This window comes from Chenopodium album, chromosome 7, assembly GCF_948465745.1.
Source record: "Chenopodium album chromosome 7, dcCheAlbu1.1, whole genome shotgun sequence".
Taxonomy (NCBI): Eukaryota; Viridiplantae; Streptophyta; class Magnoliopsida; order Caryophyllales; family Amaranthaceae; genus Chenopodium; species Chenopodium album.
In genome coordinates this window covers 32,490,059-32,634,237 of record NC_137840.1, presented here as the reverse complement: position 1 = coordinate 32,634,237, position 144,179 = coordinate 32,490,059, and the positions used below count along the sequence as shown (strand labels likewise).

General features: G+C 40.5%; 1 protein-coding gene across 1 annotated transcript; it reads left to right on the top strand.

Moving 5' to 3' along the window:
* Positions 1-51,802: 51,802 nt before the first annotated feature.
* On the top strand, positions 51,803-78,087 carry LOC145638987 (calcium-transporting ATPase 1-like). Its single transcript, XM_081690072.1, has 7 exons — positions 51,803-52,484; positions 70,851-70,905; positions 71,008-72,944; positions 74,604-74,762; positions 76,061-76,232; positions 76,895-77,193; positions 77,355-78,087. Exons 1-7 carry the CDS (start codon positions 52,308-52,310, stop codon positions 77,592-77,594), a joined length of 3,039 nt encoding a protein of 1,012 aa, XP_081546198.1. The 5' UTR covers positions 51,803-52,307; the 3' UTR covers positions 77,595-78,087.
* Positions 78,088-144,179: the final 66,092 nt, after the last annotated feature.

The following is a 144,179-nucleotide window of genomic DNA, read 5'->3' as shown; positions in this document are numbered from 1 at the left end:
AAGTTTTAATAGCCTCTACTTTCGAATGATCAACTGAAACTCCATCTTTTGATACAACATAACCAAGAAAAGTAACACTAGGCACTAAGAAGTAGCATTTTTCAAGCTTAGCATAGAGTTTCTTCTCTCTTAACACTTTAAACACACTTGTTAGATGATTTAAATGATCATGCAAATTTTTAGAGTATATCAGAATATCATCTAAATAAACAACAACAAACTTGCCAAGGAAAGGTTTAAGTACCTCATGCATCAACCTCATGAAAGTGCTAGGTGCATTAGTGAGTCCAAACGGCATCACCAACCATTCATACAACCCTAACTTAGTCTTGAATGCTGTTTTCCACTCATCTCCTTCTCTCATTCAAATTTGATGATAACCACTCATAAGATCAATCTTAGAAAACAACTTTAAACCATGTAGTTCATCAAGTAGATCATCTAATCTTGGAATAGGAAATCGGTATTTGATAGTGATGTTATTCACACTCCTACTATCAATACACATGCGCCAACTCCCATCTTTCTTTGGGACAAGTAAAGTAGGCACGGCACAAGGGCTCATACTTTCCCTCACGTATCCTCTAGCCATAAGCTCTGCAATTTGCCTTTGCATCTCCTTTGTTTCTTCCGGATTACTTCTATAGGCTGCCTTATTAGGTAATGGTGCTCCCGGAATCAAGTCAATTTGATGCTCTATCCCACGAATAGGAGGTAGTCCCGGAGGTAATTCCTTAGGAAAGACATCCTTGAATTCTTCTAAAACAGATTCCAATTCATACGGCCTCTTTGCTTGTTTATCTTGATCAATTCGAATCTCATTAGAAACAAGTATATATACCACATTGTTGCTGCAAATTTCTTTTTCTAATTCCCTCTCATTAATCAAATAAGAACTCTTCGAATTAGAGGTAACATTAGAAGACTTGTTGCTTACCAAAGGTTTTAAAGCAACCGGTCTCTCTTTTTCTCCTTTTCTCACAACATACACATTAGTCCTTCCATCAAACTTCACAAATCTATCATATTGCCAAGGACGGCCTAATAGTATATGACAAGCATCCATAGGACAAACATCACACAAAACTTTATCATGAAATTTACCAATTGAAAAGGAGATTAAGGCTTGTTTAGTTACCTTAACATCACTCGAATTATTAAGCCAATGAAGCTTATAAGGGCTTGGATGTTCAGTAGTTGGCCACTTCAATTTGTCTACCAAAGTAGTAGATACCACATTAGTGCAACTCCCCGTGTCTATGATCATATCACACAACCTATCTTCTACCTTGCACCTTGTAAGAAAGATTTTCTCCCTTTGATTGTTTTCCATAGGTACGGTTTTAGAGTGTAGCGCCCTTCTTAGAACCAAACTTTGACCATGAGTCTGATCAATTTCGTCAATATGCCCCTCCTCTTCTTCAAAGTTTTCCTCTTCGTTCTTTTCTTCATAGTCACTACCTTGCTCACACTTAGCTTGTTCTTGTTCCCACTCTTGAGCAGTCATTACTCTTTTTGATGGACAATTAGTTGCAATGTGACCAACACTACCACACTTGAAGCACTTCCTATCTTCAACAAGCTTTTTAGGAGCTTCAAACTTTGATTTAGTCTCCTTGTAGTTCGAACTAGAACCACTTTTCTCCAAGCTGTTCTTCTCAAAAGGTTTAGTGAAACCTTTTACAAAGGGCTTAGTGTACGTCCCTTTCTTCCCCTTTATCTGTTTTTCAACTTTCAAAGCTACCTTGCAAACATCCTCAAAGGACCAATATTGTTGCAATTCAACCTTTTCAGCAATACTATCATTCAACCCCAAAATAAATCTAGCAATCTTATGCTCAACAATCTCTTCTAAGCCACATAGCATGCATAACTTTTCAAATTCACCAATATAATTCTCAACAGTCATAGAATTTTGTTTAAAAAGTTGCATCTTAAGATAAACATCTTGAATATAATCACTAGGTACGAACCTCTTTTTCATGTGCCTCTTGAGTTGTTCCCAAGTTGAGATTCTTGCACGCCCCTCCTTATGCCTCTTCTTCTTTAGATTATCATACCAAAGACTAACATAACCGGTCAGTTTTAATTCAGCCAATTTGCATCTTTTCCTTTCATCATACTCCTTGTAATCAAAGAGTGTCTCGGCCCTTCTAATCCACTCAAAGTATTTTTCAGGTTCATTCATACTCCCATTGAATTCGGGAAGATCTAATCTAAGGTTCCTATCATCATCCTTTGGTCGGTCTCTTCTCCTAGGCCTTGGTGATTCATCACTTGAGGAATAATTATTTCGTGGCCTCCTTGGGTTCCTCCTTGGTTGTTCTTCCTCACTTGAACCAAAATTAGGGTTAGAATTCCCTTTCCTTGAAGAATCTCCAGCAAGAGTATCAAGCCTTTTTAATATCTCATCCATCCTTGCTGCCAACTCGTCAATTCGCCTATCTCTTCTAAGATTTTGAGCCTGTTCTAAGGTTAATCCCCTTGGAACTTGTGGAACCTCCTCGTCACTCATGATTCCTACACAAACCAAGTCAGTTTATGCAAAAATCTTGATTAAAAGATCGAATCTTGAAGGAAAACTAGGCAACACAAAAACCGGACTCCCATCCGCAAATCAGTGCACAAACACCAAATGTTTGAGGCTGTGTAGAACGCGTTACTCAACTAAAAATTATGAAATTTTATATGGTGATAGCTGGACGTTTTTAGAGTTCAATGCAAAAAGAATCACTCAAAAATTCCCAGCCAATTGTTCCCAGTTTAATTTTTTCCGAAGTTGCGTAACCTGGCTCTGATACCAAAGATGATGTGAATTATTGATCCGAAAATCAACAAAACACAAGGGATATGTTTAAGTCTAATTCTATACAGGAAATCCACCAAGAATTAAACAAAAACTAAGATTAATCAATTAAGAATCCACCTAATTAATCAATCCAAACGAATGTTTTAACTAAAACAAGCAAAACAGCAATTGATCGCAATCAACCAAAACTCAAGTATGCAACTTAAGAAATAATCTGAATATTAATCTATGTATATTTATTCGTGTGTTTACAGCCCTATTTATAAGACTTAGTTTACCTAGGAAGATTAGGACAAGTCCCTAATTCAATCCTAATTAAACTAGAATTCTAACTTGCTTGAAGAGCAAGCACCTTGGCGCACAAGCATACACCAAACTGATTTATTTTGCTAACTAACTGATTTTTAAAGCAACTAAATAAATAAATAAAAATTAAAGAACTAAATAAAGATTAAGATCCTAATGCTTGAACCAAGAAAAACCCTTTCAAGTGAAAGGTAAAAACTTGTAAGCAAAATCTAAGTAAAGAAAATTCAAGAAAGTTCAAGAAAGTGAACTAGACTCCAAGAAAAGCCACTAAGCAAACCGTGGCTTTGCTTTGATATCCAAGAAAGTGTCCATGCAATGCTTGGCTTGAATCAATGTATAGGGACAAGCTATCTTGATGCATGATAAGCAAATCTTCGAAGTTCTCCATGCTTAGACTTGCATCAGCTTACTTCAATCATTTATTTTATAACTGAAATATAGAGCAAGAAACATAAGTAAGGTGCTACTAAACAACAAAACTTGAAAAAATAATTAAAAATTCATCATCTGCAACAACATAGTGTGTAGTGTGTACCCGTTACTTGCCCTCTATCCCAGCAGTAGTAAGCATCAGCCACCCTTAATAGAACTAGAGTGAAACAAGTAAACAAGTTCACTTATTTTAGCTTGTTATTTTTGAGGTTTGATTGTGAGTGTTCATATGATAGTATATAAAAGAGAATTTAGCCATCTTAAGCTATTATGATCTAGCTGCAACAAGATTAAAAGACAGAGCTTTGCCTAATAATTAAAAAAAATCTATGTATGGCTTATTAACTACAGAAAGAGGATCATACTTTCAAAACTAACATAACAAGTAGAATTTAAACGGCAAATAAACTTACTCTAAAATTCTAAATTATATGTTAAATACAGGTCTAGGCCGCACCTGTCACGGGAGAGTGCAAGTCCACCACTTTACAAAATAAAGGAGGTTCCACCTCAAAATCATATGTCAATGACGGGATTAGCCCCTTAGCCTTATATTGTGGTGGTAACTCTTACATTCTTTCAATATGGGATTCCATTACCACTACACACCTTCTTTAGTGTTTTTAGTGTAGGACAAGAGATGCTCACGTGTGGGTTGTTCCTGAACTCAACATTATATCATGAGTGTAGTTAAACAAACGTGTACTTCATACACAAATTAATTACTATAAAGTTAAAATTAAAAAAATATTCATCAAACAAACAAAAGGAATTTAGAGTGTTTATTACCTATCAGCATTATATGATCTTTAAAGTACAATAAAAGGTTCTTGTTTTTTAGTCTCTATCAATGTGTTAGAGATTCCAGCAAGAAAATTAACAATTAAATCCACAAATAATTAAATATTAAACCAAATCCATAAAAACTCAACACCAACTTTAGAATTCCAACTGGAATTGTAGGGATCTTTTGCTATTCTATAACGGAATTTTAACTGAATTTGCAATAAGATTATCAACTTTGAAAATAGTGAAAATTAAATAAAATTTTTATACCTTAATCTTGCTTAAATAAGTTGCAAGGGAATTATAGGCAAATGCAAGAACTCACCATACTCCACTTCGCCACCATCATCACCACTGGTCCACTGCCATTATTAACCATAGTTTGAATAAATGGCAACATAAGCGGTCTCCAAGTAACAACATCAGGACCTTTAAACAGATAATCGTGACCGGCAAGAGCTTCAATGATGCTTGACGAAATTGCAAACCCCAGACAATCAACAGCAATAGTGAGGAGCTACAAATCACTTCGCAATTTTGAATATCAACAAAACAAATCACGATTGATTCACAAGTATTAAAACGAATCAATTCCCAATCAAGATTTTGTTTCTCACAGCTTAAGGAAAAAGCAATTCTCAATAATAAAAAATATATTAAAAAAAATCAACAAATTTATATGAACAATGAATCAAAAGTAGCATATTAAAGGGGAAGAGAACGCAAAAATAGTGGGATTCGAGGCCTTAAAATCGCAGCCTTGATGAAGAACAGTGGTGAAGGAAAGAGATGATATGGAGAGTTAGAGCGGAAATAAAACAAGAAGTTTTTTTTTCTAAATAAAAAAAACAAAAATATATAAAAAAAATTTTAAAAAAAAAGTTTTACTTTGTAATGTTACCTATTTTAAGAGTGGTACTTTAAAATGTTACTTATGTCAAAAGTGTTACAATGAGTGTTACAGTCTAAGAAAATGATACCAAAGTGTTACATATAAATCTAATAATTTTGCACTTTAAAATGTGTTACCATAACGTGTTACATAAACTCAATTATGTACTAGTGGCCATGAAGGCCGTCTTTTTCCCATTTCTTTGGAATGACACGTGTCAAACAGGGGTTGATCCATTTTTAGACTAACCCTAGACTGACACGTGTTACTTTCTGGTTGGACCACGTAGCAGGGTAAAATTACCCCAAACATCAACCATTATTATAATAAAATAAACCAAACTAGAGTAACATAAAATAAAAACTTGAATAAACTAAACTAAGAATTTTAAAAATTATAAGGTCACTAACCTTTAGATCTGCACCTTTTATTGAGATTCAAAGCAAGTAAATGTTCAAATCCTACAAATAGTAATAATTAATGATTTGGGTATTTTTACCCGGCCAGGTGGCCCAATCAGAAATTGCCATGTGTCATCAGTAAAGGTGCCATCTGGACCTATGAGATGACGACACGTGGTGGGCGAACATCCTTCTGTCCTAAAAAGATCGATGATCCAGCATGGACCATTTAGAGGGCGACGCGTGTCACCCTTAAAGATGCCCAAAAGCCTTTTGGGCTCAGTGACACATGTCACTCCGACATTGCCTCTAGAATGGCGGCCTTCAAGGGCCTAAACCTTGAGGCGACATTTTGCGGCGTGACTTAATCCCTAGGTCACCAGATCCTAGGGAGGGCACACTTTCCAAAAGGACCCTATGAATAGGGACAGTTCCTACATTTATGACAGGACAGATACACGCAATACGAGACAACACGTCACTTTCTCATTTATTACAGAGCTGTCATTTTCAAGGAACAGACAACACTTTACCTAAGCTTGGAATCCGAGCACATAACTTTACTTCCGCACGTTTTACTACCGAATACTTACTAACTTAATCTTCGGAGGCGGACCACCGACCATCCAACGGTTCGTTTGCTTTGCAGGTACAGGCGTCCTTTGCTGAATCCAGTCTCAGTGTTGTAACTCTCCCAAGGGACAAAAACCCCCGAAACATTTGGCGCCGTCTGTGGGGAGAGTACCTCTGAAATGGCTTCACAAGTCCCTGTATCGAATCCAGAGGCCAATCGGCCTCCAGAAGACATAGTGGACCAGACGGACCATAACTCAGGGGATGACGCTGACGTCGAAACCTATGTGGATCCTAATGGGTCCCTCATCTCAAAACGCATCCGCGGCAAGGAAAAGCGGGGTAACACCAATCAGGCGGGGCCAAGCAAAATTTCTGGTCAGCCAAAAAAGACCTCGGTTGATGTGAATTATTGATCCGAAAATCAACAAAACACAAGGGATATGTTTAAGTCTAATTCTATACAGGAAATCCACCAAGAATTAAACAAAAACTAAGATTAATCAATTAAGAATCCACCTAATTAATCAATCCAAACGAATGTTTTAACTAAAACAAGCAAAACAGCAATTGATCGCAATCAACCAAAACTCAAGTATGTAACTTAAGAAAAAATCTGAATATTAATCTATGTATATTTATTCGTGTGTTTACAGCCCTATTTATAAGACTTAGTTTACCTAGGGAGATTAGGACAAGTCCCTAATTCAATCCTAATTAAACTAGAATTCTAACTTGCTTGAAGAGCAAGCACCTTGGCGCACAAGCATACATCAAACTCCTTGGAGAACAAGCACACGCCTAAACTGATTTATTTTGCTAACTAACTGATTTTAAAAACAACTAAATAAATAAATAAAAATTAAAGAACTAAATAAAGATTAAAGATCCTAATGCTTGAACCAAGAAAAACCCTTTCAAGTGAAAGGTAAAAACTTGTAAGCAAAATCTAAGTAAAGAAAATTCAAGAAAGTTCAAGAAAGTGAACTAGACTCCAAGAAAAACCACTAAGCAAACCGTGGCTTTGCTTTGATATCCAAGAAAGTGTCCATGCAATGCTTGGCTTGAATCAATGTTTAGGGACAAGCTATCTTGATGCATGATAAGCAAATCTTCGAAGTTCTCCATGCTTAGACTTGCATCATCCTCCTCTTCTTCGAAAGAATTTGTCCTCAAATCTCGAAGTTCTTCATCAGGAATATACTTAGCCAAATCGCCAACATTGAATGTAGCACTAACTCCATATTCTCCTGGAAGTTCTAACTTATAAGCATTGTCATTGATCTTCTCAATAATCTTGAAAGGACCTTCACTTCTAGGCATCAACTTATTCTTGCGTTTTCCTGGAAATCTTTCCTTTCTCAAATGTAACCATACCAAGTCTCCAACAGTGTAACTTTGTTGCCTTCTATGCTTGTTTGCTCTAGCTTTGTACATGTCATTTACTTTCTCTATTCTTGTTCGAACTTGAGCATGTAATTTCAGCATACTCTTCAACTTAGACTCGGCATCTTTGTGAATTAATTCACCCTTAGGCAATGGAACAAGATCAATTGGAAGTTTCGGATTGACTCCATTGACTACCTCAAAAGGACTATGTTTGGTAGCATATGTAGGTGATCTATTATAAGCAAACTCCGCATGAGCTAACTTGATGTCCCATTCCTTTTGTGTCTTACTCACTAACCCACGCAAAAGCGTACCAAGAGTACGATTAGTAACCTCGGTTTGTCCATCAGTTTGTGGATGGTAAGATGTACTAAAGAGCAATTTAGTTCCCACAAGCTTCCATAAAGACTTCCAAACGAAACTCATGAACTTTGTATCTCGATCACTCACATTAGTAGGAATAGGCCAAGTTTTGATAGCCTCTACTTTCGAATGATCAACTGAAACTCCATCTTTTGATACAACATAACCAAGAAAAGTAACACTAGGCACTAAGAAGTAGCATTTTTCAAGCTTAGCATAGAGTTTCTTCTCTCTTAACACTTCAAACACACTTGTTAGATGATTTAAATGATCATGCAAATTTTTAGAGTATATCAGAATATCATCTAAATAAACAACAACAAACTTGCCAAGGAAAGGTTTAAGTACCTCATGCATCAACCTCATGAAAGTGCTAGGTGCATTAGTGAGTCCAAACGGCATCACCAACCATTCATACAACCCTAACTTAGTCTTGAATGCTGTTTTCCACTCATCTCTTTCTCTCATTCGAATTTGATGATAACCACTCATAAGATCAATCTTAGAAAACAACTGTGAACCATGTAGTTCATCAAGTAGATCATCTAATCTTGGAATAGGAAATCGGTATTTGATAGTGATGTTATTCACACTCCTACTATCAATACACATGCGCCAACTCCCATCTTTCTTTGGGACAAGTAAAGTAGGCACGGCACAAGGGCTCATACTTTCCCTCACGTATCCTCTAGTCATAAGCTCTTCAATTTGCCTTTGCATCTTCTTTGTTTCTTCCGGATTACTTCTATAGGCTGCCTTATTAGGTAATGATGCTCCCGGAATCAAGTCAATTTGATGCTCTATCCCACGAATAGGAGGTAGTCCCGGAGGTAATTCCTTAGGAAAGACATCCTTGAATTCTTCTAAAACAGATTCCAATTCATACGGCCTCTTTGCTTGTTTATCTTGATCAATTCGAATCTCATTAGAAACAAGTATATATACCACATTGTTGCTGCAAATCTCTTTTTCTAATTCCCTCTCACTAATCAAATAAGAACTCTTCGAATTAGAGGTAACATTAGAAGACTTGTTGCTTATCAAAGGTTTTAAAGCAACCGGTCTCTCTTTTTCTCCTTTTCTCACAACATACACATTAGTCCTTCCATCAAACTTCACAAATCTATCATATTGCCAAGGACGACCTAATAGTATATGACAAGCATCCATAGGACAAACATCACACAAAACTTTATCATGAAATTTACCAATTGAAAAGGAGATTAAGGCTTGTTTAGTTACCTTAACACCACTCGAATTATTAAGCCAATGAAGCTTATAAGGGCTTGGATGTTCAGTAGTTGGCCACTTCAATTTGTCTACCAAAGTAGTAGATACCACATTAGTGCAACTCCCCGTGTCTATGATCATGTCACACAACCTATCTTCTACCTTGCACCTTGTAAGAAAGATTTTCTCCCTTTGATTGTTTTCCATAGGTACGGTTTTAGAGTGTAGCGCCCTTCTTAGAACCAAACTTTGACCATGAGTCTCGGGATCAATTTCGTCAATATGCCCCTCCTCTTCTTCAAAGTTTTACTCTTCGTTCTTTTCTTCATAGTCACTACCTTGCTCACACTTAGCTTGTTTGATGTGAATTATTGATCCGAAAATCAACAAAACACAAGGGATATGTTTAAGTCTAATTCTATACAGGAAATCCACCAAGAATTAAACAAAAACTAAGATTAATCAATTAAGAATCCACCTAATTAATCAATCCAAACGAATGTTTTAACTAAAACAAGCAAAACAGCAATTGATCGCAATCAACCAAAACTCAAGTATGCAACTTAAGAAATAAATCTGAATATTAATCTCTATGTATGTTTATTCGTGTGTTTACAGCCCTATTTATAAGACTTAGTTTACCTAGGAAGATTAGGACAAGTCCCTAATTCAATCCTAATTAAACTAGAATTCTAACTTGCTTGAAGAGCAAGCACCTTGGCGCACAAGCATACACCAAACTCCTTGGAGAACAAGCACACGCCTAAACTGATTTATTTTGCTAACTAACTGATTTTTAAAGCAACTAAATAAATAAATAAAAATTTAAAGAACTAAATAAAGATTAAAGATCCTAATGCTTGAACCAAGAAAAACCCTTTCAAGTGAAAGGTAAAAACTTGTAAGCAAAATCTAAGTAAAGAAAATTCAAGAAAGTTCAAGAAAGTGAACTAGACTCCAAGAAAAACCACTAAGCAAACCGTGGCTTTGCTTTGATATCCAAGAAAGTGTCCATGCAATGCTTGGCTTGAATCAATGTTTAGGGACAAGCTATCTTGATGCATGATAAGCAAATCTTCGAAGTTCTCCATGCTTAGACTTGCATCATCCTCCTCTTCTTCGAAAGAATTTGTCCTCAAATCTCGAAGTTCTTCATCAGGAATATACTTAGCCAAATCGCCAACATTGAATGTAGCACTAACTCCATATTCTCCTGGAAGTTCTAACTTATAAGCATTGTCATTGATCTTCTCAATAATCTTGAAAGGACCTTCACTTCTAGGCATCAACTTATTCTTGCGTTTTCCTGGAAATCTTTCCTTTCTCAAATGTAACCATACCAAGTCTCCAACAGTGTAACTTTGTTGCCTTCTATGCTTGTTTGCTCTAGCTTTGTACATGTCATTTACTTTCTCTATTCTTGTTCGAACTTGAGCATGTAATTTCAGCATACTCTTCAACTTAGACTCGGCATCTTTGTGAATTAATTCACCCTTAGGCAATGGAACAAGATCAATTGGAAGTTTCGGATTGACTCCATTGACTACCTCAAAAGGACTATGTTTGGTAGCATATGTAGGTGATCTATTATAAGCAAACTCTGCATGAGCTAACTTGATGTCCCATTCCTTTTGTGTCTTACTCACTAACCCACGCAAAAGCGTACCAAGAGTACGATTAGTAACCTCGGTTTGTCCATCAGTTTGTGGATGGTAAGATGTACTAAAGAGCAATTTAGTTCCCACAAGCTTCCATAAAGACTTCCAAACGAAACTCATGAACTTTGTATCTCGATCACTCACATTAGTAGGAATAGGCCAAGTTTTGATAGCCTCTACTTTCGAATGATCAACTGAAACTCCATCTTTTGATACAACATAACCAAGAAAAGTAACACTAGGCACTAAGAAGTAGCATTTTTCAAGCTTAGCATAGAGTTTCTTCTCTCTTAACACTTCAAACACACTTGTTAGATGATTTAAATGATCATGCAAATTTTTAGAGTATATCAGAATATCATCTAAATAAACAACAACAAACTTGCCAAGGAAAGGTTTAAGTACCTCATGCATCAACCTCATGAAAGTGCTAGGTGCATTAGTGAGTCCAAACGGCATCACCAACCATTCATACAACCCTAACTTAGTCTTGAATGCTGTTTTCCACTCATCTCTTTCTCTCATTCGAATTTGATGATAACCACTCATAAGATCAATCTTAGAAAACAACTGTGAACCATGTAGTTCATCAAGTAGATCATCTAATCTTGGAATAGGAAATCGGTATTTGATAGTGATGTTATTCACACTCCTACTATCAATACACATGCGCCAACTCCCATCTTTCTTTGGGACAAGTAAAGTAGGCACGGCACAAGGGCTCATACTTTCCCTCACGTATCCTCTAGTCATAAGCTCTTCAATTTGCCTTTGCATCTTCTTTGTTTCTTCCGGATTACTTCTATAGGCTGCCTTATTAGGTAATGATGCTCCCGGAATCAAGTCAATTTGATGCTCTATCCCACGAATAGGAGGTAGTCCCGGAGGTAATTCCTTAGGAAAGACATCCTTGAATTCTTCTAAAACAGATTCCAATTCATACGGCCTCTTTGCTTGTTTATCTTGATCAATTCGAATCTCATTAGAAACAAGTATATATATACCACATTGTTGCTGCAAATCTCTTTTTCTAATTCCCTCTCACTAATCAAATAAGAACTCTTCGAATTAAAGGTAACATTAGAAGGCTTGTTGCTTATCAAAGGTTTTAAAGCAACCGGTCTCTCTTTTTCTCCTTTTCTCACAACATACACATTAGTCCTTCCATCAAACTTCACAAATCTATCATATTGCCAAGGACGGCCTAATAGTATATGACAAGCATCCATAGGACAAACATCACACAAAACTTTATCATGAAATTTACCAATTGAAAAGGAGATTAAGGCTTGTTTAGTTACCTTAACATCACTCGAATTATTAAGCCAATGAAGCTTATAAGGGCTTGGATGTTCAGTAGTTGGCCAATTCAATTTGTCTACCAAAGTAGTAGATACCACATTAGTGCAACTCCCCGTGTCTATGATCATATCACATAACCTATCTTCTACCTTGCACCTTGTAAGAAAGATTTTCTCCCTTTGATTGTTTTCCATAGGTACGGTTTTAGAGTGTAGTGCCCTTCTTAGAACCAAACTTTGACCATGAGTCTCGGGATCAATTTCGTCAATATGCCCCTCCTCTTCTTCAAAGTTTTTCTCTTCGTTCTTTTCTTCATAGTCACTACCCTGCTCACACTTAGCTTGTTCTTGTTCCCACTCTTGAGCAGTCATTACTCTTTTTGATGGACAATTAGTTGCAATGTGACCAACACTACCACACTTGAAGCACTTCCTATCTTCAACAAGCTTTTTAGGAGCTTCAAATTTTGATTTAGTCTCCTTGTAGTTCGAACTAGAACCACTTTTCTCCAAGCTGTTCTTCTCAAAAGGTTTAGTGAAACCTTTTACAAAGGGCTTAGTGTACGTCCCTTTCTTCCCCTTTATCTGTTTTTTAACTTTCAAAGCTACCTTGCAAACATCCTCAAAGGACCAATATTGTTGCAATTCAACTTTTTCAGCAATATTATCATTCAACCCCGAAATAAATCTAGCAATCTTATGCTCAACAATCTCTTCTAAGCCACATAGCATGCATAACTTTTCAAATTCACCAATATAATTCTCAACAGTCATAGAATTTTGTTTAAAAAGTTGCATCTTAAGATAAACATCTTGAATATAATCATTAGGTACGAACCTTTTTTTCATGTGCTTCTTGAGTTGTTCCCAAGTTGAGATTCTTGCACGCCCCTCCTTATGCCTTTTCTTCTTTAGATTATCATACCAAAGACTAGCATAACCGGTCAGTTTTAATTCAGCCAATTTGCATCTTTTCCTTTCATCATACTCCTTGTAATCAAAGAGTGTCTCGGCCCTTCTAATCCACTCAAAGTATTTTTCAGGTTCATTCATACTCCCATTGAATTCGGGAAGATCTAATCTAAGGTTCCTATCATCATCCTTTGGTCGGTCTCTTCTCCTAGGCCTTGGTGATTCATCACTTGAGGAATAATTATTTCGTGGCCTCCTTGGGTTCCTCCTTGGTTGTTCTTCCTCACTTGAACCAGAATTAGGGTTAGAATTCCCTTTCTTTGAAGAATCTCCAGCAAGAGTATCAAGCCTTTTTAATATCTCATCCATCCTTGCTGCCAACTCGTCAATTCGCCTATCTCTTCTAAGATTTTGAGCCTGTTCTAAGATTAATCCCCTTGGAACCTGTGGAACCTCCTCGTCACTCATGATTCCTACACAAATCAAGTCAGTTCATGCAAAAATCTTGATTAAAAGATCGAATCTTGAAGGAAAACTAGGCAACACAAAAAACCGGACTCCCATCCGCAAATCAGTGCACAAACACCAAATGTTTGAGGCTGTGTAGAACGCGTTACTCAACTAAAAATTATGAAATTTTATATGGTGATAGCTGGACGTTTTTATAGTTCAATGCAAAAAGAATCACTCAAAAATTCCCAGCCAATTGTTCCCAGTTTAATTTTTTCCGAAGTTGCGTAATCTGGCTCTGATACCAAAGATGATGTGAATTATTGATCCGAAAATCAACAAAACACAAGGGATATGTTTAAGTCTAATTCTATACAGGAAATCCACCAAGAATTAAACAAAAACTAAGATTAATCAATTAAGAATCCACCTAATTAATCAATCCAAACGAATGTTTTAACTAAAACAAGCAAAACAGCAATTGATCGCAATCAACCAAAACTCAAGTATGCAACTTAAGAAATAAATCTGAATATTAATCTCTATGTATGTTTATTCGTGTGTTTACAGCCCTATTTATAAGACTTAGTTTACCTAGGAAGATTAGGACAAGTCCCTAATTCAATCCTAATTAAACTAGAATTCTAACTTGCTTGAAGAGCAAGCACCTTGGCGCACAAGCATACACCAAACTCCTTGGAGAACAAGCACACGCCTAAACTGATTTATTTTGCTAACTAACTGATTTTTAAAGCAACTAAATAAATAAATAAAAATTTAAAGAACTAAATAAAGATTAAAGATCCTAATGCTTGAACCAAGAAAAACCCTTTCAAGTGAAAGGTAAAAACTTGTAAGCAAAATCTAAGTAAAGAAAATTCAAGAAAGTTCAAGAAAGTGAACTAGACTCCAAGAAAAACCACTAAGCAAACCGTGGCTTTGCTTTGATATCCAAGAAAGTGTCCATGCAATGCTTGGCTTGAATCAATGTTTAGGGACAAGCTATCTTGATGCATGATAAGCAAATCTTCGAAGTTCTCCATGCTTAGACTTGCATCATTGTTCTTGTTCCCATTCTTGAGCAGTCATTACTCTTTTTGATGGACAATTAGTTGCAATGTGACCAACACTACCACACTTGAAGCACTTCCTATCCTCAACAAGCTTTTTAGGAGCTTCAAACTTTGATTTAGTCTCCTTGTAGTTCGAACTAGAACAACTTTTCTCCAAGCTGTTCTTCTCAAAAGGTTTAGTGAAACCTTTTACAAAGGGCTTAGAGTACGTCCCTTTCTTCCCCTTTATCTGTTTTTCAACTTTCAAAGCTACCTTGCAAACATCCTCAAAGGACCAATATTGTTGCAATTCAACTTTTTCAGCAATATTATCATTCAACCCCGAAATAAATCTAGCAATCTTATGCTCAACAATCTCTTCTAAGCCACATAGCATGCATAACTTTTCAAATTCACCAATATAATTCTCAACAGTCATAGAATTTTGTTTAAAAAGTTGCATCTTAAGATAAACATCTTGAATATAATCACTAGGTACGAACCTTTTTTTCATGTGCTTCTTGAGTTGTTCCCAAGTTGAGATTCTTGCACGCCCCTCCTTATGCCTTTTCTTCTTTAGATTATCATACCAAAGACTAGCATAACCGATCAGTTTTAAATCAGCCAATTTGCATCTTTTCCTTTCATCATACTCCTTGTAATCAAAAAGTGTCTCGGCCCTTCTAATCCACTCAAAGTATTTTTCAGGTTCATTCATACTCCCATTGAATTCGGGAAGATCTAATCTAAGGTGCCTATCATCATCCTTTGGTCTATCTCTTCTCCTAGGCCTTGGTGATTCATCACTTGAGGAATAATTATTTCGTGGCCTCCTTGGGTTCCTCCTTGGTTGTTCTTCCTCACTTGAACCAGAATTAGGGTTAGAATTCCCTTTCCTTGAAGAATCTCCAGCAAGAGTATCAAGCCTTTTTAATATCTCATCCATCCTTGCTGCTAACTCGTCAATTCGCCTAACTCTTCTAAGATTTTGAGCCTGTTCTAAGGTTAATCCCCTTGGAACTTGTGGAACCTCCTCGTCACTCATGATTCCTACATAAACCAAGTCAGTTTATGCAAAAATCTTGATTAAAAGATCGAATCTTGAAGGAAAACTAGGCAACACAAAAACCGGACTCTCATCCGCAATTCAGTGCACAAACACCAAATGTTTGAGGCTTTGTAGAACGCGTTACTTAACTAAAAATTATGAAATTTTATATGGTGATAGCTGGACGTTTTTAGAGTTCAATGCAAAAAGAATCACGCAAAAATTCCCAGCCAATTGTTCCCAGTTTAATTTTTTCCGAAGTTGCGTAACCTGGCTCTGATACCAAAGATGATGTGAATTATTGATCCGAAAATCAACAAAACACAAGGGATATGTTTAAGTCTAATTCTATACAGGAAATCCACCAAGAATTAAACAAAAACTAAGATTAATCAATTAAGAATCCACCTAATTAATCAATCCAAACGAATGTTTTAACTAAAACAAGCATAACAGCAATTGATCGCAATCAACCAAAACTCAAGTATGTAACTTAAGAAAAAATCTGAATATTAATCTATGTATATTTATTCGTGTGTTTACAGCCCTATTTATAAGACTTAGTTTACCTAGGAAGATTAGGACAAGTCCCTAATTCAATCCTAATTAAACTAGAATTCTAACTTGCTTGAAGAGCAAGCACCTTGGCGCACAAGCATACATCAAACTCCTTGGAAAACAAGCACACGCCTAAACTGATTTATTTTGCTAACTAACTGATTTTAAAAACAACTAAATAAATAAAAAAAATTAAAGAACTAAATAAAGATTAAAGATCCTAATGCTTGAACCAAGAAAAACCCTTTCAAGTGAAAGGTAAAAACTTGTAAGCAAAATCTAAGTAAAGAAAATTCAAGAAAGTTCAAGAAAGTGAACTAGACTCCAAGAAAAACCACTAAGCAAACCGTGGCTTTGCTTTGATATCCAAGGAAGTGTCCATGCAATGCTTGGCTTGAATCAATGTTTAGGGACAAGCTATCTTGATGCATGATAAGCAAATCTTCGAAGTTCTCCATGCTTAGACTTGCATCATCGGTGCAGACGGGTGATCCGTCCCAGGCGGCAGGGTCGACTCCCTTTTGTAGGCGTCGCTCGAAGTGCGCCTACGTTAAAGCATGTATGAATATGCTTGGCACTCATAGGAAGTGGGAAGTGACATAATACGATTAAGGACAAGGAAAGTAGGGAGCCGCCAACAAGTTTTTAAGGAACTTGTAAACCGTTCACGGATCATAAAAGGCAACCACGATAAAGGGACAACGATAGGCAACAACGATTGACCCGTGAAGGTTACACCCCATTCATAATCCATGAGATTAATAACTCCATATGGTTCGGAACCACGAAAGGAGGATCGGGGATGATGGTACGAAGTGAGTCATGGAGTCACATTCGCCCGTATTGGCCTCTACTCGATTCTTATATTGAAAAGCATTCCTGTGATCTCAAAGGCATACAAACAAAATATTCAATTTGCTCCAAACTATTATTTAGCTAAATTGGTTGAATATTAATGCACACATTATTCTAAAATATTGGTGATCACTTCAATTAATAACAAGATTAAAAAGGAACCTAAACCGGTCGTCTAAATTATCTTTTTAGGCGTGATTTTCAATTACATATTCCCTTTAAACATGCAATATGGTGATCATAATAGTAGTAGAATAAACATTAATATTGGAAGCAATTTAACCATAATTTAAACAATATAAAATCGTTAGAAAAATAATAGAAATAAAAGGAACATAATTCTTACTTTGATTATGTTTGTTTGCAACTACAAAATAATACACGAGTTAGTAACTTCAAGGAAATAATAATAAAACAACAACTAAATTAAATTAAATAAAGTAGAGTTGATTTGGGGCCAAACCCTCAAACAGTTCTACCTTTCACGCCTTGGCTTAAGGACAAAACCACGAGAAAAGTACGGACTCCTTTGAGCACTTGAAGAAGGAATTTGGAAATAAGAAGGGGAGACTAGTGTTTAGGCTAAAGCATAGAAAAGAGAAAAAAATCAATTCGAGAATTAATTGATGCCCCGTACATCATAAGGGAGGGGGTATTTATAGAGAAAATATGCTGAGGGAGCACACGGAACCCTAAAATGATAAAAACCCTAAAAAAAGTATCCCGCGACACGGCAAAATTGTACCGTAACACGGGAAATCCCACCGTCAGACGGGAAACGTTCTCGTGACACGGTGCATTTTTGGTGTGACGCGAGAAATTTTCAATAAACGGGGAAGAAAACGCGTTAAGGGTTTACGCGGAAACGACATAGAAATTCCCGTGTCACGGCAGATTTTCCGTGTCACGGGAAATCCCACCGTCATACGGGAATGATTCCCGTGACACGGTGGGTACCTGCCGTGGCGCGGGAATTCCCAACTTGCTTTTCCGTCTAAATACATTTTTAACCCTAATTTCGTTCAGCATTTTAAGTGCCGATTGATAATTTCGGGTCATTTTCCGATTTATTATTATTTGGGCTAAAATAAGAAAATAATTAAATAAAATAAATAAAAGGTTTGGGCCAAAAATAAATAATAAAACATTAAATAAAAAAAGGTTTGGGCTTAAATTAAATAATAAATTTGGGCTGAAATTAAAACTATGCTTTTACTAAACATCAAGACTAATCCATGGACTGTTCAAAAATATGAATTTAATCAAATACGATTTTTTAAGCACTCTCGAGATTAAATACTGAACCCGACCAATAGTGGCGGTGAAAGGTTGTTCATCATTGGGTTTGGTTTTGGGGAGACATTTTTAGGTGTCTACAGAAGCCCCCACTTTGACTGAGTTTGTAGAAACGTCAGTTTCGAAAACGATAGTCAAAGTAGTCAATAGGGACGGAGAATGATTTAAGACATTCTGCGATCCTAAATCACTCTGTATACGCCGATACCTGCAGAAAAATGTTAAATATACAGATAAAAGAGTAAAGGGATAGAATGCGTATCTGACACTAGTGTATCGGTGACAAATGAGTTTGGTAGCTTCCTATGCTTGAAGGAATCCACCAGATGACGTATATTGAAATGCTTTCCATGCTTGAGGAAAACTGACTGAAGAGTTTGGTAGTTTTCTAAGCCTGAAGAAACCTAGCGGATAATACTTTCCATGCCTGAGGAAAGTAGACGTATGAATTTGGTGTCATTCTATGCTTGAAGAAATCCATCGATAATGCCTTCCATGCTTGAGGAAAGCCGACAAAGGAATTTAGCGGTTTCTTATACTTGAAGAAAAATCCACCGATAACGCTTTCCATGCTTGAGAAAAGCCGACTTGGCAATTTTCTGTACTTGAAGAAAAATCCACCGATAATGCTTTCCAAACTTGAGGAAAGCCGACAATTACTGTAATCGCAAAAATTTGCAAGTGTATGATGGTTCGATTATCCCCGAACGTGGGCCGCAGATGATTCACACCTTTAAGTCGATTATCCGACCATATTAGGTGCTTAAAATATCAAAAAATGACTTCAATGCTTCTAGGGGCAAAACAGTAATTTTGGTACCCTCCAACCGTCAGTTAGAATTTTCCGCGTAATTTTACCGAAAAATTAACTGTCCAATTTGAGCGGAAAATCGTGCAATTTTGGTCAAAATGCCAGGAATATTCGCAAGTAGCTATGTAGGGCAGGCACAAAGCCACCGTGTCACGATATTAATTCCCGTGACACGGCAGGGGTCCCCGTCACGCGGAGCAGATTCCCGTGACGCGGCAGGGAGTCCCCGTCACGCGGAGCAGACTCCCGTGGCGCGGGAAATTAGTTGGCTGAAAATCAGTCAACTGGCATCTTTGACCAGTCAGACCACGTGCACCACGCAATATATTACCGTTAAATGGTAACAAAAACTATTGCACGAGAAACGGGATGTAACGGGATGCTTTTTCTTGCTTTAAATTCAAGCTGCTTCTGCCATTTTTGCCATTTCCGCACTCCCCTTTTTGCATTTTCTTTTTATTTTCTTCAGCTCAAACCACCGAGCCGCGGCAGAGCTTCACCGTCGCTCGGACCTGTTCCCCGTCAGACGGAGATTCCCCTCCTGTGTCACGGCGAATCATTTTTCGTCTTCTTCTTTTTTTATTTTTTTTTTGCTGAAATTTGTTGTTGCTCGTCGCCGCTTACTGCCGTTCTGCTGTTGCTGCACATCGGAGCTCCGGTGACCCTTGTAATTACCGTGACACAAGACTTAATCCCCGTGACACATTACCCTTCTACCGAGTCGCGACGCAGCTTGACCGTGTCACGGCGGCTGCACTGATTTTTGCGGTTTTTCGAGCTTTTGGAGCTCAAACCTTCACCAATTCTGCTCTAATTTTTTGCTACTTTCCTCATTTTTGATTCTCTACAAGGATTTATGTAAGTTTCCCTTGATTTTGCCTTGAATTTGCTTCAAATGAGTAATTTCATGAAAAACCCTTAAAAATCAATTTGGGGTTTTTTTGATTTTGTGGTTTATGTTGAAATTCTTGCTATGAATTTGCTTGCATATGTACGTATGTGTGTTTGTGAGAAATTTGAGGCAAAAATTGCATGATTTGATGGAGAATTGAGCAAATCACCATTTTTGGGTACTACCTTTTGTGAAATGATGTTCTTGTTGTTCATGTTACTTCTTTGCACTTGAAATGGTGAAATATTGGTGGCAGATCTTGTAAAATATGTCATGATATGTTTATTCATTATTTGTGTGCAATTTCGAAACATATTTCGTGTATGTACTATATCGTCATGGAGAACATAGTATCATGCGGCTAGGAGAACTGTAGTATTAGTTTGTCATGGAGAAACTAAATACTATAAATAATTCCATTATTTTGCCAATTTTTAGCCTTGAGGTAAAAATTTAGCGTATAATGCGATAAACAACTAAATAACTTAGGAAGTGATGCTAAGCATTTAGATTTTTTATTAAAATGCAACTCGAATTAAATGTCTTAGGAAATGATGCTAAGCATTTAGATCTTTATTTTTATAATAGCATGCCTAGGCGACGGGATCGCGATCTTTCCACCCATGGCCGGCGTCAGGCTTTTCGGGAGGACACTCCCACTATTCCCGAGGGTATGGACGACGATGTCTTAGAGTCCGAGCCTTGGGCTTCTACGAGTAGAGGTAGGTGGGTTCCACCTCTGTGGACACCAGACCAGTTGGTTTTCTGTCGTGAGAACCACGTTTCTCATCGCCCACTTGCCAACATAGTTGACGGCACGCTTCACCACCGCGGTTCTGGAGCCGGAGATTTGATTCCTCGACTTCACCAGATTATCACGAGGGATCCTGCTACGAACGCCTTATGGGAATCGGCTGGTTTAGTGGATTTTTATTCGGCGGTCGTAGGGTTTCGCAGCCCCCGGGGTTGCGGTGCGACGGTTGTTCGCGCATTGTTGGAGTATTTTTGGGATACTACCAACACCTTTCATTTTGCTTGGGGGGAGATGACAGTGACCCCTCTGGACTTCAGCATGATTAGCGGGCTGCGCTTCACTGACCGGGCCGTAGCTCAAATGTCTGATCTTTCTTGGGGAGCGGCTGAGGCAGCCGATTTGTTAGGTCCGATTGTTCAACATATCAAGACCTGGCCAGTGTCTCGAGGTGGTCCTAGGAGCGGGCAATCGGAGCTGGCTTAAGTTCTAGCTCGTGGCTTCGACATGGAGGAGACATCGGCTGATCAACGAGTGCAGATCTTGATTCTGATTCTGATCTCCATGACTCTTTTTCCCCTGATAGGAGTTCACGCGCACTCCTTTGCTACCTCCCTTCTTTAGTCAGGATCAGTGAGATAGGATCCTTTAGCTGGGCCAGCCTTGGATACGCCGACCTTCTCTTGTCGTTACGTCATGGCTGTCGGCAGCTAAACGACGAGTCTCCCATCACTGTCTACGGTCTATGGAGAGTCGTAGAGGTGATGATCTTTTCCTCTTCTTGTTTTATTTTAATTTGTTCGACTCATGTGCTCAAAGATTACTTTTCATTGCAGCTATGGTTCTACGAGTACTTCCCAAGCTTGGCTCCTCGATGGCGTCGTGGAGCGGTTCATGATTTCCCTGTCGGGGCCAGCTGGCGTGACCGAGGAGAGTCATGGGTGGAGTTTGTCTCTGCGCTGCGCGGGCTGCTACGCCGAGGCACCTCTTTTGTTGGCGTAAGAATTAGTTTTGTTGCCTGTTATTTTCTCTCTAACGTTATTTCCGGTGTTTCATGCCAACTTTTTATGGTTTTCAGGTTGCCATTGATGTCTAGTATCGTCCTTGGGCCGGGATGATTAATCTTCCCGAGGCCTTGCATCTTTCAGCTCACCGCACCATTTTGGTTGGTACCGGACGCTTTGTCTGGTATTTGGGGGAGCGTGTCGTTCGTCAGCATAGCGGTGATCGCTTTGTGGTGCCCTCATCTCCACCGGAGTCGATGCTGGACTCGCGCTTGCTTAAGGAGTTGGTAAATAGGGGAGAGCGCTACAGTTTTCCTTGGCAGGAGCTTATGCATATGGAGGGTGATTATGCGCAGGACTTGCTTCCCTCTCTGGCTCCTCCACCCCGCCTTCTTGAGGTATGATTTCTTTTGAGGATTTTTGTCACTAGTCTCTGTTTAAATAGTCGAATAACTTGAATATTCGATCGTATTTTCAGACGACTGTTCGCCCTGTAGGGAGGATCGAGATTCCGCCTCAGTCTGTCCGCTACCCAGGGCCGATTGGTATTACCGAGGACCATATTGCTGACGCGCCAGAGGATTACAGACAGGCGCAGGAGTCTCTGCCCGAGGTTTTTGAGCCGGTAAGTTTTTGATGCATTATTCGTCCTTTTAACACCGCTTGTTACTGATTTGTATTTGTTTTGTTCTCAGCCTAACCGCTCGGAGATGATAGGATTCATGAAGCTGGTTGACGCCTTGAAGTACTGCATCATCAACCTTCGGCGTGGTGCGAGTTGTCGGAGCAGTTCTAGCGATGTTCTTGAGGTAGCCTCATTTTTTCCACATTTACCATTTGTTTTATTTTGTATTTGTTGACGCCTTTTGATTTTGTATCTTTCAGGAGCAACGAAGGTCCCGCTCGCGCTCGAGGCATAGAGGCTCTAACGAGGAGGAGCTTGGTCGTGGTAGACGATCTCCTGCGGTTCATCAGCGTTCTCAGTCTCAGCGAGAGCCTCAGATTACTCACCCGTTTCAGGAGGCTCAGTGGCAGCAGCCTCAGTCTTCCCAGCGCTTTCATGGTCAGAGTCAGGGGCAGCGGCAGTCGTTTTCACAGCCTTCACAGCCTAAGTTTAGGCCTGTTTTGACTCCCGTGGATCCTGGTTTATTTTCAGCTCCATCATCTTGGATTCTTCCACCGGTGTCAGGCTTGTTCTCAGTTCCGATGTATGGGACGATGCCTCCACCGACGATTCCCGTGTCTTTGAGTTAGTCTACACCGTTTGCCGGTTGGACGGGTCCTGCCTTGAGTTTGACTACTGCTAAAGTCACAAGGACTAGTAGGGACACTACTCCCCGTACTCGGATGATGGCGGGACTCTTTGGCTCACCGTTCTCGTATTCACAGGGTGGAGATGATACTGATTCTGGTTCTTCAGACTTTTGACTGAGGGTCTTTATTTGTACATACTATGATGACACTTGACGCTGTTTATTTATTATGACTCTTTTTTGTACATTATTCACAGTTTATGTATTTATTAGTGTGTGTTAGTTTGTGATTGAGACTCATTGTGTGTGATCGTGTATTTATTAATGATGTGACAAAAAACGTAAGTGGAGTAAGTGGAGGGTATCGACCTTCCCCAAAAGAAAAAGAAATAAAAAGACAAGAAAGAAAGTAAATATATAAACGATGAAGAGAAAATAGAAATAAAAAGAATGAAATACTAAAGTAATGAATAAGATAATAATAATAATAATAATAATAATAATAATAATAATAATAATAATAATAATAATAATAATAATAATAATAATAATAATAATAAAAATAAAAATAAAAATAAAAAGTTGAGAATTTTATTAGGGATGAAACTCTCAGAAAACTGAAAAATAAACGGTGAAGATAAAATACTAAAAAAATCCGGATAGATACGGGAAAAATAAAAAAAAAACGCATGGGGTGCCGTGACACGACACTGTACACCGTGTCACGACAAAAACTGCCGTGTCGCGGCAAAAATTCCCGTGACATGATGGGATTTCCCGTGTCACGGGACGCGTATTTTACAACGGTGTGGTTTACGCGTATGGAAAGATAATTTCTAAGTAGTTCCGAGCGCTTTTGCTATAAAATAGGACCAGTATATTCATGATATGCATATTTACGAAAAACAAAATAATTATAATTTCATATTTCAATAATAATGTCTTAGTATTTTGATAATACATTGCGCGACTGTTCTTATTCTTTGACCAATGCTGACAAAAGAGAGTTAGAATTATTTCATGTCAGGGGTTTACTAGCCTTGCGACATGTAGCAATTGAACATGATTTTTTTAGGGCAGCATTAGATTATTGGAGTCCAGAAACACATTGTTTTAAATTTGATTACGATGAAATCTATCCTCTGCCGGAGGAATTCGGTGCAATCTTTGGATCTTCTGCTAGAAATCTTATTGCCATGCCTACCCTGCGTGAATATTATTACCAAGATTTTGAACGCCATCTGAATCTAACAGATACAGATTCAAATAGAATTGTATGTGGTAATGAGGTAGACTTAGAAAAACTTGCAAATTTATATTTTAATCGCCTTATCTCTGAGTCTTATCATGTATATCGTAGAAGGGCATATATTTTTTGCATGTTTAGAAAGCTTTTATTTGCAAACGGTAGGGTAGGACATGCTTGTCTAGCATCTGTGCTTGAACATGTCGAATCTGGGAGATCTCTTATGCCTACATGCCTTAGAGAAACATTTCGTGGCCTTGACGAAGCAAAAGCTGACCGGAAAGCCATCAGGAAGGGCTCTCTGGTACTGCTGCAGGTAAAAATACGCTCCGAGTAGCTCCCGTGACATAAAACAGGCACCGTGTCACTATGGCTCTCTGCCGTGACACGGTGAAGTCTGCCGTGTCATGGGAATCTGCAATTTTTTTTTTTTTTATCAACGACTGATTTTTTTTTTCAGATTTGGTTGATAGAGCGTTTAGAACTATTCGAAGCCCCCGACGATATTGAAAAATATGGCCCTAACGATCTAGCCTCAGGAAAAAGAATTACTCTGTGAACATGTCGTATGAAGACTGGAAAAATTTCTTTGCAAAGAGGGAATTTTCCATTCGTTGGGTGGTGCCTTGGTGGAGGCTTACTAGGATGGTTGGTACGAATGATACTCCATATTGTCGTGTTCCTAGTATCTCAAAACTGACTTTTTATTGTCCTTCTCGACTGATGCGGCAGTATGGACTTGAACAAGTAGTTCCACGCTATAACGATAGTCCTCGTGAAGTATCGTTGCATGAAAGTAACGTTCACAAGTACGAGACTTATTGGATTGGAACACCTTTGTGGACCGTTTCTGCAAGTGACCAAGCTCCACCTCCTTTATCAAGTGCATACAGGCATGGTTGAACCCTAGAAGTAGGAGGGAACGATTCGGATCACGCAAATCTGATGTGAAGAGTCGTCTTGGAAATAAGAAAGCACCTCCTAAAGATCGTCTAGGTTCAAGAACACAAGGGATTGAGTTTAAGACTCCTATAATGCCGAAAAAGAAGAATTATGTGAAAGGGAAGGGTAAAGAGAAGATGGTCTATAGAGAGAAACAACCGAAGAATTTTAAGAAAGGTGAAAGGGGTGAAAGTTCGACTAGGGGTGTGACGATTCGGGCTACAAAAGACACATTAATGGTGAAGGCCGACCTAATTGAAAAAGAGAAGGATGTTCCTAAAGTGAAGAGGGATTAGATCAGTATTGCTTTGCTTTTATGATTTATTATTTTTATTTAAAATAAGGCGTATGATGCAAATAATTGTAGTCACATTTATTTCAATAATAATAGCATATTTATTTCGGCATTAAATAAAAAAAAATTGCAATGACTTTTTTATTTATTTATCCGAGTCAAGGAGTCGGACGCAATGGAAGAATGAAAATAAAAACCTCGAACAAATAATGAATTCGCAAAGAATGCGTCACTAAAAAAATCGGAAAACCTGAAATTCCACCGTGTCACGGTGAAAAATCCCATGACACGTTTCAAATTCCCGCGTCACGGCAATTTTTTTTTTTTTTTTTTTTGCTCAGGTCCACCGTGCCACGGTAGACTGTACCGTGACATGGTGGAATGTCCCGTGTCGCGGCAATTTTTTTTTTTGTCGTGACGCAATGCTGAACTGACGCGTACTTGATTGACGAAGGGAGGATTTTTATTTTTTAAAGTGGTCGGGCCCCCTTGAGGGGTTGCCTACGTATCCTTAAAAAAAGGAATCAGGCCAAACGTAGCTCTATTGGGTCATGAACCCATGCGACTAGGCATAGAATTTCTTGAGTTGATCCAAGTTGGTTAAATTGTGGAAACCGTTACCGTCCATGTCTACCAATTGTGCCGCTCCGCCAGACAAGATGGCTTTAACAATGTACGGGCCTGACCAATTCGGTCTGAATTTTCCTCTTGGATCTAACACATTTTTACGAAGTGTCTTAAGCACTAGGTCACCCTCTTTGATGTTCCTAGTCTTGACTTTTTTATTAAAATGTCGCGCCATACGCTGTTGGTAGGTTTGGACATGATACAAAGCTGCCAAGCGTTTTTCATCAAGTAAGACTAGCTCATCATATCTTGCTCTAATCTAGTCGACTTCATATAGTTGGCTTTCCAATGCGATTCGAAGAGAAGGGATTTCGAGTTCTATTGGTTGTACAGCTTCAACTCCATAAACCAGATAGAAAGGAGTGGCCCCTGTTGATGTACGAACAGAGGTTCGATAACCCCAAAGGGCGAAATGTAGCTTACTTGGCTAATCCTTGTAATTTTCTGTCATCTTTTCGATGATGGTTTTCACATTTTTGTTGGCTGATTCGACTGCACCATTTGTTTGTGGTCTGTAAGGTGACGATCTGTGATGTTTGATATGATATTTCTGTAATAATTCCACGCATTCGGCTTGGAAATGTGTTCCATTATCACTGATCATCTCATGAGGTACCCCATAGCGGCATATGATATTTTTCTCAATGAATTGAGCTACGTGTTTCGCCGTTAGCTTAGCATATGAGGCAGCTTCGACCCATTTGGTGAAATAGTCGATTGCTACGAGGATGAATTCATGCCCCCCTTGTCCTGGTGGCGTTATCTTTCCAATGATGTCAATGCCCCAAGTGGAGAAAGGCCATGGAGAAGTATATGTGTAGAGAAGCGAAGGTGGAACATGCTGTAAATTTGCATAGACTTGACACTTCATACATTTCTTGACATATTCGTGACAATCTCTCTCCATAGTAGTCCAATAATAACCTTGACGTTGAATCTTTTGAACTAACATCTTTGCATTCATGTGCGTTCCACATATACCTGCATGAAGGTTTTTCATGGTTCTGTGTGCTTCTTTCTTGGCTATGCATAAGAGATTTCTCCCCATTGCAGTTCTCTTATGGAGTTCTCCCCTGATGAGCACATACTGTGAGGCTAGGAGCCTCAAAGCACGGCATGCCCTTTTATCAGTATTGAGAGGGTATTCTCCTCTTGTCACATAGTTAAGGATATCTGTATACCATGGTTCTTCATCTTCTTCTTGTGGTTCTTGTTCATCGTCGAGTGCGTGAACATAAGCCGGTTCATATCTTCTTTCTATGGTCAGTGGCATTCTGATTGTATCTGTTGGAATTCGCACCATTGATGCTAATTTAGCTAGTGCGTCGGCGAATTGGTTTTCTTCTCTTGGAAAATACGTATATTCCACTTCATCTAGTTGCTCCGTGAGAGTTTCTAAATGAGCTTGATACGTAGCGAGACTTTCACTTCTCACTTTCCATCTCTTGGAGATTTAGTTAATGATTAGTGAAGAATCACCGTAGATTCTGAGCTTCTTAATTCCCAAGGCAACAGCTGTTTCTAATCCCAAAATACATGCTTCATATTCTGCAACATTGTTGGTGACATCAAAGTCGAGCTTCATGGAAATTAGAATGTGTTTCGGGGGGGTTTTGTCCCTTGGGAGAGTTACAACACTGAGACTGGATTCAGCAGAGGACGCCTGTACCTGCAAAGCAAACGGACCGCGCGAATGGTCGGTGGTCCGCCTCCGAAGATTAAGTTAGCAAGTGTTCGGTAATAAAACGTGCGAAAGTAAAGTTATCTGCTCGGATTCCAAGCTCAGGTAAAGTGCTGTCTGTTCTTTGAAAATGATAGCTCTGTAGTAAGTGACGTATTGTCTCGTATTGCGTGTATATTCTCTCTTGTCATAAATGTAAGAATGTCCCTATTTATAAGGTCCTTTTGGAAGGTGTGCCCTCCCTAGGATCTGGTGACCTAGGAATTAGGTCACGCCGCAAAACGGCGCCTCAAGGTTTGGGCCCTTGAAGGTCGCCATTCCAGAGGCAATGCCTGAGTGACACGTGTCACTTATCCCAAAAGGCCTTTGGGCATCTTTTTGTGTGACACGCGTCGCCTTCTGATTGGTCCATGCTGGATCATCAGTCTGTTTAGGCACGGCCTGGGTAAGCGATCAGCCGGTCACCGGGGACGGCTGAATCTAGAACCAGGAGTGTCGAATGCTCGTTCGAGAACTTTCCTTTAAGTACATCTCCAAATCCGACAGTGTCTGTGCATCTGCAGGACACAATGGCTCGAACAAAGCTGACAATAAGAAGATATAAGCCGGATGGTTCCTTTTACCATTCGGACAGTGAGACTCCAAATTCAGACGGCTCCATTAGGGTGCCAGCTAGCGAAATTTTTTAGCACCCCCCAAACCCTTCTTCTGACCTTCCCCAAACTCCAACTTACTACTCTCCCCCATCTTCAAGCGGAACCCCCAGTGATACTATACTGCGGGAAGCTGACAGTCAGTACCAATCCGAGCCTTCAGAACAAGCGTCGGAGGAGAGTCTAGGGGAGGACCATGTTGGCCCTAGCCGGCAGTCCCCTAGCTCTGGGGAAAGTTCTGATGACGATTCGGCCTTGTCATCTTCTTATAGCGCCTCTGTTAACTCAGAGGAGGCCCGAGCAAAAATAGACACTGCAAGGGAATCCTTATCAGTAGAAAAGGGGGAAGGCTGGGCGGAGCCGAGTGCTTCCAGGCGCTTGGAGCGCACCCCCTACTATCACCATGTTCCGCAAAGCAAGCAGACCTCTATGACATCCGGTCTTGCCAATTTCAGGTGCAAGACCATAATGGGGCATGGATTTTCCTTGTCCGTCCCCAACAAGGAGGATACTATAACCTGGCCCTCCCTGGCCAGTTATAAGGACAAATTCTTCGGATGCTATGAGGCTGTCCTTCAGGCTGGTTTACGCTTCCTTCTCCATCCGGCCGTGGAGAGGATAATGGACGGATACCAACTAGGTATATGGCAACTTGTCCCGAATTCCTGGATCAATATCATCGGGTACGTTGCCGCATGTGAAATGCTGGAGGTGGATCCCAGCTTTGAGGCATTCGCATACATGCACTATCTCAGTCGAGCGCCTGCCAAGGGCGGCGAAGGCTGGAACACCTTGTCCACCTACAAGGGGTACATGATGGCAGCCGGCAAAGAGAACAAATAGAAGGACTGGAGAACAAAGTTCTACATTGTCCATTCCTCTGAAAGCCGACTAAACCAAAAATACAATCGGTGGAACAAGGATCCGCCCCTTCTGGCTGGCAAGAGCGCCTTGCCCCCTCTCCCTAGGCGAGCCCAGGAAAAAAATTTTAGACCGGGGTCTGTTCAAAGTGTCCGTTTGGAAAAATGAGCATGGGGAGAAAATAGTCGTCCCCTAGAGCTACATTCCCCTTTACAAGTGGCTAGAAGATGGGGTGTTCTTGGCCACTTGTGGGCTAAGGTCTGAGATGCCGAGAGGTAGTCGGCCGTCTGATTTTATGCAAACTTTAAATTAGTCAAGACAATGTATGTTTATAAAGCCTAACTCCTTCTTTTTGGTGCAGACAAAGCAATGAAAAAGCTCTCGGCAACAAAGAAGTCGGTTGCCGTCTCTGCAGCAAAGTACCGCACCAACGTCCTTAACAGGGCGAGTGACGAGCAGAAAGCAGCCGAGACTCCCAAGGTAGCTATTTATGACACTTGGTATATTTTTTCAATAGAGGTTAAATTTTGCCTTCCTGCTTTTCTGACGCCTTTCTTGTTGTTCATGCAGAGCGTTTCCACCAGGCCTTCTCCCTCCAAGCAATCCCAACCCAAAATTCAAAAAACAGGGGCGGGTGATGTGAGTGCATCCGGCAAGAACCGAAAGCACATCGCTCACAAGCCGAAGAGAGGGGACGACTCTACTCTCGAAGCTAACAGGGAGGTCAGCAAACCGGATGCAACTCAGGCATCGAAGGGTGGCTTTAAGCAACCCAGCATTGCTGTCTGCTCAGCAGGAGAGAAGAGGCGTTATGGGAAGGAGGAAGAGGCTCAGCCGGACGGTATTGATAAGGGAATAAACGCGTCGTCAATTGTCTATCCCTAGATCAAATACAATTTATACAACCTAAACAAACCTAATGTTATCGACAATTAAGCTAGTCCGGAATAGGGGATAAATAAACTAAAGTCTAAAGATGCTAAAACAAGAAATAAAACATTAAGGGAAATGGTTTAGGTATAGCATTCACTTGAACATAAACAAAGACATAGAAATTGAATTAATTATGAACTAAACATGCATGAATATCGAAGTAAAGGGTCCAATCTAGCCGCCTTCTGAGGTCAATTGGCTTCTCCTAACATAGCCTCTATGTTTCCACATTAGAACCCTATACTACGAGGTACTATTAAATAACAATCGATAGTAATGAACCTTAACTAAGTCAACTTCCGTTTCTTGTTAGCAAAGATTCACCTTTAATCAACTAACAATGTGCACTTGCAAGAAGATTAAAGAATATCAAGCATATAAAGACTTTAATCACAAATAAATCAATTCTAAACCCTAGAACATGCTCAAGATCCAACTACACCACAACCATCCCCTTAATGGGGAAATTACTCAATAATCATGCTAATATCAAGATTCATTAACAAACAATCAAGAATAAACATGATTAACAAGCAATACCAACAACTAAAATAATAATCAAAATAAAACAAATAAAAATAGAGGAGAGAGAGTTAGAGATTCTCATTGATTGAATGTGAAAATCTACAAACAAGATAGTCAATCTTCTTCTTCAATATCCAAGCTCAACAATGGTGAAACCCTCACTTTCTCTCTCTAAACTATCCTAATCCTAACCTAAAACTAATTAGAGAGTAGAATAGATGGTTATTCCCCCTTTAATTACCCCCAAAAACGGGTATATATTCTAACTTAATAAAACTAGAAAAAATAGACAAAAGACGGAAATAAATAAAGAAAGAAAAGGAAAAATCAAAAAGAAAATAAAAGAGAAAAGAAAATAGAAAAGGAAAAGAAAAAGAAATAAATATAAAAGAAAAAGAAAAATAAACCCACAAATCCCCCAAAAACCATCAGACCCCGATTTCCCCTTCTTCGAAATTTATGGCTGCTGCTATCACCATCATCGAACAACCATCATCATTACAAATCAAAATCAACGGTAATCACCAAGCTCCAATTGTTTGCTCTCATTAATTATCACGTGTGAAGCTCGTGAAGTAGTTCGGTCGAACCATGGGTTGGTGCGGCCGAACTACGGGGTTGGTTCGGTCGAACCATGGGTGTGTTCGACCACAACTCTTCAATTTATAGAACTTGAAAGTCTCTAACTCGTGCTTCGACCGAAATGTCAACGGTTTGCCCAAACCCGACCAATTTGTGATTTGCTCTTATTTTCGGGTGAAAATAGCGGAATCGGGTGAGTAATTGTGGTGGACTGGTGGCAGCAGGGGGTTCTGGTTATTGGGTGCGTAGTTTGGACGGAGGAGGTTAATTGGTGGGCTGATTTGGTTGGTGGTGCTGGTGGTTGATGGTGCGTGTGAGTGTGAGTGAGCAGGGGATAATTGGGGTGTTGGTGGTTGCAATTGTGGGGTGTTGAAGGTGGCATGGATGGTGAGTTGCTGGTGAGGCTGTGCGTGAAGGTGGTAGGTTGGAGGTGGCTGCGATGAATTGGAGTTGCGCTGAGAGCTGGTGCGTGGATTGGGTGGCAGCAGGGGAGTTGCGTGGCTGCTGCAATTGGTGGTCAGATGCGTGGGAGCTGGAGGTGGGGGAGAAATCGTGGATGCTGATTTTTAATGGTGGTGAGATGGAGGTCGTAGGTGGCGCTGCTGTTGCGGTTGGTGGTGCTGTGAGGGTGGCAGCAGGTGAGTGAATTGGAGCGGGGGGGTTTTGGTTTGTGGTGTGCGTGAGAACAGGGGGTAGTGGTGGCTGTGATTGGAGGAGCTGGTGGTTTTGGCGGTGGTTGGTGCTAGTGTGTGTGGTGTTTGCGGGGTTGCAGGCTGGAGGTATGGTTGTTGTTGGTTTGTGGGAACGGTGGGCTGCTGTGTGCGTGAGGGAGCAGGGGAGTGAGGTGCTGTTGTGGTGGAGGATAAGGGGAATAGAGAGGAAGAGTGTGGTGAAGGATAAGGGGCAACAGGTTGGTCATTGGTGGACGGTGGTACAGGTGTTGCGTGAGGGAGGCAGCAGGGGTTGATGATTGGGTTGATTGGAAAGCTTTGACTTGGACCTTGAACTCGAGCCTACACACAAACAAACCCGAGGATAAAAATGTGAAACCGAGACAAATAAAATAAAATAAATAAAAAGGAATTAAATAAAATAAAATAGAAAAAGAGAAGTAACACTAAACTAATAAAAATAAATAAATAAAAGTAAAAATAGAAATAAGAGAAATAAAACTAAAACTAATAAAGACATAAAACTATACAATTAAATAAAATAAACTTAAAACTAATTAAAATTATGAAAGTAACAAAGGAAAGGAGCGAAATAAAATAAATCGAAAACAAATAAAATACGAAAATAAACTAATTCTAATAAAAACTACGAAAAGATCTAAAACACGACAAAATTACCAAATAAACAAGAAATGTTATTAAAGAGAAAACAAGAGAAAGAAAGGGAAAATAAGATAAAATAAACACGAAAATGACTCTAAAACTACTCCCTAAGAGTGACATAAATGTCACTCATCAGGTATAAGCCGCATCTTCATTGAATTTCAATATCAAGATATTTTCTTAGAACTTTCTTGCCTAACTTATAATTTTGCAGCTCTTGTGCAAAGGCCGACTGTCATCCAGATGGCCAAGGAGATGCTGCAGGCGCTTGATCCAGAGGACAAGGCGTCCGTGAGAGGAGTCGGCACCCTTAACTTGGATGCCATCTTGAGGAACCTCTGTGAGGTAAAAAAGTTAGCTAAATTTTCCATAATATTTAAGCACATATCTGACTAGTTTTGACCGTTCGGCTCTTTTCTCATTTCCAGGCCATGCTGCGCGTCCAGGGGCTAAGAAGGCCAATCCAGGAAAAGTCTAAAGAGGTAACAGCCGCTAAAGCTCGAGCCGAGTCCGCCTTAGACCGAGCTCAATTTGAAATTGGTCAGAATGAGCTTCCGACCCTTGATATGATGTATTCCCAGGCGGGCGCCAACCTGCAGGTGAAGAAGGACTTGGGTTCGGCCCGCTCCAAAATCAATGACCTTAAGGCCGAAGTTAAAGGCCATAAGGAAAAGCTTGAGCCTCTTCAAGAGGCCAAGAAAGAGGCCGAGAGGGCCAAGGAGCGGGTTGGCCGCCTGGAGGGGCGCCTGGCGAACCACCAGCAGCAGCTGAAGGCCAAGTTCCAATCCCGGGCTAAGGAGGAGAAGCAAGCCCTTGTCAAACAAATGATGGAAGACTATGAAACCATCATGCGAACGACATGGGAGGCGGTACAGCCGGGTGCTGATTTTGGCATCTGGAAATCTAAGTTTGATCAAGCAAACGAGGATTTCAATGCTGAACTCCTTTGCCAGGCTGAAGAGGAGGCGAACAAGGATGACGCTGATGGTGAAGAGGCCGACTCCTCTTTAGGCTCCTCTGGGGATGAAGACGGGGAAGAGGAGGATGATGAAAATGAAGAGCAGCCGACAACTGATGATGCGGCTGCCAATGCTGATAATCCCTCTACCCCTTGAAGCTTTTTAGTAATTATTTCTACGGCCGAATGGCCATACATTTCATCTTCCGGCCTGCGTGCCGAGTATCCATGTATCTTTACCGACCCAGGGGTCGGGTAATTTGACAATTTCTCTGGCGTGGCCAGCAAACAATCTTACCCAGTTGTCTGGTGACGATTGGGTCTTTTAATCTAAAATCATTCGGTCGTTTGGCTGAAGTTATTCATATTGTTGTTCTTTAAAAAAAAATTTATTGCATATTTTTTGGCTAAGTATTATAACTTGTATACCATGCAAATGTTCTTGCCCTTGAACGGATGTCGAGTGGTTTCGGTTGAGCGGATTGATTGACTTAGAAATTATTGATACTTAGAAGAGTATACATGGTTTCTAAGTCAATCAATCACTATGGTGATTGCCCCAAACCACGCGACAAACAGCCATCCGGAGCGAATGAATAATTGTTTTCATTCGGCCATTGGCTCAAACGAAATACAAGATTCTTGACTTAGCAAATTTGCTAAAAAGAAATCCCTTGCCTGTTTTGCTCCAAGAGCTAAAAGCAGGCGCATCTGGCCTAGGGCCTCGACGAGATAAGATGCTAAGTTTTAACTTAGTCTTAATTTTACTTTAGAATAATCCGCCTGTCTTGCCCCAAGAGCAAAGAGCAGGCGCATCCGACCCACAAGTCTCTTTTTTAATCTGCTAAGTATTTTAGCTCGTTTTCTTGGTAAGTAATAGTCCGCCTGTCCTTTGTTTGGGCAGAAACAGGCGTATCTGGCCAAGGGCCTCATTAGTTGACTTGCAGATCAATAAAAAATTTCCGCCTATCTTGCCCCAGAGCAAAAACAGGCGCATCCGGCCTAATGCCTCAATAGCCTCTACTTATGAAACAGTGATCCTTTTCCGACTGTGCTAGAACAATTAGAAAATTCTGGCCTTTTAGATATCACTTTCGATTAAACCAAACGACTGCAAATGCTGCCTTAGCATTCGGTAGGGCCACTTGATGTATTTGTAGAGCAATGTTCCACCCAAAAGGGAGATGCTTCTCCTCGACAAATTCGCCCGAATGGGCGTCGCCGGTTATCTGACTCATGTCGGAGCAGACGGTCATACTCATGTTGGAGCAGACTGTGACCATTCGGCCTCTATCTGTTTTTCTTAATATCTGGCTATTAGCCTCAAAATGATTTTATCCGGCCTTAGGCCTTTTAAAGATTTGGGCAAATATTCGTCAAGTGTTAGCATAATACTGAATTTCGTAGAAACGACTGCTCTAAAGCAGTCGGCTCCTTCAGAGGGGTTGGGGCGTCTGTTATTGGGACAGACGCTATCCAAATACATTGGCCATCTGTATTTTGTACAGGCGACACTAATAGTAAAAAAGACAAGTTTTGAAATGAAGGCATATTCTCATTAGCAAAGTTTGAAATGACAAAATTTGAGATATTTACATTCATACTTAGAAATAGTACTTTTTCAAGTTGTCTACATTCCAAGTTCTAAGCAGCTTCCTGCCGTCTGGTTCTTCCAGGCGGTAGGTGCCGTCTCTTACTTCCTCATATATTCGGTAGGGGCCTTCCCAATTTGGGGTCAACTTTCCCTGCTCATTCGCCCTACCGACTGCCTCCATTTTCCGTAGCACAAAGTCCCCCACTTTGAGAGGACGCTTGTGTACTCTTTTGTTGTAAGCCCGTGTCATTCTCAGACTATAGATCTCATGGCGCAAGGAAGCATTGCCCCTGCGCTCTGGAAGTGAGTCCAATGCCAGCCGCATGGCCTCCCAATTAGCTTCTTTGTCATATAACATGACTCGAAGAGTCGGCTCATAGTGTTCAATGGGCGGGACAGCTTCTGCACCATACACCATGAGGAACAGGGTTTCTCCAGTCGCCCCTTTATCAGTCGTTCTGATGGACCAGAGGACGTGTGGTAATTCATCCGCACAAAGACCACCAGCCCGTTCAATTTTCTTTTTAATCTCGTCTGAGATTAGCTTATTGAAGGCTTCAACATGTCCGTTTGCTTGGTGTCGGCCGACTGATGCAAAGAGGCTTGAGACCCCTTATTCTCCCAGACAAGTCTTGAGTTTAGGCGTCTCAAATTGAGGACCATTGTCAAAAACCATAGACATGGGCACCCCTAAGCGAGTGATAATATTCCTCCAGATGAAGGAAATGACGTCTTTTGTCTTGATGTTTTTGACCGCCTCTGCCTCTACCCACTTGGTAAAGTAATCCACAGCTACCAGTATGTAGCGCTTGCCGCCTGGTGCTGTGGTGTATGGCCCAAGTATGTCCATGCCCCATTTGGCAAAGGGAATTGGGCTGTGGATGGCCGTCAGGTCTGTAGCCGGACGATGGATGAGCTTGCCAAACTTTTGACATTTGTCACACTTTTTGACCATTTCCATAGCATCCGACTCCAGAGTTGGCCAAAAATAGAGTCGCCTGGCCTTGGCAGCTAAAGACCTGCCGCCTATATGGGAAGCGCAGAAACCCGCATGCAAATCTTCGAGGACCTCCTTACCCTTTTCCGGGGTAACACACTTCAAGAGGGGTTTCAAGAAACCAGCTTTGAAGAGTTCTCCTTGTCTCAGCTCGAAGTTTGCCTCTTTCTTCTTCAGAACAGCCGCCTCCTGAGGTGAATCAGGGAGCGTGCCGTCTGCAAGATAAGCCCGGATGCTGTCCATCCAGGTAGAGCTTCGGTCGAGAATTCCAATAGGGTCTTCATTAGATATACTTCTCTTTTCCATGACCTCCCAGAAGACCGATCGAGGTGTTTCAAAGGAGGCGGATGATGCTAGTTTTGACAGAGCATCCGCCTGATTATTTGAAGATCTGGGCACCTGAGTTAAATGGAACTCCTCAAGTGTCCCAACTTCACTTTTGACCTCCTGCAAATATTTTAGGTACAACCGGCCTTGTAATTTCGACAATAAAATTGGCGAATGCTTGCCCCTTTATTGCCTTCCTTGGTTCGTAAGTGATATCTAATCCTTGCATTTCAATCGCCCATTTAAGCATTCGTCCAAAAGACTCCAAGGTTGTGAGTGGCCGCTTGATCGGTTGGTCAGTATAGACCTCTACCGCATGCGCCAAGAAGTAAGGTTTAGCTTCTTGATGGCCAAGTAAAGGGTAAGATCAAATTTCTCAACCATGGGGTACCGAAGCTCTGCGTTCCTCAGAACATGGCTAATGAAATACACCGGGAGCTGGGTGCCGTCTCTTTCAGCTAAGAGAACGGCACTGAGAGCATGATCAGAGACGGCTAAGTACATGAAAAGCTTCTCTTTGGGCAAAGGGCTGACAAGCCTTGGCAAAGAGTGCAAATGAGTTTTCAGCTTTTGAAAGGCTGCCTCTGCATCATCCCCCCATTCAAAGTTGGTCTTCTTTTTGATTGCCTGGAAGAAGTAGAGACACTTGTCGCCTGACCGATTGAGGAATCTCCCCAAGGCCGCCAGGCAACCTGTTAATTTTTGCACTTCCTTCACAGTACGGGGCGACTGCATGTCGATTACCGCCTGTATTTTCTCAGGGTTGGCCTCTATTCCCTTTTGATCAATAAAAAATCCGAGAAACTTCCCAGACTCAACGCCAAAAACACACTTTTTTGGGTTTAGCATGACCTTGTGCTGCCTCAGTGTGGCAAATGTTTCTCGGAGATCAGCAAGATGATCCGTCTGTTGTTTGGATTTGACTATCATGTCATCAATGTACGCTTCTACATTCCTTCCGATTTGATTAATGAAGACCGTATTAATCATTCGTTGAAAAGTAGCAGGCGCATTCTTCAAACCAAACGACATCACCGTATAACAGAACAACCCCTGATCAGTGACGAATGCCGTCTTTTCTTGATCTTTTTTCCACAGGGGGATCTGATGGAAACCTGAATAGGCGTCCATAAAACTCATCAGGGCATGTCCGGCTGTTGAGTCGACCAGATTGTCGATCTTAGGTAATGGATAACTATCCTTTGGACATGCCTTGTTGAGGTCTGTGTAGTCAACACACACCCGCCAAGTTCCATTAGGCTTTTTTACTAACACAACGTTAGCTACCCACTCAGGGAAATTGCACGGCCGAATGAACTTGGCATTCAGCAGCTTTTTTACTTCAGCGGCTGCTGCTTGACTTCTTTCCTCGCCATGGTTTCTTTTCTTTTGCCGGATGGGCTTCTTTTTGGGATCCACGGCGAGTTTGTGGACAGTGAGATCCGGGCTGATGCCTGGCATCTCCTCCACTTCAATGGCAAAGATGTCTTTGAATTTTCTCAGCAGCTGGTGAAGGCTTTCACCCAGCTTAGCAAATGCGACCGTCCCCACCTTAACCGTCCGCTCTGGACGGTTGTCGTCCAGAGGGATATCAATGTGTTCCCCGGTCAGTGATTGCTATTGCTTTTCTTTTTTTACCACCACCAGCTGATCAGTCTTTCTTTTCTTTCCAGCTGGTGGGGCCGATTGTTCTTCCTTGACATCGTCGAGGTCGATCGTTTGCTTGCCCCGGTCGAATGCTACGGCCGCGGGCTTGACGCCCGAGAGGTAACATTCTCAAGCCGTCTTTTTATCCCCATTGAGGGAACCGACTGTTCCATCATCCTTCTCATACTTGAGCAGCATGAGAGCAGGGATGATGACGGCCTTACACTCATTAAGAGTGGGACGGCCGAAGATGAGGTTGTAAGCTGTGAGATCTTCAACCACTAGGAAACGGATGGTCATGTGCCGACCGTCTCCCCTGCTTCCCAGGCGGACTGGTAAGTAAATGCGTCTGACTGGGTGCACAAGTCCTCCCCCAAACCCAACAAGGGTGTGGGAGACCTCCATCATGCTATCCGGTTTGTACTTGAGATTGGATAAGCATTTGAGGTTGATGAGGTCAGAGGAGCTTCTTGTGTCAATCAGAATTCGACCAACCAGCTTGTTAGCCACCTTGCATTCAATGAAAACAGGGTCATCATGCGGCCGACGGACTTTGCCTCTGTCCTTCTCGGTGATGACAACTTTAGGGAAGGCGGATGTGCATGCCGCCTCTCCCTCCTCAACAGAGTTGACCATCTTCCTCAGATGGTCCTTGGTGCCCCGAATGGTCGGGCCACCTCCGGCAAAGCCGCCTGCTATGGTGTATACCGGTTCTTCATCAGTTTCGGCACTCACAGCAGGCTGGGGAGTCTTTTTCTTGGACTGCCTCGGATTTGCCTTTGAAGTCACTTTGGACTTCACATAGGACTTCAGCTATCCTTTGTCGGCCAGACGGTCGAGCTCCCGCTTGAGACTGAAGCAGTCGTTCGTGTCATGGCCGACATCCTCATGGAAATGGCAATGCTTGTTCTTGTTTTGATTTTCAGCGGAACCTTTCATAGGAGTCGGCTTCTCAAGAGTCAGCTGATCCTTAATTTCCAAGAGAATGAAGCAGCAGTCCTTATGGAATTCATACCTTGGGACATACGGTTTCCACTCTTTATTCTTCTTCTGGGCCGGTTGATCAGAGTTATCAATGGCCCTAACTTGTTTTTTCTTTTTGCTCTCTTCTGGCTTAGGAGCCGGCTGAGCAGGCCGACTCTCTTTCTGTCGGTCGGACTTCTTATGGTCCGACTGCTTATTGGAGGAGCAGAGTTCGGTTGCCTGTATATAGGCTTTCGCCTCTCGCAAGGCTCCTTGCACAGTAAAGATTTGTTTGCGGACGAGTTCGTACTTAAAAGTAGACCCGTCCTTCAGACCCTTAAAGAAGTCTATGAAAGCGACCTCATCAGACAGCCCATGAATCTGGATTCGGACCAGATTGAACCGCCTGACATAGGAACGCAAGCCTTCTCTATCTCCCTGCTGTGCATTGCCCAAGTCAAGACTGGTCTTTTGGCAGGGATGTTCAAAGAGAAGGGAAGCAAACAAGAACGCAAGCGTCTTGAAGCTATTTATGCAACCAGCCGACAGATTGCCAAATCACTGCTGGGATATGCCCTTCAGGGTGGCTGGAAAGCAACGACACCATGCAGCATCATCTAACCCCTGTAAATACATGAGGTGGGTGTATGCTAGCAGGTGGTCTTCTGGGTTGGATGTCCCGTCATATGCTCCAACCAGAACATTTTTAACTTTAGCCGGCTGTAAGGCTTCAGTTATTTCCCTAGAGAATGCAGAGGGTTGATCTCCAAGGTGCTGTAGCTTAAGCTGCCAGTCCATCGGTTGATAGCCGTATGCCGCCTGTCTTCCAAAGAGGGCAGGCTGCATGTAAGGTAAAACCGGCGCCTGGTACAATGGTTGAGTCATGTACTAGGCCGACTGAATCATATGAGGGCCAGACTGAACCTGTGGGCTGCTTGTTGGGGTCTCATGTATAGACTGGGAACATCTCACAGAGGTATTCCGAAATCTATCATGATAAGTCGACGTTGAAGCCTACTCTGATAAATGGGTCCTCTTCTGCTCAATGTATTGCCGAGCATCAGAGAATGTTTTCTTGCTACCATCCGGCTATATGTGTCGGATGGCTTTTCTTGTGCCCGTTTCTGGGAAACGGAGCCTGTTAAGGTCAAATTGGGGCCGAGCTTTCTCCGTAGGGGCAGGATGAGGAGTCGGCTGACAGTCCTTGACCGACTGCTCCTTTCTAGGAGTAGGAAACTTCTTGGAGGCGAGTTGTTTGATTTCACCCCTGAGACTGCTCAGGAGTCTCATTAGTTCATCTCGAGTGACAGGAATCGATCCTGCCGCCTGGGAAGGATCACCCGGCCGCCCTGAGGGCTTCTTTGGCTGACCAGCAGTTTTTCTTGGCCCTGCCTGGTCAGGGTGACGCTCCTGCTTTTCCTTACTGCGGATGCGTCTAGAGATGAGGGATCCGTTAGGATCCACATAGGTTTCGACGTCAGTGTCGTCACCTGAGTCATGGTCCGTCTGGACCACTACGTCTTCTGGAGGCCGATTGGCCTCTGGATTCGGTATAGGGACTTGTAAAGCCATTTCAGAGGTACTCTCCCCACAGACGGCGCCAAATGTTTCGAGGGGTTTTTGTCCCTTGGGAGAGTTACAACATTGAGACTGGATTCAGCAGAGGACGCCTGTACCTGCAAAGGAAACGGACCGCCGGATGGTCGGTGGTCCACCTTTGAAGATTAAGTTAGTAAGCGTTCGGTTATAAAACGTGCGGAAGTAAAGTTATCTGCTCGGATTCCAAGCTCAAGTAAAGTGTTGTCTATTCTTTGAAAATGACAGCTCTGTAGTAAGTGACGTATTGTCTCGTATTGCGTGTATATTCTCTCTTGTCATAAATGTAAGAATGTCCCTATTTATAGGGTCCTTTTGGAAGGTGTGCCCTCCCTAGGATCTAGTGACCTAGGGATTAGGTCACGCCGCAAAACGGCACCTCAAGGTTTGGGCCCTTAAAGGCCGCCATTCCAGAGGCAATGCTTGAGTGACACGTGTCACTGAGCCCAAAAGGCCTTTGGGCATCTTTTTGGGTGACACGCGTCGCCTTCTGATTGGTCCATGCTGGATCATCAGTCTATTTAGGGAAGAGGAATGTCTGCCCTCCACGTTTCATCATCTCATAGGTCCAAATGGCACCTTTACTGAGGACACGTGGCATTTTCTGATTGGGCCACCTGGCCGGTTAAAAATATCCAAATCAGGATGTGCTCTTCATTGGGTGATACAAGCAAGACTCCTACACCACATCCTTTTTGGTTTGAAGCTCCATCGAAATAGAGCGTCCAGCTATCATCTTCGATCATGAGTAAATCTTCGTCAGGGAAATCGTACTCATCTTCTTCTTTCTCTACTTCTTCTAGCGAAAAGTCTGCTAAGAAATCTGAAACCGCAGAACCTTTGATGGCTTTTTGCGGTACAAATCTCAAGTCAAACTGAGCAAGATTGACTATCCACCTTGATAATCTGCCATTGAGCGTTGCTTTTTCGAACAAGTATTTGAGAGGATCCATCTTGGACACGACATGCACTGTATGAGTGAGCATGTAATGTCTTAGTTTCTGTGCGGCCCACACAAGTGCGAGACACAAATTTTCAAGTGGTGTGTATCATGTCTCATATCCTTGAAGCTTCTTACTCAAGTAGTAGATTGCATTCTCCTTGCTTTCAATCTCTTGTGCTAGCATTGCCCCCATCGTTTCTCTTGTGACTGTAAGGTAGAGTCGAAAAGGAAAGTCAGGTATTGCTGGCGCTAGCACGGGTGGGTTTGCCAGGTACTCTTTGATTTTGTTGAAAGCTTTTTGGCAATCATCATCCCATGTGACTGGGACATTTTTCTTAAGCTTCTTGAATATAAGTTCACATATCGCTGTAAGCTTTGATATGAACCTACTTATATATTGCAACCTTTCAATGAAACCTTGAATCTCCTTCTCATTCTTGGGCGGTGTCATGGCCATGATCGCCTTTACTTTTGTGGGATCTATTTCAATCCCTCGAGAACTGATCACATATTTAAGTAATTTCCCTGACGTGACTCCGAATGCACACTTTGTTGGATTTAATCTCATGTTGTACTTGCGGAGTCTTTCAAAGAACTTGCGAAGTGCAATGATATGGCCTGGGCGATCTTTAGACTTAACGATCATATCATCGACATAGACCTCCACCTCTTTGTGCATCATGTCATGTAACAATGTTGTAGCTGCTCTTTGGTAAGTGGCACCCGCGTTTTTCAACCCGAATGGCATTACCGTATAGCAATATGTACCCTAATGTGTGATGAATGTGGTTTTCTCCATATCTTCTTCAGCCATCAATACTTGATTATATCCGGCGTAACCGTCCATGAATGATAGGAGTGCATGGTTTGTTGTGTTGTCGACCAGAATGTCAATGTGAGGTAGAGGGAACCCATCTTTTGGGCTTGCTTTATTGAGGTCCCAGTAATCAACACACATTCTGACCCTTCCATCCTTCTTTGGAACTGGAACCACATTTGCTATCCATTCTGGATACTTGGATACTTTGATGAAACCTGCGGCCAACTGCTTTCTGATTTCTTCTTTGATTTTGAGGGCCACATTTGGTTTCATACGGCGCAGCTTTTGTTTGACAGGCTTCATACCTGGAGTGAGTGGTATTGTATGCTGAGCTATATCCCTGTCAATTCCTAGCATATCTTGGTATGACCAGGCAAATACATCAACGAATTCACTAAACAAATTAATTAACTCTTTGCGTTCATCTTGACTTAGTGTTAATCCAGTTTTTACTTCTTTAACAATCGTATCATTGGAAATGTTAACAGTTTCTGTATCTTCCATAACTGTTGTTTTATTTTCATGTTCTTCCATTGCTTTTATTATTTCTTTGCCATTTTTATCATTAGCAAAGCAATATTGATCAGGATTAGGGGAATGACACGCATCGTAAGCAAAGGTGCTCATTTTATTTAATTCATTGGCTAATACATCAAGAGGGGCAAGGTCAGCTGCGACCTCACCGGGATTATTTGGACTAGAAAGAGAGGACTCAACAAGAGACTCAGGATTGAAATCTATAGCAGAAAGAGGGTCGGCCTCAGACTCTAAGGACTCGTCTACAGACTTAGACTCAGACTCAGACTCATCAAACATAGGACCTTCGCCAGCGGTTATTTCCAACTTCTCTCCATTTGGCGTAGTGATCCTCAATGTCTTGCGCCATCCCCTTGAAATATTATCAACTTGGACGATTAACTTGGAGGGGTCAAAATCCTTGTTTGCTATAACAGCTTGAACGAGCTCGGAATTATCATTGCAGACGGGCTTAGATTCATTCTTCTCCATTCCAAAAAGAAGGTTAATGCCTAGATCATCAGAGCTTGGGCTAGCTGGTTTCTCAGTTGTGAATTGGGGTCATAGCTAGCGGTCCTATTCTCTGGTCGAGGTTCTAGAAATGGTTCAATTGGCATAATCAGTCCTTGACCATGCAAACGGTCATAAGCAGCATCATAAGTCATTCCCAAAGGCGTGTAAACCCTCCTTTGCCTTTGGAATCGTTGAGGAGGAGCATTAAGGGCCAGCACATCATTGATATTGATATTGTTGGTAGCATTATTGGGCTTAGAAGACGAAGAAGGAGTGTCGTTCTTCTTGTTTTTCCAAGTGTTGTTATCATTGTTGCTACCAGCAGTCTTCATTAGTTCGTCCTCGATATTGATTCCAATATCGTATACAGCTTCAAAGGTACTCAGAGGCAAAAACTTCAAGTGTTGCTTATACTTATGACTCAGATTGGCGATGAACAAGCGAACTATCTCCTTTTCCTTGGGGGGATCCACCAAGAGCGCGGCTGTTTCCCTCCACCTGCTTAAGTAAGTGGTGAAGCCTTCATTCTCTTTCTATTTGAGAATGGAGAGTTCACGTTCAAAAGTCTTGGCCTGAATGTTACACTTGTAACGATTCATAAAGCTTTCAGCAACATCCTCCCAGGTCGCGACATGTTTGGATTCCAAAGAATAGAACCATTGTTGACAGGCATGCTCCAAGGAAAGAGGGAACACTGTAGGGAAGAGTGTCACATCTACTCCCTTAAGAGCCATGGTTGCAGAAAAAGCCTTCAAATGGAAAAGTGGATTATCAGTAGGCTTAAATTTGGGAATATCAGCAGTGGAAAACTTCTCAGGAAGCTTGTCTCTTATGGACGAAGAGGTGACAGGCTGTTCCACATAAGTGAATTCTTCAGAAATTTTGCTCATATGTTCCTTAATCTTGTCCATTGCAGCGGTAGTGACATTGTTTTGATTGTCTTGCTCTACCGTGCTGACTCTAGTGGTGAGTGTTTGCATCATGTTAGACAACATTTCAATTGTCTTGTTGATGTTCTCGATATCTTCCTTAGTAGCCATTGGTTGAAAGTAGACTGGAGATGGATCTTGTGGAGATGATTGTGGTGGTTTCCTTGTACGCCTCTTTTGGTATAAGAGGTTGTTGAGGTATTGACTCGAACCGTAACAATCTACCCCTGCTTCTTGACCAAGTGATGTGCCACCGAAACAAACACACCTTTAATGACCAAACTTAACCTTAACCCATCCGGATTAAAAAAGAAAAAAAAAACTATAATTTTGAAATTCTACTTGTTTATTTTTTTTTATTATTTTAAAAATATGGGAGGATACTATCCGACTTACTCCGAAAAAAAAATGACACAAAAACAAGACTACCCTAAAATACGGTCAAAAAGTAGTGCACGACTAAGGAAAAAAGTGTGTGAACACGATATGTGAGTGATTAAGTGAGGTTATGGACGCGTGTTTTGACCGTACAGCTAGACATGACACCAAACTGGACACATCAACCGCATACGTTTGCACATAAATCGAAAAAACTAACAGGACACTTTTCCTGGGCACCGTGTCACGGTGCTGACTGTCGTGACACGGTGCAGTCTACCGTCAGACGGTAGAAAGTCCCGCGTCACGGCACTGTTCACCGTGGCACGGCAGAACATGTCGTGACACGGTGCGCAGTTCCAGGTCAGTTTTGTGATTTTTCCAGATTTTAATCGATTTTAGGTCCGTACTAATTACTATGTGAGAATAAAAACCCTCGGTCATGGGTTAAACAAAAGAGTAAACACATGAAGGTTAGCACCAAACAACCACATAGCATTTAGGCACGATGATGTAAAAAAAAGTTCGCAACCTAGAGTCAAGATCTATGTTCAACTATTGGTCAAGCTTTGGGTGTCAAAAGGGTACCATGGTTAAGAGTTTGGACGCGTTAGCAAGGCAGCCTCCCTTGAGGGTGTATGCCAATGGGCGGCTCTGCGAGTTCGTGATGAAATCGAACTCGACTCCATAGTTTGGGTGGATTTAATAACTCGGATGAACCCTTATTGCCATGAGCGTTTTTGGGTTGAGAGAGCTTAAATCCCCCGGGGCTTAGATGCATGTAGAACACACACGTTTTTTCGAAAAAATCGAAGGAAGTTGACTGTGAGAAGAAAAAATAAGCCACTGGACTGATTTTAAGACTGCCGTGACACGGCAAAAATTCTCGTGCCACGGTACTATGCACCGTCAAACGGTGCACTGTACCGTGACACGTCAGATTTTGCCGTGGCACGGCAGTCAGAAATCTGACTGGTGCCCTGTTTTCCTTCGTGCGCAACCAAGTTATTCAATTTTTCCTATGGGACAGACCTAAATGCGACGTTAAAACGTCTATGCATATGCAAAAATGCCAAATTAATCACAGGAATATTTTTTTCAAGATTCTTTCGAGTCTCATCCACTCATCTTAATTAAATATCGATCACTCAAATCGATAAATAACCAAGAATCGTCCCCAGTGGAGTCGCCAAATTGTAGGCGTCGCTCGAAGTGCGCCTACGTTAAACCATGTGTGAAATATGCTTGGCACTCATAGGAAGTGGGAAGTGACATAATACGATTAAGGACAAGGAAAGTAGGGAGCCGCCAACAAGTTTTTAAGGAACTTGTAAACCGTTCACGGATCATAAAAGGCAACCACGATAAAGGGACAACGATAGGCAACAACGATTGACCCGTGAAGGTTACACCCCATTCATAATCCATGAGATTACTAACTCATATGGTTCGGAACCACGAAAGGAGGATCGGGGATGATGGTACGAATTGAGTCATGGAGTCACATTCGCCCGTATTGGCCTCTACTCGATTCTTATATTGAAAAGCATTCCTGTGATCTCAAAGGCATACAAACAAAATATTCAATTCGCTCCAAACTATTATTTAGCTAAATTGGTTGAATATTAATGCACACATTATTCTAAAATATTGGTGATCACTTCAATTAATAACAAGATTAAAAAGGAACCTAAACTGGTCGTCAAAATTATCTTATTAGGTGTGATTTTCAATTACATATTCCCTTTAAACATGCAATATGGTGATTATAATAATAATAATAGAAAAAACATTAATATTGGAAGCAATTTAACCATAATTCCAACAATATAAAATCGTTAGAAAAATAATAGAAATAAAAGGAACATAATTCTTACTTTGATTCTGTTTGTTTGCAACTACAAAATAATACACGAGTTAGTAACTTCAAGGAAATAATAATAAAACAAAAACTAAATTAAATTAAATAAAGTAGAGTTGATTTGGGGCCAAACCCTCAAACAGTTCTACCTTTCACGCCTTGGCTTAAGGACAGAACCACGAGTAAAGTACGGACTCCTTTGAGCACTTGAAGAAGGAATTTTGAAATAAGAAAGGGAGGCTAGTGTTTAGGCTAAAGCATAGAAAAGAGAAAAAAAATCAATTCGAGAATTAATTGATGCCCCGTACATCAAAAATGAGTGGGTATTTATAGAGAAAATATGTTGAGGGAGCACACGGAACCTTAAAATGATAAAAACCCTAAAAAAGTATCTCGCGACACGGCAAACTGTACCGTGACACGGGAAATCCCACCGTCATACGGGAAACATTCCCATGACACGGTGCATTTTTGGTGTGACGCGGGAAATTTTCAATAAACGGGGAAGAAAACGCGTTAAGGGTTTACACGGAAACGACACAAAAATTCCCGTGTCGCGACAGATTTCCCGTGTCATGGGAAATCCCACCGTCAGACGGGAATGATTCCTGTGACACGGTGGGTACCTGCTGTGGCGCGAGAATTTCCAGCCTGCTTTTCCATCTAAATACATTTTAAACCCTAATTTCGTTCAGCATTTTAAGTGTCGATTGATAATCTCGGGCCATTTTCCGATTTATTATTATTTGGGCTAAAATAAGAAAATAATTAAATAAAAGGTTTTGGCCAAAAATAAATAATAAAACAATAAATAAATAAAAAAGGTTTGGGCTTAAATTAAATAATAAATTTGGGCTGAAATTAAAACTTTGCTTTTACCAAACATCAAGACTAATCCATGGACTGTTCAAAAATATGAATTTAATCAAATACGGTTTTTTAAGCACTCTCGGGATTAAATACAGAACCCGACCAATGGTGGCGGTGAAAGGTTATTCATCATTGGGTTTGGTTTTGGGGAGACATTTTTAGGTATCTACACCGTCACTCAAGATGAACTCATGAGACTCCTGAGCAGTCTCAGGGGTGAGATCAAACAACTCGCCTCCAAGAAGTCGCCTACTCCTAGAAAGGAGCAATCGGCCAAGAAGCCAGCCTAGGCTGGCAAACAGAAGTCGGTCAGGGACCGTCAGCCGACTCCTCATCCTGCCCCTACGGAGAAGGCTCGGCCCCAATTTGATCTTACCAGGCTCCGTTTCCCAGAAACGAGCACAAGAAAAGCCATCCGGCACATACAGCCGGATGGTAGCAAGAAAACATTCTCTGATGCTCGACCATACATTGAGCAGAAGAAGACTCATCTATCATAGTCGGCTTCAACGTCGACTTATTATGATAGCTTTCAGAATACCTCTTTGAGGTGTTCCCAGTCTGTAAATGAGACCCCAACAAGCAGCCCACGGGTTCAGTCTGGCCCTCATATGATCCAGTCGGCCCAGTACATGGCTCAACCATTGTACCAGTCGCCGATTTTACCTTACATGCAGCCTGCCCTCTTTGGAGGACAGGCGGCATACGGCTATCAGCCGATGGACTGGCAGCTTAGGCTGCAACACCTTGGAGATCAACCCTCTGCCTTCTCCAGGGAAATAACTAAAGCCGCCCAGCCGGCTAAAGTTAAAAATGTTCCGGTTGGAACCTATGACGGGACCTCCAACCTAGAAGATCACCTGCTAGCATACACCCACCTCATGTATTTACAGGGGTTGGATGATGCCGCATGGTGTCGTTGCTTTCAAGCCACCTTAAAGGGCATAGCCCAACAGTGGTTCGGCGATCTGTCGGCTGGTTGCATTAATAGCTTCAAGACGCTTGCGTTCTTGTTCGCTTCAAACTTCTCTATGAACATCCCTACCAAAAAGACAAGCCTTGATTTGGGCAATGTACAGCAGGGAGATAGAGAAGGCTTGCGTTCCTATGTCAGGCGGTTCAATCTGATACGAATCCAGATTCATGGGCTGTCTGATGAGGTCGCCTTCACAGACTTCTTTAAGGGTCTGAAGGATGGGTCTACTTTTAAGTACGAACTTGTTCGCAAACAAATCTTTACTCTGCAAGGAGCCTTGCGAGCCTATATACAAGCGACCGAACTCTGCTCCTCCAATAAGCAGTCGGACCATAAGAAGTCCGACCGACAGAAGGAGAGTCGGCCTGCTCAGCCGGCTCCTAAGCCAGAAGAGAGCAAAAAGAAGAAACAAGTCTGGGCCATTGATAAATCTGATCAACCGGCCCAGAAGAAGAAAAAAGAGTGGAAACCGTACGTCCTAAGGTACGAGTTCCACAAGGACTGCTGCTCCATCCTATTGGAAATTAAGGATCGGCTGACTCTTGAGAAGCCGACTCCTATGAAAGGTTCCGCTGAAAATCGGAACAAGAACAAGCATTGCCATTTCCATGAGGATGTCGGCCATGACACGAACGACTGCTTCAGTCTCAAGTGGGAGCTCGACCGTCTGGCCGACATAAAGGACAGCTGAAGTCCTATGTGAAGTCCAAAGTGACTTTAAAGGCAAATCCGGGGCAGTCCAAGAAAAAGACTCCCTAACCTGCTGTGAGTGCCGAAACTGATGAAGATCTGGTATACACTATAGCAGGCGGATTTGTCGGTGGTGGCCCGACCATTCGGGGCACCAAGGACCCTCTAAGAAAGATGGTCAACTCTGTTGAAGAAGGAGAGGCGGCAGGCACATCCGCCTTCCCTAAAGTTGTCATCACCGAGCAGGACAGAGGCAAAGTCCATCGGCCGCATGATGACCCTGTGGTCATTGAATGCAAGGTGGCCAACCAGCTGATTGATCGAATTCTAATTGACACAGGAAGCTCCTCGGACCTCATCAGCCTCAAATGCTTATCCAATCTCAAGTATAAACCGGATAGCATGATAGAGGTCTCCAACACCCTTGTTGGGTTTGAGGGAGGACTTGTGCACCCAGTCGGACGCATTGACTTACCTGTCCGCCTAGGAAGCAGGGGAGACGGTCGACACATGACCATCCGTTTCCTAGTGGTTGAAGAGCTCACAGCTTACAACCTCATCTTTGGCCGCCCCACTCTAAATGAGTGGAAGGTCGTCATCAACCCTGCTCTCATGCTGCTCAAGTATGAGAAGGATGATGGAACAGTCGGTTCCCTCAATGGGGACCAAAAGACGGCTCGAGAGTGTTATCTCTCGGACGTCAAGCCTGCGGCCGCAGCATCCGGCCGGGGCAAGCAAATGATCGACCTCGACGATGTCGAGGAAGAACAGTCGGCCCTACCAGCCGGAAAGAAAAGAAAGACTGATCAGCTGGTGGTGGTCAAAAAAGAAAAACAATAGCAATCACTGACCGGGGAACGATCGGATGATCTCCGTCCCCAGCCTGCTGGCGAACACATTGATATCCCTCTGGATAACAGTCGGCCAGAGCGGACGGTTAAGGTGGGGACGGTTACATTTGCAAAGTTGGGTAAGAGCCTTCACCAGCTGTTGAGAGAATTCAAAGACATCTTTCCCTTTGAAGTGGAAGAGATGCCAGGCATCAGCCCGGATCTCGCTGTCCACAAACTCGCTGTGGATCCTAAAAAGAAGCACATTCGGCAAAAGAAAAGAAACCATGGCGAGGAAAGAAGTCAGGCGACAGCCGCCGAAGTTAAAAAGCTGCTAGACGCCAAGTTCATTTGGCCGTGCAATTTCGTAGAGTGGGTAGCTAACGTTGTGTTAGTAAAAAAGCCGAATGGAACTTGGCGGATGTGTGTTGACTACATAGACCTCAACAAGGCATGTCCAAAGGATAGCTATCCATTGCCTAAGATCGAAAGTCTGGTCGATTCAACAGCTGGACATGCTCTGATGAGTTTTATGGACGCCTATTCAGGTTTCCACCAGATCCCCATGTGGAAAAAAGATCAAGAAAAGACGGCATTCGTCACTGATCAAGGGTTGTTCTGTTATACGGTGATGTCGTTTGGTTTGAAGAATGCGCCTGCTACTTTCCACCGAATGATTAATACGATCTTCATTAATCAAATCGGAAGGAATGTAGAGGTGTGCATTGATGACATGATAGTCAAATCCAAATAACAGGCGGATCATCTTGCTGATCTCCGAGAAACATTCACCACACTCAGGCGGCACAAGGTCATGCTAAACCCAAAAAAGTGTGTTTTTGGCGTTGAGTCTGGTAAGTTTCTCGGATTTTTGATTGACCAAAGGGGAATAGAGGCCAACCCTGAGAAAATACAGGCGGTAATCGACATGCAGTCGCCCTGTACTGTGAAGGGAGTGCAAAAGTTAACAGGTTGTCTGGCGGCCTTGGGGAGATTCCTCAGTCGGTCAGGCGACAAGTGTCTCTACTTCTTCCAGGCAATAAAAAAGAAGACCAACTTTGAATGGGGGGATGATGCAGAGGCGGCCTTTCAAAAACTAAAAACTCATCTGCACTCTTTGCCGAGGCTTGTTAGCCCTTCGCCCAAAGAGAAGCTCTTCATGTACTTAGCTGACACTGATCATGCCCTCAGTGCCGTTCTCTTAGCTGAAAGAGACGGCATCCTTCCTTATTTGTTTTTTGACACAAAAAAAAAAAAAAAAAAAAAAGAAAAGGAAGGAAAGAAAGGGGAAGGAATAACCAAACAAAGCATAAGTTAGGGTTTGTTCTAATAGACTGAAATCAACTAAAGTGAACTGAGCTGAGCTGAACTGAAATGAATATTTTATAAGAGAAGGAAATTAAGAGTTGAATTGAATTGAACTGAAATGAATATTTTATAAGAGAAGGAAATTAGAAGCTGAACTGAACTGAACTGAAATGAATATTTTATAAGAAAAGGAAATTAGAAGCTGAACTGAATTGAAATGAAAATAAACGTATAAGAACAGACCCTTAGATTAGATTAGATTAGATATTTATCTTTCAATTTCAACCTTTGAAGCAAAGTTAGAGAGTAACATACCAAACGCCCAGTTAATTCCATAAGCGCACCACGCCCAATTGCTCTAACCGCAGTTACAATGAAGTTCCCGTTTGTCCCGTAGTGGGCCTAGTAGCCCTCACCACATGGGCGCACGCCACCAACACAACTGCCTATGACATTACAGCAGGAAATCATGTCTCCCATTCACTCCAATTAAAGCACCTCTATTCTAATTAATCTTTCCGCGTTCTTCACTTAAATCAATCAACGAAATTAAATTATTATTCCTTTATTACAATACAATACCATAAACTCCCTAACTTCCCACTTGTTTAAACAATTTTCTTTTTCACTTTCAGACACTCTCTAGTCTCTACTTCCATTCCATATCAGCTGCCGTAACAATCCATCAGTATCTATATCAACCTACCACCACTCACTATCTCATCAGAAATTCTTCCATTGATTTGTTCTTTAGCGTTGACTTAAGTAAAATAAACTTCAGCTACTTGTTGATTATAACATTGAAGATTAAATCGTTGTTTTCCAGTGATTTTGAGGTTTGATTTTTTTAGTTTGAATTAGGTTTTTGATTTGATTTGAAGTTGAAGATGGAGAGTTTACTAGATGAAGAGTTTGTGGAAGTGAAAGCAAAGAATTCGTCTGAAGAAGCACTTCGAAGATGGCGAAGTGTTTGCTGGTTGGTCAAGAATCCAAAGCGTCGGTTTCGTTTTACAGCGAATCTCAATAAGCGTTCTGAAGCTCAGGCTATTCGCCGTTCCAATCAGGTTTTTCCTTTTTCTTTTTTTAATTTGTTTTGAATATTATTCGTAGTGTATTTGTGTATATTTTGGTAGACTTTAAATACCCAACTCTAGAGTATTCTAGATAGTACATGGGATAATAGTCATCTATATATTTTCATAACACTCCCCCGACTACATATTGAATAAAACAATAACTAACATTTACTATAAAATCTGTACAAAATAATACACTATAATGCGCATAAGATGATACCTCGTTAAAAACCTTACCAGGAAAACCTAGTGGGAAAAAACCACGGTTCAGGAAAAAATAGTGCAGCGCGCATTAACTCCCCCTCGTCATTACATCACTTGAGATCTTTAAGAGGACGCAATCCAATGCCGTAAGCTAAGGGCATGTTCTCTTCCGTTGAAATTCAGTTAAGTTCACCTCTTAATTTTCGTGCTGCAGCTCATATCTTCACTAGGGTAGGATTTGCTATAGCTAGAGGAGTGGGGGCCCAGATTGTATCTCGGCTTCCCACTAATTTATTGTAGGTTGTATGATTTTGTTTTTGAGATAATAATAATAATAATAATAATAATAATAATAATAATAATCAATAAGTAATAAATAATAATAATAATAATAATCTTCATCATCAATAAATAATAATAATAATAACAATAACAATAATAATTGAAATAATAATACTAATAATAATAATCAATAAATAATAATAATAATCATCAATAAATAATAATAATAATTACAATAATAATAATCATAATAATAATAATACTAATAATAATAATCAATAAATAATAATAATAATAATAATAATCAATAATTAATAATAATAATAATAATAATAATAATAATAATAATATGTACATTTGTATATACACATATGTATAGTAATAAATAATCAATAAATAATCAAAGATCACTAATCCGTAGTTAAAAATCACTAATTAATAAGTTCAGTTCAGTTCAGCTGAGTTTAGTCAATCGAAACAGCCAAGAGCCTTATTAAATAAGTCTGCTACATTCTCACTTGAACGAATCTGCAATACATTTATATCTCCATTCTTTTGAAGATCATGAGTGAAGAAAAATTTGGGTAAGATGTGCTTTGTTCTGTCGCCTTTGATGTATCCTTCCTTAAGTTCAACAATACAAGTTGCGTTATCCTCATATAAAGTTGTTGGTGCCTCTTTTCCAGATGATAAACCTCAAACTTCTTTTATATGTTGAACTACCGACCTTAACCATACACATTCACGACTAATCTCGTGAATTGCTAAAATCTCAAAATGATTGGAATAAGTAGTTGCAATGGTTTGTTTCATGGAACGCCAATAAATGACAGTTTCACCATATGTGAATACATATCCAGTTTGTGATCGACCATTATGAGGATCTGCAAAACCAATCAAATTTTCTTTGGACAACTTTGGGAAAAATAAACCCATACCCTTCGTACCTTGAAGGTAACGAAGTAAATGTTTAATCCCATTCCTATGTCTTCTGGTTAGACATAAACTAAACCTTGCTAATAAATTAACTAAAAATGATATGTCGGGTCGTGTATAACTTGCAAGGTATATTATTGCTCCAATTGCACTAAGATACAGTACTTCAGGACTAAGAATTTCTTCATCCTTTTCCCGAGGTCGGAATGGATCTTTCTCTACTTCAAGTGATCTTACAGCCATAGGGCTGCATCCATTGAAAATCTTTTAAGAACCTTATCTATGTATGTTGATTGATGCACAAGGTTTTTCATTCTCCAGGTGCTCGATTTGTAACCCCAATCAGAATTTTGTCTTTCCTAGATCTTTTATTTCGAACTCTTTCTTTGAATAATTGCGTTCATAAGTTCTAATGATATTCAAATCATCAACATACACTGCAATAATAACAAATCCCGATTCAAATTTCTTTATAAAAATACATGGACTGATAGTGTTTAGGGTAAAAATACCCTAGACACGTGGACCAATGAGAGGAGGCCACGTATCGATATCAGGATGACCCATGTGGCTTAATATCCTCTTGACACTTGGCGCCCTCAGATACGTTTCAGAAATGGCGGCCTTCAAGGGCCCAAATCCCTAGAAGCGCCATTTTACGGCGCAGCCCACCGAAATTTAGGTCAAGTGACCTAGATAGGGGCACGTTCTCCAAGGACCCTATAAATAGGGAGATATTTCCCCACTTTGGGGACACATTCAATCATTTATTACACCTGCATTCTCTCACATCACCTAAATTTCCGTACTCTTTATCCCCTTTCAAGTTACTAACTTGATCGTCGGAAGCGGAGCTCCAACCACCCGGAGTCTGTTATTTTGCAGGTATAACTCAGCCGGATCAAACTTCGTGACGTAAATCTCCCAAGGGACAAAAACACCCAAAACATTTGGCGCCGTTTGTGGGGAAAGTACCTCGAAGATGGTTCAAGATTCTGTACCACCCCCTAATCGTCTAGGCGATGACCCAGAAGTCTTTACAGACCAGAAGGATGAACATCCTCAGGTCGAAGCCTTTACAACCGATGACGACTTTCTCTGAACCAAGCGCATAGAGACACTCTAGAGCGGGGTGCCTCCCAGGCGGGTACAAGTCGACCCCCTGGCAGCCGGAAAGGGAAACTCATACGGCCGTTGGATCAACACCTGTTACCCGAGACGAGCTCATGAGATTCATGACAAGTTTCAAGGGTGAAATTAAAGAGTTGATCACCCAGAGCCGGGCTGACCCAAATAAAGGTCAGTCGGCCAAGAAGACTCCTCTGGAAAAGGGGAAGTCAGTCAGAGAACGGCAGCCCACTCCTCATCCAAAGGAGAAGGCAGCCGGGACCATTGATTGGTAAAAAATTCTTCTTCCTAAGAGGAATACCAACAACACCCGCCGGACTCAGCAGCCGGTGGGAAGTAAAAAACCAACTCTTGATGCCTGGGAGATTATCAACCGGAAGAGAAATCAACAGTTGTCTGAATCGGCTTCTACGTCGAATTTTCCAGACAACTTTAACAATACTTCTGCGGGGAATGCACCTTCCTTGCATGAGAGCCACACAGGCAATAATACCATCCGCTCTGGCCCTCAGGTCTACGGTCAGTAGCCACCTTACTATATACAGCTTCGTCTACTCCGCTAGGATGAACAACCTTTTGCGTTCACCCAGGAGATAACCGAGGCGGCCCAGCCGGCCAAGTTTAAGAATGTATTGGTTGGTACCTATGATGGTACCACCAATCCGGAATATCACCTCATGGCTTACACCAACCTCATGTACTTGCAGGGGTTGGATGATGCCACTTGGTGTCGTTGCTTCCCGGCTACATTGAAGGGCATTGCCCAACAATAGTTTGGCAATTTGCCAGCCGGGTCCATCAATAGTTTTAGGAAGCTTGCCTTCCTATTTGCTTCCAACTTCTCAATGAATGAACATCCCTGCTAAGAAAACAAGCTTGGACTTGAGCACCATTAAGCAGGGGGAGAGAGAAGGGCTGCGCTCCTATGTCAAGCGGTTCAATCGGATTAGAATTCAGATTTAAGGACCGTCTGATGAGGTAGCTTTTACAGACTTTTTCAAAGGTCTGAGAGACGGGTCGACGTTTAAGTTCGACCTAGTCAGAAAAGGGGTTTTCACTCTACGGGCGGCTCTGAGGGAGGCGGAAAGCTATATTCAAGCAACCGACCTCTGCACGCCTGGTAGTCGGTCAGACTTTTCTAACAAACAGAACGACAGCCGGCTCGCTCAGCCGGCCAAAAAGAAAGAAGAGAGCAAGAAGAGAAAAGAAATCTGGGCGGTTAGTGATTCTGACCAGCCGTCCCAGAAGAAGAAGAAAGAATTTAAACCGTACGTCCCCAAGTACGAGTTTAACAAGGACTGCAACTCCATCCTCATGGAAATTAAGGACCGGTTGTCCCTAGAGAAGCCGAATCCAATGAAAAGTTCTATTCAATCAAGGAACAAAAATAAATTTTGCCAATACCATGAGGAAGTTGGCCATGACACCAACGACTGCTTCAGCCTTCAAAGGGCGTTGGACCGTCTGGCGGCTGACAAGGGAATGTTGAAGTCCTACATTTCTAAGTCCCCAACCGGGGCAAAGAAGAAGAATAAGGGTCAGTCCTCTAAGACTACCCCCAGCCTGCTAGTAGTTCGGATACTGACAAGGAGCCGGTCTACACAATAGCAGGCGGGTTCTCTTGTGGTGGCCCTACCATCCGGGGCACCAAGAGCCATCTTCGAAAGATGGACAAAGATGATGATGGGCAGGCGTCTGCAAGCTCCTCCTTCCCAGACGTTCTGATCACTGAGAAGGACAGGGGTAGTGTTCGCCGTCCACATAATGACCCGGTCGTCATTGAATGTAAGGTTGCCAACCAGCTGGTTGGACGGATCCTTATTGATACCGGCAGCTCATCGGACATCATCAGCTTTCGGTGCCTGCAGAAGCTGACATATAATGACAGCAGCTTGCATCCGGTTACCCACCCCTTAGTTGGCTTTGGGGGTGGAATGGTTTACCCAGTCGGAAGGGTTGATCTACCAATCCGGCTATGTGAGAAAGGAAAAGGGCGACACCTGGTCGTCAAGTTTTTGGTCGTTGAGGAGCTGACCGCCTATAACATTATTTCGGGCCGGCCAACCCTCAACGAATCCAAGGCTGTAATCATCCCTTCTCTCATGCTCATCAAGTATGAGAGGGATGACGGCTCTGTTGGTTCCTTGAATGGGGATCAGAAGACGGCCCGGGAGTGCTATTTCTCAGCCATCAAAGACACTGCCCAGAAGGCCAGGAACCAATAGACCTTGACAACGTCAAGGATGCCGACCAAGTACCAGCCCCACCAGCAGCCGGTAAGAAAATGAAGGCACCTGAGGTGAAGAAAGAGAAAAAATAGCAATCACTGACCGGTGAACGGTCAGATGAGCTCCGTCCCTAATCGGCTGGTGAACATATTGATATACCTCTGGACGACAGCCGTCTGGAGCGTACCGTGAAGGTTGGGACGATTGCTTTTACTAAGTTGGGTGCAGACTTGCACCTTCTGCCGAAAGAATTCAAAGACATTTTTGCCTTTGAAGTGGAAGAGATGCCAGACATCAGCCCGGATCTTGTTGTCCACAAACTCGCCGTGGACCCTAAAAGAAGCCCATCCGGCAAAAGAAAAGAAATCATGGCGAGGAAAGGAGTCAGGCGGCAGCTGCCGAAGTTAAAAAGCTGTTGGATGCTGGGTTCATTCGACCATGTAATTTCCCCGACTGGGTGGCGAATGTTGTGCTTGTAAAGATGCCGAATGGTACCTGGCGTATATGTGTTGATTACACAGATCTCAACAAGGCATGTCCCAAGGACAGTTATCCGCTTCCTAAGATCGACAGTCTGGTCGATTCGACAGCCGGACATGCCTTGATGAGTTTTATGGATGCCTACTCCGGCCTACCATCAGATACCCCTGTGAAGAATGATTAAGAAAAGACGGCCTTCGTCACTGATCAGGGCCTATTCTGTTACACTGTGATGCCGTTTGGCTTGAAAAATGCGCCGGCTACGTTCTAACGGATGATTAATACGGTCTTTATTAATCAAATTGGGAGGAATGTAGAGACGTACATTGATGACATGATAGTCAAATTCAAGCAGCAAGCGGATCACCTTGCTGATCTTCGAGAAACCTTTACCACACTCAGGCGGCATAAGGTTATGTTAAATCCTAAGAAATGCGTCTTTGGTGTTGAGTCTGGGAAGTTTATCGGATTCCTGATTGATCAAAGGGGGATAGAGGCTAACCCTGAGAAGATACAGGCGGTGATTGACATGAAGTCACCCCGCACTGTCAAGGAAGCGCAGAGACTAACCGGTTGCCTGGCGGCCTTAGGGAGATTCCTCAGCCATGTGACAAATGTCTTTACTTCTTCCAAGCAATCAGGAAGAAGACCAGATTTGAATGGGGGGATGATGCTGAGGCGGCCTTTCAACGGCTGAAAGAACACTTGCACTCTTTGCCAAGGCTTGTTAGTCCACTACCTAGAGAGGTGTTATACATGTACCTAGCCATCTCAGATCATGCCCTCAGTGCCGTTCTCCTTACTGAGAGAGACAGTGTTCAGCTTCCGGTCTATTTCATTAGTCATGTTCTAATAAATGCTGAGCTCCGGTACCCCATGGTAGAAAAATTTGGCCTTGCCCTGTATATGGCTTTCAAGAAATTGAAACCGTATTTTCTGGCTCATCCGGTGGTAATATACACTCACCAGCCCCTCAAGCGGCCAATGTCTACTTTGGAGTCATCCGGCACAATGTTGAAATGGGCTATTGAAATGCAAAGTCTTGAAATCACTTTTGAACCTAGAAAGGCAGAGGCGTTTGCCAACTTCATTGTTGAAATGACACGACCGGTGCAACCGGATAACATTGACCAGGTTTGGAAAGTGTATGTAGACGGAAGCTCAACGAAGAACGGCTGCGGTGCAGGAATTATATATGAGTCCCCTGAGGGGGACAAATTTGATTATGCACTGCAGTTTAAGTTTCAAGCCTCAAACAACGAGACTTCGCATGTGTAAGGCAGCAGGGGCAACTAAAATTGACGCCTATTCTGATTCACAGTTGGTCGTCAGCCAGTATGAGGGAAAATATGAGGCTACTCATCCGGCTATGATCAAATATCTTCAGGCAGTCAAAGAAGAGGCTGGGGCACTTGGGGAATTCCGCCTGAATCAAGTGCCTAGGTCAGATAACAACCACGAGGATGCGTTGTCCAAATTGGCTTCATCCGCCTGGAATCTTAGACCAAAGCTCTACCTGGATGGATGACATCCGGGCATATTTAGCAGACGGCAAACTTCCTGATTCACCACAGGAGGCAGCCATCATGAAAAAGCGAGCAGCGAACTTCGAGTTGAGAAACGGAGAGCTCTTCAAGGCGGGTTTCCTGAAACCTCTATTTAAGTGTGTTAAAAGAAGTTCTCGAAGAATTGCATGCTGGGTACTATGCCTCTCATATAGGCGGCAGGTCCCTAGCCGTCAGAGCCAAGGCGACATTACTTCTGGCCTACTCTTGAAGCAGACGCCAAAGAGTTAGTCAAAAGATGTGACAAATGCCAACGGTTTGGCACGCTTATTCACCGCCCGGCTACTGATCTGACGGCAATCCACAGCCAGTCCCATTCGCTAAATGGGGCATGGATATCTTGGGCCCTTATACGCCTGCTCCAGGCACAAAGCGCTACATTTTTGTGACGGTGGATTATTTCACCAAATGGGTAAAAGCTGAGCCGGTTAAGAACATCAAGACAAAGGATGTCATCTCTTTCATTTGGAAGAATATCATCACCCGGTTTGAGGTACCTATGTCTATGGTGTTTGATATTGGCCCTCAGTTTAAGACCAAGACCCCCCAGCTCAAGATTTGGTTGGGAGATCAGGGTGTCTCACACTATTTTGCATCAGTCGGCCGACCCCAAGCAAACGGCCAGGTTGAAACCTTCAACAAACTCATCTCAGACGGTATAAAAAAGAAAATAGAGAGAGCCGGTGGTTTATGGGCAGAAGAATTAATTCATGTCCTATGGGCCATCCGGACTACTGCTAAAGGGGCAACTGGAGAAACCCCATTTCTTATGGTATACGGTGCTGAAGCCTTCTTGCCCATTGAGCACTACGAGCCGACTCTCAGAGTTATGCTCTATGATGAAGAGGCAAATTGGGAGGCCATGCGGCTAGCATCGGACTCCCTCCCGGAACGCAGGGGTGCGTTGCCCCTGCGCCATGAAATTTACTGTCTGAGAATGACCAGAGCTTATAACAAGAAAGTGCATAAGCGCCCTCTAAAAGTGGATGACTTTATGTTACGAAAAATGGAGGCAACCGGTAGGGCCAATGAGGCCAATGAGGCTGGGAAGCTAACCCCTAATTGGGAAGGCCCCTACCGGATCTATGAAAAAGTCAGGAACGGCACCTACCGTATGGAAACCCCAGACGGTCGTCGCCATCCTAGAACTTGGAATGTAGATAATCTAAAAAAGTACTACTTCTGAGAATGTATATTTTTTGTAAACAGTAAGTCAATTAATGAAAATTCAGGCTTTGTTTGTAGATTTATTTTGCCATTTTTATTGTTCGTCCGCCTGGGCAATACCCAGACGGACCCTGTGTTTAACTTACTAAGTTTGATACTTAGTTTAGTTGAATACTATAATTGCTTGTCCGCTTGGGTAAAATTCAGACGGACTCTTTGTTTGAATAACTAAGTTTGATACTTAGTGTAATTTAATAATTGCTAATCCGCCTACTTGGTCTAAATTATCAATTGCTTGTCCGTCTGAGTAATACTCAGACGGATTATTCGTTCAACCAACTAAGTTCGCGTAAAAACTAGGCACAAAAATGCTTAATGGCTATACAACCGGTCTCAAACAAGACCAAAGGCCAAAATGGCCGGATGGTTGCTTATTTTACAAAACCGCCTGTCCTAACATGGACAAAGGCGTCCGGCGACACCCCTCCGAGTGCAATCGTCGCAGAGAACAGTATATTCGTCGGTTCTATGTACCAACGCAGATGGTGAAAATTGAACGACCAAATCAACTCCAGAATAATCTAAAGAACGATTAAGTTACCGAATACCGGATGCCTCAGTCGGTCATCGGCTGAAGTTCTTACTTAGGTTATTTATTCCAAAGTTGCACTCACTCCCCCTATTGGGGAAAAAGATTATGTGTAATGGCTACGTGTTAACCCCAGACGTGGGTAAGAAGCTCAAAGCACCCGCTCTAATGGCCGGCTGTGCACTTGGTTTGGGGCAATCACCATTGTGATTGATTGGCCTAAAAACACTCCATACTTCTCCTAGTATCAAGTGTTTTCAAGCCAATCAATCAATTTGAAATAAAACCAACCACATAGCCGCCAGGGGCAAGAGCACAAGGATTGCAAATTGCCGCATGCTTTTTTAAGTTAGGCAAAATATTAAAGAATTGCAAACATATGCAAAATTCAAAATTCAAATTGAAAAACTCAAACGCAAACATTTATAAACACCGACTGAGACGGAATACTTCATTAATATTTAAAATGGCACAAAGGCCAGAATAAGTGTTAACCGGATACCTCCGGTGAAGAAAGAAAGAAATAAAATGTTAACCCAACTCCTTAGTTGGTAAAGATACAACAATACACGGCATCCAAGCCGGTAAAGAAACAAAATGGCATACTGCCGCAGAAAGTAGAGAGGCCCGCCTAAGGCTGAGGTGGTTGCTGCTGCTCCGGCTGAGTTTGGCTGGTTTGGCCCTCGTTATGCTCATCCGCCGGCTCGTTATTGCTCAGCAGCCCAATCTTTGAAGCGAGGCGGTGGAGCATCGGCATCATACACCTCAGTGGCGTAATCATACCTCAGCTTATAGACCTCAAAGTCTATTTCTGGGTAAAGGAGGCCCCAGGTTGTCACACTCATTCTCCTCTGTCAGCCGTTTTGCTCTTGGGCAAGCTCGTCCGACTGCTTGTTTTGCAGATTGACAAGATCAACTCCCAGGCGGGTAAAGTCTGCTCGGAGTTAAGCGTTTTCCTTATCAACATCTTCTAATGCCTTGAGATCTGATTTGGCATCCTTCCGTTGCTTATCAAGGTCATCAGCCCAGCTGTTAGCCTCGTCGTTCGCAGCCGTCAAACTCCGGACAGCTCCTCCTGTTTCAACTCTACTGCTTTAATCTTTAAATTACACATATAATCAGTATATTCAGCAAAGTTGAGGTTTTCAAGGGCCCTCCGTTTGGCGTCATTTACCTCTTCCTGTTTCCGCCTGAAGGGGCCTGGAGACCGTCCACCCTCACCATCACCTGAGACAAGTGCAACCGGATTATGAGTTACTTAGCAGAATTAAAGATAAAAGATATCAAGGTTGTGGGATTCATTACCTCAGCCAGTTGGCCCATTATCCGGTCGAAGTCCACGACCTGCAAATCAGGTATGGAGTTCTTCTCAGACCGGGTGAGGGTCCTCACCATCCGTTTTGCAAAACTCGCAAGATCCGGCTCGTCAGAAGTCAGATCTGCATCAAAAGTAGTAATCTGTGAGAAAGAGGCAGCGTAGTCGGCATTCATCCGTTGCCGGCTCCTGACCGACCCTTTAGAGGGATCAACCTTGGTCTTGATTCTCATAAAATCAAGTGGCCAAGGTATTTCAATCCGTCCCTTACCTTGGTTTCCGGATGAGTCTCTGGCTTCGGCTCCTCCCCAGGCGTTGCTGCACCGGCTGCAACATTAGGTGGCTCGCCACCCTTCGATGCCGTAGAGACATCCGGCGCTTTCTGCTGCAAGCGTTCCTTTCGCTCAGAATTCTCATGATTTGCCCCCAGTCGTTGGACGACCGGATTGGGCAGAAGATTGTTTCTGGGGAGGAGGGTCCTTTCTAGCGGCTTTCGCAGCCCGGAGTTTCCTCCTGATCGTCTCCTTGCCTTTTGAGCAGCTTGGAGAAAGATCGTGGGATTTTCTTGACGGAATCCTGAGAAATAAGCAAAGGGTAAGTATACCCAACCGTAAAAAAAAAATAAAAAATGCAAACACATCAAGTCAGGCGGTCTTACCCGCCTTTTTTGGAGTCTTTGGCTTCGACGGATGCCTTCTTGGCAAGCGCAGCCTCTTTGCGCAGCAGCGCCGCAGACTTAGCCGGAGTCTTCGCCGGGTGAACCATTCTCAGGGCGTCGTCTGCAAGAACAAGAATTTATGGTTAGAAAAAGTTATGGCAAGTTTGCAATAAAAATCAAATAATAATCATTCCGGATGAGAAGTATTCTACCCTTGGGAAACATTGTACTCAGCCCGCAGGCGGACAAGAAGCACCCGTCCTTGAAGAAGTCCGGATGGGGAATCCAATTCTTGGGAACTATGATGTGAGTCCCATCCCCCATGGGCGCAGTTGTTGTTTCAAAAAATCCCGGCTCTATTATTTGCTCCCGGGCCTTAGTAGATAGCACCGGGAGAGGGCATTTCCGGCCTAGAAGAGCCGGCTCAGTGTATTGTACTGGCGCAGTGTCCGGTTGTGTCTTAAGGTGGGGGAAGAAATCAAGTAAAACTTGTCCTTCCACCCGGACCATTTGGACACTTTGTCCAAAGTCATCAAGTATTGGGGCAAGGTAGTCAGAGTATACCATGCCCCATGGCCGCCTGGGGCCTTGCTCAAGTAGTGCATATGAGCGAAGGCGGAAAAGCTGGGGTTTATATTTTGAAACTCGTAGGCGGCGATGTAACTAAGAATGTTCACCCACGAATTGGGGGTGAGCTGCCAAACCCCTACATCGTACCCCTTAAGGATTTTCCTAATCTCGGGGTGGAGGGGGAACCGGTGGCCGGCTTCGAGAGGTGGACACGTGTCACAGGCCCCACGTGATATGCACGTGCGACCTGTGAGGGGCAAATGTTTAGGGTAAAAATACCCTAGACACGTGGACAAATGAGAGGAGGCCACGTGTCGATCTCAGGATGGCCCATGTGGCTTAATATCCTCTTGACACTTGGCGACCATTTTACGGCGCATCCCACCGAAATTTAGGTCAAGTGACCTAGATAGGGGCACGTTCTCCAAGGACCCTATAAATAGGGAGATATTTCCCCACTTTGGGGACACATTCAATCATTTATTACACCTGCATTCTCAAGAAATACCTGAGCTTGGAATCCAGGCAGATCCCCACCTAAATTTCCGTACTCTTTATTCCCTTTCAAGTTACTAACTTGATCGTCGGAGGCGGAGCTCCAACCACCCGGAGTCTGCAGGTACAACTCAGCCGGATCAGACTTCGTGACGTAACTCTCCCAAGGGACAAAAACACCCAAAACAGATAGGATCATTCTTATAACCTTCTTTCAATACCACATACGCCCAGATTGTTTCAATCCATGAAGAGATTTGTTCAATTTAATACAGAATTGTTCCCGAGAACTACTTCTGGCAGTTTGAAACCTTCTTGGAGCTTCATGTAAATGTCATTATCCAGTGGGCCATATAAATAAGCTGTGATTACATCCATCAAACGTAAGTCAAGTCCTTCTCTTATTGCCAGACTAATAAAAAATCTAAAAGTAGTTGCATCCACTACAGGAGAATATGTCTCCTCATAATCAATACCAGGATTTGTGAGAATCCTTGTGCAACTAAGCGTGCCTTATATCTTACAACTTCACCCTTTTCATTTCTCTTTCGCACAAAGACCCATTTATATCCCACTGGCTTTACACCTTCGGGTGTACGAACTATAGGTCCGAATACTTCTTTTTTTCCAAGAGATTTTAATTCTGCTGCAATTGCTTCTTTCCATTTTGGCCAATCATTTCTTTGTCTACATTCTTCAATGGATTTTAGTTCATGATCCTCATTATTATCCATAACATCTAATGCTACATTGCATGCAAAAACATCATCGATGTCGATTTGATTTCGGTTCCATGTAATTCCAGACATGATATAATTTGTTGAAATTTCTTCATTATCAGGTACTTGAATTTCTTCTTGTATCATGTCTAAAGTCTCTTATGGAGATCCTTCGGAAATTGTTTCTTCAATTTGACCATCATCAATCAATGCTCCTTTTCTTTTCTGAGGATTTTTATCTTTGGAACCTATTGGTCTTCCACGTTTCTGACGTGGTTTAGACTCATTAGCAAATTTATTTTGTCCTTCCGGGACATCTATTTTAAATGGAGCATTTACTGCTGAAATATGCATCATCAATCAATACTCCTTTTCTTTTTCGAGGATTCTTATCTTTGGAACCTATTGGTCTTCCACGTTTCTGACGTGGTTTAGACTCATTAGCAAATTTATTTTGTCCTTCCGGACATCTATTTTAAATGGAGCATTTAGTGCTGGAATATGCATCATCAATCAATGCTCCTTTTCTTTTCCGAGGATTCTTATCTTTGGAACCTATTAGTCTTCCACGTTTCTGACGTGGTTTAGACTCATTAGCAAATTTATTTTGTCCTTTCGGGACATCTATTTTAAATGGAGCATTGACTTGATCACTCTTCTTGGGTCAGGCAATTGATTCGCTAAACTTTGCAAATGAATTATCTTTTGAACTTCCAGTTCACATTGTTTAGTTCGAGGATCAAGATAGGATAATGATAATTCATTCCATTTAATTTCCTTTCCCATCTCTCTCTTTTCTCCCCCTAATGTTGGGTAAGGTGACTCGTTAAAATGACAATCTGCATAACGAGCCGTAAATAAATCCCCTGTTGTAGGCTCAAGATAATTAATTATTGACGGGGATTCAAACCCAACATATATCCCCAACTTCCTTTGAGGACCCATCTTATAGCGTTGTGGTGGAGCTATTGGAACATAAACCGCACATTAAAAAATTCTTAGATGGGAAATATTTGGTTCCTGACCATAAACCAATTGTAATGGGGAGAACTTGTGATAACTTGTTGGCCTAATGCGAATTAGTGCCGCTGCATGTAATATAGCATGTCCCTAAGCAGAAATTGGGAGATTGGATTTCATAAGCAATGGTCTAGCAATTAACTGAATACGTTTTATTAATGACTATGCCATACCGTTTTGTGTATGAACATGTGCTACAGGATGTTTGACATTTATCCCAATGGACATGCAATAATCATTAAAAGCCGAATAGTCTTAATGAGAGTATCTGGAAAATGTGCCCGTAACTTAATCAATTGGGCAAGTAATCTCACAAACGCCAAGTTACGAGTTGATAACAAAGACACATGTGACCATTTAGTTGATGCATTAATTAAAACCATAAAATATCTAAATGGTTCACTTGGGGGATGTATGGGCCCACAAATATCTCCTTGTATACGTTCCAGAAAACTAATTGATTCAAAATTAATTTTAGCCAGTGATGGGCGAATAATCAACTTGCCTTATGATGAAAAATTATTATGAAGAATCTGTTGGCTCTTCAAAGAATGTCCACATGAATTCGTAATTATTTTTTGCATCATTATTGAAACGGGATAGCCTAACCGGTCATGCCAAACAACAAAATTATTGTAAACTTCTTGTTTACTATAGCATGAGCTTCAATAACATTGATTTTTGTGTAGTACAAACCACTTGATAATGTAGGTAGTTTCTCCAAAACATGTTTTAAGCCTTGAGTTATATTTGTGATTTGAAGGAATTCGTTATTTTCTTCATTGATTGTCTCAATATGATAACCATTGTTGCGAATATCCTTAAAACTTAATAAATTTCTTTGAGACAATGGGGAGTATAAAACATCAATTATTTTAATTTTAGTTCATCAAGACAATTTTATAGTGGCTCTACCGGAGCCCTCAATGATATTTGTACTACACGATATGTTACTCACATTAATCCTTTTCATCATCAAATGAGAGAAATATTTTTTTATTTTTAAGTATTGTATGAGTAGTTGCACTATCAGCAAGACATAATTCTTCACCATTCATAGCAAATTGAACTTGAGTAATACCCATGTTCTTCATGAAATAAAATACATGTCAAAATATTAAGCATAAAAATAAAGATGATAAAATAAATAAATCAATAAAAACACCCAAATAATTCATAAATTCATAAAGCATATAAAGTCCTTATTACAACCATAGAAATTAACATAAGTAAATAACTAGATAAAGTCTAATACTTAAAGTTGACACAAAATAATATAAATTTAATTATTCCCTTTCGGGGCATTGAAGAAATCACTAACTTCTAAATGAGTTGTATTGCCAAAATCAAAATTATTCCCTTCCGGGGAAGTAAGGAAATTAGCAACATCGAAATGATTTGCATTGCCAAAATCAAAATCACCTTCACCATCTTCAAGAACAAGATTTGCCTCAACTTTCTTTCCTTTCTTCAATGATTCTTGGTAAAGTTCACAAGATGCTTTGGAGTTCTACAAACCCGAGACCAATGACCTTTTCCTCAACAACGGTAACATATATTGGTATCACTTTTCTCTTTATCATCCATACGTTGCCACTTCTGGTGGGAATGTGAGTTTGTGAAATGACCTCCACGACCTCTACCATATCCACTAAAACCACGCCCACGACCGCGACCACGCCATTGGCCACGACAGCGACCACGACCTCTACCTCGACCACTACTGCTGGAATGGTCTCTGTTTTTAGTTTCTTTCCCGTTATGGGTTGTCACATTCGTTTCAGGGAATGGAGTAGAGCGGGGAGTAGAGCCAGTAGGACGTGATTCATGATTTTTCATTTACAGCTTGTTATTTTGTTCAGCCACAAGAAGACAAGATATTAATTCAGAATATTTTTTAAAACTTTTTTTTCTATATTGTGGCTGTACGACAATATTATTAGCATGGAAAGTGGGAAGTTATTTTAAACATAGCTGAGTTATATTCACTAACAGATTTAAAATCTTGCAATCTCAAATTCAACCATTCATAACGAGCTCTAGGGAGTATCACTGTTTTGTTGGTGGTCATACCTTTCCTTTAGATTACTCCATAGGATTTGTGGTTCTTTCATAGTTAAATATTCATTTTTGAGCCCTTCATGGAGGTGATGGCGAAGGAAAATCATGGCTTTAGCCTTATCTTGAGGTGTTGCCTTATTAGCCTCTTTGATTGTTTCACCATGCCCTTTAGCATCTAGGTGTATTTCAACATCTAACACCCATGATAAATAATTCTTTCCAGTAATATCAAGGGCCACAAATTCAAGCTTGGCAAGGTTCAACATTTTTCACTATACAGAATATTGTTCAAAATTAGATCTCATAAAATATCAAACATATACATGTCAAAATATAATATTTGATAATAAAAGTGTATACAAATAAAATAAGGATAATACTTAAAAATAAGGATAAAAACATGAAATAATAAGATAAAATACTACTGTATATTATGAAACTTGTACAGATATATTCGAATAACACAATTATAGCAAAATTCAATTTTATGCATACATATATAAGTTGTACCGAAATATCATATTAACACAATTATAGCAAAACTTATAATTTCAGATATCAATATTGGATAGAGAATTATCTAGGAAAAAGTATGTATGAGAATAATATATTCATGAATCATATGCTTAAACACCCAAAGTCATGAAAATGGTCGTCAATTCCAAGAGTAAACACTATATACTACTGACATATAAGAACTATAAAGCTAATGCTGATAAACTTTATCAAAGACAATGACATCATGATATAAAACAATTCCTAGCATCATATGATACATGTCAGAAGCAAACCACTATATCAAATTAACATTATACTATAGTTTTATATACAAGGGGTCGTAAGTGTAACAATGAGTACCTTTGGAATTTTTTTCTTGGCTACTATGCTTACGGAGTGATCAATGTAATAGTTTCGTTTAGAGTATGGTGCTGATAACGTGTTAAATATGGAAGAGAAAATATAGAGAGATGAGGGAAGATTGTTACGTTATATTTCATATTCCATCTAGTACGGGATATATATACATGTACATTACCTAGGGTTCCATCGATGGATAAGACCAAATACCCAACTATAGAGTATTCTAGTAGTACATGGGATAATAGTCATCCATATTTAGATATTTTCATGTATATATATATATATCAATGGATCACAATGACGTATTGATGTTTGCGTATAGGATCTTTATAGATTCCAAAAACTGAACATAAGAGTACTGTGAATATAATACTATATGGATAAATAACTAAGGTAAATTATGAGGATATTATTTGATTTGTAGTGGTTTCATGTACTCGTATCAATTTTTTTTTTTTTTTGGTCTAATATGAATTTATATATATCAAGACTCAAAAAATGCATTAAAACTTATGCAAATGGGATCTATAGAAACGGAGGTAGTAGAACCCAATAAGCCAACAGTATAGCATAGTACTACCCTTGTCCTGCATAGCATCCTAATTTTGAAGGATATAAAAGTAACACTTTTTCCCTCTGTCTTTAAGAGCATCTTCAATGACAAACTACAAGGCTTTGTAGCTTGCTTTTCCAAATCAGTATTTAAGCTACAACACTTTTTAGCAATAAAGTATTCCAATAATAAGCTGCAACATCTTGTAATTTGCATAAAATAATTTTTTTTTTTTTTAAAAATAAATAATTGTACACATGTAACAATATGAATAGAGTTTGTTTGGACTACAGTAGCTTGCATGTTGCTCAATTTTTTGTTCTCCAATGGTAAGTATGTAGCTAGATATTTTATTTTAATTGCAAGCAAATCCTTACAATTAAACCATCGGAGATGCTCTAAGGTGCACCCAAAATAATTTTCTATTTATTTAATAATTTTTACTCATTAAAAAAAAAGTATATCAACTGAACAAAAAACCAACCTTTGGGTGCACCTTGCTCTATTTTCACCTAGCTGTATATAAAAGATGTTGCTTTGTGCTTCTGTCCTTTAGAGATTGCATTCCCATTTTCTTATTACGAGTTGTGTTGAATAATAGGTTGGCGCATGTTAAGTAGTATACTCCATTGTAGAGAAATGGATCACAAGAGGGACAGAGATTTGCTCCTCGAATCCTAAATGACACACTATTCTTGTTCTTTGCTAAGTAGATTGACAAGTCAATTTGCCTTTATCCTCGGATAAGTGTGGAATTTTGGTAGGAACGTGAAACCTATATAGTAAAAACATAAAAGTCATGCTATCTTTGTTTTCATTTAAATGTATCACTTATGTGTCAAGACACAGCTTTGACCATTAATTACTTAATTGTATGTTAGAAAAAGTTATTAAAAGATGAAATTACTTACACAGAAATTTGTAATTTATCCAACAACTTATTACACAGTGACATTTATATTTTATTTATAATAAAAAAGGGGCACTGTAAGGAAATAACCTAAAATTTGAAAGGGAAAAGTTGAAGTAGGAAGGAGATAGCATGAGAACCGAAAAAGGAAATTATCAAAGAAAAAGGAAGATAAAGTGACTATTTTTAATTTTCTTCAATGATTAATAATACCTTGCTTTTTATAATTGTGTCACAATTTTGGAAAGTGTATCCAATTTTGAAAAAGTGAGGATGCTAATTTTTTAAAATAAATTTTCCATTAAATACCATGTACTTGATAACATTATTCGTGTAATAGTAGAAATTTAAACTTATCCTAATGATCTTTAAAGTTAGGGATAAAGATTGTGTTGGAATATATCTGTAAGTGTATAAAATCAAGATAGCCAAATGTGAGACGTTTTTGACGGCCATCATGGTGATCGTACCTAAACTTTATTAGGCAAACTGTTAAACCAAGAAACAACCATAAAGTTTTGTTCAACTGTAGGTTTAAATTTTTTATCTAATTTATTTATTGTGCTACTAATTGAGCTAATTTGTTCCTTTTTACTCATCTTGAGCCTTGCAGGAGAAATTGAGAGTTGCACTGTTAGTCTCACAAGCTGCTCTTCAGTTTATACAGGGTATTTATCAGCTTAATAGTTTTCATTACAAATTTAGCAAGAGACTTTCTTTGACATTGTTTGACACTTCATTGACCTTAATTATCTGTTCATAATTGGCAGGTGTATCATACTCTCCACCTGAGGAAGTCAAATCAGCTGGGTTTGAGATTTGTGCTGATGAGTTGGGATCCATTGTAGAGTATCGCAACAAGAAGAAGCTGAAAGATCATGGTGGGGTTGAGGGAATCATTAAAAAGCTCTCTACCTCTACCGTGAATGGAATATCTACTGCTGAGGATCTGGTGAACCAAAGGAAGAAAATTTATGGTGTCAATAGATTCATTGAAAGTCCACCTAAGGGTTTCTTAGTTTTTGTGTGGGAAGCTCTTCAAGACATGACTCTCATGATACTTGGAGTTTGTGCAGTTGTTTCTTTGTTGGTTGGCCTGATAATGGAAGGTTGGCCAAAGGGAGCCCATGATGGTATTGGAATCGTGGCTAGCATTTTGTTAGTTGTAATTGTAACTGCGACCAGTGATTATAGGCAGTCATTGCAGTTTAAGGATTTGGACAAAGAGAAAAAGAAAATAGCAGTTCAGGTTACCAGAGATGGTTGTAGACAAAAACTATCAATATATGACCTACTGCCTGGGGATTTTGTTCATCTGGCCATCGGAGATCAGGTCCCAGCTGATGGACTTTTCGTTTCAGGATATTCTGCTGTAATTGATGAATCAAGTTTGACAGGAGAGAGTGAACCCATTCATGTGAACTCAGAGCATCCTTTTCTTTTATCAGGGACTAAAGTTCAGGATGGGTCTTTGAAAATGCTTGTTACAACTGTTGGCATGAGAACACAATGGGGTAAATTGATGGCAACTATCAGTGAAGAAGGTGATGATGAAACGCCCCTGCAGGTGAAATTGAATGGAGTGGCAACTGTTATTGGAAAAATTGGCCTCTTTTTTGCTGTAGTTACATTTGCTGTGATGGTTCAAGGATTATTCAGCCACAAGTTACAAGATGGTTCTGTGTGGAGTTTGTCTGGTGATGAGGCCGTTGAGATTTTAGAATACTTTGCCATTGCTGTTACAATTGTTGTTGTTGCAGTCCCTGAAGGACTACCCTTGGCTGTCACTTTAAGCCTTGCTTTTGCAATGAAAAAGATGATGAATGACAAGGCTCTTGTGCGAAACCTTGCTGCTTGTGAGACAATGGGATCTGCTACTACTATTTGCAGTGATAAAACAGGGACACTTACAACTAATCATATGACTGTTGTCAAAGCACACATGTGTGGGAAAACTTTGGAAGCTAGCAGCTTTAAGGATTTTCATACAGTATCTGAAATTCCTGATTTTGCGCGTAAAATTCTTTTAGAATCAATTTTTAACAATACTGGAGGAGAAGTAGTTAGAGCCAAAGACAACAAAATTGAGATCTTAGGAAGTCCCACTGAAACTGCTCTCTTGGAATTTGGATTATTACTTGGTGGGGACTTCATGACAGAGCGGGAAGCATCAAAAATTGTTAAAGTGGAACCATTCAACTCCTCTAAGAAGAGAATGGGAGTGATTTTAGAGATCCATAATGGAGGTCTGAGGGCACACTGTAAGGGTGCCTCGGAGATTATTTTGGCTGCATGTGATAATGTTGTTGACTCAAATGGCGTAATTGTTCCCCTTGATAAATCATCAGCTGAACATTTAAATGCCACAATTGAAGAGTTTGCTAATGAAGCTCTTCGCACTTTATGCCTTGTGTATCAAGATTTAGAAGAAAGTTTCTCTGCTGATGGTTCTATTCCTGCAAATGGATACACCTGCATCGGTATAGTAGGCATCAAAGATCCAGTCCGTCCTGGTGTCAAGGAATCTGTTGCAATCTGCAGATCAGCAGGAATTACTGTCCGGATGGTAACCGGAGACAACATAAGTACAGCAAAAGCAATTGCTAGAGAATGTGGGATTCTAACCGAAGATGGAATAGCTATTGAAGGTCCCGAGTTTCGTGAGAAGAGCCTGGAAGAATTGATTGAACTGATACCTAAAATTCAGGTTTGTCTATGCTGTAGTACCCTTTATCTTACAGAATTCCTGTGGCCAAAATGTTTTACCCTATGTGATTATTGAATCTTTTTTTAGGTCTTCACATTAACTCATTGTTTAGGCTCTTAAAGATGGTGAAATGTGATGTTAATGTTTGTGGTGAAATTATGGTTGATTCATATATATATATATATATATATATATATATATATATATATGTGTGTGTGTGTGTGTGTGTGTGTGTGTGTGTGTGTGTGTGTGTGTCCTAGTTCCCGTAAAGCATGGACACACCATCCTATTGCTATATCCCTATTGAATATGATATCCGACAGTGACACACATGAGACACATGAAAAATTTGTGTCCAGTTTTTTGTCATGCATGGGCACTTGAACACAAACCGTGACAAACCTTAACATGATTTTCTTTACTATTGAAAATATTACGACAACATATTTTGGGGTTTTTTGTGGGGAAAAATTGTCAAGAATAAAACAACCTTTGGCCGATCTTCCAAAATTAAAACGACCTTTTACACATCTGCTCAAAATAGAATAAAAAACCAACAACTTGTTTAATAGGTTAAAACCGAACACGTGTCGTGTTACGATAGGTTAAATTTTTATTTTTTTACATTTTTTTTAATAAAGGAAAACTCTTAAATTACCACAAAAAAATGTAACCATTTTCGATCTAACCACCCGTTTGATTTTTTATTTTAAATTACCAACCCTTAAATTAAATAAATGCTCATATTACCACCCATTTCAAAAATCAGATGGATTTTCCTTCTGTGGGCCCTACATAACGCTTTTTTTGAACTTTTTGACTGATTTGTTCCCTAATTTTTCTCTTTAAAAACGCTCTCATAACTTGAATTCACATTTTTCTCTTTGAAATTTGGTAGAATTTGGTGAAGGAAATGTGAATTAAAGTTTAGATAGCGTTTTTAAAGAGAAAAATCGGGTAAAAGAGTCAAAATAAGTGTTAGGAGGGGCCTACAGACGGAATATCCGTTGGATTTTTGAAATGGGTGGTAATCTGAGCATTTATTTAATTAAAGGGGTAATAATTTAAAATAAAAAATTAAACGGGTGGTTATTTCGAAAATGGTTACATTTTTTGGTGGTAATTTAAAAATTAACCCAAAAAAAAAGATTTTTTTTATAAAAAAACATATTTTTTTTAAAAAAACATTACCTTTTTCTCTCTCCTCCCCTTCCACACCACAACTGCCTCCTTTCCACTCCCCTTCACTTGCCACCCACAACCACCTTCTCATCCTAACTCCCTCATTTTTGAAAGCCAAACGCTGCCCCCCCCCCCCCCCCCCCCCGTCACGAACCCAACTCCCACGCTAATCGCATAAAAAATAGCGGCAATTTTTGTGAGATTGGTGAGGTGTGCTGGCAGTGATGTTCATCGACGTGTGTGGTGGGAGAGTGGGATGGAATCAGATGGCCTTGTTTTGGGTGAGGTAAAAGCATTTTTGGCCTTGTACTATTTTTCAGTGAGGTAAAAGCATACATGGCTTTGTTTTGGGTAGTTTACATAGTATTGCCAATCCATGCTTCTGTGTAGCATGATGAATTTGCTGATTCATTCTCTATAATATGTGGGCGGATGTTCAATAATTAAAAGGTATATTGATTAAACTCATTTTTTTAGGTCATGGCTCGATCTTCTCCTATGGATAAGCACACCCTTGTAAGACATTTGCGGACCACCCTTGGAGAAGTTGTCGCAGTGACTGGAGATGGTACAAATGATGCTCCTGCCCTTCATGAAGCAGATATAGGCCTTGCTATGGGAATCTCTGGAACCGAGGTATCCTTCTTTTCAAGTCTTTTGCTTATAAAATTTTCCAAAGTTCATAAAATATATATTCTTTTATGTATTTAGTGCGGATAAGCACGTGTAAAATGAGTTTACACTACCAAGGTAAAAAGTCTTAACTTGCCTTTTAACATTTTGTCTAAGTAAGTTTAAAAAGGAGTTATAAATTTGAAATTGTTTTCTACCAATTAAACTAGTACGACCATATTTTACTACTCTGTACTATTGAATAATCATTTGTATTAATGCTATGTCATGATCATCTCCAAAAGCTCCCCACCTAGGATTATGGTGAGTAGTCTTTAGCTCCTTGTCACGCTTTAAGTGCGTGTGTCAGATTCTCAACACTCCCAACATTTTTATGGACATTTCATCCTTCATCACAGATCAAAATTTGAAACCATCTCTTAAAATAGCTAAGTTTGAGTTTTTGACACTTGGAAATATAATTGCTATGTCGAGTTTGTATGTATAATGATTTTTCAGAAATCTGTCAAGTCAATATAAATTCTAGGATGTGGTCAAAATTCACATTATTGCATGCAATTTGCACTGCTAACCAAGGTCAAGCATAAGGGTGTCTATTTTAAAGTCTCTTAGAAAAAGTTGAGAGTTTAGAGAACAGCTAGTACATTAAGTGATGTAAGTCCACAAAAATTCCAGAAAAAATTTTGTCCTTGAGTTAGGTTCATGGAAAATTTCAGTATATCTGTAAATCGTCATTGTTCTCCGGATATCGGCCATGTATTTGGATTTATTTGTTGATTGATAAGGAAAAAAAAAAGAAAGGAACTTAGCCTTTGGTTTGATTGGTATGAACTAGAAGGTTTCCTTGGGGTTTTTCTAAAAAAGATTTGAAGGAAATGAAAGGCTTGTATGTCATAAACATTCTTTCTATCCAAATATCTGATTTGAGGGTAAAATCGTGAAATAGTGAGATATATAACTGAGTCTATACTGCCACTCCAATGTTATGCTTTTCCATCCATTTCCTATCTACCAAATTAGCAGTTTCTGCTTTAAACAATTTTACCTGTGATTTCTTCTATTTTTTCCTGTATGGATCTTACTTTTAAGATGCAAGTTCCATTTTATGCTAGAATCTGCTCTCATAGTTGACTTAGCAAGATAATTACTAAATTATTCAATGTTCTTTGTCTTCTAGAAAATGGAGCATATGTGCATCGATGAATTCTCAGTTCTGATCTGTATTGATGTTCTATGAAGAAGATTATTTTGTACACTGCTGGCTCTTAATATCATAATTACCTTTAACTGTTTGATTTCAGGTAGCAAAGGAGAGTGCTGATGTCATAATTTTGGATGACAATTTTTCTACAATTGTAACTGTGGCTAGATGGGGACGCTCTGTGTATACGAACATTCAGAAATTTGTACAGTTCCAGTTGACAGTCAATATTGTTGCCCTTATTGTCAACTTTTCTTCAGCCTGTTTGACCGGTAAGCCTGTGAACCCCAGTCACAGAGAATCAGAATTTCTGTAGGCCATGTTCGAAGTTGTAAACATTTTGGGCAACCAAAAACCCATTTTGGAACTTTTACAAGATATATAAGTACATAGATGAAATTGGAATATTTAACTTGATTTAGTTAATTGAACAACGTTCACAACTCCACACCGCGATTTAAAATATTCTCCATGTGAGGAGTACTTCAAGAAACACAGCTTAAGAGGTTCTATCCAACCTTCAACTCCCTGGTAAACACTGACAGCCTAAAGATTTATATACAAACCTTTCTTGACCTCAAAAGATAAGGTTAGAAGCACAAGCACTCTGGTCTAGTCACCCTCATAAAATATGTTCTCTTGCCCTCACTCCATTATCCTCACAAATGCAAGATAATTCCAGGTCTTTTATAGCCATCAAGCTATCTTGAAACAGTAATACCAACTATATCCTCAGTTATCCACAGATATTATCTCCCCATCACCCCAAGCATGAACTTTAAGTAACTTGTACACATGACCTTGTTAAATATTTATTATTTCATTAGCAATTTCCAATGCATGGTAATAAATGGTCAACATCAGATGAACCCAACAACAAATATTTCTACCCTAACTATGCTTTCTGCTTAATTAATTATTTATTTATTTCCAGGAAGTGCTCCACTTACTGCTGTTCAGCTTTTATGGGTTAACATGATTATGGACACCCTTGGTGCCCTTGCACTGGCTACTGAGCCTCCCAGTGATGAGTTGATGAAACGGAAACCTGTTGGAAGAAAAGGAAGCATTATCAGTAATGTGATGTGGAGGAATATACTGGGGCAAGCAGTTTATCAATTTGTTGTTATATGGTTTCTACAGGCTAGAGGAAAGTCAGCTTTTGGACTCAGTGGACTTGGTTCTGATTTGACATTGAACACACTTATTTTCAACTCATTCGTCTTCTGCCAGGTATTATATATATCTGATCTTACACAATGTTTTTCATTGGTTTGAATGTATCTTCTTCATACACAATTCAAAAATTGGTAAAGGTAAAGAATGGAGATAGCATCTCTCATTTTTTCCAAATATATGATCTAGTCAGCTTATAGCAAAATCTTCTCTTTCAGGTTTTCAATGAAATCAGCTCCAGGGAGATGGAGAAGATTAATGTATTTGCGGGGATTCTGAACAACTATGTATTTGTGACTGTTCTCACTGCCACAGCTCTTTTTCAAGTTGTAATTATTGAGTTCCTTGGTGCATTTGCAAACACAACTCCACTTACTCCTAGCCAGTGGTTTGTGAGCATATTATTTGGGTTTCTTGGCATGCCAATTGCTGCTGCATTGAAGATGATCCCAATATGAAACACTTGATTGGTGCCAGTTGAGGTTGAAGAAGACAATTTTGTAGATTACTGCTTCCAGTCCGTCAAGAGCTTCTGCAGCCTCCACTGTCTGACACAATGATCTGTGCAGATTGCAAGTTCCGACTTGATGATTGATTGAACATCTGATGAATATTTGTGCATCCTCCCATTGATGAGGGTAATTTTGCAAGTTCTTAATTCACTCTACTCGCAGATTACTCCTGTCAATTCTCGAAAATGGTGGAATTTGATGGCTTGCTGAATTGATTGATAAAATCTGAGACATACTGAAAATTGTTGCGCATATTATTAGATTTTACTAGGCAACTAGAACATGTTTACACCAACTGTTTCTTATGCAACTGTTTCTTATGCATTGATGACGTGCTGTAGTTTACATATTGTGGTCATTCTAAGGCAATTTCTAGACCGCATATTCATGTATCTATTCTGTGTTGGATCAAAAATGCAATATATTCCAGATTCAGATCCGCAGTTCTTTGTTCTTCTCAGTTACTAGTCTAGTATTATTGTTACGAGGAATAGAGAGAACGAAGCCAAATGATGCTCTTTTGCTTTCTTCCTCTTGCCATAATATGGGTTACTGGGCTACTAGTCCAAATAATGCTCTTTAGCAAGATTGCATTTTCCAAGTGCACTTCTAGACATCTTCTCAAGAGCAAACATTGCCGATAATATATATTTGGAATTCTTTAAATGATTTTCATAAGCCGGATGCATAAGCTCGGTGTGTTAAGGTGACAAGGGATAAAACTAGGTCGTTGGTAACTAAGTTTCCTGATCAAAACAAAATTTATAGAACCAAACCCAACCCTAGGTATAGGGATAAATTCGGGTCGAACCCAAGGGAATGTGGTATTTACTAAGGTCTCAAGCTAAGCTATGCCGAAGCCTAAATGAGGGTTGGTCTAGCAAACCTAATGATGCAATTAAATGAATACAAGAATGATATAAAAGGATGCAAGGGAGTCGGGATCTACATGCACTCATGATAATCACACTAATTTAGAAAGAAATCGATCAAATATACAATGCGAGGGAAAGCAACAAATGTAGTCAAAATCGCTCAAAGAGCTATTTCCTAGGGTCAAGCTAGATGTCTCTACAAATAACTTCAAAGGAAAATCGCAAATTAAGATCAATCGATAATAATAGCTTCTAAATCAATTTTTCGTGTCATTGAAACCTATTATGCAATCTAGCATGATAATTAAGGTTGATCACTCCTCGAGATATCAAACACATGCACAAATTTCACCAACCAATTTAATCACAATGATGACCAATCAAAATCCCCCAATTAACCATGAATTATCACTCATACATGCTTCACCCTATCCCTAACAAGTAATCTACTCACTACACATTGCAAATTTGAACAACAAAACTAATCTAATCACAAATTTAATCATCAACATAGTAATCAAAATATGCTCAAACTTATCAAAAATCAAATCAAACAAATAACAAGTAATTCAATCATAATCAAGAATCAAACATGAAATTGCATTAAAGAGTAAAGAATTCTTACAAAACTGTTATCAAAACCAAAGAGGAAGAAGATTGAAAGTGGCACTCATCAACATCACCAAGTTTCTCTCTCTACAATCTAAGAACAAGTCTCCAAAATCAAGAGCTTCTCTCTCTAAAATTCTAAGTCTAATTCAATTCTAATGTAAACTAATGTAATTCTATCTCTATAAATGAAGGAATTCTATATATAGTAAACATAACTAAGGAGAAGTTAGTTATACGTCCTAAAGAAACCTCAATTGGTGCGGCCTCTCATCCCTAAGTGCGTCCGCAACAAAATGGGCACGGAATAGGGGAGAGAGAGTTGCGCGGCCGCTCCTGGCCTGGCATCTGCGTGGCCGCTCCTGGCTTGGCATCTGCGCGGCCGCTCCTCTCTCGCGCACGGCCGCGCTTGGGAGCAAGGGAAATTTTCTTCATGCGCTCGATGATGCTCCCGTGCGTTCCACATGATGCATGTTGTGGAGGTAGTCACTTGAGGCCTTTACGGTGGGTTCAACACCGTCTTTAATGTCCACGAGGCATGAGAGCGCGGCCTTGAAGACTTGACTCTTGCACTCCAACACCTTTGAGCTTCAAGAGGAAGAACCGGGATGCATCCTAAGCCTGGTATGCCTTGAGAGAACGTCATTGAGCTTCTTGAACATCACCATATTCCTAAAATCAAAGAAAAGCAAATATGTGAAGGAGAAAATGCAAAATAAACTAAGAAACCAAGAAAATAAGGAAACAACTAAAGAAAATGCAAAATAGAGAAATTACAAGTGAAGCTAAAGAAAAAGGAGTAAAAAGAGATGTAAATGAAGGAATTATGTCTTCGTCGTGTGCAATTACTAGATATATAAATGGACCAAATTATGGAGATAATTAAGTTCGTACATTTGGGTCGTCGTTATATCATAGCTAGAGGTACTAACAATCTTTTGGCTAGTAAAATAGGCCAAAGCCCAATTGGACCGATCCTATAAGGTCACACAAAGGGCCTAGATTGAGAATTAGAGGACGAGGCCCATCATGGGACTCATCACTCTGGGTGGCCGGCTATAGTGAGGATTAAAGGGGTTTTTGGGCTTCGTGACTTAGTCTAATTATAATGGGATTATAAATAGACTAAGTGCCTAGGGTTTTCACATATTGAGTTCAGTGATCAGTTTGATCAAACTCGAATTAGCAAACACGAAGCCAACCCTCTCAAACTCCTCTTTCTCTCACGGCTCTCCCCTCCTCCTCGGCGCCAATGGTGGTTTAAGGTGGTGGTGGTTTGTGTGGTGGTCGGTTGTCCAGTAAAGGTGGTGATCGTGGTTCTTCCTATCACTCGACCAATCTAGTATTGTTGGACGGCTCATTCGAATCCCGTGGACCAAGCAGAGGAGCAACGCTTGGAGCTCTATTCTTTCCCTGATTTGCATGTCAAATAGCTTCGTAGAATTCACGCTTCAAAGGTATACTTATGTTCCTTTTGTGTTATGCATGTGATCTTGGGATTAGGTGCTTTATGAATATGAATCAAGTTTTTCGGCATTATAGTACCTATAAACTCCTACAGTGGTATCAGTTAGCCTCTTGCATGAACGCGCTAGATTATAATAATACGATTACTTGAAGTCCATGTTAATTTTATAATCAATTAAGATGGAGAAATTAATTTAATTATGGTTCAATTATTATTTAAATGTGATTAAACTTTTGGAATTGATTGAATATGATTTAATTATGCTCAAAATAGCCATGAAGATGACCGAATTAAGCCCTAGAGCATTCGAAAATTTCGAACCCTAGAACCCTAGTTTTGAATTTTTCGAAAAAACCTTAACCCTAATTTTCAAATGTTTCGAAACTGATAGCCCTAAAATATGATTTTTGTGCTTAATTTTGATTTATTTCGAATTGTTATATGTTTCATAATTTTAATCGGATTGATTTATGCATAAAAATGTTTTATGTATGATCATCGATTTAATTTTAAGAGTTAGAATTATATTGGGATTAATTTTGTGATGAACCCTAATTTTAATATTGAATGATGATTTAATTTTTAATTAGTGGACTTATTTAATTTATTTTAATTTTTATAAATGTTATTTTAATTAATTTAAAAACCAAAAAAAAATATTTAAGGTTGGCAGCCGCGGCTGGGTGGCGCAGCCACTGCAGTTGCCGACCCGGGGGTCAGTCCAGAGGAAGGGAGGGAGGGCGGGTGGTCTGGCAGGTGGCTCAAAAGCAGCGTGCAAGAGTTGCACAACTGTTGTCGCAACCATGCTACGGCTGCTGCTGCAGTGCTGCTGCCTTTGCGCGGTAGTGGCTGCTAACCGTAGCCTGCCACCGTGGATAGCCAAGGTAGGCCGCTCATGGTGGCCTACATCCCAGCATAGCAGCTGCCACGCTGCTGCCCTTGCGGCAGTGGCTGCTGAATCAGGCACCCAGCCACTACAGCTAAGTTCGGCTAGCCAACCACGGTGGCCGGCGCTGGTGGCTCGATTTTTTTAAAAAAATTGAAATTATTTTTTTAAAAATATTTCAAGATAAATATGATTTACTTTAGGATAAAATAAAATATTTAGAAATGTAATCTTTTATTTTGGATAAAAATCTTTTTGTTTAGGATAAAATCAAATCTTTCAAAAGTTGTTATATTTGATATTATCCATATCTAAAGTTATTAAATTGGTTATTATCCATAATTAAGTGGTTAATTTTTGATAAGATTGATTAGGATATTCTGAGCATATTCTAAAAGGATAATAATTGATTTAAATAATGAGATTATCCCATAATTAGATTAGGATATAATTGATTTTAAAATTATTTGATTGCTTAATAATTAAGATAAAATCTCCTAAATTTGTTAGGATAATCATGGAAGATTAAATATGATTTATCTTTTTAGATTAAAAGAAGATTCAATTCTATCTCATGCCTAAACTAAAATAAATGTTATTTTATGAACGGTCATGAATATAATACGATATTATCTAATTATGATTTAAAATATGAGATATTTTATAAAATCGTTGCCTTAATTATGAACATTCAATGTTGTTGTTTAGACAAGCATGTTGAGTGATTTATTATATGACATTTTATATAGTATATGATATTATATTGCTGTTTATAGACTAATATGGCTCATAGATTCTAAATACAATCTGCGCATTGTGATGTATTTTTGTAGTCTAAATATGGTCTGCGTACCGTTAAGTATTTTTGTAACTTTTATTTAAAGTAAATAGATTAGTTATTTAAATAGTCTTAGGCAAAATAATCCCATGAAATGAAGGCCCAAAGGAGCAAGGTGGTTGGAGATCCATGATGATTCAAGTGGGAGCATTTTCATATCTAGTTTTCTTAATACTAAAGGGTCATACTATGTCTGGTTTTATTACATTAGTAGATTACGCATGTTAGATTTATTTATGTTGATTGATGATGCGCTAGAGTTCACTAAATAATCACAACATAATAAATCTAGGTTCTAGTAATATTGAGATTGTTTTTCCAATTAAAAACCCAATAAACCTTTGAAATTTATGACAGATCATGCCAAAGCTGGGTGTCATTTTATATCTTGGGAGAGTTGGGGTAAATCAAGTTTTACAATTTTAATTGGTTATGCTCAACAAGGTTACCTAAAGCGTTTAGAACCTTGAAGCAAAGGGTAATAATTAAACATGTGATGATTAATTATTTAACCAAGAGTTACAAGAGTTGTAATCAGTAAAGAGTTTACTCGCCTTGAAAATGTAATGGTAGGGCCAAAGTCCGGTCAATTATTGCACGCATAAAGGGTCTTGGAATCACTTAAAATTAAATGGATATCATTTAATATTGAATAAAGTTCTTTTAAAGTTACCTATTTAATTCATTGATGGTACTTTAATTATTAAATTAAACATAATTATTAAACTTTGCCTTATTTTGACATAGATGAGTAGCCGTAACAATGATGACAGTAATTCTTTACCACTAACAATGAAAATAAGGCTTAATTTTCTCAACTTCAACGATTGGAAAAGCAAACTTAGAAGTGTTCTAAGGAACGAAAATCTTGAATTTCGTTTAGACTTACCAATCGAGGGCAGATTTAGTCCAGGCATGACTCTTGAGAAGCATTTGGTAAATGTTTCAGATTCTAAGAGAGTGGCATATGTAATGTTATCTTCTATTCCAGAGGATTGAGCTAGAAGATTCATAGACTATGAACCTTATCTCTTTTTCAAGTGCTTACATGATGTTTGCAATGGAATACTGAATTCCCATGTTGATGAAAAATTTGATGGAAACGTCGAGGAAATCATTAGTATCGTTCCCAAGAACGATGACTATTGGACTAGAAATATTAGGTTTGCAACCTACCAGATCAATGTCAAGATAATTTTGAGAAAACTCATGTCGGGTCAGTCAGTAAAGATTCATCTAGATATGATGGTTCAACTATTTAACCGCATGAGTAAGTTAGGGAGACCATACAAAGATCATCTGGTTCATGATGATATAATTCTAAATTTTCTACATCATGGATTTGACCTTGAGAAACTATCACAAGATGATGAAGACTCTGCGGTCAAACTGGTTGATTTACTAAAAAAATCATGCAGAAAATTACCTAAAATGATAATAAGGAAGTGCTTGAACGAGGATATTCCCAATACAATGAAGTGACAGGTAAAGGTTACCTAATACTCTTGTTATAAATATTTAAACTTTCACTAAGGTATGTGATACCAAGAAAATAAAAAATAGAGAAATTACAAGTAAAGCTAAAGAAAAAGAGGTAAAAGAGATGTAAATGAAGGAATTATGTCTTCGTCGTGTGCAATTATTAGATATATAAATGGATCAAATTATGGAGATAATTAAGTTCGTATATTTGGGTCGTCGTTATATCATATCTAGAGTAACTAACGATTTTGGGCTAGTAAAATAGGCCAAAGCCCAATTGGACGGATCCTATAAGGTCACAAAAAAGGGCCTAGATTGAGCATTAGAGGATGAGGCCCATCACGGGCCTCATCACTTTATGTGGCCGGCCATAGTGAGGATTAAAGGGGTTTTTGGGGCTTCGTGACTTAGTCTAATTATATTAGGATTATAAATAGACTAAGTGCCTAGGGTTTTCACATATTGAGTTTAGTGATCAGTTTGATCAAACTCGAATTAGCAAACACGAAGCCAACCCTCTCAAACTCCTCTCTCTCTCAGGGCTTTCCCCTCCTCCTCGACGCCAGTGGTGGTTCGTGGTGGTGGTGTGGTGGTCGGTTGTCCATTAAAGGTGGTGATCGCGATTCCTCCTATCACTCGACCAATCTAGTATTGGTAGACGACTCATTCGAATCTTGTGTGTTTCGGCGTTTTTTTGTACGTACCCGAATGGAGGGTGTGTACGTCCCTCGGGAGACAAATCGGTAATCCAACACTCGAACGCCCGGTCACCTGCAAAACAACGGACCCCGGGGGGCCCGGAGGTCCGCCTCCGAAGATCAAGTTAGTGATCGAAATAATGTATTTTAGAGAGAGAAAGTAGAGAGAAGGGATAGTAATTGTGGGGGGCATTGCCCTTGGAGAATGAATTAACTCTCCTTGAATTGATGTGAAGATTAGTATTTATAGAGCATTGGGATATGTGCTTTTAGGTCATTGAACCTAAAAGGCTCTAGGGTTGTGGGCTTAGAATCCATTTTCATCCTTCTATCATTGAGTGACACGTGTCATGCTCTAATTGGCTCATTGAGCGCTGAGCTTGCGGACACGTGTCGCGGTGGCATTGGTACACATATAGAGGGTATTTTTACCCTAAACATTAGCCCCTTGGAATGGGTAATTTTTCTTTCAAGTGGAATTGCTCCTTTCGGAATTAAGGCTTTATTTGCCATTTGCTCAAAAGCTCTTTGGTCGGCATATGTCTAGTTCAATAAAAAAAAAGATTTGATTAATTTGGAAAATTTGATACCTTAAATGGTATGTGTTTTGGGTAAAATTACCCTGTCCACATGGACCAATTAGAGAGGGCCACGTGTCAAACCCAGGCTGGTCCAAGTGGACCAAAAACCAACTGACACGTGTCACCCTCAGACGCCTCCTAAAATTGCGGCCTTTAAGGGCCCAATTTCCAAGGGCGCCAAAAAACGACGCAGCCCACCAAATCTAGGTTAAATGACCTAGATAGGGGCACACCCTTCAATGACCCTATAAATAGGGAGATATTCCCCAAATTTTGGGACACATTCAATCATTTATTACATCCATTTTCTCTCACATCAGAGAATCACCTGATCTCGGAATCCGAGAAGGTCTCACCTCTTTTTTCGCACTTTCTCCCGTTTATCTTCAAGTACTAACTTTATCGTCGAAGGCGGAGCTCCAACCACCCAGAGTTCTCCGTTGTTTTGCAGGTATAGGCCATGCGCAATCAGTCTCTGAGTTGTAACTCTCCCGAGGGACAAAATCACCCAAAACATTTGGCGCCATCCGTGGGGAGAGTACCTCAAGGATGGTTCAAGAGTCTGTACCACATCCTGACCTTCCGGTTAACCAGACAAAGGTCTTTACTGACCAAGAGGATGATGATCCTCAGGTCGAAACCTACATAGCCAAAGATGGCTCTCTGATTACTAAGCACATCCATCCCAGAGACACCCTGGAACGGAGTGCAAGCCAGGAGGGTACAAGCCAACCCCCTTGTCAGCCAGAAGGGGAAACCAATACGGCAGGCAGATCCGCCTTAGTCACCCAAGACGAACTCATGAAATTCATGACTAGTTTCAAGGGTGAAATCAAGGATCTGATCACTAAGAGCAAGGCTGGCCCAAGCAAGGGTCAGTCGACAAGAAAGACTCCTCCAGAGAGGAGAAAGCCAGTTAGGGACAGGCAACCAACTCCTCATCCAAAGGACAAGGCGGCCGGGACCTTTGACTGGTCCAAGATTCTTCTACCCTAGAAGAATACAACAACCGCTCGCCAGGATGAACAACCGGTGGGTAACAAAAAATCAATTTCTAATGCTCGGGAAATCATCACGCGCAGGAGAGGTCAGCAGCTGCTTGAGTCAGCCTCTACCTCGAGCTTTCTAGACAGCTTCAAGAATACATTCGTAGAGAATGCTCAATCCTTGCATGAGAGCCATACAGGCGGTAATACCGTCCACTCTGGCCCTCAGATGATCGGGAATGCACCGTATGTGCCCCCTATGGTCTACGGTCAGTATTCCCCTCATTTCATGCAGCCAACCATCTTTGGGGGTCAGGCGGCATCCAATGTCCAACCTTCGGACTGGCAGCTCCGTATGTACCCCCTATGGTCTACGGTCAGTATTCGCCTGTATGGGTTTATTTGGGGATGATCTAACTAACTTCTCTTAGTTAGTTTTACTATATATATATATATATATATATATATATATATATATATATATATATATATATATATATATATATATATATATATATATATATATATATATATATATATATATATATATATTTTTAGGTGGAATTAATTTAGAAATTAGAATTAGAATTTTAGAGAGAGAAACTCTAGATTGTAGAGAGAGAAGTTCTTGATTGATGATTGAAGATTGGTAATTCTAGCATTTTCTCCATTGAATTGAAGCAAGTTTGTAACAATTTCTTTTACTTTAATGCAATCTTTAGCTTATCATTTCAATTGCTTTGTTGATTATTAAAGTTTGAATTGAATTTGTGATTGAATTAGTTCTATTGATATGATGATGATGAAATTGTTGATTAGCTTAGTTTTGATCTTAATTTCAATGGATTGTGAGTAGTTCCTTTGCTAGGGCAATGGTGAAGCATGTATGAGTAATGGATTGATGCTAATTGGGGGAAATTGATGGAGTTGATGATGTAATTAAATTGGTTGATTGATTAAGTGCATGTGTGTGATTAATTGAAGAGTAGCTAACTTTGATTGTTACACTAGAATGCCTTGTAAGCTTGCATTGATATGGAAAATTGATTTGTGGCTTGCTTTTGTCGATTGAGTAGGTTTGCAAGGTTCCTAGTTAGAGTCTCTCGTAGTTGGCGCTAGCTTGACCTCTAGGAGATTAGCTCACGTTACTCTCTTGATTGCTTAATCGATTTTCCCTCGCAACACTTGACATAGTCATCTCCAATCCCAATTAGCTATATCCATTCCGATTATATGCGGATCCTAACCCTAGTGCTTGATAAATTTGATTTCATTTTGATTGTTTGATTGTTTTGAATATACACACCTCATTTCATTGCTTCGAAATAGCTTAGCTTTGACATTAGCGTTCACCTCCCATTCCTAGTGGTTCGACCCTCGACTTACTCTATGCTTTGTATCACTAGTAGAAAAAGGCTCATTTGCGTCGCTCATTTATAGTGTATTTGCGTCGCTTCTAAGAGCAACGAAACTGCTCGCAACGCAAATGATTTAAAAGTCATTTGCGTCGCTCCTAGGCGCGACGCAAATAAGAGTCATTTCTGTCACTCCTTTATAAACAAGTGACGCAAATAAGAGTTATTTGCGTCGCTCCTTTATAAAGGAGTGACGCAAATAGCTGTTCTGAGCAACTTCTTGTTTGTTATTTGCGTCACTTGTTTATATAGGAGTGACGCAAATGACTGACTAGACAATACAAAATTGCTTTATTTGCGTCACTTGTTTGTTTAATGAGTGACACAAATGATGTGATTTTTTTTTTAAATTACAATAATTGCTTGTATACGTTTGTAGTACCTGTTTTCCTTGCTAGTGGTATAAAGTAACATGCTAACGCTAATAATTGAAATTAAAATGCAATATTAATGAATGCAAATGTAAATTTCGACAAAGTCTCCTTTGTATTTTGGCCTACCCATAAAATTGGGAATGACGGCATTATATTAACAACCTGTCCAATAATTTACATCTCAATATCATAGACATTATACTCATCATCCCAACACCAATTAACCAAAATCATTCATGTTAAGCCTATAATCCAAAACAAGAGTCCAACATGCGCTAAGTGTAAATCTAAAGTTCAACATTACATATAAATACTCTGCCTAAATATATCGAATCTCATTTATCTCCTCCTCGGTATACAGTGTAGCTCTTGAAAAATCCTATCAACACAAAAAATATACAAGAGGAAAGTTTTAATTCAAGATTGTAGCTAACATCAAATTGTATTCATCAAACAAAAATGAAATATTTGACAACTCATACCTTAAATGGTTTAGATATATATACCACAAGTGAAGACAATCTCGTATGAGTACTACCGCCTTAATCGTTTGTCCACAACCAGAACCTCGAGCAACTTGTGGAATTCACTTCCGCATAATTAAGGATCTGCCATAAAAAATACATATATTAAACCAACATAGTTGATTCAACTTAATCGATCTGCCATATATTCAATGACTTAAATTATATATATTCAACTAAATCTGCCATATATTTTCTAATTAATGAACTAACACTAAATCTGAAATTAAACTAAGTCATTGTTAAAGTTAGATGCTACATTCTATCTACCATGAAAAGATTGAACATAAATAGAATCAATCTTACCTTAGGTGAAATCGACTTCACAAATTCAACAATGTCGAGCCTAAATGCAGTAATATGAGGGGGGCAAACACTAGTCGAACTGCTACACTAATCGAACTTCAATTATTGTTGTTGTTCTAGGGGGACTGTTCTTGAATTTCGGTTCTTGAATCCCAGGACTGTTCGTGAAATCCCAGGATTTTCCTTACACTAATCGAACTTCAAGAATGGGTTTTGAATTCCTTACACTATTCGTGAAAAATCCGGAATTCCTTACACTATTCAATTAATCTTGGGAATCCTTACACCATTCCCAGGATTTTTCTTACACTAATCGAACTTCAATCCGAAATTCAACTAATCCTTAGATTTTTCTAGTGGAAAATTTCAGTCATTGCTCGAATATGAGGCCAGGATTTTTAATTGAATTTTTTGGGGTTTCTAGGGTTCGAATTCCTATGGTTTTGAGTAGATTTTTTGCTCAAAATAGGGGATTTTTGGTCGGAATTGCTCAATTTTTCTGGGGTTTATGGGTTTGAATTTCTTAGGGTTTTTGGTCTAAATTTTTGCTCGAAATTGCTCGGATTTGCTGCTGATTATGGGTCTTGAACTTGATTGCGATTTTGGATGTTTAATTTGCTGGGGAATCGGAGTTTTTTGGCCGAATTTGTTGGATTTAAGGGTCGAATTTGTGGGTGTTTTGCTGTAGAAATTCACTGGAGTAGCAACTCTTGTTTTTTTCTTTTTGTTCAGTGCACTAATAGTTGTTCCTCTAATTAAGTATACTAGAGGAGGATTTTATCAAATGAATCCTTAGTTTCGAGAATAGGATGCTAACAATTTCCAATTACAGAAGTGTAATATGGTCTTTCCAATAAGCAAAGACACATGGCAAATTAAGGCATCAGATTTCAACATTAAGTATAAAAACATATGTTTTGCTTTGGATTCTGCTTTTGAATTCAAATAATATACTGTTTAAAAAATAACAGTGCAAACAATTAATATGTAAGGATAACAAAATACATGCATCTTTTCAAAAGGAACCACATACAAAAATATAAGCATGAATGCCAAGCACATGCATATCTGACTCTAAACATAATAATGCCCATAAAAGTGAAACAAATAGACAATGTTACAAGCATCATTCAACCTCAGATATAGATACTCAAAATAGAGATGAAAAAATTAGCAAAAACCTTTCTACATAAGCATCTTTCCAGAAAAACCATAATTTTAAATTTGAAAGGGCGTGTTATCGCCAAATAGATAACATGATGGACCAATGGAGGAAGAACTGCGCTTCACAGTTGTGGTTAAAAGTTTTCAATAATATAGCTAGTTGGACACTATAATATGAAGATCATAGCATCACACATCACAGTACAGCTAACAGCATAAAACTACAGGGGAAAAGCTCCACTCTCCTTAAAAAACCATGTAGATTCACAAGAACTTGAATGACCATTCTTCCAACTCAAATAGCCACATGAATTATGACAGACCTCAAGATAACAACATAATCAACAAAATACAAAAAAATAGTAAAATTAAACCAAGTTCATTTAAAATTGAACCCTTAATTCAATCTAGTATGAAAACTTGGTGGTGCAGCTTCGTTCATCATTACTAAAGTATACTCAAGTCGAACTTGTTCAGGCTCTTCTTTGGCTTGCACCGTGCCTAGAGTCACTATATATCTATAATAACTCTATTCCGGTCTGCAAGTTTCTTAAGGTATTTCTATCTTGGCAAATACTTGATCTTGATCTGCTCATATTTCTGTTTATCTTAGGTGGTTTGTCCTGATAGGCTTATTTTGCTATAATTTTTTACATAACTTGGAATTATTGTGTAAATAATATGAATTATAAAAAGGAACTGATCTGACCACCAAAAACAATTGTCCATATTAAGTTATACACAAGAGTTAGTAAAACATCAGAGACTGTCCTGCATTGTTACTGTTGTTGCATAGGCATTTCAAATCAGAAAACAAATTGTGGTGACTAGATGGCTTTATAACTAGAATAAATTCGAATCAGAAAACTGTAAGAACACATAACATATCTTACCTTGGTTGAAATCAACTACATAAATTCACCAAAACAAAACCAAAATTCCTTAGAATCGAGTATAAATCCTAAATTTCTTTGATTTGTGGGCAATATATATTGCATTTGATGAACCCTAAATTCGAATATGAACCCCCAAAAAGCTGTTATTTATAAACATGCTTGTAAATCTAGAATTCGTGCAAAAAACAGCAACAAAATAGTAGATTAAGCTAAGTTAATTTACAATTGCACTCCAAATATCTATGTGGATTGAAGTGCATGATAAAAAAGAAAAGAGATGAATAGGTCTTACCTTGCTTGAAATCGATTTTGCATATGCAACTTCAGCAACAATAGAGCCAAAATTCCATATTATTGAGTACAAACCCTAACTTTCAGAGAATCGTAACAAATTGCTCCTAATTTGAACGAAAATCCAACCAACTTCCTTAGATCTGTGTGTAAACTCTGTTCCAATAGTAGAACCAAAAAACCCCAAAATTCAAAGCTCAAACTTAAGTTTTCTCATAATTATGCTTGGTTTTTTTGTCAAAAATTCTAGGGTTTTTATTAGGACAATATTAACTAGCTTTTGATTTGAGTTTTCAATTGTTATTTTGCTCAAATTTAAGGTAATTTGCTCGATTTTCTGCAATTGAATTTCGTGGGGGCTTTGGGTAGATTTTTTGATCGAAAGTATAGGATTTTGGCTTGGATTTGCTCGAATATAAGGGGTTTTGCCTCACATTTGATGGGGTTATTGATTAGTGGTCAAATTTTGTAATGTTTTGGGGTTTTGATGTTGAATTTCTGGGAATTTTGGGGTTGAATTTTCTAGGTTTTAACTTTGAAGTATTGAAGTTCGAACAACAGAAGGCAACGACAATTTATATAAGCTGTAATGGTCATTTGCATTGCTTGTCAATAAACGAGTGACGCAAATGACTCACAAAGGTTATTTGCGTCGCTTGTTAATAAACGAGTGACACAAATGACAATGTTATTTGTGTCACTCCTATTTATAAAAGCGACGTATATATAAGTAAGTTGAAATATGTCAGACATTTGCTTTGCTTTGTAACAAATGTCCGACGCAAATTACTGATAATGTTGTCAAAATATCTCATTTGCGTCATTTGTTTCTATGAGTGATGCAAATAAGGCGACGCAAATGAGCATTTTTCTACTAGTGATAGAGGTGTGTTGAGAGAATACAAATTTTGTTTTGACCAAGGGTAGATTAGTTTTCAACGACCTAGTCTCGCCTTAGATCAATAACCGAAGTTGCACAGTTGTCCAAGGTTAAGAATGTGTTGGTGGGTGCTTATGATGGCACCACCAACCCGGATGGCACCCTCATGGCTTATTCCAACCTCATGCACATGTAGGAGCTAGAGGACGCTATGTGGTGCCGGTGCTTCCCGGCTACATTGAAGGGCATTTCCCAACAATGGTTTGGCAACCTGCCAGCTGGGTGCATCGATAGCTTCAAGAAGCTTGCTTTCCTGTTTGCCTCCAACTTCTCGATGAAAATCCTTGCCAAAAAGACAAGTCTCGACTGGAGCACCATCCGGCAAGGAGATAGAGAAGGGCTCCGCTCCTATGTCAGGCGGTTCAACTTGGTGAGAATTCAAATCCAGGGGCTGTCTGACGAGGTTGCCTATACAGACTGAAAGAAATGGTGTCCTTCGAACAAGTGTATTATTCTGATACCGGGTTCAGAATTATTAGAAAGCTAATATATATTCAGTTAGGTCAAGTGATTGGAATGCTTGGGTGGAGGCCGCTTCCTATCAGTAATATTAATGTATAATTAATATTACAGCTTAATCTTGACTGAACCCTTCGGGTCACACCCTAGCAAATATACGAACCGACTCGACGAATTAATTCGAAAGAAATTAATTTGTCGCCCGAGTGTTAAATATTTAGACGTCGGAAATTCGAGCTTAAAGCGTTGAAACCAAGCGTCGAAAGTCGAGTCAAAAATAGTAAAAGACGAGATGGAAAAAATTAGTAATAAATTAACAATGGCTAAAATACCCCTAGCATCGAAATCCCGAGTGCTAGGAGATTAGGCAAGCTAGCAGCCCGCACCATGTGCGAGGCTTGCTAGCGAGCCACGGCCAACAGCCCGCAAGCATTGCGTGGCTTGCTGGCGCGCGCCACTGCTAGCAGCCCGCACATGTGTGTGGGCATGCTAGGCCGAGAAGGCTGCAGCTAGCAGCCCGCGTGTGCGGGGCTAGGCTGGGAAGAGTGTTAGGGCGGGTCATTAGGGAAGCATGTGAAGGGAGTGTGTTTATGTGAGGACAAGTGGCACAAGGAGAGGAAAGTGTGGGGAGCAAGTATGTTCCCCTCCTCTCCAAGTGGTCCTCACTTCTCTTTACATATAACAAAGACACTTGTTGATTTATTACTTGCTTGCCTATTTAATTTATTTTAGCTTTAAATTAAATTGTGGAATTTCATGATCCCAAATTGATGGGATTGAAATTCTCACTCCCACTTTTCTCTATAAATACCCAAGTTGGGTTTTGGAGAAAAGTGCTTGAGTGGGAGTTAAAAAGAGCATTGCATTTTGGCAAAAACTCTTAAACACCATTAACACTTAGGTTTTGGTCGGACCTTGCTAACTCCAAGGTAGCGGACCTAAAAAGTCGGTGATCGTCCTTTGTGGGTGGATACCGTTGGAGGCTCGGTATTTTCGGAGCTAAAGCTTTCAAGTAAGAGCCCATTAGGTGGGGCGAAGCACGCGTCAAAGGTAAATTCTGATTTTATCCTTTTATGTTTATTTGTTATGTTTATGGTTTTATTAATTGCGAGTGGTTCTTTGGGTAAGGGTCGTTTCCGCGGTAGTTGGACTTACCAAACCCCAACTGTTTTGGGTATTTTTTGTCCCCTTGGAGAGTTACGTCACGAAGTCTGATCCGGCTGAGCTGTACCTGCAAAATAACGGAGACTCCGGGAGGTTGGAGCTCCTCCTCCGACGGTCAAGTTAGTAACTTGAAACGGAATTAAGAGAACGGAAATTTAGGTGGGTATCTGCTCGGATTCCAAGCTCAGGTCTTTTTCTGATGAAAGAGAATACAGGTGTAATAAATGGTAAAACGTGCCCTCAAAATGAGGGACATCTCCCTATTTATAGGGTCTTTGGGATTTGTGCCCTTGATTAGGCCACTGAACCCTAATCATTGGTGGGCTGCGCTGTTTTGCGGCTTTCTCGGGATTTGGGCCTGAAGACCGCCTTTTTCCCTTAGTTTCTAGAGTGACACATGTCAAGTAGGGATTGGTCCACTTTGGGCCAGCCTAAGGCTGACACGTGTCATTCGCTGATTGGACCACGTGGCGGGGTAAAATTACCCTAAACATTTTCCCCTCACAGATGTGACGTGGCACGCCATGTGGCATATGTGACACTTGTCACGCTCCTATTGGCGGTAATTTTACCATTAAAGAGTAACCGTTCGCCTTCTGAGTAAATTACGAGAATGCCCCCATGTTTACCCTCTATATATAGGCGTTTACCCTCATAATTTTGTACGTTTACAAAAAATTTTCTTGAGAGAGAACTTTGAGAGAGCAGAAGTCATCCGTTTGAGTCAGGCGCAAGCAAGAGAGCTCGTTTTCCACCGACCCAGCCAGACCCGCCTAGTTTCAGATATTACTTCAAAAGGTACCGTCTCTGCCTCTCTTAGCTCTTTTTCTTTTTTCACCGCTTGTACATATTTCTTGCAATAAATGGATGCATCACCAATACACACGGCACATCCTAGGTTAGAGTCCATTTGGTCACCAGGGACGACTGAGTCTAGGATTGGGAGTGCCGTCTCGGGGTGTTGGGACCACCGTTTGCCTTGGATTCCGACCAGTTATGTGTCTGTGCAGGACACAATGGCTCAGACAATGCAGACGACAACTGATCCAAATTACAGAAGTGAAGGCTCAGGCGGCCAAGCGCCTAAGGGAAAAACGTCTAGTCAGGGAGACCAGACGGCTCTGGAGAGATCCCCTCCGCGCGCCCCTTCAACCCCCGCTGACTCTTTTTTTGGAAGAGTGCGACCAAGGCGGCGATGAGGCCGTCTCTGCCCCCTTGACCCAAAATGAGGAGGAGACGGAGAGCGAGAGCTCCGCCTCTACCTCTGAGAGCAGTGACGATTTACCCCCTCTTGCGGATAGCGAGGGGGAAGAAAGGAAAAAATGGAATGAGAAGACGATCCCTTCAACATTCACGTCTCCTCCAAGGACCGGATCCAAATGGAGGAAAACTTAAAGAATTTTACTCAAATACACCCGTTAGGAGACGGGTATAGGATCCGGGTGCCGCCTGAGAACGACACCATCGCCTGGGAAGACGATGAACAGAACGCCAACATCTATTTCGGCTGTTATGAGGCGGCGTTCAAAGCTGGTCTTCGCTTCCCCCTTCACCAGGCGGTGAAGGCAATTTTGAGAGGCTACGGCCTCGGAGTCTGGCAACTTACCCCCAACTCTTGGACAAACATTCTAGGGTATGTTGCCGCCTGCGAGTTTCAGGGGCTTAACCCCGGCTGGGAGGCTTTTGCTAGTATGCATTATCTTAGCAGAAGCCCAGGCGGCTGGAGGGCGTGGTACACTCTAACCACGCATCCCCAATATATGATGACCTTGGACAAGGTCTTGAAATTCGACGGCTGGAAGCACATGTTCTATCTGATGTCAGCTCCAACCAGACGGGAGAATTATGAATTCCGTCTATACAATAAGAAGCCCAACTTGTTGGGCCGGAAGTGCGCTCTTCCCCGGATCCCAGAGGAAGATTTTGACAAGATCATTGAGGCAGACTTTTTCGGCCTCATAGACGCGACCTTGTTAACCGGGGAAACAATAAAAGTCCCCAAGATCTGGATCCCCAAGAGCGCCTGATTCAGGGACAAGTGTTTCCTAGCTGCCTGCGGGCTAGGGCACATGTTTACCAAACGTATGCGCATGAGTTTATATCCGTCTATAGTATTTTTCTATCGAAATTGATTTATGGTATTGACCAATTTCTTTCTTTTTGCAGAAGAAGCATTAAACATGTTGCAGACGGAGAAAACTCCCAAGCGGTCCTCTGCACTCATCTGCAAGCAGCTTGCGGAAAAAGCTGCGGATGAGGTCAAGGCCAAGTTAATAAACGCCTAACCCTTTCTTCAATTGATCTTAAAAACTATTTTGCCCGGATGCTAACTTTAACTTTGGTTATTTTCGCAGGGAGGAGAGGTGGGAAAGACGTTTGAGAAACAACTCAAACGGGCTAGGGAGGAGACCCCCGCCGTTCTCAACAAAATAAAAAAATCCACCTCCGCGTCAACTCCTGGCGTCTCAGCCGGGCATCAAAAGATGCGGATAGTGGGGCAAAACGAGAAGGTAGGCGGCAGCCTGGGCCTCAGCCTCGTTAACCCCGTAACAGCGACCGGGGGATTCTCCACGCCTGCAAGCGGTTCCCGCTTGGTTGGCTCTGAAGATAAGAACCCTTTTGAATCCCCGCTTGAGCTGGGGTGGCCTTTGCGGGTGAAATCCCACTTTAAACAGACGTCATCTTCAGACGGTCGGCAACAAATAGGTGTTGCCTTAGTTTCGCACTCATCACGTATTGATTGTGGTGCAGATCAATCTCCCCGCTGGCCAGACGTCCAGAAGCATGCCAAGGCCATGCTGGAAGCCGTCCGGAAGAGGGATAAAGACAACATCCCTGGGATAGAGACGTTCAATTTGGAACGCATCCTATCCCTTCTGGCTGAGGTAAGAAACTTGTCAATTCAATTTTATTTTTTCCAAGTGTTTTATCCCGCCTGCAATACTCACACCGCTTGCTTTTTGTAGGCTATGTTGCTGGTGGACGGGCTCAAACGTCCTTATTCCCGCAAACGGGAAGAGGTAAAAAGGGCTAAGAAGTCCGCCATCGACGCTGATAATATTGCTTTACACTCGACTATCGTAAATGAACTTGAAACTAAAGCAATTATTATGACACAGGCGTCTAGAATCCAGCAGCTAGAGTCAGATCTGGAGACGACCAAACAGCGGGCGACTGATGCTGAGACGGCCCGGAAGGAGGCGGAGGAGGCCTAGAAGAAGGCGGATGACAGCGCCAAAAAGGATGATAAGGCGCTCAAGAAGGCCCAGACGGACCTTGGCACACTTCAGGGTGTTTCTGAAGAGAACACTAACCTGAAGGCCAAGGTTCAAAAGCTAGAGAAAGAGGCTGCTCAAGCTTAGAAGAACTTTGCAGCAACCTTGGAGGCGGAGCAAAACCGCCTTGTTGCTGAGAGTGACGCTGATAATGACGCTCGTATGAAGATTGCCTGGGCTGCCAAGTACCCAAACGCGGATTACAGCATCTGGGCACTGGCGCACAGCTATGCCGAGTACGTGGTGTACTTGAGAGAGCAAGGTGAGCCAGAGCCTGACTCTTTCGAAGCCTGGGTCAACTCAAACAACGAGCCGTCCGTGCCTCAGCTACCTGGTCCTGGTGAAGCACAGAAGATACTCTCAGATGATGAGGAGGAGGACCAGGAGGAGCCGCCTGCAGGCCAGAAGTGATTTTTCAGAGGCAGTATGCCAGTCCCTCTTTTTATTTTTTCTTTAGTTTTGCGGCAGTATGCCAAAACTTGTTATTCCGGCCTGCGTGCCGAGTATATTTGTATTTACCGGCTAAGGAGCTGGGTTAATTAACAATCTCTTTCTCCCGGACGGGGTCCGGTTAACATTTTAATCCACTACAACCGTTTGGTTGGGTAGACTTTATGAAATGCACCGACTGAGTCGGTTTTGATCATTTTGCATCTGAATTTTATTTTTTGCAAATTTTAATTTTTCATCTTTGCCTAACTTATCAAAAGCATTAGGCGATTTTTCATTTTTGCATTGCCTAACTAATCAATAAGCTGGCTGTCCTTGCCCCTGGACGGCTGTGTGATTGGTTTCAAGTGGAGTTGGTTGATTGACTTGAAAACGTCTGATGCTGCAAAGAGCATGATATGTTTGTAAGTCAAATCAATCACAGTAGTGATTGCCCCAAACCAAGTGCACATCCATACACCAACAGGCGTTCCAGTCACTACCCAGACGGCGTTTGTCCGTCTTGGTCGAGATTTCATAACCATTGAACAACTCTTTTAACCCAATTGGGGTGGGAAGTGCAATTTTGGCATAAACAACCTAAGTGAGAATTTTAGTCGGTGACCGACTGATGCCTCTGGGCATCCGGTATCTGGAAACTTTATCATTCTTCATAGGTCATTTCGGTCAGACGGCTATGAGTTGACCAATTTGGTCGTTCAATTTTTGCCGTCTGCATAGGTACGTAGAACCGACAAATAGTTTGTTCTCTGCGACGATTGCACCCGGAGGGGTGTCACCGGACGCCTTTGTCCATGTTGGGACAGGCGATTTTATAAAATGAGCAACCAGCCGGCCATTTTAGCCTCTGGTCTTGTTTGTGACCGGTTGTATAGCCACTAAACGTTTTTGTGCTTAGTTTTTAGTCGGAGTATTGAATTTACACTAAGAATCGAACTTAGTTAAACAGAAAAATTCGTCTGGGTCATTACCCAGGCGAACAAACAATTAATAAGTAAAACTTAGTAAAAATACATAAAGAGTCCACCCGGGTATTACCCAGGCGGAAAAACAAAACTTGCTTGCAAACAAAGTCTGATTTCATTGATTGATTCATTGTTTATAAAAAATTTACATTCTCAGAAGTAGTACTTTTTCAAATTGTCTACATTCCAAGTTCTAGGCAGACGCCTGCTGTCTGGAGTTTCCAGGCGGTAGGTGTCGTCCCTTACTTCGTCATAGATCCGGTAGGGGCCTTCCCAATTTGGAGTTAGCTTTCCCAGCTCATTGGCCCTACCGGTTGCCTCCATTTTCCGTAACACTAAGTCGTTAACTTTTAGAGGACGCTTTTGTACTTTTTTTGTTGTAGGCTCTAGTCATTCTCAGACGGTAAATCTCATGACGCAAGGCGGCATTGCCCCTGCGTTCTGGGAGTGAATCCAATGCCAGACGCATTGCTTCCTAGTTTGCCTCTTCATCATATAGCATGACTCTGAGAGTCGGCTCGTAACGTTCGATGGGCAAGACGGCTTCAGCACCGTAAACCATGAGAAATGGGGTTTCACCGGTTGCCCCTTTTTCTGTTGTCCAGATGGCCCATAGGATATGGATTAACTCTTCTGCCCACAAGCCACCGGCTCTTTCTATTTTCTTCTTAATTCCGTCTGAGATGAGTTTGTTAAAGGCTTCAACTTGGCCGTTTGCTTGGGGCCGGCCAACGGATGCAAAACAGCTTGAGATCCCCTGATCTCCCAACCAAATTTTTAGCTGAGGCGTCTCAAACTGAGGACCATTATCAAACACCATAGACAAAGGTACCCCATACCGGGTGATAATGTTCTTCCAGATGAAGGAAATTACGTCTGAGGTCTTGATATTCTTAACCGCCTCAGCCTCCACCCACTTGGTGAAATAATCCACAGCCACCAAGATGTAGCGCTTTCCGCCTGGAGCAGGCGTGTAAGGACCTAGAATGTCCATGCCCCATTTTGCAAACGGGATTGGGCTGTGGATCGCCGTCAGACCAGTAGCCGGACGGTGAATGAGTTTGCCAAATTTTTGGCACTTATCACATTTATTCACCAACTCCTTGGCGTCTGCCTTAAGAGTGACCCAAAAGTAATGTCGTCTGGCTCTGACGGCTAGGGACCTGCCGCCTATGTGGGAGGCGCAGAATCCCGAGTGCAATTCTTCGAGAACTTCCTTCCCCTTTTCGGGGTGACACACTTCAACAGGGGCTTAAGAAACCCCGCCTTGAAGAGTTCTCTGTTTCTCAACTCGAAGCTCGCAGCTCGCTTCTTCAGGACGACTGCTTCCTGTGGCGAATCAGGAAGTGTGTCGTCTGAAAGGTAAGCCCGGATGCCATCCATCCAGGTAGAGCTTCGGTCTAGAACTCCAATGAGATCTTCATAGATGCTTCTCTTTTCAAGAACTTCCCAAAAGACTGACCGAGGCGTATCATGGCAGGCGGAAGACGCCAGTTTTGACAATGCATCCGCCTGGTTGTTTTCCGACCTAGGCACTTGATTCAGCCGAAATTCCTCAAGTGCCCCGGCCTCTTCTTTGACTGCCTGAAGATATTTGATCATAGCCGGATGAGTAGCCTCATAGCTTCCCTCATACTGGCTAACAACCAATTGGGAATCAGAGTAGGCGTCAATTTTCATGGCCCCTGCTGCCTTACACATGCGAATGCCAGCTAGTAGGGCTTCATATTCCGCCTCATTGTTAGAGGCCTGAAACTTGAAGCGTAGTGCATACTCAAATATGTCCCCTTCAGGAGACTCGTAGATTATGCCTGCACCACAGCCGTTCTTTGTAGAGCTCCCGTCTACGTACACTTTCCAAACCTGATCAAGATTATCCTGAGCCACCGGACGGGTCATTTCAACAATGAAGTCGGCAAACGCCTGACCCTTCACTGCCTTTCTTGGTTCGTAAGTGATTTCAAGGCTTTGCATTTCAATAGCCCATTTCAACATTCTCCCGGATGAATCCAAGGTAGACATTGGCCGCTTGAGTGGCTGGTCAGTGTAAATCACCACCGGATGTGCCAAAAAGTAAGGCTTCAATTTTTTGAATGCCATATACAAAGCAAGGCCAAAATTTTCAACCATGAGGTACCGGAGTTCAGCATTTTTAAGAACATGGCTAATGAAGTAAACCAGGAGCTGCACGCCGTCTCGCTTAGCAAGGAGAACGACACTGAGGGCATGATCTGAGACGGCTAAATACATGTACAACGTCTCCCTAGGCAAAGGACTGACCAACCTAGGTAGAGAATGTAAATGCTCTTTCAACCTTTGGAACGTAGCCTCAGCATCATCCCCCCATTCAAATCTGGTCTTCTTCCTGGTTGCTTGGAAGAAGTAGAGGCATTTGTCGCCTGACCGGCTGAGGAACCTCCCCAAGGCAGCCAGACAACCGGTGAGTATCTAGACTTCCTTGACAGAACAGGGTGACTTCATGTCAATCACCGCCTGTATCTTTTCGGGGTTAGCCTCTATCCCCCTTTGATTAATCAGGAATCCAAGAAACTTCCCAGACTCAACACCAAAGACGCATTTCTTTGGATTTAACATGACCTTATGCCGCCTGAGGGTGGAGAATGTTTCTCGAAGATCAGCAAGGTGATCCGTCTGTAGCTTGGATTTGACTATCATGTCATCAATATACGCCTCCACATTCCTCCCAATTTGATTAATGAAGACCGTATTAATCATCCGTTGGAAAGTGGCAGGCACATTTTTCAAGCCAAACGGCATCACAGTGTAACAGAATAACCCCTGATCAGTGACGAATGCCGTCTTCTCTTGATCCTTTTTCCACAGGGGTATCTGATGGAAGCCGGAGTAAGCATCCATAAAGCTCATCAAGGCGTGACCGGCTGTAGAGTCGACCAGACTGTCGATCTTTGGAAGCGGGTAACTGTCCTTTGGACACGCCTTGTTGAGGTCTGTGTAATCAACACACATGCGCTAGGTCCCACTCGGTTTCTTAACAAGGACCACATTGGCCACCTAGTCGGGAAAGTTACAAGGCCGAATGAACCTGGCGTCTAGCAGCTTTTTGACTTTGGCAGCTGCCGCCTGACTTCTTTCCTCACCGTGGTTTCTTTTCTTTTGCCGGACGGGCTTCTTTTTAGGGTCCACGGCGAGTTTGTGGACAGCGAGATCCGGGCTGACGCCTGACATCTCTTCCACTTCAAAGGCAAAAATGTCTTTGAATTCCTTCAGCAGAAGGTGCAAGCTTGCACCCAAAGTAGCATGAGCAACCATCCCAACCTTTATAGTACGTTCTGGACGGCTTTCATCCAGAACGAGATCAATGCTTTCACCAGCCGGTTGGTGACGGAGCTCATCTGACCGTTCACCGGTCAGTGATTGCTATTTTTTCTCTTTCTTCACCTCCACCAGCAGAGGTGCCTTTCTTTTCTTTCCGGCTGCTGGTGGGGCAGGTGCTGGATCGGCATCCTTGACATTGTCAAGGTCTATTGGTTCCTAACCGCCTAGGGCCACAGTATCTCGGACGGCTGAGAGATAGTACCCTCGAGCCGTCTTCTGATCCCCATTCAGGGAGCCAACAGAGCCGTCATCCCCCTCATACTTGATGAGAATGAGAGACGGGATGATTACTGCCTTGGCTATATTGAGGGTTGGCCGGCCAAGGATAATGTTGTAAGCGGTCAACTCCTCAACAACCAAGAATCTGACGACAATATGTCGTCCCTGGCCTTTTTCTCCCAGCCGGATGGGTAAGTCAATTCTACCGGCTGGGTAGACCATCCCACCCCCAAAACCAACCAAGGGGTGGGTGACCGGATGCATGCTGCTGATATTGTATTTCAGCTTTTGCAGGCACCGGAGGCTGATGATGTCTGAGGAGCTTCCGGTGTCAATAAGGATCCGTCCAACCAACTGGTTTGCCACCTTACATTCAATGACCACAGGTTCGTCATGCGGACGGCGGACGCTGCCCCTATCCTTCTCAGTGATCAAGACGTCTGGGAAGGAGGAGCTGGCTGACCCCTGCTCATCATCATCTTTGTCCATCTTTCGAAGATGGCTCTTGGTGCCCCGGATGGTAGGGCCACCACATGAGAACCCGCCTGCTACAGTGTAGACGAGCTCCTTGTCGGTATCCGAACTACTTGCAAGCTGGGGGGTAGTATTGGAGGACTGACCCTTGTTTTTCTTTTTTGCCCCGGCTGGGGACTTAGAAATGTAGGACTTCAACAGTCCTTTGTCAGCTAGACGGTCCAACATCCGCTGAAGATTAAAGCAGTCATTGGTGTCATGACCAACCTCCTCATGGAATTGACAGAATTTATTTTTGTTCCGTGACTGGACAGAATTCTTCATTGGATTCGGCTTTTCAATGGACAGCCGGTCCTTTACTTCCATGAGGATGGAGTTGCAATCTTTATTAAACTCGTACTTGGGAATGTACGGTTTAAACTCTTTCTTTTTTTTCTGGGACGGCTGATCAGAGTCATTAACCGCCTAGATTTCTTTTCTTTTCTTGCTCTCTTTGTTTTTGGCCGGCTGAGCTGACCGATTGTCTTTCTGTTTGTCGGACTTCTTGGAGTCCGACTGGCTTCCAGGCGAGCAGAGGTTGGTAGCTTGGATGTAGCTTTCCGCCTCCCTCAGGGCCGCCTGTAAGGTGAAATCCCCTTTTCTGACTAGGTCGAACTTAAAAGTCGACCCGTCTCTCAAAAGCTACCTCGTCAGACAGTCCTTGAATCTGAATTCTTATCAGATTGAACCGCCTGACATATGAGCGCAACCCTTCTCTCTCCCCCTGCCTAACAGTGCTCAAATCAAGGCTTGTTTTCTTAGCAGGGATGTTCATTGAGAAGTTGGAAGCAAACAGGAAGGCGAGCTTCCTGAAGCTATCGATGGACCCGGCTGGTAAATTGCCAAACCATTGTTGGGCAATACCCTTCAATGTAGCCGGGAAGCACCGACACCAAGTGGCATCAACCAACCCCTGCAGATACATGAGGTTGGTGTAAGCCATGAGGTGGTCTTCCGGATTGGTGGTACCATCATAGGTACCAACCAACACATTCTTAACCTTGGCCGGCTAGGCCGCCTCGGTTATCTCCCGGGTGAACGCAGAAGGCTGTTCACCCAGGCGCATCAGATGAAGCTGCAAGTCCAATGGTTGGACATTTTGATATGTCGCCTGACCTCCAAAGAGAGCCGGCTGCATGAAGTGAGGGGGATATTGTCCGTAAGCCTGAGTATGCACATACGGTACAATTCCAATCATCTGAGGGCCAGAATGGACGGTATTACCACCTGTCTGGCTCCCATGCAGAGAGAGAGAGTTCCCTGCAGTAGAGTTGTTGAAGCTGTCTGGAAAGTTCGACATTGAGGCCGACTCAGACAGCTGTTGATTCCTCTTCCGGTTGATTATTTCCCGGGCATCAGGAATTGATTTTTTACTTCCCACCGGCTGCTGAGTCTGGCGGGTGTTGTTGTTCCTCTTGGGAAGGAGAATCTTTGACCAATCAATGGTCCCGGCTGCCTTCTCCTTTGGATGAGGGGGCTGCCGGTCTCTGACTGACTTCCCCTTCTCCTGAGGAGTCTTCTTGGCTGACTGACCTTTACTTGGGCCAGCCCGGCTTTGGGTGATCAGCTCTTTAATTTCACCCTTGAAACTGGTCATGAATCTCATGAGTTCGTCTTGGGTGACAAGTGCTGATCTAGCGGCCGTTTGGGTTTCCCCTTCCGGCTGCCCAGAGGGTCGGTTAGTACCCACCTGGGAGGCACCCCGCTCCAGAGTGTCTCTGGGCCGGATGCGCTTGGTTATGAGAGAGCCATCATTGGCTGTAAAGGTTTCGACCTGAAGATCCTCATCTTCCTGGTCTGTAAAGACTTCTGTGTCATCTTCCGCACGGTTAGGGGGTGGTACAGACTCTAGAACCATCTTCGAGGTACTCTCCCCACAGACGGCGCCAAATGTTTTGGGTGTTTTTTGTCCCTTAGGAGAGTTACGTCAAGAATTCTGATCCGGCTGAGCTGTACCTGCAAAATAACGGAGACTCAGGGAGGTTGGAGCTCCGCCTTCGACGGTCAAGTTAGTAACTTGAAACGGAATAAAGAGAACGGAAATTTAGGTGGGTATCTGCTCGGATTCCAAGCTCAGGTCTTTTTCTGATGTAAGAGAATACAGGTGTAATAAATGGTAAAATGTGCCCTCAAAATGACGGACGTCTTCCTATTTATAGGGTCTTTGGGATTTGTGCCCTTGATTAGGTCACTGAACCCTAATCATTGGTGGGCTGCGCCGTTTTGCGGCTTTCTCGGGATTTGGGCCTGAAGACCGCCTTTTTCCCTTAGTTTTTGGAGTGACACGTGTCAAGTAGGGATTGGTCCATTTTGGGCCAGCCTAAGGCTGACACGTGTCATCCGCTGATTGGACCACGTGGCGGGATAAAATTACCCTAAACACCAACAGCGGTATCGGAGCCACGATCGTTTATTTTTAAATCATAATATTTTTCAAGGTGATTTTGATGGCTTAATTTTTCTGGTTTATGTTGCTAATTAGATTAGTAGCTCGTAATATCTATTTAAACCTCGTATTTAATCTACCTTCAGACCTGAACCCAGATTTCGACCCAAAAAATAGTGAATATTGGGTGAAAAATGTGTTCTGGAAATGGTTTTACTCTTACAAGGGACGGTTTTTAGCCAAAAAACGAACAGAAATGCTATTTCCGAGGGTTTTTTCGTTTTAACGAAAAATTTTAAGTCTTTATAACCTTGAAAACTAATTGCATATTTATGGTGGTTATGTAATTGGTTCAATACATATAAAATATGCAATTTTAAACCTCTTTAGGCATGATTACTTGGTAGTAATTTGTGCTTGAATGCTTGGTTTTATTTTTTCACATAATTGCAAACTAATTGCATTAAGTGTGAAGTTGTTGTTCTTTAAGGCTTCCAAGTATTAAAGATTCAATCTTTAATTATGTTAAGTGATTGAAACTTTATATTACTAAATTCCATGAATTTTTGTTAAACTTTGTTGATTTAATCATTTTTAGTTGATTGGAATCATAAAGTTTGAAACTTTGTGATAGAAAAATTGTTTATCTACATATTGGAAGATATAATTTTTAAAGGATTCACAAGTATTAAAGTTAGAATCTTTATTGAACTTATGTTCATTTTTCCAACTCCCTCTTATTTTGTCAAAAACTCAAGGTTAATTTAAATTAATTAAATTAATAGTGAGTAATTGCCCTATTATTTTTGTTGCACCAAGTTAAACCAATTTAATTAAAGAATGGTTCTTGGGAATTATTTTGGTTACATGCACTTTAAATTTTTTTTAATTTTGCTCAAATGAATTAGTTCTAAAATTAATTTAGAATTAATAATTATGCCACGCAAAATTGGGATCAAAATCCCAAGGCTAATGGCACGCAAAACAAGGCATAAGCACCCTTGGCTAGCCGGGATGCATAGCAGCCCGCATATGGCTGCCAAGGGGCTGCCATGCCCTGTACGTGCAGCCAAGTCGTGCCTGGTGCTCACAGCCGCAAGCAACAACACAGCGACAGCAGCACGCTGCCATGTGCGTGTGTGTGTGTGTGTGTGTAATGTGTTGCGTAATGCTTGGGGATGCTGTGGCGCGGGTGTGGGGGCACGAGCACATGGTGCATCGCTTGGGACTTGGTGCATGCATCGTGTAATTAGGGGTATGCGTAGACGTTGCTTGCGAAGCAATGTAGTGCAATGAATTCATTCAACATGGCCATCAAGGGCCACGTTATTGATGTGTGAAAGTTCGCTGATGCGGGCGGTGTAACGCTTAGCGACATCGGGCCTGAAGGAGTTGTGTCTTCGATAAGTGCAATTATTAGATATATCAAGGATCACTATTATGGAGATAATAAATTCATTCTCTTGGGGTGTCATCGTCTGTTGCTAGACTATGAGAGATGATCTTTGGGCTAGTAAAATAGTCCAAAGCCCGCTAGAATGGATCCTATGAGGTCACACACAAAGGTATTGGGTTAATCAAGTAAGAGGCCCATTAATGGGCCTTATGAGTATTTAACTGATCATGAATAGGATTGGGCTAGTGTAGTTTGATTGGGATTAGGAATTGGGCTTGGTCATGGACTCTTATTTATGGATGTGATCTATAAATAAGATCTATGCCTAGGGTTGCAGTGGTACAGGAGTCACAATTAACTTACAGTGAATTGTGAATCAAGGCAACCAAATCCCAAAACCCTCATCTCTCTCTCTCTCATGGCACCCCTCTCCCCCCCCCCCCTTGGACTTGCGATCGTCCACCCCTGGTGGTACTCGCGGTGGTTCGTGGTGGTTCTTGACTAGTTCGTTGCTCATACTTCTCCGTAGAAAGTCGATTGAAGAGTTCGATCGCGACTAACTAGCATTAGTGGAGGTCTTAATCCGTGCCTGTGGACCAAGTAGAGGAATCACGTTTGAGGTTATTTGTCTCCCTTGTTCTTGCTCGATTACTAGTGGAATCACGCTTCAAAGGTATTATTCTTACTCTTTATGTGTTATGCATGAGATCCTTGGTTAGGTGCTATATGAATATGATTCATGATTATTTCCGTTGCGTAGTATCTATAATTCCCTACAGGGCCCACTCCCATGTTCATTGAGCATCAAACGGTTGTGCGAAATGTGAGCACTCCATGTCTTAGTGCTAGGCACTTAGACACTTTAGACTACGTAATTTTGCTTAAAAATTGTCGTTTTAATTATTTTATTATTCTAATTTGTTTTAATTATTTTAATAAATTTTGGAGGCTAGGCCTCGGTTTTTAGCGGCATTGGCAAAATTTATTTTGACAAATTTTGGGAATTATCAGCTTAATTAATTGGATTAATTAAGTTGGATGCGGAATATAGTGGGTGCTTCAAATGTTAATTGCGCTTATTTACATACCCGGTTAAAACAACTTTGACTAGTTTTAATTAGGCGTGTTATTTGGATTAACCACCTAGATTAGCTACTAGTTCACGTATGTTTATGCATTGTTACTTGTTTATCGTTGTAAAATGCATGGGCCATTACAAATAGTCAATGGATGAATGGAATGTATATTCTCTCACAGGTTTTATGAAATGACAACTAATGGGGCCGATTAGGATAGAAAATTCGGACCGCGATCCGTGATGTATTTTTGTAAATTTAAATATGGTATGCGTACCGTTGACTATTGTTGTACCTTAATTTTTAGATTAGTCCTAATCGTAGATACTAGTAGTTGCATTTAATTATGGTCAAGTCTTGAAGATGGAGGTTCTTGGAAGACATAGCCATGAAAGTTGCAATGAAGACCTTTTGAAGATTTGAAGATCTCAAGGGGTCATGATATATATGTATATATATGTTTATGTATATGAATTATATGTTAGATGCATGTTTAGGATTTTGAATGTTGTGATGATTAATTAAGTTCACTTAAATCAACCAACATAGAAACCCTAGGTCCCTAAATATTGAGTAAAAACTTGCCATTCCAAAACAACACTTACCAGCCAAACGAGGGTAGTGGTGGGATACGCCAAAGCGAGGCATCACTACCTCTCCTAGGAGCGTAAGGCATACCGGGTATGCAAGTTGGTTTTGGTTATATTCAACGATATGAGTGATAAAGTCCTAACATGTTGTGGCAAAGTGAATAAATTGTTGAGAGAGCATTAGATGCGACGATTTATTCAACCAAGAGTGGCTTGGAGCCATTAGCAAAGTGTTGCTTACCTTAGGAGATTGAGTGTTAAGACAAGCCAAAACATGCTTAACCATTCTTTGTTTCTTCGGATCTTGGAATCGACTTATTCTCACCAAATTGGGGACAACTTTAAATGTGTAAAAAAGAGGTTTTAAATAAATTTTTTTTTTTTTTTTTTTTTTTTTTTTTTTGGAAAATAAGAGAAATTTTATTACCAAAAGGAAAAGTTACAACTTACAAAAGCTAATTTATAACAAACACCAAACCCCACAAGACCAAGAAACAGGCCAACCAACACAAACCAATTCAAGCTCAATCTCCTGCCACCTTCTAGGAAGGGTTCAGGAGAAAGAGACAAGAACACCCTGAGCACAAGCTTCCAGCCACCTTCTAGGAAGGGTACGGAAAACAAGGCCCAAGAAACTAAAGACAAACACAGAGAAACAGCAAAAAACCAACACTCCTGCAAACTGCAAAAAGCAGACCCCCACCTAGACTCAGATGCAAAAGCAACAGGACTAGACAAAAGAGGGTAATACATAACCTCAGGGAAAACCACAAAACAAAAAAACACCAAAACCATCAAAAACAATAAAAATTAGCAACACAAACAACAACCAAGCATAACAGCAGCACTAACATCAACAATAGACAGCAGCAGAACAGTGCAGCAGAGAAGACAGCAAGTAGAGCATAACACCAGCAGCAACAACTGCTGAAACAGCAGCCAGCACAACCAGCAGCAGAAGCTGCTGCACAAAACACCAACCCTCAGCAACAACTGCTTGCTGAACAGCAGCAGACAACAAGCAACAGCAACAGCAGCACCAGCAGAGCAGACAGCAAGCAGAGCAGCCAGCAACAGAAACAACAGCAAAGCAACATCAGAACACCAGGGCAGGCAACATGAGCAGAAAACAGCACCAGCAGATGAAGCCAGCAGCTGCAGCACAGCACCCAGCACAGGCAGCTGCTAACCAGAGCAGAACTAAAGCAGGCAGCAGCGCAACACAGTCAGCAATAACAAGAGAAACAGCAACATCAGCTAAGTTTCAGCAATAGCAAGAGAGCAGAAGCAACCAACAAAAACTGATGAGTGACATTTATGTCACTCTTAGGGAGTAGTTTTAGAGTCATTTTCGTGTTTATTTTATCTTATTTTCCTTTCTTTCTCTTGTTTTCTCTTTAATAAAGTTTCTAGTTTATTTTGGTAATTTTGTCGTGTTTTAGTTCTTTTCGTAGTTTTTAGTTTATTTTCGTATTTTATTTGCTTTTGATTTGTTATTTTTCGTTCTTTATTTTTCCTTGATAGTTTTCTAATTTACTTTTATTTATTTTAATTGATTTTGAGTCTATTTTATTTCACTTTCTGTGCTTGTATAGTTTTTGTTTAGTTTTTATTAGTTTTAAGTTTATTTTGTTATTTATTTGATTTTATTTACTTGTATAGTTTTATTTAATTTTTATTAGTTTAGTGTTATTTCTCTTTTTCTATTTTACTTTATTTTATTCCTAATTTATTTATTTCATTCTTATTTGTCTTGATTTCTCCTCGGTTTTTTGTGTAGGGGTTCGGGTTTTATGTCAAGTGGGTTCGGGTTCCAAGTTGAGTCAAACGCCAAACAAACCTGCTGCCCCTTATCCATCACCGCACCCTTCATTATCCTACACCACACCAAAACACAGCACACTTCCCCTGCTTCACCCAGCAAGCACCACAACACACCAACAACAACACAGCCAAACACCACACACCACCAGCCTGCAACCCCGCAAGCACCACAACACCCCACAACAGCACATCGCAATCCCCTGCTCCCCTAACACACAAAGGCAGCCGCACTACCACAACCCAGACCACCGCAATCACCCCGCAACACCACCAACACACACAAGCTGCCGCACCACCAGCCACGCAATAGCCCCTGCTTCACCCCGCAACACCACCAACACCAACAGCAACATTAGCGTTCACCCCGCAAACCACCAGCCACAACAACAACAAAACAACCACCAATTAAGCAACAAATTGCCCACCATTGCATCACAAATCAGAACAATTAGCGAATTAATCAAGTTCGAGCAAACCCATTGAGATGTTCGGTCGAACTTCGAGTCAGAGACTTTGTGGGTTTTGTTATTCAAAGAGGAGTGGTCGAACATACCCATGGTTCGACCGAACCAACCCCGTAGTTCGGCCGCACCAACCCATGGTTCGACCAAACCATTTCACAAGCTATGCACATGGCTTTTAATGAGGATCGAACGGTGGTGTTTTCTTGGTGCCGATTTTCAATGATGATGAGCGGTAGTGATTTGATGATGATGGTTGTTAGTTTGATTTAGTGAGATGCAAAACATGGGATCATTCCCCCATTTTAGAGCAGCCAATTTCGAGGAAGAAGAATGGGGTAGCTGATGGTTTGGTGGGGATTTGTAGGTTTATTCAATTTTTATTTTCTTTGTTTTCTTTTCTCTTTTTCTTATTTTCTTTCTTTTATTTTTTTATTCTTATTTTAGTTTTCTATTTTTACTTTTCCTTTTAATTTATTTTATTTTATTTTCTTTTTCTATTTTTCCTAGTTTTATTAAGTTAGTATAAATACCCATTTTTTGGGGTAATTAAGAACAATTTTTGAAGAACTATCTATTCTTCTCTCTAATTAGTTTTAGGTTAGGTTAGGTTAGGATTAGTCTTCATTGGTAGAGAGAGAAAGTGTGGTTTTCTTCATTAATGAACTTGGATTTTGAAGAAGGAGCTTGTTCAATCCTTTGTAGACCTTCATCTTCAATTAATGAGCAATCTCTTACTCTTTCTCTTTACCTTTGTTTTTTATTTTTTATTTTGCTTATTTGCTTTTATTTTTCTTCTTTGCTTATTAATCATGTTGATGCTTATTGATTTGATGATTGATATTGTTTTCAACATGATTTGTGAGTAGTCATCTAGCCAAGGGTGTGGGGATGGTGTAGTTGCTAATTGTTCATGCTTTTAATGTTGGGGTTATGTTAATGGTGATTAAAGTCTTTGCATGCTTGATATTCTTTGGTCTTTCGTGCAAGTGCACATTGTTAGTTGATCAAAGATGAGTCTTTACTAACAAGTAACGGAAGTTGACTTAGTTGAGATTCATTACTATCGATTGTTATTTAATAGTACCTCCTAGTATATGGTTCTTATGTGGAAACATAGAGGCTATGTTAGGAGAAGCCAATTGACCCCGGAAGGCGGCTAGATTGGACCCTTTACTTCGATATTCATGCATGTTTAGTTTACCATTGATATGCTACTTTGTTATTGTATGGTCAAGCGTCAACTTCACCTACCCATTTCCCTTGGTGCCTTAATGTTTTATTTCTTGTTTTAGCATCTTTAGACTTTAGTTTATTTATCTCCTATTCCGGACTAGCTTAATTGTCGATAACATTTGGTGGTGTTTACCGTTCTCTGTGGTTCGACCCCTATGCTTGCCTTATACTCGTATTAGGTTTGCTTAGGTTGTATAAATTGTATTTGATATAGGGATAGACAATTGACGACGCGTTTATTTCCCTTGTCAGAAACCAGCAGCAAAAATATTGCCACAAGAACAACAAAAACAAGACAGCAACAACCCCAAAAAAAACCAGAAATCAGAACTCAAAAGTTAGGAACCAGAAATCGCCAAGAACCAACAATAGCATCATAAGACCAAGAAAGAAGGAGAAACTCCTAAACAATCAAATATTTGCTTCCCCCCGGGATTCTACAGACAGAATGAAAGACAATATCCCTAACTAGAGCATCAACAGATTTGCAACAACCAGTAAACAAAACTGCATTCCTCTGAATCCAGATACCATAAACTATTTCAGTGAAGGCCACATGGATCACTTTGTTTTTCAATCTGGAACTTCTGCAGATTTTCTTCATCCAATCAATCTCATCACTAAACTGCTGAACAGGCTTGGAAACATGTAAGATACCCAACACCTTGTTCCAAACCTGTCTAGAGTATTCACAATCAAAGAATAAGTGTTGAACACTTTCATTGCTATTCAAACACAAGAAACACCTTGGATCACAAGAAATGTGTCATTGGAGAAACTATCCTTAGTGACAAGCCTATTCCACAAGGCTAGCCACAAGATAAAAACACTTTTAGGAGTTGCTAAGTTATGACAAATAACTCTCTTCCTAGGAACCTTAGGGACTTGAGGCCTAATAGCAGCATAAAGCTTCTTGATTTTCATTTTGTTGCCCTGTATGAAACCATCCCATCCCCCTTGATCATTCACAACATCTCTACAACTTAGAATCTTCTTAAAAAACCAAGAGCATTTAGTAGGGGTAGGGGTGGTCCAATAATCTTTATGCTTGAAGTAATAGATATGGACCCACTTAACCCAAAGATTATCAGCCTTGTGAGCAATATCCCAAAGTAACTTGGTGACAACTGCTTTATTCCACTCAGGAAGAGAAAGCAAGTTCCAGCCACCACAGACTTTAGGGAGACAGACATTATTCCAAGCAACCAAAGATTTCTTAGCAGGGGCAGAGGATCCAGTCCAAAGAAAGCATCTGAATCTAGCCTCGATCTCTTTCAAAATTTTCTTTGGCAAGATAAAAATTTGAGGCCAATAAGTCTGAATGCCAAACAACACACTCTTCATCAACTGAAGCCTCCCAGCATAGGACAAGTGTTTAGCCATCCACCCTTGGATTCTAGTAGTCACCTTCTCCACCAAAGGCCTACACTGAGCAATAGTAAGCTTCTTGGAAGAGAGAGGGACCCTAAGATACCTAAAAGGAATAGTACCTTTAGAAACACCAAGAAGCTCTCTCAGCTCTGTCTGAACATCAAAAGAAACCCCTCCAAAGTAGACTTCACTTTTATCAAGATTAGCAGAAAGCCCAGAAGCACCCGAGAATATCAAGAAGGCTTGGAAGAGAAGCTTAACAGAAACACTATCAGCTCTAGAAAACATCAATAGATCATCAGCAAACATCATGTGAGTTAGGTTTAACTTTTCACATTTGGGATGAAAGTTAAAATCAGGAGTTAACCTAAGCTCATCAAGGCATCTGGAGAGGTAATCCATAGCAAAAAGAAAGGGAGACATAGGGTATCCTTGTCTTAAACCTTTCTTAGCTTCAAAAGGAGGGGCAGGAAAACCATTAATAAGAATAGAATAAGAGACAGAAGTAAGACAAGTCCAGATCCGGTTAACAAATCTCGGAAGGAAACCAAGCTCCTGCATAACAGTGATCAAGAATCCCCACTCAACTGAATCATAGGCTTTCTTCAAATCCACCTTAACCATGCACCTAGGAGAGATAAATTTGTGATCATAGCCTTTGATCAATTCAGTTGCAAGAAGGATATTGTCACCAATGTGCTTGCCTGGAATGAAACCTGCCTGAGCATCATCAATCACCTCACCAATGACAGCAGCAAGTCTAGCAGTTATGACCTTAGAGATGAGCTTATAAACCACAGTGCAACATGCTATAGGTCTAAAATCCTTAACATGGGAAGCATTAGGGATTTTAGGAACAAGAGTGATAGTTGTGCAATTCCATTGTTTAGGCAAGATCCCTTTAGTAAAGAAATCAATAACACTAGCATAGATATCATCTTTCACAATATGCCAAGCTCTCTTAAAGAAGAAGGAGTAAAAACCATCAATACCAGGAGCTTTAGTGTTAAATAAGTTTAATTAAAATGCATGAATTCAATCTTATTTAAATTTCCTGAATGGTTTTTCATTTCAAATTCTTTCAATTGTAGAATCATGTCTTCAAATAAGTCAAACAACCAATTCTCGTTACGCTCAATTCTTGACAAGAAGAAGTAGAGTGGGCCAAATTTTCCTGATTGGCAAAGGAACTTGCGAATTGTTCTCATGCAAGAACAAAAGGAATATGTCCTTGATGAGGAAATGCCCGAGGCTCCCAATGAGGAGGTGACTCAGGCTGCCCTAAATCGATGCAAAGTGCCAATCGAGATGTCAAATGCATCATGTTGGCCACAACGTCTCCAGAGCTTCAAAAGACTTTCTTTGAGAAGGAGACAGCTTTTGAGATCATTTTTGAACTGCAGAATATGTTTCAAGAGTAGGCCCGAACTGAAAGGTTTGAAACCCACAGGCAGATCCTTGAGAGCAAACTCAAGAAAGGAGAACCAATCAACCCACATGTACTAAAAATGATAGGATTGTTTGAGAACATGGGAAGGCTTGATGCGGGGTATTCAACTGAGATGGAAATTGACATCATTCTCCACTCGCTGCACAAAGGCTATGATTAGTTCAAGATGAACTATAACATGCACAACATGGAGAAAACCCTCTCCGAGCTTCATGGTATGATGCAAGTCTAAGCATGGAGAACTTCGAAGATTTGCTTATCATGCATCAAGATAGCTTGTCCCTAAACATTGATTCAAGCCAAGCATTGCATGGACACTTTCTTGGATATCAAAGCAAAGCCACGGTTTGCTTAGTGGTTTTTCTTGGAGTCTAGTTCACTTTCTTGAACTTTCTTGAATTTTCTTTACTTAGATTTTGCTTACAAGTTTTTACCTTTCACTTGAAAGGGTTTTTCTTGGTTCAAGCATTAGGATCTTTAATCTTTATTTAGTTCTTTAATTTTTATTTATTTATTTAGTTGCTTTAAAAATCAGTTAGTTAGCAAAATAAATCAGTTTAGGCGTGTGCTTGTTCTCCAAGGAGTTTGGTGTACGCTTGTGCGCCAAGGTGCTTGCTCTTCAAGCAAGTTAGAATTCTAGTTTAATTAGGATTGAATTAGGGACTTGTCCTAATCTTCCTAGGTAAACTAAGTCTTATAAATAGGGCTGTAAACACACGAATAAACATATATAGAGATTAATATTCAGATTTATTTCTTAAGTTGCATACTTGAGTTTTTTGTTGATTGTGATCAATTGCTGTTTTGCATGTTTTAGTTAAAACATTCGTTTGGATTGATTAATTAGGTGGATTCTTAATTGATTAATCTTAGTTTTTGTTTAATTCTTGATGGATTTCCTGTATAGAATTAGACTTAAACATATCCCTTGTGTTTTGTTGATTTTCGGATCAATAATTCACATCATCTTTGGTATCAGAGCAGGTTTGCGCAACTTCGGTAAAAATTAAACTGGGAACAATTGGCTGGGAATTTGTGCGTGATTCTTTTTGCATTGAACTCTAAAACCTTCCAGCTACCACCATATAAAATTTCATAATTTTTAGTTGAGTAACGCGTTCTACACAGCCTCAAATGTTTGGTGTTTGTGCACTGATTTGCGGTTGAGAGTCCGGTTTTTGTGTTGCCTAGTTTTTCTTCAAGATTCGATCTTTTAATCAAGATTTTTGCATGAACTGACTTGGTTTGTGTAGGAATCATGAGTGACGAGGAGGTTCCACAGGTTCCAAGGGGATTAACCTTAGAACAGGCTCAAAATCTTAGAAGAGATAGGCGAATTGACGAGTTGGCAGCAAGGATGGATGAGATATTAAAAAGGCTTGATACTCTTGCTGGAGATTCTTCAAGGAAAGGGAATTCTAACCCTAATTCTGGTTCAAGTGAGGAAGAACAACCAAAGAGGAATCCAAGGAGGCCACGAAATAATTATTCGTCAAGTGATGAATCACCAAGGCCTAGGAGAAGAGATAGACCAAAGGATGATGATAGGAACCTTAGATTAGATCTTCCTGAATTCAATGGGAGTATGAATGAACCTGAAAAATACTTTGAGTGGATTAGAAGGGCCGAGACACTTTTTGATTATAAGGAGTATGATGAAAGGAAAAGATGGAAATTGGCTGAATTAAAACTGACCGGTTATGCTAGTCTTTGGTATGATAATCTAAAGAAGAAAAGGCATAAGGAGGGGCGTGCAAGAATCTCAACTTGGGAACAACTCAAGAAGAACATGAAAAAAAGGTTCGTACCTAGTGATTATATTCAAGATGTTTATCTTAAGATGCAACTTTTTAAACAAAATTCTATGACTGTTGAGAGTTATATTGGTGAATTTGAAAAGTTATGCATGCTATGTGGCTTAGAAGAGATTGTTGAGCATAAGATTGCTAGATTTATTTCGGGGTTGAATGATAATATTGCTGAAAAAGTTGAATTGCAACAATATTGGTCCTTTGAGGATGTTGGCAAGGTAGCTTTGAAAGTTGAAAAACAGATAAAGGGGAAGAAATGGACGTACACTAAGCCCTTTGTAAAAGGTTTCACTAAACCTTTTGAGAAGAACAGCTTGGAGAAAAGTGGTTCTAGTTCGAACTACAAGGAGACTAAATCAAAGTTTGAAGCTCCTAAAAAGCTTGTTGAAGATAGGAAGTGCTTCAAGTGTGGTAGTGTTGGTCACATTGAAACTAATTGTCCATCAAAAAGAGTAATGACTGCTCAAGAGTGGGAACAAGAACAAGCTAAGTGTGAGCAAGGTAGTGACTATGAAGAAAAGAACGAAGAGGAAAACTTTGAAGAAGAGGAGGGGCATATTGACGAAATTGATCCCGAGACTCATGGTCAAAGTTTGGTTCTAAGAAGGGCGCTACACTCTAAAACCGTACCTATGGAAAACAATCAAAGGGAGAAAATCTTTCTTACAAGGTGCAAGGTAGAAGATAGGTTGTGTGATATGATCATAGACACGGGGAGTTGCACTAATGTGGTATCTACTACTTTGGTAGACAAATTGAAGTGGCCAACTACTGAACATCCAAGCCCTTATAAGCTTCATTGGCTTAATAATTCGAGTGATGTTAAGGTAACTAAACAAGCCTTAATCTCCTTTTCAATTGGTAAATTTCATGATAAAGTTTTGTGTGATGTTTGTCCTATGGATGCTTGTCATATACTATTAGGCCGTCCTTGGCAATATGATAGATTTGTGAAGTTTGATGGAAGGACTAATGTGTATGTTGTGAGAAAAGGAGAAAAAGAGAGACCGGTTGCTTTAAAACCTTTGATAAGCAACAAGTCTTCTAATGTTACCTCTAATTCGAAGAGTTCTTATTTGATTAGTGAGAGGGAATTAGAAAAAGAGATTTGCAGCAACAATGTGGTATATATACTTGTTTCTAATGAGATTCGAATTAATCAAGTTAAACAAGTAAAGAGGCCGTATGAATTGGAATCTGTTTTAGAAGAATTCAAGGATGTCTTGACCTCCTATTCGTGGGATAGAGTATCAAATTGACTTGATTCCGGGAGCACAATTACCTAATAAGGCAGCCTATAGAAGTAATCCGGAAGAAACAAAGGAGATGCAAAGGCAAATTGAAGAGCTTATGACTAGAGGATACGTGAGGGAAAGTATGAGCCCTTGTGCCGTGCCTACTTTACTTGTCCCAAAGAAAGATGGGAGTTGGCGCATGTGTATTGATAGTAGGAGTGTGAATAACATCACTATTAAATACCGATTTCCTATTCCAAGATTAGATGATCTACTTGATGAACTACATGGTTCACAGTTGTTTTCTAAGATTGATCTTATGAGTGGTTATCATCAAATTCGAATGAGAGAAGGAGATGAGTTGAAAACAGCATTCAAGACTAAGTTAGGGTTGTATGAATGGTTGGTGATGCCGTTTGGACTCACTAATGCACCTAGCACTTTCATGAGGTTGATGCATGAGGTACTTAAACCTTTCCTTGGCAAGTTTGTTGTTGTTTATTTAGATGATATTCTGATATACTCTAAAAATTTGCATGATCATTTAAATCATCTAACAAGTGTGTTTTAAGTGTTAAGAGAGAAGAAACTCTATGCTAAGCTTGAAAAATGCTACTTCTTAGTGCCTAGTGTTACTTTTCTTGGTTATGTTGTATTAAAGGATGGTGTTTCAGTTGATCATTCGAAAGTAGAGGCTATTAAAACTTGGCCTATTCCTACTAATGTGAGTGATCGAGATACAAAGTTCATGAGTTTCTTTTGGAAGTCTTTATGGAAGCTTGTGGGAACTAAATTGCTCTTTAGTACATCTTACCATCCACAAACTGATGGACAAACCGAGGTTACTAATCGTACTCTTGGTGCGCTTTTGCGTGGGTTAGTGAGTAAGACACAAAAGGATTGGGACATCAAGTTAGCTCATGCGGAGTTTGCCTATAATAGATCACCTACATATGCTACAAAACATAGTCCTTTTGAGGTAGTCTATGGAGTCAATCCGAAACTTCCAATTGATCTTGTTCCATTTCCTAAGGGTGAATTAATTCACAAAGATGCCGAGTCTAAGTTGAAGAGTATGCTGAAATTACATGCTCAAGTTCGAACAAGAATAGAGAAGGTAAATGACATTTACAAAGCTAGAGCAAACAAGCATAGAACGCAACAAGGTTACAATGTTGGAGACTTGGTATGGTTACATTTGAGAAAGGAAAGATTTCCAGGAAAACGCAAGAATAAGTTGATGCCTAGAAGTGAAGGTCCTTTCAAGATTATTGAGAAGATCAATGACAATGCTTATAAGTTAGAACTTCCGGGAGAATATGGAGTTTGTGCTACATTCAATGTTGGCGATTTGGCTAAGTATATTCCTGATGAGGAACTTCGAGATTTGAGGACAAATTCTTTCGAAGAAGAGGAGGATGATGCAAGTCTAAGCATGGAGAACTTCGAAGATTTGCTTATCATGCATCAAGATAGCTTGTCCCTAAACATTAATTCAAGCCAAGCATTGCATGGACACTTTCTTGGATATCAAAGCAAAGCCACGGTTTGCTTAGTGGTTTTTCTTGGAGTCTAGTTCACTTTCTTGAACTTTCTTGAATTTTCTTTACTTAGATTTTGCTTACAAGTTTTTACCTTTCACTTGAAAGGGTTTTTCTTGGTTCAAGCATTAGGATCTTTAATCTTTATTTAGTTCTTTAATTTTTATTTATTTATTTAGTTGCTTTAAAAATCAGTTAGTTAGCAAAATAAATCAGTTTAGGCGTGTGCTTGTTCTCCAAGGAGTTTGGTGTATGCTTGTGCGCCAAGGTGCTTGCTCTTCAAGCAAGTTAGAATTCTAGTTTAATTAGGATTGAATTAGGGACTTGTCCTAATCTTCCTAGGTAAACTAAGTCTTATAAATAGGGCTGTAAACACACGAATAAACATATATAGAGATTAATATTCAGATTTATTTCTTAAGTTGCATACTTGAGTTTTTTGTTGATTGTGATCAATTGCTGTTTTGCTTGTTTTAGTTAAAACATTCGTTTGGATTGATTAATTAGGTGGATTCTTAATTGATTAATCTTAGTTTTTGTTTAATTCTTGGTGGATTTCCTGTATAGAATTAGACTTAAACATATCCCTTGTGTTTTGTTGATTTTCGGATCAATAATTCACATCATGGTATGTTGAAGCAAGCAAAGCAAACGCTCAAGGATGAGGGGAAGCATGATATGCTCATGATTAAAAAGGGCAAGCCGTTCAAAATCTCAGGCAAGAAGAAGAAAGGCTTTAAGGGGAAGGGCAAGAAGAAAACCTTTCCCCCTAAGCCTAAAGCTACCAAGGATAACAAAGAGAAGAAGGTAGCATCTTCTAAATATGATTCCGAATGCTTCTATTGTAAGAAGAAGGGACATTGGAAGAGAGATTGCCTCAAGTTCAAGGAAGATACAAAGAACGGAACCATTGCTTCTGAATCAGGTATATTCGCTATAGACTTTAACTTCACTAGCTTAGTATCATGGGTATTAGATACTGGATGTGGCTCACACCTTTGTTCCAATTCTCAGGGACTAAGGAACGCTAGAAGGCTAGAGAAGGGAGAGGTTGAACTCCGGTTCGGCAATGGAGCCAGAATTAGTGTCGTATCCGTAGGAACTCTAAGTTTGTCTTTGCCCACCGGGCTTGTTTTGGAACTAGATAATGTTTATTATGTTCCTAACATTACCAAAAACATCATTTCAATTTCGGCGTTGGACGCCAAGGGTTTTGAATTTTGAGTAAAAGACAATGAATGTTCGTTTTATCTCGATAATGTTTTATATGGTATTGCACATACTGAAAATGGTTTTTAAGTGCTTAATCTGGACAAACAAGTTTATAATGTGAATAATACTACCAAAAGAGATAAGACCATGGAGTCAAACTAAACTTACTTATGGCATTGTCGTCTTGGCCACATTAACATCAAACGCATCAAGAGACTTCTACAAGAAGGTGCTCTTGACTCTTTCGATTTAGAATCGTTTGAGAATTGCGAGGGATGTTTATTAGGCAAGATGATTAAACAGCCATTCTCCAAGCTAGGAGAAAGGGCAGGAGACTTATTAGGTCTAATACACACTGATGTATGTGGACCGATGAGCTCAACCACCAGAAATGGACACCGATATTTTATCACCTTCACAGTTGACTATAGTAGATATGATTATGTCTACCTAATGTCACATAAATCTGAATCGTTTAAAAAGTTCAAAGAATTTCAGAGTGAAGTTGAAAATCAGCTTGGCAAGAAAATAAAAGCCCTTCGATCGGATCGAGGTGGTGAATACTTGAGCCAAGAATTCGATGACCATTTGAAAGAAAAAGGTATACTTTCAGAATTGACACCTCTAGGAACTCCTCAAAGGAACGAAGTATCCGAAAGGAGAAATCGAACCTTGTTGGACATGGTACGATCAACATTGATCTTAGTGATCTTTCTATCTCTTTCTAGGGACATGCACTTCTAACTGCGGCACTAACACTGAACCGTGCACCATCAAAAGCTGTAGAAAAGACTACATATGAATTATGGACAAAGAAACCTCCTAGGTTGTCTTTTCTAAATATATGGGGATGCAAAGCATATGTCAAGAAATTGATTTCTGACAAACTTCATCCCAAATATGACAAGGTTTACTTTGTGGGCTACCCAAAAGAAACCAAAGGGTATTACTTCTACAACAAATCGGAGAACAAAGTGTTTGTTGCTCGTGATGGTATCTTTTTGGAGAAGGAACACCTTTCCTAAATGACAAGTGGGAGGAAAATCGAACTTGACAAAGTTCGTGAGGATGAGCAACAAAATCAGAATGACAGTCAAAGTCCTCAAACAACATCTGTTGACGCAGGTCAAAATGATCAAAATGTGCAAAGTCAAACCGAAAATGCAAATGCTCAATCCATTACCCTACGTAGGTTTAGAGGCCGAGATCTCAATCTGATAGATATCTTGGTTTAGTATTAACCGAGATCTTAGAGGACATCCTGATTATGGATGGAGATGAACCGTCAACCTACAAGCAAGCGATGGCAAGCACCGACTCTGCTAAATGGCATGAGGCCATGAGATTTGAAATGGATTCCATGTTTGAAAATCAAGTCTGGGACTTGGTTGACTTACCCGAAGGTTATACACCTATCGGATGTAAGTGGATTTTCAAGATGAAAACCGACAAAGATGGAAATGTATTCATTTACAAAGCTAGATTGGTGGCAAAAGGTTATAGACAAGTTCATGGTATTGATTACGATGAAACCTTTTCACCAGTCGCAATGCTTAAATCCGTTTGGATCCTCCTAGCGATTGCTGCATATTATAACTATGAAATATGGAAGATGGGCGTCAAAACTGCCTTCTTAAATGGTATTTTGGAAGAAACTGTGTACATGACACAGCCTGAAGGTTTTGTCGACCAAAACAATGCTGGGAAGGTTTGTAAGCTTAAGAAGTCCATTTATGGACTAAAGCAAGCTATCGGTAAGTTTGATTTTATCAAGAATCCAGATGAATCTTGTGTTTACAAGAAGGTCAGTGGGAGTGACATTGCCTTCTTAGTTTTATATGTCGATGACATATTGCTCATTGGAAACAGCATTTTGTTGTTAGAGTCTGTAAAGGCCTGGCTTGGAAAATGTTTCTCAATGGAAGACTTAGGAGAGGCTCAGTATATACTAGGCATCAAGATCTATAGGGATAGATCAAAAAGGATGATTAAATTGAGTCAAAGTACTTATATTGATAAGGTACTTGCTCGATTTAGCATGGAGGGGGCCAAGAGAGGTCACCTGCCAATGTCACATGGCATAACCCTGAGAAAGAAGCAGTGTCCACAAACACCTGTTGAGCGGGAAAGAATGAATCTAATTCCTTATGCTTCGCTTATTGGATCGATCATGTATGCCATGATATGTACTAGGCCAGATGTATCGTATGCCTTGAGTGCTACGAGCCATTACCAATTAGATCCAGGAGAGGCCCATTAGACTGCGGCCAAGAATATCCTAAAGTACCTGAAAAGGAACAAGGATAAATTCCTGGTGTATGGTGGTTCAGAGGAATTAGTTGTTGAAGGTTATACCGACGCGCTTCCAGACAAACAGAGACGATTTCAAATCGCAATCTGGATATATGTTCTATCTAAATGGAGGAGCGTTCAGTTGGAAGAGTGCCAAGCAGAGTACAAATGCAGATTCTACAACTAAAGCTGAGTACTTAGCAGCTGCTGAAGCGGCTAAGGAAGCTGTTTGGATTCGTAAGTTCATTGATGAACTTGATGTTGTAACCTCCATAAAGGGTCCAATAGCCCTTTATTGTGAAAACAATGGAGCTATTGCTCAGGCCAGAGAGCCAAGGGAACATAAAAAAGTCAAACATGTCAAACGGCGATTTCACATGATTCGAGAATGGAAATTAGAAGGTGAAATCAGAATTTGCAAAGTTGGAATGGATGACAATGTAGCCAATCCACTTACTAAACCTTTGTCTCAAGTGAATCACAACAAGCACGTTGAGGCAATGGGAATCAGGCATGTATGAGACTGGTTTTGATTTCCCTATTTTGTGTTTTAGTAAAATTTTGAACATTTAATGTAAGACACTAAGAAAAATCATTCAAGTTTTGGAGTAATATAAATTTCATGCAATATATTATTACTCCGTTAGCTATTTAATTGTGGTTTAGGATTAAATAATGAGTCCATTCGATTCTTGGAATATTCAAAATAGGGTATCAAGACCAGTCTTGGTAAGGAAACACCTATTAAGTGAACATTGAATATTATAATTGAAATTGTCCCTAATCGAGGTCATTTAAACAATGGACGATTAATGACCAATTGAGATTAGTGTGTAGTCTGACTTATAGCACTGTTTCTTGTGCTACGAGGACATGATTGTCATAAATCATTTGCACAGGTATTGTTTTGGGTGTTTTTGTCCCTCGGGAGAGTTACAACACGAAGACTGATCCGGGAAGAGTTGAACCTGCAAAACAAACGGAGACACCTGTTGGGTGGTGCTCCGCCTCCGACGCACAAGTTAATAACTTGAAACGAGATAAAGTGAACGGAAATTTAGGTGAGTATCTGCTCGGATTCCAAGCTCAGGTGTTTCTCTGATGTAAGAGAATGCAGTTGTAATCAATCGTAAAAACGTGTCCTCAAAATGAGGGACATCTCCCTATTTATAGGGTCATTGGGAATTGCCCCTGATTAGGTCACTGAACCCTAATCATTGGTGGGCTGCGCCGTATTCCGGCTTTCTCGGGATTTGGGCCTGAAGGTCGCCTTTTCCCTTTTATCTCTGGAATGACACGTGTCAAACAGGGATTGGTCCATTTTGGACCAATCTGAGGCTGACACGTGTCACCCTCTGATTGGGCCACGTGGCAGGGTAAAAATACCCTAAACATTTGCCCCTCACAGATGTGACGTGGCATGCCACGTGGCATCTGTGACACATGCCACTCTCCGGTTGGCGGTAATTTTACAGTTACAGAGTAACCGTTCACCTTCTAGGTAAATTACGGAAATGCCCCCGTATTTACCCCATATATATAGCCGTTTTACCCTCATAATTTTGTACGTTTTACAAAAATTTTCTAGAGAGGAAAACTTTGAGAGAGCAGAAGTCATCCGTTTGAGTCAGGCGCAAGCAAGAAACTTTTGTTCTTCCGCAACCCAGCCGGACCCGCCCTCCTTCAGATACCACATACAAAGGTACCGTCTCTGTCTCTCTTAGCTCTTTTCTTTTTTCACCGCCTGTACATATTTCTTGCAATAAATGGATGCATCACCAACACACACGGCACAACCTAGGTTAGAGTCCAGCCGGTCACCGGGGACGGCTGAGTCTAGGACTGGGAGTGCCGGCTCGGGGTGTTGGGACCACCCTTTGCCATGGATTCCGACTAGTTATGTGTCTGTGCAGGACACCATGGCTCGGACAATGCAGACGACCAATGATCCAAATTACAGAGGCGAAAGCTCAGGCGGCCAAACGCCTGAGGGAGACACGTCTGATTAGGGAGATCAGACGACTCTGGAGAGATCCCCTCCGCGCGCCCCTTCAACCCCCGCTGACTCTTTCCTAGAGGAGTGTGACCAAGGCGGCGACGATGCCGCCTCTGCCCCCATGGACCAAAGTGAGGGGGAGACGGAGAGTGACAGCTCCGCCTCTACCTCCGAGAGCAGCGATGACTTGCCCCCTCTTCCGGATAGCGAGGAGGAAGAAAGGAAAAAGTGGAGTGAGAAGGACGATCCCTTCAGCATCCACGTCTCCTCCAAGGACCGGATCCAGATGGGGGAGAACTTAGAGAATTTTAAGAAAATGCACCCGCTAGGAGACGGGTATAAGATCCGGGTGCCGCCTGAACTTGGCACCATCGTCTGGGGGGATGATCAACAGAACGCCAACAGTTATTTTGGCTGTTACGAGGCGGCGTTCAAAGCCGGCCTTCGCTTCCCCCTTCACCAGGCGATGAAGGCTATTTTGAGGGGCTACGGCCTGGGGCTCTGGCAACTTACCCCCAACTCCTGGACCAACATTCTGGGGTATGTTGCCGCCTGTGAGTTCCAAGGGCTTAACCCCGGCTGGGAGGCTTTTGCAAGCATGCATTACCTCAGCAGGAGCCCAGGCGGCTGGAGAGCATGGTATACTCTAACCACACAGGCGCAATATATGATGACCTTGGACAAGGTCTCCAAGTTCGATGGCTAGAAGCACAGGTTCTATCTGATGTCAGCCCCAACCAGACGGGAGAATTATGAATTCCGTCTGTACAATAAGAAGCCTGACTTGTTAGGCAGGAAGTGCGCTCTTCCCCGGATCCCAGAGGAGGACTTTGACAAGATTATTGAGGCAGACTTTTTTGGCCTCACAGACGCAACCTTGTCAACCGGGGAAACAATAAAAGTCCCCAAGAACTGGATCCCCAAGAGCGCCTGGTTCAGGGACGAGTGCTTCCTAGCCGCCTGCGGGCTAGGGCACATGTTTTCCAAACGTATGCGCCTGAGTTTATATCCGCCTGAGTTTATATCCGTCTGTAGTATTTTTCTATCGAAATTGTTTTATGATATTGACCAACTTCCTTCTTTTTGCAGAGGAAGCATTAAACATGTTGCAGACGGAGAAAACCCCAAAGCGATCCTCTGCTGTCATCCGCAAGGCGCTTGCGGAGAAGGCAGCGGCTGAGGTCAAAGCCAAGGTATTGAGCGCCTGACCCTTTCTTAAGCTCATTTTATAAACTGTCTTGCCCGGATACTAACCTTAACTTATTTATTTTCACAGGGGGGAGAAGTTGGGAAATCGTTTGAGAAGAATCTCAAACGGGCTAGGGAGGAGGCCCCAACCGTTCTCAATAAAATAAAAAAGTCCGCCTCTGCATCAACTCCTGGCGCCTTAGCCGGGACAAAGACGATGCGAATAGCGGGGCGGCTCGAGAAAGTAGGTGGCAGCCTGTGCCTTGACCTTGCCAACCCCTCAGGAGCCGCGGGGTTCACCACGCCTGCTCCAGGCGGAAAGCGATATATCTTAGTGGCTGTGGATTACTTCACCAAAACATTTGGCGCCGTTTGTGGGGAGAGTTACAACACGAAGACTGATCCGGGAAGAGTTGAACCTGCAAAACAAACGGAGACACCTGTTGGGTGGTGCTCCGCCTCCGACGCACAAGTTAATAACTTGAAACGAGATAAAGTGAACGGAAATTTAGGTGAGTATCTGCTCGAATTCCAAGCTCAGGTGTTTCTCTGATGTAAGAGAATGCAGTTGTAATCAATCGTAAAAACGTGTCCTCAAAATGAGGGACATCTCCCTATTTATAGGGTCATTGGGAATTGCCCCTGATTAGGTCACTGAACCCTAATCATTGGTGGGCTGCGCCATATTCCGGCTTTCTCGGGATTTGGGCCTGAAGGCCGCCTTTTCCCTTTTATCTCTGGAATGACACGTGTCAAACAGGGATTGGTCCATTTTGGACCAATCTGAGGCTGACACGTGTCACCCTCTGATTGGGCCACGTGGCAGGGTAAAAATACCCTAAACAGGTATTGGTTTAGAACCATACTGGATATACCTATGAGAATACTTTAAGATATTAAAAATCGTCATAAGTATACTTCTCATTATTGCTATCAAAACCTATTTGCTTGACCATGAGTATTGTGAGTTCTCTTGTTTGAGTACTAGTCCGCTTTGATGTTGTCAAACGTCTGCCGTAATAGGGGATTATAACGGCAACACTCGGGCGGCTAGGTCTTCTCAGTAAGAGGAGCTACATTACAAGACTGGGAATGTCCCCCTACTAAAATAGGGAAGATGTCTTTGTTGTATACAAGGCCTCTCATATAGTGAGACTGTAAAAATGCATGGCCGTGCTCGGATGGATTTTAGAAATCATCAGTTTATTAACAGTCGGACTCGGAATTGAGAAACACTTATGGACGTAATAAAGATGACGAAATAATCTTACCTTATAGTTTATGAAGAGACATAAAGAGACATAGGAAAGGAGCTATACACTAATTGCTCACTTGTTCGGAAGGACAAGTGGGAGATTGAAAGGAATGGTGTCCTTAGAACAAGTGTATTATTCTGATAGCGGGTTCAGAATTATTAGAAAGCTAATATATTCAGTAAGGTTAAGTGATCGGAATGCCTAGGTGGAGGCCGCTTCTGATCAGTAATATTAATGTATAATTAATATTACATCTTAATCTTGACTGAACCCTTTGGGTCACACCCTAGAAAATATACGAACTGACTCGACGAATTAATTCGGAAGAAATTAATTCGTCGCTCGAGTGTTAAAAATTTAGACGTCGGAAATTCGAGCTTAGAGCGTAGAAACCGAGCGTCGGAAGTCGAGTAAAAAATAGTAAAGGACAAGACGACAAAATTAGTAATAAATCAACAATGACTAAAATACCCCTAGCATCGAAATCCCGAGTGCTAGGAGATTAGGCAAGCTAGCAGCCCGCACCATGTGCGAGGCTTGCTAGCGAGCCACGACCAGCAGCCCGCAAGCATTGCGTGGCTTGCTGGCGTGCGCCACTGCTATCAGCCCGCACATGTGCGTGGCTTGCTAGCAGCGTCCATCGGCAGCAGTAGCCCGCACATATGTGCGTGGGCGTGCTGGGCCGAGAAGGCTGCAGCTAGCAACCCGCGTGTGCGGGGCTAGGCTGGGCCGAGTGTTAGGGCGGGTCATTAGGGAAGCATGTGAAGGGAGTGTTTTTGTGTGAGGACAAGTGGGAACAAGTAGAGGAAGGAGTGGGAAAGTATGGTCCCCTCCTCACTTCCCTTAACATACAACAAAGACACTTGTTGATTTATTACTTTCTTGCCTATTTAATTTATTTTAGCTTTAAATTAAATTGTGGAATTTCATGATCCCACATTGATGAGATTGAAATTCTCACTCCTACTTTTCTCTAAAAATACCCAAGTTGGGTTTTGGAGAAAAGTGCTTGAGTGGGAGTTAAAAAGAGCATTGCATTTTGGTAAAAACTCTTAAACTCCATTAACACTTGGGTTTTGGTCAGACCTTGCTAACTCAAAGGTAGGGGACCTAAAAAGTTGGTGTTCGTCCTTTGTGGGTGGATACCGTTGGAGGCTCGGTATTTTCGGAGCTAAAGCTTTCAAGTAAGAGCCCATTAGGTCGGGCGAAGCACGCGTCAAAGGTAAATTCCGATTTCATCCTTTTATGTTTTTTTGTTTTGCTTTATGGTTTTATTAATTGTGAGTGGTTCTTTGGGTCGGGGTCATTTCTGCGGTAAGTTGGACTTACCAAACCCCAACACAGACTTCTTCAAGGGTCTGAAGGACTGGTCGACCTTTAAGTTTGACCTTGTCCGTAAGAGGGTTTTTACCCTTCAAGAGGCATTGATAGAGGCGGAGAGCTTTATTCAAGCTACCAGCCTCTGCTCATCCAGCCATCTGTCGGACTCAAAGAAGTCCGACAATCAAAAGAAGAGCCAGTCTGCTCAGCCGGCTTAGAAAGCTGAAGAGAGCAAAAAGAGAAAGGAAGATTAGGCGGTTGAAGAACCTGATCAGCCGTCCAAAAAAAAAAGAAAGAATTCAAACCGTGTGTCTCGCGATATGAATTTAATAAAGACTGCTACACCATGTTTACAGAGGTGAAGGACCGGCTAAACATTAAGAAGCCAAATCCTATGAAGAGTTTCTTTCAGTCACGGAACAAGAATAAATTCTTCCACTTCCATCAGGAGGTGGGCCATGACATCAACGACTGCTATAGTCTCAAACGGATGTTGGATTGTCTAGCTAACATGGGCTTGCTGAAGTCTTATGTCTCAAAGTCCAAAGCGACTTCTAAGACGAATCCGGGATAATCGTAAAAAACTGTCTATCCTACTAGTAGTTCGGATACAGACAAGGATCGCAAGCGGGGGCCAGACCATTCGGCGCACCAAGGATCATCTAAAAAGGGTGATCCATTCAGTTGATGATGGACATGCGTCCTCAAGTGGAACATTCCCAGACGTCCTCATCACTGGGAAGGATCGGGGCAAAGTTTGCCGACCGCATGACGACCCAATCGTCATTGAATGCAAGGTTGCCAACTAGCTGGTTGGCCGGATCCCCATAGACACGGGTAGCTCTTCTGATCTCATCAGCTACAAGTGTCTATCCCGGCTTAATTACAAGCAAGATGGTTTGCGCGACGTCTCTCACCCATTAGTTGGCTTTGGGGGAGGGGTCGTACACCCAGTCGGACAAATAGACATTCCCATCTAGCTAGGGGAGAAGGGAGAATGGTGACACATGGTCGTCTGATTCCTGGTGGTTAAGGAGCTAACCGCCTACAACATCATTCTTGGCCGACCTACTCTAAACGAGTGTAAGGCCTTCATTGTCCCAGCTCTCATGCTTCTGATAAGGGAATAAACGCGTCGTCAACTGTCTATCCCTAGATCAAATACAATTTATACAACCTAAACAAACCTTATATGAGTATAAGGCAAGCATAGGGGTCGAACCATAGGGAACGGATAAACACCACCAAATGTTATCGACAATTAAGCTAGTCCGGAATAGGAGATAAATAAACTAAAGTCTAAAGATGCTAAAACAAGAAATATAACATTAAGGGAAATGGTTTACGTATAGCATTCACTTGAACATAAACAAAGGCATAGAAATTGAATTAATTATGAACTAAACATGCTCGAATATCAAAACAAAGGATCCAATCTAGCCGCCTTCCGGGGTCAATTGGCTTCTCCTAACATAGCCTCTATGTTTCCACATTAGAACCATATACTAGGAGGTACTATTAAATAACAATCGATAGTAATGAACCTTAACTAAGTCAACTTCCATTTCTTGTTAGCAAAGATTCACCTTTAATCAACCAACAATGTGCACTTGCAAGAAGATTAAAGAATATCAAGCAAATAAAGACTTTAATAACACATAAGTCAATTCTAAACCCTAGAACATGCTCAAGATCCAATTACACCACAACCATCCCCTTAAAGGAGAAATTACTCACTAATCATGCTAATAACAAGACTAATTAACAAATAATCAAGAATAAACATGATTAATATGAAAGGAATGGTGTCCTTCGAACAAGTGTATTATTCTGATAGCGGGTTCAGAATTATTAGAAAGCTAATATATTCAGTAAGGTCAAGTGATTAGAATGCTTGGGTGGAGGCCGCTTCCGATCAGTAATATTAATATAATTAATATTACAGCTTAATCTTTACTAAACCCTTCGGGTCACACCCAAGCAATATATACGAACCAACTCGACGAATTAATTCGGAAGAAATTAATTCGTCGCCTGAGTGTTAAATATTTAGACGTCGAAAATTCGAGCTTAGAGCGTCGAAACCAAGAGTCGGAAGTCAAGTAAAAAATAATAAAAAGACGAGACGACAAATTAGTAATAAATCAACAATGACCAAAATACCCCTAGCATCGGAATCCCGAGTGCTAGGGGATTAGCCTAGCTAGCAGCCCGCACCATGTGCGAGACATGCTAGCAAGGCGTGGCTAGCAGCCCGCACCATGTGCGAGGCATGCTAGCACAGCACGGCCAGCAGCCCGCAAGCAGTGCAAGGCGTGTGCTGCTGCTAGCAGCCCGCACATGTGCGTGGCTATCTAGCAGCGCCCTCAGCATCAGCAGCCCGCACTGATGTGCGTGGGCGTGCTGGGCCGAGATGGCAGCAGCTAGCAACCCGCACGGTGCGAGGCTTGCTGGGCCGTGGGCCTAGGTCGGGTAGAAAGGGGAAGCTAGTAAGTATGCTTGCTTTTTGGTGTGGACAAGTGTCACAAGGAGAGGAAGGAGTGGGGAGCAAGTATGGTCCCCTCCTCTCCAAGTGGTCCATACTCCTCTTTACATATGACTAGGACACTTGTTGATTTATTACTTGCTTATATATTTAATTTAATTTAGCTTTAAATTAATTTGTGGAATTTCATGAATCCCACATTGATGGGATAGAAATTCCCACTCATACTTTCCTCTATAAATACCAACCTTGGGATTTGGAGTAAAGTGCTTGAGTGGGAGTTAGAAAGAGCATTCCATATTTTGGAAAAACTCTTAAACTCCATTAACACTTGGGTTTTGGTCGGACCTTGCTAACTCCAAGGTAGCGGACCTAAAAAGTTGTGTTCGCCCTTTGAGGGTGGGAACCGTTGGAGGCACGACATTTGCGGTGCTCAAGGCTTTTAAGTAAGAGCCCGTTTTGAGAGGGCGAAGCTCGCTTCAAGGGTATGATTCGTTCTTCCTTTTCTTGTGTTTATTTATTTATGCTTTATGGTTTTATTAATTACGAGTGGTTCCTAGGGTCGGGGTTGTTTACGCGGTGAGTCGGACTCACAGATGCAAGTCTAAGCATGGAGAACTTCGAAGATTTGCTTATCATGCATCAAGATAGCTTGTCCCCTAAACATTGATTCAAGCCAAGCATTGCATGGACACTTTCTTGGATATCAAAGCAAAGCCACGGTTTGCTTAGTGACTTTTCTTGGAGTCTAGTTCACTTTCTTGAACTTTCTTGAATTTTCTTTACTTAGATTTTGCTTACAAGTTTTTACCTTTCACTTGAAAGGGTTTTTTTCTTGGTTCAAGCATTAGGATCTTTAATCTTTATTTAGTTCTTTAATTTTTATTTATTTATTTAGTTGCTTTAAAAATCAGTTAGTTAGCAAAATAAATCAGTTTAGGCGTGTGCTTGTTCTCCAAGGAGTTTGGTGTATGCTTGTGCGCCAAGGTGCTTGCTCTTCAAGCAAGTTAGAATTCTAGTTTAATTAGGATTGAATTAGGGACTTGTCCTAATCTTCCTATGTAAACTAAGTCTTATAAATAGGGCTGTAAACACACGAATAAACATACAGAGAGATTAATATTCAGATTTATTTCTTAAGTTGCATACTTGAGTTTTTTGTTGATTGTGATCAATTGCTGTTTTGCTTGTTTTAGTTAAAACATTCGTTTGGATTGATTAATTAGGTGGATTCTTAATTGATTAATCTTAGTTTTTGTGTAATTCTTGGTGGATTTCCTGTATAGAATTAGACTTAAACATATCCCTTGTGTTTTGTTGATTTTCGGATCAATAATTCACATCATCTTTGGTATCAGAGCCAGGTTTGCGCAACTTCGGTAAAAATTAAACTGGGAACAATTGGCTGGGAATTGTTACGTGATTCTTTTTGCATTGAACTCTAAAAACGTCCAGCTACCACCATATAAAATTTCATAATTTTTAGTTGAGTAACGCATTCTACACAGCCTCAAACATTTGGTGTTTGTGCACTGATTTGCGGATGGGAGTCCGGTTTTTGTGTTGCCTAGTTTTCCTTCAAGATTCGATCTTTTAATCAAGATTTTTGCATAAACTGACTTGGTTTTTGTATGAAACATGAGTGACGAGGAGGTTCCACAAGTTCCAAGGGGATTAACCTTAGAACAGGCTCAAAAGCTTAGAAGAGATAGGCGAATTGACGAGTTGGCAGCAAGGATGGATGAGATATTAAAAAGGCTTGATACTCTTGCTGGAGATTCTTCAAAGAAAGGGAATTCTAACCCTAATTCTGGTTCAAGTGAGGAAGAACAACCAAGGAGGAACCCAAGGAGGCCACGAAATAATTATTCCTCAAGTGATGAATCACCAAGGCCTAGGAGAAGAGACCGACCAAAAGATGATGATAGGAACCTTAGATTAGATCTTCCCGAATTCAATGGGAGTATGAATGAACCTGAAAAATACTTTGAGTGGATTAGAAGGGCCGAGACATTCTTTGATTACAAGGAGTATGATGAAAGGAAAAGATGCAAATTGGTTGAATTAAAACTGACCGGTTATGCTAGTCTTTGGTATGATAATCTAAAGAAGAAGAGGCATAAGGAGGGGCGTGCAAGAATCTCAACTTGGGAACAACTCAAGAAGCACATGAAAAAAAGGTTCGTACCTAGTGATTATATTCAAGATGTTTATCTTGAGATGCAACTTTTTAAACAAAATTCTATGACTGTTGAGAATTATATTGGTGAATTTGAAAAGTTATGCATGCTATGTGGCTTAGAAGAGATTGTTGAGCATAAGATTGCTAGATTTATTTCAGGGTTGAATGATAGTATTGCTGAAAAGGTTGAATTGCAACAATATTGGTCCTTTGAGGATGTTTGCAAGGTAGCTTTGAAAGTTGAAAAACAGATAAAGGGGAAGAAAGGGACGTACACTAAGCCCTTTGTAAAAGGTTTCACTAAACCTTTTGAGAAGAACAGCTTGGAGAAAAGTGGTTCTAGTTCGAACTACAAGGAGACTAAATCAAAGTTTGAAGCTCCTAAAAAGCTTGTTGAAGATAGGAAGTGCTTCAAGTGTGGTAGTGTTGGTCACATTGCAACTAATTGTCCATCAAAAAGAGTAATGACTGCTCAAGAGTGGGAACAAGAACAAGCTAAGTATGAGCAAGGTAGTGACTATGAAGAAAAGAACGAAGAGGAAAACTTTGAAGAAGAAGAGGGGCATATTGACAAAATTGATCTCGAGGCTCATGGTCAAAGTTTGGTTCTAAGAAGGGCACTACACTCTAAAACCGTACCTATGGAAAACAATCAAAGGGAGAAAATCTTTCTTACAAGGTGCAAGGTAGAAGATAGGTTGTGTGATATGATCATAGACACGGGGAGTTGCACTAATGTGGTATCTACTACTTTGGTAGACAAATTGAAGTGGCCAACTACTGAACATCCAAGCCCTTATAAGCTTCATTGGCTTAATAATTCGAGTGATGTTAAGGTAACTAAACAAGCCTTAATCTCCTTTTCAATTGGTAAATTTCATGATAAAGTTTTGTGTGATGTTTGTCCTATGGATGCTTGTCATATACTATTAGGCCGTCCTTGGCAATATGATAGATTTGTGAAGTTTGATGGAAGGACTAATGTGTATGTTGTGAGAAAAGGAGAAAAAGAGAGACCGGTTGCTTTAAAACCTTTGATAAGCAACAAGTCTTCTAATGTTACCTCTAATTCGAAGAGTTCTTATTTGATTAGTGAGAGGGAATTAGAAAAAGAATTTTGCAGCAACAATGTGGTATATATACTTGTTTCTAATGAGATTCGAATTGATCAAAATAAGCAAGCAAAGAGGCCGTATGAATTGGAATCTGTTTTAGAAGAATTCAAGGATGTCTTTCCTAAGGAATCTGTTGGAGACTTGGTATGGTTACATTTAAGAAAGGAAAGATTTCCAGGAAAACGCAAGAATAAGTTGATGCCTAGAAGTGAAGGTCCTTTCATGATTGTTGAGAAGATCAATGACAATGATTATAAGTTAGAACTTCCGGGAGAATATGGAGTTAGTGCTACATTCAATGTTGGCGATTTGGCTAAGTATATTCCTGATGAAGAACTTAGAGATTTGAGGACAAATTCTTTCGAAGAAGAGGAGGATGATGCAAGTCTAAGCATGGAGAACTTCGAAGATTTGCTTATCATGCATCAAGATAGCTTGTCCCTAAACATTGATTCAAGCCAAGCATTGCATGGACACTTTCTTGGATATCAAAGCAAAGCCACGGTTTGCTTAGTGACTTTTCTTGGAGTCTAGTTTACTTTCTTGAACTTTCTTGAATTTTCTTTACTTAGATTTTGCTTACAAGTTTTTACCTTTCACTTGAAAGGGTTTTTCTTGGTTCAAGCATTAGGATCTTTAATCTTTATTTAGTTCTTTAATTTTTATTTATTTATTTAGTTGCTTTAAAAATCAGTTAGTTAGCAAAATAAATCAGTTTAGGCGTGTGCTTGTTCTCCAAGGAGTTTGGTGTATGCTTGTGCGCCAAGGTGCTTGCTCTTCAAGCAAGTTAGAATTCTAGTTTAATTAGGATTGAATTAGGGACTTGTCCTAATCTTCCTATGTAAACTAAGTCTTATAAATAGGGCTGTAAACACACGAATAAACATACAGAGAGATTAATATTCAGATTTATTTCTTAAGTTGCATACTTGAGTTTTTTGTTGATTGTGATCAATTGCTGTTTTGCTTGTTTTAGTTAAAACATTCGTTTGGATTGATTAATTAGGTGGATTCTTAATTGATTAATCTTAGTTTTTGTGTAATTCTTGGTGGATTTCCTGTATAGAATTAGACTTAAACATATCCCTTGTGTTTTGTTGATTTTCGGATCAATAATTCACATCACTCACCAAACCCCAACAGCGGTATCGGAGCCCCGCTCGTTTTTTTTATAATCATGTTTTTCAAGGTTTATTTTGGCTTATTTTTCTAGTTTAAGTTGTTAATTAGATTAGTAGCTCGGTTTTATTTATTTTAATCCCGTTTTTAATAAAAATAGTGAATTTTGGGTGGAAAAGGTGTTTTGGAAAGGTTTTTTTTTCCCTTCGGACTTGTGATTTTAGCCAAATTCAGACTAGAAATGCCTTTTCGAGGGATTTTTTGTTTTTGACGAAAAGTTTTAAGTCTTTTCTAACCTTGAAATTAATGGCATAACTTGTTGATTATGTGGTTGATTATTTGCATTATTTTCTGCATTTTTAAGTCCCCTTAAAGCACACTTACTTGGTAGTATTTGATGCTTAAAGGTTGATTTATTTTCACATAATTGCAAACTAATTGCTTTTTAGTGTGAAAATTTTTGTTTTGTGGCTTCCTAAGTGTTAAAGATTCAATCTTTATTTGTGATAAGTGATTGAAACTTTAAAAAACACTAAATTCCATGTTATTTTGTGTTAAACTTTGTTGTTTTAATCATTTAGAGTTGATTGGAAACATAAAGTATCAATTTTTGTGATAGAAATTTGGTTATCTTCATGTTGGAAGATATAATTTTCAAGGATTCACAAAATTTAGATGTTGGAATTTTCATTTGAACATTAAATTTTATATTTTTCCAACTTCCCCTTACTTTGTCAAATTCTCAAGTTTAATTTAAATTGATTAAGTTAAAAGTGAGAAATTGCCTCAACTTTGTTATTGCACCAAGCTAAACCAATTTAATTAAGAATGGTTCTTGGAATTATTTTGGTTATTTGCACTTTGAAATTTTATTAAGTTAGACTTGTTTAAAATTTTATTTTTTTGCTCATTAAGTTAGTTCTAAAATTAATTTAGAATTACTTAATTATGTCTCGCGAAATGGGATCAAATCCCGAGGCCAAGGCACGCAAAACGAGGCAAAGAACCACCCTTGGCTAGCCGGGCTGCATAGCAGCCCGCATGTGGCTGCCAAGGTGGCTGCCCCGCCTAGCGTGCGGCCATATGCGCAGCAGCAGCACACGGCCACAGCAGCCACGCAGCAACAACCATGGTTGTACGTGCGCATGCGTGCGGCAGTGGCAGCAGCTCAAGGCTGCTTGCCGCGGGCTGTGTGTGCGGAGCTTTTGTGTGTGTATGTGCTTGGTGCGGTGAGGCGAATGGTCGTAGTGTGCTTGGTTTGCACGAGCAGCAATTATTCGAGTTTCTTTGGCAAAACGCTTAAAGCGAAAGCGACTTGAAATGCGGTTGGCTTAATATTTGCTTACTTTGCCGTTTTATTTATTTTAATTAATTTTTGTTTATTTTAATAAAATTTTGGGAGGCTAGGCCTCGGTTTTGAGCGGCATTGACAAAATTTTATTTTGACAAGTTTGGGTGCTACCAACTTAATTAATTGGATTAATTAAGGGAAATGCAGAATTTAGTGGGAGCTTCAATTATTAATGACGTCAATTACATAATCGGTTAAACAACTTTGACTAGTTTTAATTAGGCGTGTTAATCGGATTAACCACCTAGATTAGTTACTAGTGCGCGCGTTGTTTAAATGCATTTTACTTGTTTGATATTGTAAATTGCATGGGCTATTCACAAATAGTGAATGGATGAATGGAATATATATTCTCTCTCACAGGTTTTATGAAATGGCAACTAGTGGGACCCGATTAGGATAGAAAATACGGACTACGTGTCGTTATGTATTTTTGTAAATCTAAATATAGTCTACGCACCGTTAAGTATTTTTGTACCTTAATATTTAGATTATTCCTAGTCGTAGACACTAGTATTTGCATAGTTTGGTTAAGTCTTGAAGACGGCGTATCTTGGAAGACAAAGCCTTGAATTGCAAATGAAGACCTTTTGAAGATTTGAAGAATTCAAGTGGTCATGCTAGTTGCCAATATGCATCTATAATTTCGCTTTATATTTCATGCTTATATATACGTGTGAATTATTCGTTAGATGCATGTTTAGGTTTTCTTTATGTTGCGATGATTAGTTAAGTTCACTTAAATCAACCAACATAGAAATCTTAGGTCCCTAATAATATTGAGTCAAACTTGCCTTTCCAAAACAACACTTACCAACCGAACGAGGGTGATGGTAGGCTACGCCAAAGCGAGGTGCCATCAGTTCTCCAAGTCTCATAAGGCACACCGGGTGTGCATGTTGGTTTTGGTTGAACTCATCGGTATGAGTGAGGAGTCCTCTTATACCGTGGCAAAAGAGATACATCGTCAAAGATGCATTAGATGCGACGATTATCTAACCAAGAGTGGCTTAGAGCCATTTGCAAGGCAATGCTTACCTTAGAAGATTGAGTGTTAAGACAAGCCAAAGCATGCTTAACCACTCTTTGTTTCTTCAGATCTTGGAATCGCCTTATTTTCGCCAAATAGGGACAATTTTTATGCGTAAATAAGACGTTTAATAAGATTGAAGTTTGCATGAATGCTATTAAATTTCAAACTTATTATGTTCTTGATAAATGGTTATACTTTGCACTTATATTTATAGTATTCTAAATCAAATCCTTGAGAATAGTTCTCAAAGACATGAAAAGCATTTCTAAAATACAATTCTCATAAATGACTTTTATAACTAAGTCCGAAAGGAAGGTTGGACATCATGTATTCAAAATACTAGGTAGTTTTGATAAAACATGAGGTATTGAGTTGCAAACTCAAGATTGTCAATGTTTGACAACCAATGTATCTTTTTGCATCATACATAATTGAGTAGGACTTATTGATGTAGTAATTCGAGTAAGAATTAATGGAAAAGATGGAACTTTGTTTTATGGCGCACTAGGTGCTTGATTATGCCTAACAAAGTATAAGAGTCAAGGTACTTAAAGAAATAATTCTTAAAGTAAAATTATGAGATATTGTATAATAAGAAATATAGGAAAGAAGGAACAAAGAAAAGGAATTAGATTCCATTTCAACTCATGAGTTCATGTTATTGTAGTTAACTTAGCAATTCATTATCTTCACAAGTATCGGATACTGCTTGAGTGTTCCACTATGATAGTGACCTCAAACTATTGAAGTTAAGCTAATTTATCGACTTACAAGCTTAGAATGAAGCAAGAAGAGCTACATCAGTTGTAAGGTCGTATGTTTTGTTTAAAGACCTTTTAAGCCAAAGGATAGAACAAATAAATGGTTATTATGTTCCATAATCAGCAATTGATCCGTTTACACACGGAAAGACTCACATTCAAAGTAATGAGCAATAGTTGCGAGATTTATTTGAATGGCATGGTTATCCAAGTGTTGAGTCAAGAATGCTTGATTATAAACAAACATTTCCCTAACATGATTAACTCACTAAGTTCAAGTCATGGGCTTGATTTGCGTTCCAAACATCTTTAGCAATGTCATATCGACAAGAACGTACTCAAGATTCTATTAGATAGGCTCTTGATAGTTGCTCGATTTGGAATCATTCTAAGACAAGCAAGTCTTAGTTGTTGAAACCGACAAAGTAGACAACTATTGTTCTTGGTATAGACAATTGACTCCGAAGGCTAAAGAGGAATCAATTACTTCAACGTTTCACAAAGAATTTGAAAGGATATGGCTATATTCATCAAATGTGAACAAACTTGACCTGAGTAGCTCAAGAGTCCAGTGAAGTACAAAATCGACTTGGCAAGATATCAAAACTTCTAGATTAGATTGAGCAATGTTTGCTTGAGCCAAGCGTGACCATCTCAAAGTTATGAATGGATATTTTAATAAAGAACTCCACAAAAAACATAATGTGTCCTCACGGAGACCTCGATGTCATTGGAAAATGACTCAAACGATGATGGTTCACAACCCTTCCTATAAAGTTCTTAAAGATTTGCACAAATGACTAATGTTACACTAAACAATATGTCAAAGCTAAGAAAGGACGCCATATTCAGTTATGGATAGAAATAACTTCTAAAAGTCTTTTCAAGTATATGTCAAAGGCTCTTAGTCTCAGTAGGAGTTCACTAGCTCAGTGGGAGCTAAGTGGCTCAGTGGGAGCTAGGTGGCTAAGTGGGAGCTGACTGGCTCAATAAAGACTAAAGATAGCTCAAGTGGGGGCTAACTGTTTGTTTCAGAACGAACTTTTACCCAAAGACAATATACATGTCTCTTTGTATGCATTCAAGTGAGACTACGGGCATTACCTCCACATCCTTATTGAGAACATAATGTTTGTTGCTCTAAGTGGTGTCTTTCTGGAAAGTAACACGTTTCCAAAACGACAAGTGGGAGGAAAATGAACTCGATGACCATCGAGCTTAGCAACAAACTAGAACTGAGAATCTCGGAAGACCTTAAAGGACTTCATGAGAATGCTTGATCAAGAATACTCGAAAGGACTTTACAAGTGCCTTAAAAGAGAATTCATTACTCACAAAACATTAAAAATGTTGGAGTAAGATCAACATGATAAAAGGGCTTTGAAAGCACCTTAAAACTTAGTGTTTGATGCAATTACCCCATATAGGTATATAATTCACCAAAGGCTTGAATTGAATCCTATAAATTTTCTATTAAGTTAGAAATAAACCTAAGACTTACAAGCAAAGGAATAATGTCTTGTAAGATAGCTACGACAAATCCAAATTCCGAATGATGGTTAGAGGCCATGAAAATCCGAAATAGACTCCATGTTTGAAAATCATGTTCGAAACTTGATTAATTTGCATGAAGGATGAAAGATCCATCAATTGCAAATAAGTTTTCAAGGAGAAAACTTACAAATGTGGAAATGTATATGCATACATAGCTAGATTGGTTGAAAAGGATATAATTAATTTCAAGGAGTTGATTTTAATAAAAACCTATTCACCAATCGGAATGCTTAAGTCTTTTCGTGATTGTCTAGCAAAATTGCACATATGAAATAAGGCAAAATAGATACCAAAATTGCCTTCCCAAAATAGGATCTTGGAAGTGACTATGGAATAGTCTAAGGGTTTTGAAAATCTAAATAATGCTAGATTTGAAAGCAAGCACATGGAATCCGTCATGGGATTAAAGGAAGCATTGCATGAAGGAATTGGAACGTGTTTTCTCATAAAGTTAATAAGAGGATTGACTTATGGAGAAACATAGAAATTCTGATGAACAAGAAGTTTAGTGAGAGCAAAAGTAAAGGTCCAACGAGAAGTTTACGAACTCTATTGTGAAACAACTATCAAATGCTAAATGCTTAGATTTGAAAGTATTTTTGACAATGGACCAAGCTAAAGACGATACGTAGTATATGTTGGGAATTAAGTTCTATGGTATAGACTTAATTAAATGTTTAAATGAGTAAAGGAATTTACCATGTTAAACATGAAGGACTTTGAAAGGCTTTCAACCCATATATGTATGAAGCTAAGTAAATGTTTGAACTAAGTATAAGCTAGGCTAAATACTAAGTCAACCAAGAAAGACTCTAGTAAGAGACTTTCAACCATATCACATAGCGAACATTTTGGCAAGACTCAGTGTAACTGAATGAGCTAAATGTCACATGGATGGAATAGAATTGAGAATCATTCTAGAATTAAATCCATCATGTAAAGCTATGATATGAAATCATTAGACGACTTACTTGCTTAGAGCATGTGAAGTACGTATATAATACCAGTCGACATTAATATAAGTATTAGATCATTAGATTATAGTCAAGAACATCCATAACACTTAAATAAGTAGTTGGATGAGTTCTTGACGCATGGAAACAAATACAACTAGAGTTTTGATGTTGCAAGCACAAACCTTAACAAGGATCAGATCCTTAGCAAGGAAGCCATTTATAAGCACGAGGCAAGAAGTGTCGTGGCTTGAGAATGGTAACATGGATATGCATCCATGTATAATGTGCGAAAATTTAAGATAAATTTCCATGATCGTAAGTGATTTGAGTATTCCAAATCATTGTGAGTCGTTTGGAGTGAAATCCATGCAAGGCATCATTGGAGAGTCTACTAAAACATATGTTGAGAATATTGTTGCCTTAAAGGCAATAATAAGATAGATGTTAAATGGAAAAGTTCGTTGTTGAACATTGATGACTGTAGGTTGTCAAGTAGAAGGTCTCAAATCATGAAAATGAGTGGGAGCCATTGCTTGGACAATAAATCCTGAATCACATGTAATCCATTAACACTCTCAAAATTTTATCATCTTATTATGAAAATGGTGGATAATGAAGATGCTAAGGTTTGCAAAGTAATTATAACTAAACCTATGCAATAAGTGAACGACAACCTTCATAATTGCATGAAAGAAATCAAGCATATCAAATATGAGTGTGATTTCTATGAATGTTTTATAAAGAGTACTACTCTTAAAACATTTGGGAAAAACCATTTATCATAAGATGAAACATTGTGAAGTTTCATAGTGGAATAAAATATTTCTAAATATTCCACAAAACTATTTAATTGTGGTTTAGAATTAAATAATGAGTCCATTCAATTTTAATAAATATTCAAAATAGGGTATCAAGTCAATGGCTTGGATAAAGAAACACCTATTAAGTGAACATTGAATATTTTAATCAAAAATTATCCCTAATCAAGGTCATATTTTTTGTGGACGATTAATGACCATTAGAGATTAGTGTGTAGTATGATTTATAGGACCGTTTCTTGTGCTATGAGGATATAAATCATTTGCACAGGTATTGGATAAAAACCATACTGGATCGACCTATGAGAATACTTTAAGAGATTTAAAAATCGTCACAAGTATTTTTCTCATTATTACTATCGGAACTCTTTTCCTTGACCATGACTAGTGGGAGGACTTTTGTTTGAGTACTAGCCCGCTTTGGTATCCGCCAAACGTCTGCCGTAACTGGGGATTATAACGACAGATATCGGGCGGCTAGGTCCTCTTAGAAAGATAAGCTACATTACAAGACTGGAAATGTCCCCCTACTAACAATAGGGAACATGTCTTGTTGTTTACAAGGCCTCTCGAAGAGCGAAACTGTGAAAATGCTTGGTCGTGCTCAGATGGATTTAGAAATCATCTGCTTATTGACAGTCAAACTCGGATTTTGAGAAACACTTCTGGACGTAACAGAGATGACGAGTAATCTTACTCTGTAGTTCATGAAGAGACATAGGAGAGGGGCTATACACTAAATGCACACTTGTCCGGAAGGACAAGTGGGAGATTGAAAGGAATGGTGTCCTTCGAACAAGTGTATTATTCTGATAGCGGGTTCAAAATTATTAGAAAGCTAATATATTCAGTAAGGTCAAGTGATCAGAATGCCTGGGTGGAGGCCGCTTCCGATCATTACAGCTTAATCTTGACTGAACCCTTCGGGTCACACCCAAGCAATATATACGAACTGACTCGACGAATTAATTTGGAAGAAATTAATTCGTCGCCCGAGTGTTAAATATTTAGACGTCGGAAATTCGAGCTTAGAGCGTCGAAACCAAGCGTCGGAAGTCGAGTAAAAAATAATAAAAAGACGAGACGACAAATTAGTAATAAATCAACAATGACCAAAATACCCCTAGCATCGAAATCCCGAGTGCGAGGCATGCTAGCACAGCACGGCTAACAGCTCGCAAGCAGTGCGTGGCGTGCTGGCGTGCGCTGCTGCTAGCAGCCCGCACATGTGCGTGGCTATCTAGCAGCGCCCTCGGCATCAGCAGCCCGCACTGATATGCGTGGGCGTGCTGGGCCGAGCTGGCAGCAGCTAGCAGCCCGCACGGTGTGAGGCTAGCTGGGCCGTGGGCCTAGGTCGGGTAGAAAGGGGAAGCTAGTAAGTATGCTTGCTTTTTAGTGTGGACAAGTGTCACAAGGAGAGGAAGGAGTGGGGAGCAAGTATGGTCCCCTCCTCTCCAAGTGGTCCATACTCCTCTTTACATATGACTAGGACACTTGTTGATTTATTACTTGCTTATATATTTAATTTAATTTAGCTTTAAATTAATTTGTGGAATTTCATGAATCCCACATTGATGGGCCCACTCATACTTTCCTCTATAAATACCAACCTTGGGATTTGGAGTAAAGTGCTTGAGTGGAAGTTAGAAAGAGCATTCCATATTTTGGAAAAACTCTTAAACTCCATTAACACTTGGGTTTTGGTCGGACCTTGCTAACTCCAAGGTAGCGGACCTAAAAAGTCGTGTTCGTCCTTTGTGGGTGGATACCGTGGGAGGCACGGCATTTGCGGTGCTCAAGGCTTTCAAGTAAGAGCCCGTTTTGAGAGGGCGAAGCTTGCTTCAAGGGTATGATTCGTTCTTCCTTTTCTTGTGTTTATTTATTTATGCTTTATGGTTTTATTAATTACGAGTGGTTCCTTGGGTCGGGGTTGTTTCCGCGGTGAGTCGGACTCACCAAACCCCAACATAATAAGCAATACCAACAACTAAAATAATAATCAAAATAAAGCAAATAAAAATAATAGAGGAGAGAGAGTTAGAGATTCTCATTGATTGAATGTGAAAATCTACAAACAAGATGATCAATCTTCCTCTTCAATATTCAAGCTTAACAATGGTGAAACCCTTACTTTCTCTCTCTAAACTATCCTAATCCTAACCTAAACCTAGAGAGAGAGGCTCTCCTTAAACTAATTAGAGAATTGAATAGATGATAATTGTTTTTCCTCTCCCTTCTAATTACCCCCAAAAATGGGTATATATACCAAACTAATAAAATACTAAGTAAGTAAAAGAAAAGAAAATAAGTAAAAAGGAAAAATAAAATAAGAAACTAAATATAAAAATAAAAGAAAGAAATAAGAAAAGGGAAAAGAAAAGAAAGAAATAAAAATAAAACAAAAGGAAAATAAACCAAAATCAAATCAGACCCTTTTCTTTCTTCCTCCTTCGCATCCGAATTAAGCTGCTCTAGAATGGGGTTTTAATCCCATGCTTTGCATCTCACCAAAGCAAACTAACAACCATCATCATCAAATCACCACCGCTCATCATCATTGAAAATCGGCATCAAGCAAACAGCACCGTTCGATCCTCATTAAAAGCCATGTGTGAAGCACGTGGAATGGTTCGGTCGAACCATGGGTTGGTGTGGCCGAATTACGGGGTTGGTTCGGTCGAACCATGGGTGTGTTCGACCACACCTCTTCAATTTACAGAACTTTGAAAGTTTCTGACTCGTTCTTCGACCGAACTCTTATTGGTTTGCTCGAACTTGATT

Coding starts and splice junctions, on each gene's coding strand:
- LOC145638987 (XM_081690072.1), top strand. CDS start 52,308: ATGGAGAGTTTACTAGATGAAGAGTTTGTGGAAGTGAAAGCAAAGAAT. Junction 52,485..70,850: donor CTATTCGCCGTTCCAATCAG/GTTTTTCCTTTT, acceptor TGAGCCTTGCAG/GAGAAATTGAGAGTTGCACT. Junction 72,945..74,603: donor AACTGATACCTAAAATTCAG/GTTTGTCTATGC, acceptor TCATTTTTTTAG/GTCATGGCTCGATCTTCTCC.